At 26.9% G+C, this 109,007-nt stretch overlaps 11 protein-coding genes, 2 non-coding genes and 1 pseudogene across 17 annotated transcripts; 9 read left to right on the forward strand and 5 right to left on the reverse strand.

Moving 5' to 3' along the window:
- Positions 1-841: 841 nt before the first annotated feature.
- On the forward strand, positions 842-7,950 carry LOC122847846 (protein abnormal spindle-like). The gene is given in 7 exon segments (XM_044145706.1): positions 842-1,029; positions 1,113-1,292; positions 1,369-3,742; positions 3,745-3,970; positions 3,972-6,916; positions 6,979-7,290; positions 7,293-7,950. Coding segments are annotated over 7 exon segments (6,555 nt in total). The 5' UTR covers positions 842-1,017; the 3' UTR covers positions 7,799-7,950.
- Positions 7,951-8,715: 765 nt separating this feature from the next.
- Positions 8,716-10,621, reverse strand: LOC122847835 (protein Mo25). The gene is made up of 7 exons (XM_044145695.1): positions 10,495-10,621; positions 10,266-10,433; positions 10,073-10,191; positions 9,807-9,975; positions 9,573-9,737; positions 9,352-9,456; positions 8,716-9,263 (listed from the first exon to the last, which is right to left on the reverse strand). The coding sequence occupies exons 1-7, from the start codon at positions 10,594-10,596 to the stop codon at positions 9,081-9,083; spliced, it is 1,011 nt and encodes a 336-aa protein (XP_044001630.1). The 5' UTR covers positions 10,597-10,621; the 3' UTR covers positions 8,716-9,080.
- An 8,384-nt stretch (positions 10,622-19,005) lies between these two features.
- LOC122849109 (serine protease inhibitor-like) lies at positions 19,006-22,483 on the forward strand. Its single transcript, XM_044147732.1, has 4 exons — positions 19,006-19,063; positions 21,536-21,750; positions 22,133-22,271; positions 22,350-22,483. Exons 1-4 carry the CDS (start codon positions 19,006-19,008, stop codon positions 22,481-22,483), a joined length of 546 nt encoding a protein of 181 aa, XP_044003667.1.
- Positions 22,484-39,849: 17,366 nt separating this feature from the next.
- On the forward strand, positions 39,850-48,312 carry LOC122847857 (tyrosine-protein phosphatase non-receptor type 9-like). 3 transcript variants are annotated; one of them, XM_044145717.1, is made up of 9 exons: positions 39,850-40,491; positions 41,568-41,789; positions 43,240-43,344; positions 43,921-44,061; positions 45,231-45,494; positions 45,571-46,184; positions 46,262-46,412; positions 46,491-46,698; positions 46,781-48,312. In XM_044145717.1, the coding sequence occupies exons 1-9, from the start codon at positions 40,459-40,461 to the stop codon at positions 47,008-47,010; spliced, it is 1,968 nt and encodes a 655-aa protein (XP_044001652.1). In that variant the 5' UTR covers positions 39,850-40,458; the 3' UTR covers positions 47,011-48,312. The 3 variants fall into 3 exon arrangements, with proteins under 3 accessions (XP_044001652.1, XP_044001659.1, XP_044001667.1); XM_044145724.1 differs by having other exon boundaries at positions 43,240-43,329; XM_044145732.1 differs by lacking the exons at positions 39,850-40,491; positions 41,568-41,789; positions 43,240-43,344; positions 43,921-44,061 and adding an exon at positions 44,295-44,795.
- A 1,209-nt stretch (positions 48,313-49,521) lies between these two features.
- LOC122847881 (aminomethyltransferase, mitochondrial-like) lies at positions 49,522-51,296 on the reverse strand. Its single transcript, XM_044145743.1, has 4 exons — positions 51,088-51,296; positions 50,677-51,017; positions 50,178-50,580; positions 49,522-50,112 (listed from the first exon to the last, which is right to left on the reverse strand). The coding sequence occupies exons 1-4, from the start codon at positions 51,224-51,226 to the stop codon at positions 49,769-49,771; spliced, it is 1,227 nt and encodes a 408-aa protein (XP_044001678.1). The 5' UTR covers positions 51,227-51,296; the 3' UTR covers positions 49,522-49,768.
- A 460-nt stretch (positions 51,297-51,756) lies between these two features.
- On the reverse strand, positions 51,757-62,520 carry LOC122847893 (liprin-alpha-1-like). Its single transcript, XM_044145754.1, is given in 18 exon segments — positions 51,757-53,078; positions 53,154-53,270; positions 53,361-53,994; positions 54,130-54,272; positions 54,365-54,623; positions 55,865-55,909; positions 56,003-56,160; positions 56,729-56,821; positions 57,168-57,346; positions 57,349-57,948; positions 58,020-58,179; positions 59,070-59,213; positions 59,289-59,576; positions 59,662-59,754; positions 59,837-59,911; positions 60,001-60,165; positions 60,626-60,727; positions 61,288-62,520. Coding segments are annotated over 18 exon segments (3,594 nt in total). The 5' UTR covers positions 61,537-62,520; the 3' UTR covers positions 51,757-52,988.
- Positions 62,521-62,838: 318 nt separating this feature from the next.
- Positions 62,839-63,519, forward strand: LOC122847904. Its single transcript, XM_044145765.1, has 2 exons — positions 62,839-63,014; positions 63,092-63,519. Exons 1-2 carry the CDS (start codon positions 62,975-62,977, stop codon positions 63,385-63,387), a joined length of 336 nt encoding a protein of 111 aa, XP_044001700.1. The 5' UTR covers positions 62,839-62,974; the 3' UTR covers positions 63,388-63,519.
- A 301-nt stretch (positions 63,520-63,820) lies between these two features.
- On the reverse strand, positions 63,821-65,646 carry LOC122847915 (protein FMC1 homolog). The gene is made up of 2 exons (XM_044145775.1): positions 65,525-65,646; positions 63,821-65,388 (listed from the first exon to the last, which is right to left on the reverse strand). The coding sequence occupies exon 2, from the start codon at positions 65,378-65,380 to the stop codon at positions 65,072-65,074; it is 309 nt and encodes a 102-aa protein (XP_044001710.1). The 5' UTR covers positions 65,381-65,388; positions 65,525-65,646; the 3' UTR covers positions 63,821-65,071.
- Positions 65,647-65,911: 265 nt separating this feature from the next.
- LOC122847948 (F-box only protein 28-like) lies at positions 65,912-70,744 on the forward strand. Of its 3 annotated transcripts, none has more exons than XM_044145805.1 (6): positions 65,912-66,439; positions 67,711-67,974; positions 68,379-68,627; positions 68,690-68,885; positions 68,957-69,333; positions 69,551-70,744. In XM_044145805.1, the coding sequence occupies exons 2-6, from the start codon at positions 67,741-67,743 to the stop codon at positions 70,019-70,021; spliced, it is 1,527 nt and encodes a 508-aa protein (XP_044001740.1). In that variant the 5' UTR covers positions 65,912-66,439; positions 67,711-67,740; the 3' UTR covers positions 70,022-70,744. The 3 variants fall into 3 exon arrangements, with proteins under 3 accessions (XP_044001740.1, XP_044001741.1, XP_044001742.1); XM_044145806.1 differs by having other exon boundaries at positions 68,957-69,321; XM_044145807.1 differs by lacking the exon at positions 65,912-66,439 and having other exon boundaries at positions 67,844-68,035.
- A 2,398-nt stretch (positions 70,745-73,142) lies between these two features.
- LOC122847984 (all trans-polyprenyl-diphosphate synthase PDSS1-like) lies at positions 73,143-82,220 on the forward strand. Its single transcript, XM_044145808.1, has 8 exons — positions 73,143-73,342; positions 79,682-79,840; positions 80,047-80,180; positions 80,264-80,405; positions 80,579-80,668; positions 80,798-80,929; positions 81,636-81,830; positions 81,949-82,220. Exons 1-8 carry the CDS (start codon positions 73,187-73,189, stop codon positions 82,168-82,170), a joined length of 1,230 nt encoding a protein of 409 aa, XP_044001743.1. The 5' UTR covers positions 73,143-73,186; the 3' UTR covers positions 82,171-82,220.
- On the forward strand, positions 78,215-78,333 carry LOC122847969. Its single transcript, XR_006373423.1, has one exon. It is a non-coding gene; the product is annotated as a 5S ribosomal RNA (ribosomal RNA).
- A 3,391-nt stretch (positions 82,221-85,611) lies between the features above and the next one.
- Positions 85,612-85,724, reverse strand: LOC122847963 (annotated as a pseudogene).
- Positions 85,725-85,927: 203 nt separating this feature from the next.
- Positions 85,928-86,046, forward strand: LOC122847958. The gene has a single exon (XR_006373415.1). It is a non-coding gene; the product is annotated as a 5S ribosomal RNA (ribosomal RNA).
- A 339-nt stretch (positions 86,047-86,385) lies between these two features.
- Positions 86,386-90,753, forward strand: LOC122848016. The gene is made up of 3 exons (XM_044145810.1): positions 86,386-87,840; positions 88,818-89,055; positions 89,541-90,753. The coding sequence occupies exons 1-3, from the start codon at positions 87,730-87,732 to the stop codon at positions 89,867-89,869; spliced, it is 678 nt and encodes a 225-aa protein (XP_044001745.1). The 5' UTR covers positions 86,386-87,729; the 3' UTR covers positions 89,870-90,753.
- Positions 90,754-109,007: the final 18,254 nt, after the last annotated feature.

Raw genomic sequence — 109,007 nt, forward strand, 5'->3', positions numbered from 1 at the left:
GAAAATAATATCCAGCAAAATTAGATGGCAGTCGAATTATACCACAATAATTGGAATTTTGAGTTTTAAAAATTGATGGACGATTTTTACATCTCTGCTTTTATCAACAGCAAAAAGGGCATTTATTTACTAATTGCTATAATACATATTTTTTTTTATTAATTCCGTTAATTTTGTTTCTTTATTTATTCAGGTTCTGCTAAACCACAACATATCGATTGGTCCGTTTGGGAATAAATCATTAGCTATTCAAGACTTGAATTTATAGCGATTTTTTTACCTTATAATTAATTATTAATTAATAATTAAAAATAAATAAATAAGTATATATCTTTGTGAAATATAATTTTATTAAAATTTGAAAAACAATTTTGTTCTTACCATTTAAAATTTTTTTTGAAATATTATTATTTCATGTTTTATTTTTCTTATTTTAAAATATCTAAATCACCTGATAAAAAAAAAAGACTAATAAATAAAACGATTTAATATTATCTACTTTTTTATTTTTAAAATTTTCAATACTTATTTAATTTTTTATGTTGTGGCTAGAATTATTAATTTAAACATTTTTTTTTTAAATCATCAACAAAATAATTCAAAAAAATAATTTAAAGTATAAAAACTATATTTTTGTATTTTTTTCCCTTTGTTTAAAAACTAAAATTATTTGCTACTTGCAATAAAACCCTTAATTTGTCTGATTTAAAAAAGGTGGTTTACGAACACGTAAAGGAATTATCACCGCCATATTGATCGCCATCTTGGTGAGTTTAGGAACACACGTAAACAGTTGAGAATTCAAATTTTATCACGCACACACACACTCAACCGTTTGTCATCAAAAACGACAAAAAAACCGGATTCATCCCAAGCGTTCTGTACTTTATAAAAGTTTATTTATTTATTGTTTTATTAAAAGTGTCTTAAAAGTGTCTTAAAATGTTAACAACAATTTAGTGTTTAGTGATAGAATAATATTTAATTAACCTTGTTATTAACAAAGAAAAAAAAACAATGTTTTTCCAGGTTTGTCATTAACCCAATTGTTTATTTCATAGTTGCTGTGACTTTGTGTTGTTTATTAATGTATTTTTTTGATAAATTAATAGATAAATGTTACTCCAGAGGCAAGGAAGCCTCAAAAATTGTCAACAGATCATTCAGAGCCCCAGTCAGTTCTGGTTTTGGCGCCATTTCAGCCTCAAACTCATATAAATCTTGAGACAACTGTCAATTCATCAGCATCAACAACATTGTTGATTAAAAATCCAGGCAATCGACAGCTAGATGTATGTTTTAATCTTAATTGAACATTAAACAATCTCCTCATGCAATGCCAAATTTACTTATCCCTTTTTTTTGCAGGTTAAAGTCTCAAAGCTGCCTCCAGATGAGAGAAAAATATTGTTAAATCCATGGACAGTAAGCATTCCATCTGAGAGTCAAGCAGAGCTAACAATATCATGGACTCCAAAAGAAGCTGGATCATGGCGTGATACACTACAATTGATTGATTCACGTAGAATAAAACATGACATTGCCATTATAACAACAGCTACTCAAGCAAAAAAAATACAAACAAAAACAAAAACACGAATTCTTGCACCAACAAATGATAATCAACAAACATTTAACAATAATCAACAATCATTATCATCATTAAAATGTCAAGAAAATAAAGAAAATAATTGTCAAAAAAGATCTGAAAGAAAACACTTTGATGTATCATCAAAACCAACTGAAATATCTGGTATATTTGATATAAGTAGCTATCAATTAACACCAATTAAAAATGATAAAAATCGTGTTACATCGACAATAACATCAGACATAAAATTTTCTCCTGGTAATGGTATAACATCACCAAATAATAATCATGAATATCAACTACGTCGTGAGACATTTGTACATCCAAATATTCATCATGAATTACCATCACCATTTGATGATAGTGATGTTGATCCACGTCGTGAAACATATGTTAATCAAAATCCAAAATTTTATAAATATAAATGTACAATTAAGGAAGTTGAAAAAGAAATTTACGATGATGATTATCGTTCATATTCACCAGAACCAACAACATTTAAAGCAACACATTCTGATTTTTCAATGATGATTGATAATTTAGCAAATTTTGTAACACCAATTAAAACAAATAGATTATCAATAAATGCATGTTCAACTGGACAAAAAAGCGATACAGATAAATCAATTGGAAATACAACATTTGAAATAAATTCATCTGATGTTGTTGTAAATAATAATGAAACATTTGAGTATGATAAATCACCAATAAGACCAACCAGTATCAATTTACAACCAAATAAACTTGTTGATAATTTTGGCAAAATATCACCAGTTAAAGGTATGGATTCATTGATTATACCAGCAACTCCAATATCATCATCACCTGTATCTCGATATCAGTATGGTGAAAATGTATCAGTTAGAGATGTTCTTGAAGCTGATCTTTGGGTTAAAAATCAAGATACAGCTTATCATCATCATCATCAACAACAACAACAACAACAACAACAACAACAACAACAGCAAGCATCATCATCTGTATTTCGTAGTAAATGTAATGGTCTTGATAAAATTATTGAAGAACAAGTTACATTTACAACACAAACATTTACAAGAACATTAAATTATTCATCATCAAATCAATCAGCATTTTGTTTTGAAATATCACCAACAAAAAGAGTTAATATTAAAAAATCAATGTCTATAAAACGATCATCTACAACATCAACATCAACGTCTATCAAACGAATATCACCAAAAAAAACATTAAAAATAAATAAAGAAAAATCAATATTACAACATTCAGTTATTAAAAAAAAATCAATTGTTAATAATTCAATTAGAAAAAGTCCTGGAGGTGGATGTACAATACCACCAGTTAGAATAAAAAAATTATCATTAGCTGGTTTAAATAAAACAGTTGTAAAACCACAAAAGAAAGAAACAATTGTTAAAATGTATGATCCAAATGATTTTATATTTCATAATCCAGATCCATTTGCTGCAACAATGACTGAGGATCCATTTCTAGCAAGTACACTTTATTATGATGAAAAATGGATATTTCAACAAGAAATGGAATTTAAAAAATGGCTTAATGAATTATTAACACCACCTGAACATTTAAATACTGATATTGATACAGTTAAAATTGATATTGCTAAAGTATGGCAATCATCAAGATTAAAAGATAATATAACACTTGCTGAAACAAAAGAAGTATCAGCAAGATATCATACAAATACAAGATTAAATACATTAAGAAAAGCAGCACTTGCTATTTTTACACGTGCTGAAGTTAGAAAAGTATTATCATCAACAGCTGGACTTGTTGAACGTGGTATATTTGTTGTTAGACAAGATCGTGATCTTAATCGTGATATTGGATTACAAAAAATAATACTTGAACTTTTATTAAGTTATAATCCGTTATGGCTAAGAATTGGTCTTGAAGTTATTTATGGTGAAACAATACCACTTAATTCAAATAATGATTTAATTGGATTAACAAAATTTTTATTAACAAGATTTTTTAATGATCCATTCATACAACAAAAACATTCACATCCATTAACGACACTTAAATTATCATCATTTTTACCAAATTTAAACAAATTTATTGTTAAAAAATTTTTATTATTTGTTTATTTTGTTGATTATGCAAAAAATAATAAATTAATTGGTCATGATCCATGTCTTTTTCATAAAAAGCAACATACAAAGAAAGTCGAGAAATATTATTGACATTTTCACGTGAAACATTGAGTGGTGTTGGTGATATAACAAAAATATTAAGAACACATGGTTATATTGTTACACAAAAACAAACATATATTGATGAATATGATTATGCTGTAAAAGATTTATCAGTTGATTTACGTGATGGTGTTAGATTATGTCGTGTTATGGAATTAATAACTGGACTTAAAACATTAACATGGTTGTCGTGTACCAGCAATATCACGTTTACAAAAAATTCATAATGCTGAACTAGCATTAACAGCATTACGTGATTCTGGTTATATTATTGCTGGACATATTGATGCTAAAGCAGTTGCTGATGGTCATCGTGAAAAAACATTATCACTTCTTTGGCAAATAATTTATAAATTTCAAGCACCAAGATTTTCAAAATCAGCAATGATTATACAAAAATGGTGGCGATCAAAATTATGGTATATTAAAATACGTAATGTTTTAAAAAATAGAAAATTAAATGCTGCTATTGTTATTCAGTGTTCTTGGAGAAGTTTCAAGGCACGTCAATTAATGAAAACACTAAAAAATCAACGACAAACTGAAATTATCAAGAAAAATAATGCAGCAAAAATTATTCAAACTTGTTGGAGACAAAGAAAAATTATGTTAAAACTTAGACATGAATTTTTGGATACTCAAAAAGCTGTTGTTGTTATTCAAAAATGGTTTAGAAGACTTCGAATAACTCGTCCGTATTGTCAGCAGCTTGAAGCAAAGAAAAATGCAATTATTACTATTCAAAAACATTGGCGAGCAACTCGTATGATGCTAATTGAACAAAAAAAATACAATAACATTCTAAAGTCTGTTAATTCAATTCAGCTATGGTGGAGAAATGCCTCAGCATCAAAAAGACAATTTAACAATTACCAAAAACTCAAAACAGCTGTATTATTTGTTCAATCAAGATGGAGAGCCAATAAGTCAATGAAAATTACAAAATCATTGTACATGAAAAAACAAAAAGCCACAAAAATTATTCAAAGCTGGTGATGAAGTGTTGCTCAAATGAAAAAAGTTAGACATAATTTTGTTATTCAAAAAAGTGCTGCTAGAATTATTGCTTCATGGTGGATTCGTGTAAAACTACTAGAATCACAACGTAATGAATTTTTAACTGTTAAAAAAAATGTAATAGTCATTCAGCGAGCTTGGAGACGTCATCATGAGACAAAAAATCATGTCTTGTATTTCAAGAAAGTTTACAACTCATCAATTGTCATTCAGACCTGGTGGTGATGTGTTAAAATTCAAAATGATTATAAACAAAAAAAAAATAGTGCCATTGTCATTCAGAGCTGGTTCAGAGCAATCATTAACAAACAGGTAGCACAGAAAAATTATAATTCATTGAAAAAAGCTGTAGTAATTATACAGAAAAATTGGAGAATGAAATTGAGCAAGAAAAAATATTCCTCAATGAAAGAGAGTGCTTTGAAGATTCAAAGATGGTATAGAAATATCAAAAAATCAAAATCAATTCGTTTGGAGTATCTTGCAATGAAAAAATCAGCAGTTTGTATCCAAAGCTGGTGGAGATGTTTGAAGAAAACTTGGTATTATCGTTCAAAGTATCTTGAAATTAAAAATGCAACAATGGTGATACAAAACCATTGGCGTGCTGAGCTTTTATCAAGAAAAGAATCACAAGAATATCAAAGAATAAAAATGTTTATTATTAAATTTCAAAGTCAACTACGAATGGTACAAGTTCAAAGAAGCTATTTAGAAAAATTAAAACGTCATAAAGCTGCAATAATAATCCAAAGAAAATGGCGAGCTTATAAAATTGGTACTGAGATTAAAAATTATTATAATAAACAACGTTCAGCTGTTATAATTATTCAAAGAAAATATAGAGCAACAATTGCAGCTCGTGAAGCTAAAAAAACATATCAACATATTCTTGAAATAATAATTAAAACACAAAGAAAATGGAGAGCTAAAAAAATTGGAAAACAAATACAAGAAAATTATATTAAAATTCATAATGCAACTTTGATTATACAAAGAAAATATCGAGCTACTGTTAAAGCAAGAGAAGTTAGAAATGAATATTTAAAACTTCATGAAATTGTTGTTAATTTACAAAATCGTTGGAGAGCAAATAAACTTTGTAAACAAGAAAAAATGAATTATCAAAATATTCGTAAATCTTGTATTTGTCTTCAAGCAAATTGGAAAATGTTATTAGCAAAAAGACAATTTGTTAAACAAAAAAATGCAGCGATAATTATTCAACGAAAATACAGAGCAACAAAATTAGCTTGTCAAGTTCAAAAAGATTACAAACTTCTTCAACAATTGACAATTAAATTGCAAAGAATTTGGAGAGCTAAAAAAGTTGGTAAATTAGTTTTGAATAATTATATTCAACAGCGAAAAGCATGCATTGTTATTCAAAAAAATTGGCGAATGATTGTTACAAGAAGAACATATGAAAAACAAAAACTTGCTGTTGTATTTATTCAAAGAAAATATCGAGCAACAATTGAAGCCAGAGAGTCAAGGCAATCGTTCCTGAATCTTCGTGATGCTGTTGTCAAGATTCAACGAAAATGGAGAGCCAAAATTCTAGCAAAAAAATGTCATCAAGAGTATCAACAACTTTATCAAGCTTCTATTTGTCTACAGTCACAATGGCGAATGATAAAAGCTCAAAGAAATTATAACAAAATAAAAAAATCTGTTATAATTATACAAAATTATTGGAGAACATTTTTAATTTCTCGACAAACAAGAGCTCATTATTTGGCACTTAAAAAATCAACAATAAATATACAACAACGTTATCGTGCCAAATTAACTGGTCAAAAAATTCGTAAAAATTACATCAAATTTTATGCAAGTATCATCTCAATTCAGCAACAAATACGTGTTAAATTACACAAAGAAAAATGTGAAAAAGCAGCATCTGTGATACAAAATTGGTGGCGATTAAAAAAATTAACTGAAAAATGTCAAAATGATTTTAAATTAAAACAAAAATCAATAATAATTATTCAACAAAGATATAGAGCCTACAAAATTGCCAAAAAAATACACAATGATTATAATAATTTAAAAAAATCAGTAATAAAAATTCAAATATTATGGCGTTATATTTATAAGAAAAAATGTCAAAATGAATTATTAAAAAAACATAAATATGCTGTATTAAAATTGAAAATTGGTGGTTAAATAAACGACAGCTGGACAATATTGAAAAACAAAAATTAAAAAAAATAATAAAAAGTGTTATATTGATACAATCAATATGGCGTGGTTATAAAATACGTAAAATTGAATCACCAATAATTGCAAAACTTCGTGAACGTTCTAAAAAAGCAACTGAATTAGCAAAACCATCATCAAGTGTTGAAAATAAACTACGTGATGCAATGATTGTATTACAAAATTATAATTCAGTTGGTCATTTATCAATGGGATTAGCTTGTATTGATACATTAACACGTTTATCACCATCTGGATGTTTGTCATTTTGTGAAAATAGTTTGGTTGAAAAATATATACAATATTAGAAGAATCAAATCGTTCATTACCATGGATGGATGTTTGTTTACGTTGTACAAATATATTAATAACATTAACAAAATTACCAACAACATCACATTATACAAGAGAAATATATTACATGGAAACAATTGCTAGATTATTAAATGCAACAATAAAACGTGAACATGAATTATTTCTTCATCTTGCAACATTATTATGGTTAATTGCTGGTGATGATAATTTTGCCCAAGAAATTATTAATAATCAACGTACAATTTGGCTTATTAAAAATATTTGTGGTACAGCTGTTAAATATAACAATGGAAAAGCAAATGGACAATTAACAATTTCTGGTGGTAAAAGAACAATGTCAGTTGAAAAAACAATTTTATTACCAAACACAAGACCTGACTGGGGATTTGTAACAAAACGTCCACGTATTTTTACAACAATTCATCATGCCATAAGTGCCCTAATGGCCAAATTTAAAATAACACAAGGATTTCAATGATTTTTTTTATTTTTAAATATTTATAAATATTATAATATTTTAGTTTATCTAATAATTAATTGGAATGTTTTTTTCTTTTTTTTTTAATATTTATTATTATATTGATCGAAAAACTTTGTTAATTACCAGTGGAATGTTTGGTTTTTTTTTATTTCTTGCAGTTGTGAATGTAAAAAAAAAAAATATATATTATAAATTTTTTACGTAATCCCTTTTTTAATAATACTTTTATTGCAATAAATATAATAATAAAACAATAATCATTATTTTGGCGTTACATTTTCATTAACAGTCAATTCTATACATATATTATATATTGGATTACAATATTTTTTATTTTTTCATCTTTTCTTTATTGTTTTTAAGCATAAAGCATTGTTGCTTGTTTATTCAATTTATTTATATTTGATATAATTAATACATATGCAGCGTGTTGTTTTTTGTCAAATAAATTTTTAATTTAATTAATTAATTAAAAATTGAAATTAAAATCAAAGTATAGCAGCTACATTTTATTATCATTATTATATGCATGCATATTATATTTTAGTTTATGTTTTTTTTTTCAATATTTGATTGGTATTTATTTTTCTTTTTAACAATAACAAAAATTCAACTATAAATTTTCTTTTAATTAACATTTGATTTTGTTATAAATAAATTTATTACGTTCTATTTTTTTTTCTTTCTAGTATTAATAATATAATTTATTGTTTTTAATTAAAAATGCTTGCCAGGGCTATTATTTATTCATTTATTATTATTAATCAAGGTGATTAGAAAAAAAAAAAAAATATATCCTTATTCTTTGTTATCACAAAACGCAACATATGCGATATCACTAAACCGCTATCATCGTTGCAACTAATTATTTTATACGAGGCAATTATTCATTAGTTATTATCAATATAAATTTGTTTTTTTTTTTTATTTTTAATTTTATTGTAGCTGCCATACTAGGCTAGTATTATTCGATTTAATTTACGTTTATTTTTTTAGATTAATCATTCGTAATAAATTTTTTCTTTTTTTTTTTTTACTAATAAATTTCATTATGTTTCTCGTGGTTTTTTTGCATAAAATTATTTTTTTACGTTGGAGTATGTCATACGTTGTTTTGAGTCTGTATTATACAGTAGTAAATTAATTAATTAAATCTGGATGTAAATTTTATTTACAACTACAGTGAAAAAAAACAAAAAAAAAAAAAATAATCCTCAAAATTGTAAATTGTTAAAACTTAAAAAAGAAAAAAAGAAGAAAAAAAAAAAACAATTGATTTTTAATTTTCATGGACAGACTTTAATTCTTTGATCTGTTTAATAAGATATGCTTTTTCATCATTAAATTGTTCATCTTCTGATCTGTCTGTATGGAAGCGAGTTAAAAACTCAATCAATTTTTCTTGATTGCGTAATAATATATCCAATATTGGTTTTGGTTTATTTGGATTTGCAACAAATACCTTAAAATCAAAAAGAAAAAAATTTAATAAAAATTGCTAGACATTTTTTGATAATAGAAATATGTTTTTTAACTAATTAATAAATTACCTTGAATACGTGGAAGGCTTCAAATTGTATATTGCGTGATTTTTCCTTAAGCATGTTCATCATTAATTTTAAATTATCTGGATTCGATATATATCGGGTCATGACCTTGAAAAAGCATAATAAAAAAATAAATAAATCATTATAAAAATTGATTATTTTTAATCAAATTAAACAAGGAAATAATTGTAATATGATAATAAATAATGAATGAATTAATTTACAGCAAAATTGTGTCGATCAAGTAATAATTCCCCCAGTAGTTTTAAACTCTGTCGACGAGTTACGTAGTTTTCCGAGTTCAACAACCTTTGATAATGTGAAAATACTTTATCATAATTGACTTCTAAAAATTCAGCACTCAGTATTTTATGCCTTGTCAATAATTCCTACAATAAATAATAAAATTAAATAATTTAAATAACAATTTTATATAAATAATGTATATTATAAATTACCTTGAAAGTAGAAAATGCATCAGATGCAATGTCAAATGTTGATACCTCAACGTATCTAAAGAAATTATAAAAATCCTCAGAATAAATCATAATTTTAGCAAGTGCTTCATATCGTGCACATTCTCTCAACATTGTACCACAATTTAATGCAATATCCTGATGTTCATAACTATAAAAATAAAATGATTAAATTAATTTTTCAATTATTATTATAAAAAACAATAGTTTAAATATTTAATCATCAATTGAATTGGCAAGTATCTTACCCAGACATAAGTGTAAATAATATTTCTGGTTTTGTGCAGATATATTCAACAGTTGGTGATCTTGTGCCAATTTGTCGTCGCAATATATTATTAAATACTTGAGCGACATCCTTCTTACCCTAATTGAGATAATACACAAAAAAAAATTAGAAATAAATATATAAAATAATTTGTAATATTTATAATAATATACCTCAAAATCAATACGACTTAAATTTTGTACAAGCATTAGTAATAAATTACTGTTGTACAATTCTTGGGCAAGTTGAGCAACAACAATATCAGCTTGTGGCTCTGTTTCAGCAGTTCCATAAAGCATATTTTTTATGTGAACAAGATTTTTACTAACATCTTCTTGAGCCTAAAAAAAAAAAAAATAATTTTAATAAGTAATACAAGAGAAAATAATTAATAATTAATACCTTTTCAACTTTTTTTTCTCCACGCTCCAGTGCATTGACCGCTTCTTTCAGGGCCTTAACAACCTCAGCCGGACTTTTTTGTGATTTTCCGAACAGAGGCATGATTTATATTTTAAAGATCAAAAATCTAAAAAAAAAAATTAACAATATTAATAGCTTTATTTAAATGTTATTGTCATTATTTACCTAACCTAGCAATTAGAACAAGAGAGAGAGAAAATATTAAAAATAAATTAAAAAAAACTAACATACGTTTGAATGATCAACCAACTAAACACACTCAACTGACACACTTTTTAAAATTAATAAAAAAAAGGTAAAACTTTTTTTTTATTTATAAATATTTATATGAATCATAACAAGAGATTTAAATTCTAGAATTTATTCATTAACAAGAAAAAAAAAATTCCACAATATGACGTGGATAAGTCATCTTGAAGTGAAATAAAAAAAAAAAAAAGAAACTTTTACAAACCAAAGGGGTTATGAATCATTCATCCTTAAAAAATATGTGTGTGTAAAAAAGAGAAAAAAAAAAAAAGAGTCAATAATCCTTTACTTTTGAGTGTGTATGTTTGTGTTGTAAAATAAATAAAAAAAAATTTATAATAACATTAATGATACTTGATTACGACTGATGAATAAAATAAATTTTCAATAAAAAATGTCATTTAAATGTGTAATAAAATAATTGTAGAATTATAATTATTATGATTTTTTGACGTTGAATAATCAATTAGTATAACCTATCGTTTATTAAACCCCACTGTTACGCAATTCAATAAAAAAATATTATTTTGTAAATTTAACTTACCATTCAATTATTAATATCCTTTAAAAAAATTAATAAATTATGTTGTATAAATTATTGACTTATTCGGGGTTTATTTGTTTTTATTATTAATATTTGAACACTGTTGTTATTTAACTTGTTATTCAATTTTTTTAAGTTAATTATTTGTCAAGGCAATGCGTATATCAAGATCAAACAAATTGAATCTCGTGACGACAAATTATTTATCCAGTGACGTTAGTAGTTATTGTAAAATTAAAATAAATAAAATGTGTAAAATATAAAAAATCAACAATGAATATATTGCTTCAGAGTGGATTATTTATTTATTTATTTTATTTTTATTTATTTACCCAGGTTGACAGTTGTTGCTGTCAATTATATTTAATGATAACCTGGGGTTTTGTAAAAACAGAAATCAATTCATTTAATATATATAGGTATGTTTGTAAAATTATTATTATTATTTTTTTTTAACTAGGTATACACATTGCGATCTTGCCAAACAACACACACTAAACAACTTTTTGCAATTTTTTTTTATTTTTTTTTTTCCAAATCAAAATGAAGTGGTGCTTCTGGTTTCCCGTCAGTCGTGAAACTGACTGAAATCGACGTGATCTGATCAAGCAGAGAGAGAGTTGCCAACTTGCCAGCTGTTGTCAGATTATCTAGTGCCATGACAACCGTGTGAGGCGCTGAAGAAGTCAAAAGAGAACCATATTTCAAACTAAACAAAATTAAAAAATCTGATTAATTATCACAGGGCTTTTAATCCTTATTTTGTAGAGTTTGATTTGCTGAAATTGATCTACATTGTCTTGTTATTTTCCTAATGTTAATGAATTAATTAAAATAATAAGCTGAATTGATAACCAAGTAAGGGCTAGTACGCATGCGCATATCTCTAATTTTTTTTAATCTCGCACAAAAAATTCTTTTTTGACTATCACTTATCAGTCCACTATTAAAGACCAAGGTCCATTGTCAGTAGTAAAGTTTTCGATTTAAGTCCGAGTTCCAAAAACAAGTTTTATAAGTTGTTTCTGGTAATAAATTTCGAAAACTTTGGTCGAAAACTTTGCGAGTGGAGATCGGGCTTAAGACTAGGTTTTTTTTTTATATATAGGTTTTTCCGGGCGGGAAAAAATTTTGAAAAAAGACGGAGAATGCCGGAGAATGATCGGAGAAATATTTCCACCGGAGTGTGCCTGCACGATTAGTAATTAGAGTTTAACAATAAAAAAATTTAATTATCAATGAAACCGAGTTTTATATGCATATCCATTATTCATGTCTATTCACATTTTTGATAAATGTAATATAACAACTTTTTTATTATTGTTTTATATCATCACATTATTACCAATGGATTCACCTTAGAAATACTTTCAGTTTCAAATTATAAAAGATACTTACATGCAATTCGTGATATACTAGAACAATATTTATAGTTTTTCATACGTGTTATGACTTATGACAGATATTTTTGTTGAGTTTACAAAACAAGTATAAAGATTTCTTCTGTATAGTTGTTTTTTTTAGCACAGTGAAGCTATTATTAATTATCATTTACATTGTTGCAGCGGTTAGCCTTCATTTGCCTTTTTTTTTTTCCTGAAATATGTTTCTTAGCTATGGAATATATTTCAGAAAAATAAAGAAGGCAAAATAAAGTCTAGCTTCCGAACTCTTGACTCATGAAAATTATGATATGCAATTGATCTGTTCGGTTCGTTAACCATTTTCGATGTTCACAGCACTTATATTCAACCATATCCAACCATATCCAATCAAAAAAAAAAAAAAAAATAGAGAAAGGGCAGACTGTTTTTGTAAAATTCACAATTGTATATGGTAGAACTTTCTAACATTATAGTGGACTATATTAAACATTCCGTCACATATTTTGTGGCAGGATCTTGGTGGGGAATTTACGGAACATTTGGCGGGATAATTCTTCCACCAGCGACCCACTGGATCAATCAATCAATCAATAAGATTATTAGTATTGCAATATCAATTGATTTGATTGAGTTAACGAGCGTTCGTTTATTAAAAATGATTGATAAATATAATGATAAATATATAAATAAATATATAAATAAATAATAATAAATATATATATTTATAATTATATAAATAAATATATAATGCGCATGATAAATATATTATAATAATGATTGATAAATATAATATATATCCACTTTCAATAAAATTATATTAAACTGAATTAAAAGCATGCCGAATGACGTTGATTCTTGGTGTACAATACTGGTGACATTATTTATTGATTGTCCAATTTATTTATTATAATAATAAATACGCCGTATAATCATGAAAAATGTATAAATATTTGTGTCTATTTTTGTTAATGACATTTGCTAGAAAAAATCAAGTGTTGACATGAAAAATATTAATGGGTGATAAAATTTAAGCTGATAAAATGTTAAATTTAACTAAGTATTTTTTTTATTTATTCTATTTAATAAATTATAAATATCATTCAAATTTCAAACCTATCTAACTATATAATATTAATAATGATAATGCAGGGAATTTATTGTGGCGGGTTATATATTTATTATATAAAAAAAAATATATAATTGTATTTAATTAACTTTTCACCATAGCCCCTAATTCTGCTGAAACATTATTTTTTTATCTTGAATTTGTAAGGAAGAAAAAAAAGTTAACTATGGGAAAAAACATAACGATGTGTTTATAAGAATATAAAAATAATTAAAAGAAAGAACAAAAAATATCACAATTAAAAATATTGTTAATAAATAAAATAATTTGTTATTTATTTATTTTATTTTTAATAAAAATTATTATATTATTTTATTCATGATCATTACAGAAACAAAATAAAATTATTATTGTCATTTTTATTGAGTATAATTATACAAGTTTTAAATGATTTAACAGTTATTTATAACAATTTTTTTTTTTTTAGCGTCCATTTGAAAGAAGAGTTATTGTATATGTAAAAATATATTACTTGAGTAATTAATTAAATTTAAAAAGAAATTTATTGCCACTGTAATATAAGAACAATTTTTTTTTTTTATTTAATGTCATTGTTAACCAACGAGTCAATAGACTCATTTTATCAACAATTTTTACTATACATATTACTGTGATTTATTTATGAAAATTTATTCTGTTATATAATATTTCATTTAAAATGGCTTTAAATTGTGAAAATAGTTAATACACGGAGAGAAATCCGCAGCAAATATTACTGTAGTGGTATCGTAAAAATCATAGCTGACGTCATTAAAGCGACTAATTCCCACTTATTATAATGATTATTATTATATTTCATCTAAATTTTCACTGTAGTCTACCGGAATTTTTGGAAGTATTTAGACAAAGACAAAAATTTATTATCCTCTATTAATTAAAATTGAATATTAAAACCTATATACTAAATTTGGGTGATGATTTTTCGTCTTTTTTTCTAGTTGGTGTATCGTTATTTCAATTATACTCTATAAAATTCGTGAAATCGTCATTATTTTTAATTTTTCCTGGTTGTACCTTAATGGTATACTTTACGCCAAGTTAAAAATACTTATCTCCGAGTAGTCTGTATTTAAAATACCGGTAACTGTTTTCCCGGGGGCTTTTGTTCCAGTGCTCTCGGTCAAATTAGTTTTTGGAATTGGAAGATCGTCACGAGCACTACCGTTGGAAGTGACCTCTGCCATACTGTTAGATACTAAGTATGGAAGTCTGTTGCAAAAAATATACAGTTATGATTATTTGCTTTCATAAATTATAATTATGTTATACTCAAGGAACAACGTATTCAAGACAAAGCGCTATCATTTAAAAAAAAAAATACAAATTTTTATATGCCTTAATCTTTTTTTTTATTTATATATTTACATATAAAATCAATGGAGGGATAAATAGTATATATACTCACAATATGCAAATCATTGTCACAAATTGAATTTGTAATGTCATAGAAAATTGACGGTCATGTGACAATTTGTGACGTCATTTTTTTTTTGTCACAAAATATTGTCATGTTTTTTGTCATAAAAATATTTACGCATTTTTTGTCATGTAATATTGTCACATTTTTGTCACAAAATATCGTGTGTTTTTTTGTCAAAATTGTCATTTGACGATCATAGGATGAAAATGACCGTCACATTTTTTTGTTATAAAATATTGTCATATTTTTTGTCACAAAGATTGTCATTTGATGAACATATAGGTGAAAATGACTGTCACATTTTTTTTGTCACAAATAATATTGTCACAAAATATTGTCACATTTTTTTTTGTCATATTTTACTAAAAACCTTCAGCAGTCATAGGTCTACAATAATAGTAAAAGGCCTTAAAAACATTTAAATATTTTACTATATCTGACGATATTTATTTTTAAGTTCTTAAATATTTATTTATTTTTTAAAACGATTCTAAATATAAATATTTATTTTTTTTCTTATTGATAAAAAAAAAATGATATTCACATTGCGCAGAACTCTATAGAGCTTAGGGTAAAACCAGCTTAATAATCTGGCGATATTTTGTGGAAATGGAATTTTATTAATATATTAAGATGAGAGGGAGCGACAATGCCGAGACACTTAATTAAAAATTAATTTCAAATTTTTTTTGTCATTTTTTATTTTATGATGAAATTGTCACATGACATCGCGTTGTGTCATGTGACCGTCATGACATGTCATATGACAATGTCACATGACATGTCACAAAAATTTTCTCATCCCTAATATATACTCACAATATGCAAAGATACAAATAAAAACCAATCATTGTAACAAACAAAAAATTGAATTTGTAATGAAATTTGTAATAAGTTAAACGGATTACAGGTGTATCAAATCTAACTTCGAATGACCACGGTCCGCGAATGACTATACATTGGCTATATATATGGACGAAGATGCTGAAGCAAGCAATGTGCCGTGTGGCACATTGATCATATAATCGTGTGATTCTTGTTAATGACAAAATCACGTGATGCTTGTTGATTGAATAATCATCGAACCACCAATTTGATAAACAAGAAACAACTATATGTATAATAATCGATGCCAACATATAAACAAGATAAAAACTTTCAAAGATTGAACGTTGAAGAGGTGAAAAAAAAGGGTAAATTTTGCTTTATAGCGTCATCCATTTGTTTACGACGTGTTATATTAATTTTTGTTTCAAGATATGTATCTTTTTCTCATTAATGATGCTGATTTTTCTTTTAGATTACCAAGTAATTCATTGAATATATTATTTCTTCTTTTTCACGATTTTCTGTATGTCGAGTTGAATATATATATGAGAATTTTTGAATAAAAATTTTAAACATAACATTTTCAATTGTATTCTTTTTTTTAGATTAAATGTAACAAATATACTTATATATTTCAATTGCTAGCGCAGAAAAGTACAACGAGAAAATATCGAAAATATATATTGTGTAGCACAATTCTAAATATTTTAAGACATGAAGAATATTTGCCAAAAGTTTATTGAGAACTTGAAATGCTTATAGAAAATCATCACGTCACTGAATATATTTTTAACAAAGTAACCCTGATTTTAGGGGCTGGCCAGATATTTTTGTGGAATAACCACAAAGTCAGGGTACTCAAAATTGTCAAAATGTTAGCCTTTTGCTCGATTCAGCGATGGCGATTAGGTTTGAACTTAACTTATTAAAAAAATTAATTTAATACTTTCTACTTTGTTTCGATTTTTTTTGTGATACGATTCCAGGTAAAATAATAATCTATTTTTGACATACTTTATAAGTAATTAACATGTAAAGTCAAAAAGTGACCTCAAATTGACTTTAATCTCGAAGGAAATTGAATCCGGCTTGGCCGATCCTGATCCGAATCGGATCCAGTATGGCTAAGGCAGATCCGGGTTTCTGACCCTTTTGGATCCGTTATGGCTAAGGCTAACCGGATCCGGTTTTTCTTACTCTATCCTGATAAGAATCGATCCAGATTGCCGGACTTTAATCGGACTTATTTTTTCGTGCTATTCCGGGTTCAGTCAGGTTTGGCTAAGGCTAACCGGATCCGGCTTTCCTTACTCTTCTGATCCGAATCGGATCCAGATTGCCGGAATTAATCGGACTTTATTTTTTCAAAGTTATCTCCGGGTTTAGTCAGGTTTGCCCAGGCTAACTGGATCCGTTTTCCACTCTATCCTGATCCGAATCGATCCAGATTGCCGGACTTTAATCGGACCTTATTTTCTTTTCAAAGTTATCTCCGGGTTCAGTCAGGTTTGCTAAGGCTAACGGGATCCGGCTTTCCTTACTCTTTTCCTGATCCGAATCGGATCCAGATTGCCGGACTTTAATCGGACATTATTTTTCTTCAAAGTTATCTCCTGGTTCGGTCCGGTTTGGCCAAGGCTAACTGGATCTGGTTTTTCATTTAATCCTGATCCGAATCGGATCCGAATGCCGGACTTTTAATCGACCTTATTTTTTTTCAAAGTTATCTCCGGTTCAGTCAGGTTTGGCTAAGGCTAACCGGGTCCAGCTTTCCTTACTCTTTCCTAATCCGAATCGGATCCAGATTGCCGGACTTTAATCGGACTTTATTTTTTTTTTCAAAGTTATCTCCGGGTTTAGTCAGGTTTGGCTAAGGCTAACCGGATCCGGTTTTCTTTACTCTATTCTGATCCGAATCGGATCCGGAATGCCGGACACACTGAAGTTTGTTTTTGTCAAAGTTAACTTCCGGATTCGGTCAGATTTACTAGTAAGCCGGATCCGGTTTCCTGATTTGAAACGATCCAACTTAGAAGTATTTTAAAAAAAAAAAAATTAATTTCAGAATGTCATTTTATTTTTGATAATAATAAATACATTGTTGCATATATATAGTATTAATCATATCAAGTTTTCTATTGTAATTTTGAAATAACTTTCTACACTTGTAAAGGACTTTTGATTTTATGGATTCCACGTACGCCGTGGTCATTAGGATAGAGTTGCCGACTTTGAACAGAATAGCCCCGAGATCGATCCCCGCAAAATCCGGAATTTTAGTTTAGTTTAGGTTGAATTTTCTAAGATAAAAATATTGATAATATGATTGTTAAAAAATAATTGAAAAGCAAATATATTTTTTCTAAATCAAAAATTTTTAAAACAAAATTCGGATCCGGTTTAAATATAAAAATCGGATCCGATTTGATTGTAAAAATCGATCCGATTTGAATGTAAAATTGATCCGATTTAGATGTAATATCGGATCCGGTTTGGATGTAAAATCGGATCCGATTTAAATGTAATTTCGGATACATAATTTGGTATCCGATTTAGCCACGGTGTCCTTATTGTAACCGGATCCGGTTCACCGGATCCGATTCGGAGCCTAGCCGGCGTTACATTTTCAGTCCGAATCGGATCAGGCTGGCCGGATCCGATTCGGATATGTAATCAGGTAAACCGGATCCGTCCTGGATCCGAATCGGACTGAAATTTCCACTCGGGTTCCTAACTAGGCGACTGTCCAGATTCCAGATTGACGCGCTCTCAACATTTATTGGTTTTGGTCCTTCCTAGTTTTCATGGTCCTGAAAATTCATCATTTAAAATGATATTACCACCACACCACCTGGAGCATTATACATTTAGGACATGGTTATACAGTTACTACAATCCAAGATGTATTAATAAGATGGAATAGAATGGATGGTGCTGAATGGTAACATGGATACCAGGATTTATTGATCATGGTGGTATTGCAACACAAGATTGTTGTTAAAAAATATTCATAAGTCGTTGTATAAGTATATTTTTAAAAATAGGTGTACAGTATATTAACTGAACATAATTATTCCTTTCTGAAGGTGGTGACGGCTCTTCTACCGCAGGCTTTGTTGCAATGAGCAAAAGACAAAAAATTGTTAACAAATAAATATAAAATTTAATTCATTAAAGGAACGTAAAGTCGACAAACTATATATATAATATATTATAGTAATAGTACTGCTCAATTTTCAAATTCAGCAGTTATTTCTGTGAGATTTTATTCCTTCACTATAGTTATTTGTCGTTTGTTAATACAATATGTTTGACATTCGCGCAATATTTGTTTTTTTTTTTTATTTAATTAATTCAGCATGCGCATTGTTTGATTAATTTTATTAATTTTTTCATATTTTGTCTTTCCTTTCAGGATATCTTTATCTTTATCTCATGTTTCATTTTTTTTTTTTTTATATCATCAAGTTCATTTTCTAATTTATTAGTTTTAAATAATATTGGATTTTATTTTTTGTTTAAACAATATTTTAGTTTTAATAGATGATTGAAATATTATTTTTGGAAGACGATTAATTTTATTTTTAAAGTTATTTTTAATATTATACTGATATAACGAAAAAATAAAATAAAAAATAATCAGGTGTTAAGTTCAAAGTCGAAATATAGAAAGCCGGAGGCTAATGATAACTAGAAATCCATTAGAGCATAGAACACGTCAGCGTATCAAATATAGAATAAAAAAAAAAAAAAAAAAAAACGCACAAATATGATAGACGAATAATACTTATAAAATAATACTAATAAAATAAAATAATACTACTAAAATTATTATGTGGTTATGTTTAAATCAACAAAAACAGCAAAATGAATTTTTTTTTCATCTTGATTATTTATAAAGAAATCCTCGATTTTGGTTTTAATCATTTGGTTTATATAATAAGTAAATTAAGGTATTACTTTTTCGTTGTTTGTTGGAAAAATATTATTTATAAATTTATTAATAAACAACATTGTAAAATTAAAAATATATAAGCTATTATAATGATGACATACTTTTGATTATTATTAATTTTATTATTAATAAAAAATCAAAATGCTTATAATTTTAAATAAATTCTATGAATGTGTGTGTATAAGAACATGAGCCAATCATTATGCTTGAAAAAAAATATATAAGCTATTATAATGATGACATACTTTTGATTATTATTAATTTTATTATTAATAAAAAATCAAAATGCTTATAATTTTAAATAAATTCTATGAATGTGTGTGTATAAGAACATGAGCCAATCATTATGCTTGAACCTATCAGCGCAGAAACTAAAATTTCCCGCATTGAGCAGTTTGCTATAGTAGAAAGGGTAAAAAAAAGAGGGGCAAATTGTGGAAGTGGAAACTCGCTGCAGACAACCCGCGATGAGCAATACGTAACTGAACGAAGCATGTAAAAAGGCGACACATAAAGTTAGTCAACGAACGACTGTATAATAGATTTGAATAGATTTTACTTTACTTTTGATTGTCTACTCTGATCTAAAAATGAAAATATGTGAGTATAAATATACGCATATGTATTAAATAAATAAATTTTATATGCCAATTAAATACTAATGGTTCTTTTTGCGATTTTATTATTTGTTATAACATTATTTTTGGTTTTTCAATGGCTTTATCAACGCTGCGAAATTGGAGAAGCTTGAAAAAGCAGCAAATGCAATGTCTCTTGATCTTTTCAAAGTAAACATTTTTATTATAATTATTAAAAATAAATTGCATATTAATTAAATCCAATTTTTATAACCGCACCAAGATATTAAATACTCATTGTGGAATTTTTTAGATTTTAATGGAAACCCAAACTGGTAATTTTATTTCTTCACCATTCGGTGTTTCGCAGTTGTTAATGATTCTTTCCACTGGATCACTTAATGAAACAAAACATCAATTTGAAAAAGCTTTACATATTGAATCAGCAGATACCTTTGAACATGGCAGCCTTGATATCACATCGGTAAGAATTATTATTTAAAAATAAAAGAAAAAAATACAATAGATAACAAATTTTTTTTTATATTCATTATTTTATGTATTCATAAATAGAAGTGGGATAAAAACATTTTAAATATGGCAAATAAAATATACATAAACGATCGCTATACAATACGTAAACAATTTATTGATAATACTGTTGATATTTCAAATAAAACAAATGCAGAAGAAATATTTGAATCCATGAGTTTTGGAAATCCTACTGATTCAGTGAAAAATATGAATCAATGGGTTGAAAAACAAACAAATAATAAAATCAAAAATTTTCTTGAAGCTGGTGAGTTAACAATTTTTGTATTATTTTTTCTTCTAAAAATGATTTGTGGTGAACAAATTTCTTTGGAATTTCCACAAATTTTTCTGTATAGATAGAAATTATAATTATCATGTGATATGTTGTTTATTTTTTGCAGATAAAATTGATATGAATACCTATCTTCTTCTCATCAATGCATTATATTTCAAAGGAATGTGGAAACATAGTTTCGATAAAAATAAAACATTCGACAAAAGTTTCTATGTTGATAACAATACTCCGAAAAACGTTCCAACTATGCAAGTAACTTCTGAAATATTTTATAAAAGCCATGAAGGACTTGGTGCTGAAATTGTTCGGCTTCCTTATCAGGTAAAATTGAAATTATATCATCAAAAATAATAATTCAATACTAAAATTTTATCCTTATTGTCAAATATATATAGGCAAAAGATGGATGTGATCCAATGAGCATGATTATCATTTTACCCAATTGGGAACAATCATTGTCCGATATTCAAAAAAAATTGAATACTGTTACACTTGAGTCTTTATATCCAACTGATAAATCAAAAATGCATTTATATTTACCAAAATTTATCATTGAAACAAAATTATCACTCAATGAGCACTTGAAAAAAGTATGTATATATCCATTATTTTCTTCTCTCCACTCAGTTTTTTAACTTGAATTTTTTTTTTCATTTTAAATTTACTTTATTCTTTTGTTATAAATAAATTATTTTTTGTAAAGATGGGAATTAAAGATGCATTTACATCCAAAGCCAATTTCCATGGAATCACTGAACAAAATGACATTTCTATCAGTAAAGTTATACAACAAGCATTCATCGAAGTAAATGAGGATGGCACTAAAGCTGCTGCTGCAACACGTAATTTTACATAAGCAATATTATTTTTTTTTTTTTTTTGTTACGAATAATTTAATAAATTTGATAAATTTTTTACAGATATGGGTATTATGCCCTTGTCAGCGTATGGAGGTCCTCTTGACATACATGTAAATCGTCCGTTTCTTTTTCTTTTGGCAACCGAACGTGTTATTCTTTTTACAGGATATGTCAACGACCCAACTACAAAATAAAAAATTCCTCTTAATCATTATTTTTTTTCTTTTTTTTTTCAATTATCAAGGTTGTTTTTAATAATAAATTATAAATGTCAAAAAATGTAATATTAATTAAGAGTAAATAAATTTGTATAGAAAAAATACAAATATTTTCAATGTAGCTATATGTATTTTGCTTTTTTTTTTTTTATAAAAAGAATGAAAATAAAAAAATATCTAGTTATTTATATTTTACAGATATCTAATATATATAGACTAATTATTTAATTTTATTAGTATCATTGAAGTAATAATTATCAACCTCTACGTATATGAAAAATACAAAAATACAAATATGCTATATAGTAATATCAATATGTTTTCACTGTGTATGATAATAATGTAATATAATAATATGTTAATATTAATAATATAATGTGTTAAATTACTACCCTGGTGCAGTAATGGGTTATGATCAAATACATAAATAAATAAATAAATAAAAAAAAAAACACGATCGATATATAAACAAATATTTTTTTTTATTATAAAATTTTTAATACTTCAACTCACCATAATTTAAATCATAAAAAAGAAATAACAAATAAAAAGTTAATAAAAAATTACCCATCACTATACACTGCACTAGTGTCATGTCTGTGAATTGTGTAATGCCAGGTAATTTTTTGATATATTTTTATTATAAAATTCAATATTTTTCCATCGTATTATATAAACAATTGTTGTCCAATGCTGGTTAACATATATATTCTATCTTTAATTGTCTTATACATTATTATATTTTCTCAAATATGGTGTTTGAATATTTAAAGCGATAAAATACGACATGACCGTTTATTTTCGCATTTTTCAAACTACAAGACTGAACGTACTGCTTGCGCGATCTTGTTTATTATATGATATTTAATTTAATTATTTAAGAATGATATAGTTTCTGAAATAATTATGTAACATAATTTATGTTGAATATATAAGTAAATAAAAATATATGTGGTGTTATTAAAAAGAAAAACCATATAGATGAAAATAAATCAATTTAAATATCGATAATTCAAAAAGCATCAATTTTAAATAATATTCAGAGTAGAAGAGTTATTATTTATGTAAAAAATATATTACTTGAGTAATTAATTAAATTTAAAAAGGAATTTATTGCCACTGTATATAGAACAATGTTTTTTAATTAAAATGTCATTGTATAGACCAATGAGTCAATAAACTTATTTTATCAATAATTTTTACTATATTACTGTGATTTTCTTATTAAAATTTACTCTGTTAAATATTATTTCATTTAAAATGGCTTTAAATTGAGAAAATAATTATATTATCTAGCTTTTTTAAAAATAGTCTGAGCGATTGGTAGTTGATTGCAGTTGATTGGAAGTTGTGTACAGTACTGAACATAATTTTAGTATATTCGTTACCAAGTGCCCACGCAGAAAGTGCTCACACAAAACGAATTTGAAGGGGCAAATACGAGCCTTGGCGAGTGTTTCATTTCCCTTCCAAATGAGTTGTAAGACTTGTAAGCGGACTCTCTGATTGGGCAAAAAACGCACTTCCTCTACTACACTCTGGAAATTCAAACATTATTTCGACTGGCCGACTGCAGTTCTGTAAAAAAGTACTTTTCGAAGCTAGTCACAGCTTCTTTACCGCAGGCTTCCGTTACAGTGCACTAAAGACAAAAAATCTAATTGTTAATAAATAAATATAAAAATTGAATTTATTTAATGAACGTATAGTAAACAAATGATATATATAATTACAACAATTGATAGTTTCTTAGATTTAGCAGCAGTTATTTCTTTGGCCAAATCAGTTTTTGGAAGTGGAAGATCGTTACGAAGTATACTACGATCGTCACGAGACAATAAGGAAAAATAACCGTCATGTATATCTAATAACTGTAATAATATTTAATAATTGCATCATTGATTCATTTATCAATATTAATTAATAAATACATATATGGTATAATTTTTTGTCTTACTGTATAATATTTTTCCTCGACTTCGACGATATCCATGGTTGAACGGCAGATATCTTCATACTTCTGGGATGATAAAACATCAATTCCAGTAACACGAACCTCAGTTCTAGTAAGTGGTGAAATTTTCACAATTTTACATGGATGTGATTTTATCATGACAAAAAAATTTTCACGCAATGCTGAGCATTCTACTGGAAAGGTGTTTGTTGCATTGCAGCCACTAGTACTCAAGTTGTCCTCTGCCATACTGCAGTTTGATATTAAGTATGAAAGTCTGTTGATAAAAAATACAAATTTATAATTATTTACTTTTATCAATTATAATTATGTTGCTTAATGAACAATTTATTCAAGACAAATGACTATCATTTAAAAAAAAAATAAAAATTTTTATATGCTTTAATCTTTTTTCTTATTTATATTCAGATGAAAAATAAATGCAGGGATGAATAGTATACTCACAATATGCAAAAATACAAATAAAAACCAATCATTGTAACAAACAAAAAATTGATGAAATTTCTAATAAGTTAAACGGATTACAGGTGTATCAAATTTAATCTTGAATGACTATACGGTCCGCGAATGACTATACATTGGCTATATATATGGACGAAGATGTTGGAACAAGCAATCTGCCGTGTGGCACATTGATCATATAATCGTATGATTTTTGTTAATGACAAAATCACGTGATGCTTGTTGATTGAATAATCATTGAACCACCAATTTGATAAACAGGAAACAACTATATAATCGATGCCAACAGATGCCAACATATAAACAAGATAAAAACTTTCAAAGATTGAACGTTGGAGAGGTGAAAAAAAGGGTTTATAGCATCATCATTTGTTTACGACGTGTTATATTAATTTTTGTTTCAAGATTCGTACTTTTTTCTCATTAATGATGCTGATTTTTCTTTTAGACTACGAAGTCGTTCATTGAATATTATTTTTTTTTTCACGGTTTGCTGTATGTCGAGTCAAATTCTTCACTTGTCTGTGCATTTTTATCAAGAAGTTGTGATAATTCTTTTAATTTTTCATTTTTTGTATTGACATTTGAAATATTTGTTTTTCTTTTTTCATTAAATTAATTCAGCATGCATTGTTTGATCAATTACATCAATTACTTTCCATTTTTTGCTGATGCTTCGTCTCTTTTAACTTGCGTAATTCTATTCATTTTCTTTGTCTTTCATTTTACGATGAATAATATATTTTTTTCTTTATCCGATGTTTCTTTTTTTAAATCATCAAGTTTATGTTCTAGCTCTTGAATATTCTCTTTTTCTAATCTTTTTTAACAACGAGAAAGCTGAAAAATATCTCTTGGGAATAAAATTATTGCCTTTTCAATATTTATCTATTTTTTATTTTTTATATTTTTATTATTGTCGCATTACTGTAAAAGAAAAAAAAATACAACTATTATTTTTTCGAAATTCGCCTTTTGTCAATTGTAAAAAGGGTAGACTTTTTTTTTTTTTAATGTTTTACATAAATTCAAAGTGCTTGGGGATGATTTTTTTTTTTTTTTCAAACAAAATACATGACAGAAGGGTTCGTGTCTTGGATATTAAAATAAAAAATACCTATGTCCTCAAAGATAAGCCTTTTTAATATTGTCGTTTTATTTTTCACGAGAAAAAATCCTCATCTCCATGGATTTTTATTAATTAATAACTTTTTATCAATATTTCTTAAAAATAAAAATTTAATCCATGAAAGTTAAGCTTGGCTGTAATTAAGAAATGACAAATCTTTAAAATTAAAAAGCTCGAAATCCTTTTTTTTTTTTTTTGCGTTAATTTTTGAGATAAGCTCAGCTCTTATTACCCAGGTAGGAGTAAACGATTGTGCCTGCCTGCACGTGCTTGTGCACATCACACTTGTTCAGCTTTGTGCTACAAGCTTGTGCCAAGGTTGTTAAGTGATTGGAAATGTGCCTATGTTACAAGCTTGATGACAAGCCTTGTGCCAAGGCTCGTGTCCCAGCTTCGTGTCAAGACTCGTATTCCAGCCTTGTACCAAGGCTTGTGCCTCGGGCTTGACTCAAGCTTCCAAAAACAATTTAAAAAAAAATATAAATAAATTATTATGGTTAATCTATTATTATTGTTAATTTAATAATTTCAACATTGTTATTTTTTAATTCAGACAATTCTATTAAACGATAATAATTAAACGAAAAACTAGGGACGCGACGCGGGATCGATCCGGGGCCTCTCACGTGGAAGTCCAATGCACTATCATGTCGACCATCGGGGTATTGATAAAAGTGGTCGTCAAAATTTTTTATATAAATAAATTCTATTGAGACTAAACACACAGTCCTCGCGAATGCCTCACACAATAGTCAAAGCCTGATAATTTTTATTTGAAATTTATATTAAATTTATATATCTAATTACTAGAATTTTTTTTTTTGAGTTAAATATATGCATAAGTCAAGTCTCGTGTCGGGCTTGGTGAAACAATGGGCACCAGCTTGAAACAAGGCTATATTACGAGGCTCGTGTGAGGGCGGGAAAAATCAAGGGGACAGTCTTGTGTCGAGTCCTGGATTAAAATGTCTAGTGACTGGAAACAAGCTTGACATAACCTTTGAAATTTTAATCTTGTGTGAGACTTGAATTAACGATTGACAGGCTTGGTACAAGCCTGAACTAACAAGTTCGCAATGACTGTAAATACAGGCTTTGACATGAGCTTGAATTTTTAACCTTGTGTGAGACTTGAATTACGATTGATACAGGAAATTGCCAAGCCTGGACTAACAAGTCTTGTGCAATGACTGTAAATACAGGCTTGACACAATCTTGGAATTTTTAACCTTGTGTAAGGCTTGGAATTACCGATTGACACAGGCTTGGTACAAGCCAGGATAGCTATTCTCGACATAATTATCTCCTGTACCGGAGATAACATGAAAACGCTCAAAAGCGATATAGTCGTTTGATGGAAACCATTGAAAAAGATACAAATAAAGCCATAAATTAAGGTGAATTTCCACAAAATAGTTATCCCTGTCGCCGGGGATAACTGAGGGGATAATTATGTCGAGAATAGCTATCCTGGACTAGCAAGTCTTGTGCAATGACTGTAAATACAGGCTTGATACGAGCTTGGAATTTTTAACCTTGTGTAAAGCTTGGAATTAACGATTGTCACAGGCTTGGTACAAGCCTGGAATAACAAGTCTTGTGCAATGACTGTAAATACAAGCTTGACACGAGCTTGGAATTTTTAACCTTGTGTGAGGCTTGGAAATAACAATCGGCACAGGCTTGGTACAAGCCTAGATTAAAATTTAGTAACGGCTGCATTCTCTTTGAAAATTGAAAATTTTCAAAACTCCGGCGGGAGGACGCGTTAACTCCGAAATTATAATTTTTATTTATTATTTAATAATGAATTGTAATATAATAATTTTTTATATATTACAATTATTCATTATATTAAATTTATTTATAAAACTTTAACCTCAAACTTTCAAAAAACAGGATAAATACAAAATAAATAAACTAAATTAATTCCTAGAATTGTTGAGTGCTACCATCTGCCATCTTAAAAAAAAAAAACTCTAATGGTAAAAATGAGTGGGTATTATGCTCTACAGTCACAAGTGCGCATGCGTATGGCAAAAAAATGATGAAAAAAAAAAATAATGATTGTTTAAATCTTCATTAATTGTTTAAATAATCAACTAAAAAATCTCATATTATAGTCAAAAAATTTGTTAGAAAATTTTCTACAAGCTGTTGAGCCAATTAAGCTCATTCAATGATTTCTTTGTGGTTCATTTTATTTTATAAACTACTCACTCTGATATTTTTTATAAACAATCGCTAATTATAAAAAAACTAATTGTTGAAAAAATTTCAAGTATGGCCCTGGTTGTAGATTTTTCGACGAGGAATCCATTAAAAATAAAATAAAACCCCTTAGTTAATTTTTTAAAAAGTTATGTATGTTCCAAAAAAATGTCGTTTCAGTTTTTCTTGAATAAACAAACGAATTCGATTTTAAAAAATATAAACTTTTTTTAATTATCTTTATTTCATTATTTACTGTTATCTGTGAAATTTTCGCATCCATGATTTTTTCTTAGTTTTCTTAATATCTCGCTTCGAAGATTTCGTTACATTTTTCTCTTGTCATTTGTACACTCAATAATTACCCAAAAAATTTTAATTTTATCAGAGGCTCTAGAGCTTGTCGAGATCTTCAATTTGAGCCTAATACGAATAATCTAGCTTAATTATTATAGAAGCTATGAGCGGTATTCATAAAACATATAGTGAAAACAATACTATAGGTGGGACGCTTCGCGTCTATCCCACCTCCGTAACAAGTCTTGTGCAATGACTGGAGAAATTCTCTGTGCCAAGCTAGGCACATTCTAGTCCACCAAGGCTAGGAAACACAAGCTTGTAACAAGCCTGGCACGGCCGTTCACCCTTGTGGGATCCTACCTGGGATTTATCATATGACTTGGAAAAAATTTGATTTAAATATATTATATATTATTTATACATTATTTTTGAGTATATAATATTTTTTATATTTACAAGAGTAAATGCAGTGACATAATGAGGAATTTAAATTTAAGTTGAATTTTTTTTCAAATCAATAATGAACTATAATTATTTTTTTTATATTAACTAGCGCCCTCGCCGGCCGCAAGCGGCCGCCTCAGTTGTTTCTATGCTATATGCTATATGCTAAATTCCAATGACACGTCATCATGTGGTGTTATTAACAAAAAAAAAATAAAAACAATGAAATTTTTAATTAGAGAAAAAATTAATTTATAAATAATATTTGACGATGACTAATAGAATGCTTGAGCCCAGCCCGCGGATACGAAATTAAAAGCCTTTTGATTTGTACTAATTTTTAATAATGTCAACAATTATTTTATTTACACGTTATTGAAAGGTGGAGGACAGGTTAATTTTTTTCAAATTGACTCGGAACATGCAAAAATTGCTAAATGATCAGAATTATTTTGTATTAATTTGTGCTATTAACATCGGAATTATTCACCTGAAGAATAACGACAAAAAAAAAAAAAGTTACTCCAAAAAATGTTTATACAATAGACAGACGCATGGTGTTTTAAATGATGAATCCTTTTTCCATTTATTTCCTATCTATTTCAAAGAAAAGAGCAATTCTGGTGGAAATATTTCTCCGGCATTACTCCGTTTTTGGTCCATTTCCTGACATGAGATCAATGCTGGATTTTTGTCTCCTTCATTGATCTGATGCCGAAATAATTTTGCCGGTACTAATTTCATGCCGACGAAATTACTCCGGTCATGTCGGAGTAATGCAGGACTGCAGGAGTAATGCCGGAGTAATATTTCCACCAGGGAAAAGCTACAACTTGTATCAATAAAATAAAAAGTTACACCTCAATAACAATAACATAGATTGTAAATTAAAATTTTTTAGCTCACGTCTTTCTCATCAAAAATTTATTGAAGGCAATATGCAACTGTTAATAAATAATTGTCGTTCAACAATTTTTTTTCATCTATGGTCTGTCATCATCTGCTATTTATTGTAAGAAGAAATAGCTTACTCTAAATTTTAATTCACAATAATTTGTTATTATTATTGATGTATGAATTCCGATTTTATGAGTGCAAAATAGCTATTCTGCTCTTTTCTTTAAATTAGATAAGAATTCAATTAAAAAGACCCCATGCGTTTGTATATGAACATTTTAGAGCAAATATTTTATTTTTGTCGTTGTTTTTGAGGTAAAAATCCAATGTTTGTACAAATTAGTACAAAATATTCTGATTATTTAACAAAGTATTGTAAATTTGAATTCTCGAGTAAACTATTTTTTTTTAAATACTATTAAAGTACGAATCCTGCTTTCATTGATTCAGATAAGCTCATGACTTTTTTTTCAAGAATAAAGAAAAAAATTATCTATCATTATTTATTATCCGAGGTGCCATGCAATTGTTAATAATCAATTTTCGTCAAATAATTTTTTTCTATTCTTTTCAATTGCGTAGGACAAATTCTGTTATTATTAATATAAATTAACCCATGACTTTTTCTTTCGAACAATTGTTAACATTTATTTATAAATATTGTTGAATTATTTTTTTTTTTTCTTGAAGAGAATGTCGTGAGTTTATTTAAACCAATGAATGCAGGTTTCGTACTTCAATAATGATTGAATAAAAAAATCTGATTACTTCAAAATTTTAATTAACAATACTTTGTTATTATTGTTAATTATGTACAAATCTTGATTTCATTCTTACAGGTTCGCGTGCGCCCTATTTGAAAATGAATCTATCTTTTTTTTTTTGTGTTTGAATGTAGTTTTTTTTTTTAATTTTTCGTTGTTTTTTTATTTATAACACATTAACTATTCTTTTATTTATAACAATCCAATCAAATATTGGTAAATCGTTTGAAGGTTATGGGCATTAATATTTTTTGACAGATATCATGGTAGAAATATACAGGTATGTCCATTTCTCGGACGAAAATAAATTCTACTGCGCAAAACTCTAAGTAGCCATCTTGTCTACATGTGTGTATATCTGTGTGCCCGTCATATTATTATTATTAGCCATCTTGTTTGTATGTGTGTAAATTTGTGTGCCCGTCATACTATTATTATTATACTTTTATTAATTAATGCAGAACATGTTTAAAATTTACATTAACCATAATTAAAAACTTTAAAAATATTGTTTAATAATTATACATATTTATAAATGTGTCATAACAAGTAGAAGTTAAATTTTTACTTTTTCACAAAAAACAATTAGGAAAAATAAAAGGAATTTTTACATATTTAGTTAACAAACTAAATATAGATGAAAAAAACAATATAAATATTGCACTGAATGCAATACAATGTTTGGTACATACTTGTACGTACATTTGACTTAGAGTTTTGAACGAGAAAATTATAGAAGATAAAAAAAAAGAAATAAGAAAAAAAAGTTAAAAAAAATATGTAACAAAGTTAGATATGAATTTTATTTTTTTTATAGAATTAATCACTTGTTTATGTGTCTTTATTATTTCAATTTTTTATTGAGACCATCTTTGATATGTACTTCAAATTATGATTCAAATAAAATCGCGCCAATTTAGCCAATATGGCGACGTAGGGGCCGCACTTCTTATTGGCTTAAAAAAACGTATGCGCATGGACCTACCTGTATATTTCTACCATAACAGATCATGGTAGAAATATACAGGTATGTCCATTTCTCGGACGAAAATAAATTCTACTGCGCAAAACTCTAAGTAGCCATCTTGTCTACATGTGTGTATATCTGTGTGCCCGTCATATTATTATTATTAGCCATCTTGTTTGTATGTGTGTAAATTTGTGTGCCCGTCATACTATTATTATTATACTTTTATTAATTAATGCAGAACATGTTTAAAATTTACATTAACCATAATTAAAAACTTTAAAAATATTGTTTAATAATTATACATATTTATAAATGTGTCATAACAAGTAGAAGTTAAATTTTTACTTTTTCACAAAAAACAATTAGGAAAAATAAAAGGAATTTTTACATATTTAGTTAACAAACTAAATATAGATGAAAAAAACAATATAAATATTGCACTGAATGCAATACAATGTTTGGTACATACTTGTACGTACATTTGACTTAGAGTTTTGAATGAGAAAATTATAGAAGATAAAAAAAAAGAAATAAGAAAAAAAAGTTAAAAAAAATATGTAACAAAGTTAGATATGAATTTTATTTTTTATTTTTATAGAATTAATCACTTGTTTATGTGTCTTTATTATTTCAATTTTTTATTGAGACCATCTTTGATATGTACTTTAAATTATGATTCAAATAATATCGCGCCAATTTAGCCAATATGGCGACGTAGGGGCCGCACTTCTTATTGGCTTAAAAAAACGTATGCGCATGGACCTACCTGTATATTTCTACCATAACAGATATAAAATGTTGTTATAATCACATATGTCAACACACACATACATATGTATATGCAATTAGCGCCACCTATATCAATTTATACGACATGCACGTGACCTTCTAATACCCCAATCAGATTCCAGTAAATTCAAAAATGAGGCGCTAAGTTTGAAAAATGAAGCGCCAAGTTCAAATTTGGATGCGCACGCAAAATGCGACGCCATGACACCAATGCTTTTTTTATTTAAGGAACCACATGATGGTTAAGTTGGCAAGAGTCTTGCCTTCAGTGCTTGTGGTTCGAGTTCGAATAACCTGGTGTGATGTTTACTTTATGCAGAAATTAAGATGGGTTTGCCAAAGTTCCATCGGAAAGAATCGTTTTTATGATTGTTGTTACGATTGAATTATAATCGTTTCTTGTAATCTCGTGTTTAGGGCAAATATAATCTAGCATAGAGCATGTGAACTACGCACTTGGTCTATGCCAGGAAATATTTGCCTCGAACACACTATTTTTTTTTTTTTTTTCCTATTGACTTGGAGAATTCTTTCAGCAAAACGGTATTTTATAAAATTATGAAATATTGAACTGAATATTATATACATATATTTTTATTGATCAATAGCACAGCATGGAGAATTTTTATATCATGATTAAAGATCAAGAGACCTTTAAACTACATTTACCTAGACCATTTACACTGTATATATTTTGCAACCTTTATATCTTAATTTAAAAAAAAAATATAAAAAATAGAAAAAATTTTTTTTTTCAAATTTATATTTCCCCACATAAAAATCACATAATTCGCACAAAATTTTAAGCCCAATTGCATCAAGATCTAATAATTATTAAAAAAGTTGTGCTAGCTTAATACGCCAATTTTAAAAAAAAATGTAAAAAATAAAAAAAAATTTTCTTTCAAATTTATTTCTTCACACATAAAAAACACATAATTCGCACAAAATTTTAAGCCCAATTGCATCGAGATCCGATGATTATTGAGAAAGTTGTGCTAGCTCAATAAGTCAATTTTAAAAAAAAATGTAAAAAATATTTTAAAAAATTTTCTTTCAAATTTATTTCTTCACACATGAAAAACACATAATTTAATTTTTAAAAAAAATATAAAAAATATCAAAAAAAATTTTGTTTACTCGCTCTTTTTTTTTTTGTTTTTTCGTTGCTAACGAAATAAATAAAAAAATAATAGAAAAAGGCAAACAGAAAGAACTTCGTATGAGAGTAATTAAAAAAAAAGACAATGACCAATCAAATGTCCGGAAGACCGATGATGTTTGTCCTTTTTATATTAGGATATTTAAACGATTTAGTTTTTTACATACTTTTTTTTGATGAATAATCAACTTTTTCCATTAATTTCAATTGGTAATTTGTATCTTGTTGTACAAATTATGTCTTCAAGAAATTTAAACGTTCTGGTATCATAACCATTTTGACTTCAGCGCATAACACTTGAAATTTGTGTTTACAATTTAATTAATAATACAAGTCTAGCACCACTGTTTTTATCTTGAAGTTTGTTTAGAGGTAATGGTTTATAAATATCTTTGTCTATTCGAACACCACCTTCTTCATCAGAGTCAATCTGATCCAATCTGATCATTGTAATCTTTATCCAGAGTATCTGTTATTTCGAGGCTCGAGTACAGTACTTGATTTTTCCGTTGTTCCATGTATCCTAAAAGATGATTATTTAAAAATGATAGTTATTGAAATGAAAAATGTTGAATAGGTAAAAAAAAAATATGGGGTTATTGGAAAGAAAAAAAACCATATAGATGTGAAAATAAATCAATTTAAATATCAATAATTTGAAAAAGCATCAGTTTCGAATAATATTCAATTTTCATATAGATGATTAAAATATTGCTTTTGAAAGATGATTAATTTTACTTTTAATATTATAGAGATAACAAAAATATTTTTTTTTAAAAAAACCGATCAGGTGTTTAGTCGAAATAGAAAGCCGGGGGCTACTGATAAGTCAAAATACGAGAACAGGTCAACGCATCAAATAGAAAAATAAAAAAATCCACAAATATGATAAACAAATAATACTTATGACTATTTCAAAATTATTTCTCGTGTCGATATTGATGATGGATGAATCATTTTTTTTCAAAATATTTCATCATTATTCCCAATAATTATAATATTTTTTTCAGCAAATATGATAATATTCAAACCAACAAAAACATCGAAATGAATTTTTTTTTTTCTTTAACTAATGAATTCTTTTCTCTTCTTGATTACGTATAAATAAATAATAATCCTCAGTTTAGACTTTAATTAGATTGTTTATAAGTAAATTAACGTATTACTTATTTGTTGTTGGTTGAAAAAATCTTATTTATAAATAAACAACATTGTAAAATTAACAATAAAAAACTATCAATAATAATGACAAATTTTTTATTATTTGAAATTAATAAAAAATCAAAATGTTTATATAATTCATGTAAACACACAAACAAAAGAATAATATATGATTGCGTTGGTTCATTATCATCAAAACACATACAAACACATGGCTTCGATTATTACCCTTTGATACATGCCATTCTTTATTTATTTACATAAAATGTGGACGAATTTGTGTATTTGTTATTCCATATTTTTCTTACTTGTATAATCATTATTATAATAATATATTTTTAAGAGCATTTATTTATTTGTTTATTATTTTTTGCACCTGTATTCAACCATTGCTAAATATTATTTACTAAATCACGCTCGTGCATAATGCACACTATCTATTTTAGCGAATATAATGTTTTAAAAATGAAAAAAAAAAAACTAAATAAAAACTATCCCTACCAAATCAGCTGGTTTCTTCTCAATTTTTATGGAACTGTAGAAAACTATCAAACTGACGAAAAGGACAAGAAAAAAACCTGAATCTCCATTCTCCTCTTCAGTGCTCTTCAGTGTTAATCTTTTTCTACTCGAGTGTGGTCACATTTTTCTCAGACTGAATTATTTTATTTTTTTTTACTGAATATTAAATAAATAAATAAATTTGTAACATGGCATTTAACAAAACAATTTTATGGCTTGTTATTATTACTTCCAGTATTATTTTTGAAAGTATTGTAGATTTTATAAATATTATTTAATTATTCATCATCTTAATATTGTATCTAAATTAGCAAATTTAAAATATTAATTTTATAAAAAAATTTTTATTTTAGTAACCTGTGCAGTTAGAGCAGCTAGTACACAATTATCCAGAAGAGAGTTTTTAGAAACATTTCAAGCAGATATAAGGAAATATGCTAAATTTGAAAAACAAGCAGAAATAGTCTGGGATAGTTTAAAGCCCTACTCTATTGATATTGAGCGTACTCGCCTACATAGTCTGGGATATTGGATCATTGACCATGAGTTAAAGGATTTAAATCCTGAAATTATTGACTTAATAATCAATCGTATTGCGGATTTGGAAGTGGCCGATTTGAAAAATGAATTTTATATAGACTTGCTAAAAAAGATGAAAAGAAAGAATAAGATTGGAACAAGATTTGAATTCGAAATTGATGACATCATCAATCAGTTAGAAAAAAAGTACGCCGACAGCATTCAGGAATCATGGTGGATCACAGCTTTGCATTGGCTTCACATTTTATAATTATAACAATTGATATTTTTGATTTATGTTCAAACATTGAATAAAATTTCACTGCACCGTTTAAACCACATGTAATTTTTTATTTTTTAAACACACAATAAAAAAATTTAATTTAATTTAGTTGAAAAATTTGGCTGGTAAATTAAGCTAGATATTGATTGTTCACCTGTCATTAAGGCTAAGTAAAAAATCTAGTGGCTAAGTAAAAAATTAAAGTCCTTTTTTTACTTTTATATGACTTGACAAAACTAGAGACCTTGGAACTGAATCTACCTGCGTCCACGAAATTATTATTAGTAAAAAGGCATAACAAACCGTGACCCTCACTGCAGGGTGCCATAGATCTGAACCTAAATTTACCTAGGTCCAAATTTACCGATTTCCAACTTGTATAATGACTGACAAGGACATTGGATATTTTATTGAAAAAAATGTCTATTATAGAACTTTCAAAAAACTACATCTGACAAGGACAAAAACTGAAAAACTGAGGGAAAGAAAACTCTGAATCTTCTCAGTAGAAAATTTTCATTATTCGAGTAGAGTCACACATTTTTCTAACTTCATTATTTAATTTTTTTTTTAAATACTTTTTTAAACGAATAATTTGTATTGTTAATCATTTACAATTAAATATATATAAATTAATCATTTGTTATTTTAGCTAATTTTATAATATGGCTTTTAGAAAAATAATTGTGATGCTTGCCATTAGTGCCTCAAGTGATATTTTCAAAGGTATTGTGGATTTAATAAATTAGTAAATTAACGACTATAAAAGTCTATCTAAATTTAATTGGGCAACTTTCTGTTTATGAAATTGAGAAAATCATTGATTGTCTGAGATATAAATTTTTTTTTAACTTTAAAATATTTTGACATTATTACAACGAATTAAAAAAAATATTTGTTACGTATTGGTATTTTTAATGGATTAATAAATAATATTTGGTAAATTCAAGGAACATATTTTAATATTGAGTAGTACATAAATGTTTTCTTTCATTTTTCATAATTATTATTTCAGTTTTTGCACCATTGACATTTTATTTAAATATTTGTTTTTTTACCTGTTTTAATATTAGTTTTTATTTAAATTTTATCTTCTTAAGCCGTAGTGACAACTTTACCTAAGCAACTCGATATTAAACATCCGTTGAATTTAGCAAATATTGTTAGGAATTGTCTCAGTAAATTATAGTTGCTGACTATCATGGGAATCCTTAATTACTATTAGTCAGGAGATGTTCCCACCTGGTATCATCCCTTCTTAATTTAATAAGTTTATGGGAATTTTTATTTTATAATTTTAAGGAGCTTTATTCTTGCGACGACTTTTGTTATATTCAAATCGTAAAATAATTAAATTCATTTTAAAATAGAATATAAAATTTATTAAATAAAATACAAAATCTATTTAATTTTCAAACAAATAAAAATGACATCAATTTAATATTTCAATAATAAATATAAATAAAATAAATTTCAGTCAAGTTAAAATATAAATTAATCCTGGTGATATTAAATTATTTTCTTTATTATTTTAACCTTCCTAATCCTATAAATATTATTGACTGTGAAATTTCTCCGTGGTGTAGTTTTTCTGTACTTCGAATTTTTATTATTGGATATTCTTCAACTACCATCATCAACTAGGCGACCATCCAGATTCCAGATTGACAGGCTCTCAACATTTATTGGTTTTGGTCCCTCCTAATCCTTTACCCTCCCTGGTGGAAATATTACTCCGGCATTACTCCGTTTTTGGCCCATTTCCGGAGAAATTACTCCACCTTGAGATTGATGGCGGAGAAATTATTCCGGCATAGGATCAGTGAAGGAAAAATTATTCTGGCATGGGTTCGATAAAGGAGAAATTGTTCCGGCATGAGATAAGTGAAAGAGAAAAAACTCCGGCAGCTATATTCATTTATTTTTTAAATTATGCAACTTGATAAAATTTTCAACCATCTTCACTTTTGTTTGTTGAATATAGAACAATTGAAGATTTATGTGAGGAGAATGTCACTGCAGAAGTGTTACTACAGAGAATTTTTTTAACAAAATCAACGATGAGGAGAAATTTTTCCGTCGTTTTTCCGAATGAACTTGGGCGAAGAAACGTTTGGAAATATTTCTCCGAAAAAAAAAACACGTGGAAATACGTGTGAAAAAAACTAATTATACAACGGAGAAATTCTTCCAAAATCAACGGCGAGGAGAAAATTTTTCCCCTCATTTCTCCGCATGGGTCAATTTAGGATATTAAAAAAAATCCCAGATCAGATACCTGCCACAATTTCCGAAAATTTGACTAGACCTGTCAGATTACTTATGACCAATTAAAAGATAAATATGAAGGATATATATAAATTTTTTTTTAGTAATAATCATAAAATAGTTTATAATCCATTTTCGATTGTGAATTGTTTAGAAAATTGTCAATGGTTTTTGTCAATACGATTTTATCGCATCCAAATGAATTTAAAAGAATTTTTAATGAAATAAAAAAACTACCACAGTCGCTTTGGACACACGAGAAGATAATCAACGTGATTTGTTAGTGTCAAACTGTCAATGTATCAAGCCGGATATTTAACTATTTGAGAAATGATGTCAATATGTTCAATAAGCTGGTTAGCTGGTAAATTTGGGGCAAAAATATCCGCTGAAAATTTGCCAGCTACAATATTCAACACATGTCAAAATATAAAGCATTTTGATGTGACTCTGTGGCCAAAAGATGATTCAGCCGATCGCATATTTGCAATGACAATAACTGTCAAAACATAAAAAACTTGGAACATTTGACAATTTGTTGGACGATTACATTACAAATGGCATAATAAAAATAGTTGAATACTGTAAAAATTTAAAAAGCAATATCTCTGGTTCTTTCACTGATCCCATGCCAGAATAATTTTTCCTTCACTGATCCAATGCCAGAAAAAATTCTCCTTTACTGATCCCATGCCGGAGTAATTTCTCCGGAAGTGGGCCAAAAACGGAGTAATGTCGGAGTAATATTTCCACCATGGATTTATACCGGTGTTTTATTTTTTTAGCATTTTTAAGCGGATTTTTTACCGGTAATAAATCATTTTTAACCAAAAAAGGCGGAGCTTACCAGAGCCAATCACCGTTTGCGCGGGTGATTTTAAATATTTTATTTTATCTTCAATGAGGATATATACTAATTAATAGAAGGTTATTGTTTATATATTACATTACTTAATAAGTATATTAGAGAAAATTGTTATTACGAAAGAATTTCATTGTTAAATAATTATTTTAAACAAATAATAAGCTATTGACAAATGAATGGATGTAGCTTACTTATTGATTTATTTAAATTAAATGATAAATTAAAAAAGCTATGAAAAAATTAGCTAAGGAAAGGATGTTGTTGCCTACATGTAACAATATAATTTATATTCAATATGGTCTTTGAACGGACCCATGCATGATATCGATATGCGCATGTGTATAATCATGCGCATCAAAGTGAAAAAAAATATAAACCACCGTAACATGAATTTAAATTAAATTTAAATTAATTAATAATAATTAGTTAATTAAATAATAATAATTAAATTTAAATTAAATAATTTAATCAAATTTAATGAATCTGTAGGAACATTTGTTAGTCACAAGTTTTATTAAGCCCCCTAGTGTTTGCATATCTAGAATCCACTAGAAAAAATCTAGTGACTGCAGCCTTTATGTATGTATACATATAAAATATAAATTATAGATGTGTGTGTTCACTGTTCATAAATCTGTAAATAATAAATATCATATTTTATTTGTGGTGATTTGTGGCAACTCGGCAAGTTGTTAGATACTGTCAAATTGTGTCAAATATATATTTGGAATTTAGAGATAATATGGATATAATTAGTAAACTCTTAACTGCTGAGTTTCCTTTATAAAAATAACTTTTTTTTTTTTTGTTAATTTCTTCGTTTTGTTAGTTAATAATTTTTGTAATTTTATATTAACTTTATAATTACCTCTATATAATATAAAATTAAACAAAAACAAATTTTGTCGTTGTGAGCAAGATCCTTTTTCGCTGTCAAGTGTCAACCTTGTTTGTAAAGAAAAGCGGTTTTGTCATTATTTATTTTCAATCGTGTATATTAAAACTTTAATTATACACAGATATTTTTATTATTTAAAACTAGACTTGATAAGTATTGTGTGTGTTTGATATTTAATTGTATACAATAACTTTTAGTGAAACATCAAATAAAAACAATAAATAAATATTGACATTATTTTGTATATATTTTTGACGTCTAAATTTACATTGATATATTTATGCATGGACATCCGTTGCTGATTTTTTTTTACTGTTAATCTTGAAAAAAAAATGGCCGCTGCATTGACTGTCGAGCAAGAGCAAGTAAGTTTTTGTCATTTACTATATATATTTTGACGTTTGTCGATTTTAATCTTCCAGGAGATTTTTGGAGTAAAGAGAAATATTCGCTTCCTTGTATATCCTTAGATAAATATTCTTTGTATACTTATTTATGTTTTTTTTTGTCCTTCATTGATTAATCATTGATTGCTTTTATATCAATTGTATTATTAATATAAACATTAACAAAGTAAAATCAACTGTTACATGATGTGTCAGTCTAGAAGATACTCAACAAATATCTTTGAAAATAAATTTATAGTTCCAATGATCAGGCTCTTGCTTTCTGCTGAATTGTGAACAATAATTCCAACAAATTATTATTATATTTTTCTATTTGAAAAGCATTTTATTAGGTCTGATAATGAAGCAACTTTTATTGTCCTAACTTTGATACTGTTGTATCCAACAAGACACTATAAAATCCAAATGAAATTGACGTATTTTTTGCATTCAAACTCTTGATGATACCCTCAAGCAAGGAGAGTTTATAGTTTAAAGTAACATACTCACCAAATTACCTTGAAAAATAAATAAAATTCTCCTTTTAATTTTTTTTTAAACCTCATTTTAATTTTCTAGTTTTTAAAAGTAATTTAATTCTGTTTTGGAGTAAATTGGATAGTGTTGTCAAATTGTGATGACTGCTAGTTCAAACTCAATAATTAATTCACTAAATTAAACATATAAACTTCTACTTTTGTTTCTTTTGAAGATAAATATAAACGTCTTAATTGTAAGGAGTTCTATATTCATTCTGAACACGAAGAACACGAATTAGTATTGCAACATTTTCATTCAAGATCATATCTGCAGCTGATAGAATTAAATAATTACTTTTAACACAAATTTTAGTTGGCAAATCAAGACTAGGATATTAGAATCATCAACAAATTCAACAAGCCAGATTTAAAATATTTTTATTTTGTATTTTATTTTAACAAAACATCTTATACACTTGTTGGATTTAAAATAGATTATTGATAAGAGCTTTTTTAAATTAAATAATTAAATATTTTTATTATGATTGTATGATTAATTATTTATTTCTGTATTAGGTAACTAAAAAATTCATAGAAGCAGTTAATAAAAATCAGTCTAGTCCAGTTTCATGGAGTACAGCGGTTAAATTTTTATTGGCAAGAAAATTTGATATATCAAGAGCAATATCATTGTATGAGCAACATGAAGCTACCAGACGTCTCGAAAATCTTTCATCTCTTGTTCCAACACAAGAGCCACTTCGCAGTGAATTGAGAACTGGAAAATTCACAGTATTGGTAATATAATACAATATATAATAAAAAACAATAAAAAATTTCTATTATTTCATTGTAATATATTCTATTCAGATGAACCTGAGATCTAAATATTTTACAAGAAATAAAATAATTTTTTATCTCCAATCAATAGATACGTTATTTTTAATATCAAGATTCCAGTTTTACTAGCTCAATCTTGGTAAGTAACTATCTCAACTGGCCAGTTCATGAATTTTTTTTTTGGCTCATATTTAATAAATGAGAAAATATCATTTTAACTATTAAAATTTTCAGTAAAGTGATGAAAAAATAATTACATTAGTTACAATTGTTTGAAGTTAATTTTTTTTTTTGTTTTTAAATGATTAAATTTTTAAAATTTCTTTAGTATTAATATCTTGATATTATGATTCAATGACTTTTTTTTATGACGAGCTGGCTTCCGACTTCCTGTAACTTAAAATTTACATGACTAATATATCCTGTGATTTGTCATGTGAGTCACGAAAATCATGTCAAATAATTAAATAAAAATAATTATTATTTATCATTTAAAAATTATATTTTTAAAGATTTATAATTTAAAAATTTAATGACAATTATTGATGATAATTTTACAGTTTTTTAAAAACATAAAATTTTTTTTTTTTTTATGTGACAAACAATTACAATAATTTTCTCTATTTTTTCCTTGACTTTCGCAAACTTTCAGCGGCTCTTTAGTAATTCAATTATGCCTTTCAATGACTCCTTATGACTTTCACTAATTTCCCATAGTTTTAGATTTGACTGATTAGTTTTACAAGTAATTTTGAATTACATGTGTCAGTTACATGTTGCAGTATGTTTTTTAAATATTTTGTAAAGAGAAAAAAAGATCTTGTAAATCCTTCACAACATGAAACGGTCATGCAGGAAATGTAGGAATGATTTAGACTGAAAATATAAAAATTATGTAAGAATATAATATCATTTTAATATTGTTCATGCTTGAATGTAATATTTACAAATATTTAACTCATTTTTTTTCTAGTGGATCTATTAAATTTTTACTATGCTAAAAAAAGGTAGATCAAATCGACAGAAATATGATTGAAACAACTGTAATTTTTCTAACAATGTACATTTTTAAATGCTCATCTTTTTAATCTAGTCAAAATAAGATAAAACAATTCTCAGATGGACGTTTAAAAAATATTTTTTCATCACTATTTGTTATTGACATTTTACCAGTTTAATTTGAACTTTGATCTTCGAAACTTTGATGGTAAAAAAGTACTTTGGGTTGAGCTAGACAGCTGAAATTATTGTTGCTTTTGTAAAATGTAAATTTAATTTTCATCTGCAAATCATTATGTACACAAAATCACAAATTTATATAATAATAAATTAGGTTTGAACAAAAAAAAAAAAAACGCAATACAATTTTGTATTTTTTAATTAAACGAGTTTCGATTACGTGTTTCAGCCTTCGAGAGATTCTTCAGGTGCGGCTATTGCTATTTTCACAGCTCATTTGCATATACCACAAGATACATCACACCAGACGACCTTGCAGGTCAGTATTCAACCTGTAAGCATTCATCCTTCCAAGATACTAATATTTCTTAATACTTGAAATCATTTTACTAAAAAACAAACACTAATACAAGCAGGGCTATTTATTGTTGCAATTGACACTTTTTTAAAATCTTGAATAGTCAAATAAATATTCAGTCAGATAAATATCTTGGCTGAAAATTTAGCAAATATATTGATTGTATTACACTATTCCATAATCAATTCACTTGAACAATTGGTGGTAATTTTTTTTTGCAGTTGATGTAGTTAGTAGTAGTTTTGTGTGTTGTTGATGTTGCTACAGTATCTTTGTTGACATAATCACTACAATTATCATATTCATTGTGTCAAAACAAATGACAATGAATAGCTCTTTACTTTTATAAGATAAAATTTATAATTTTTTATTAGTCTGTGAATAAATTTTAAATCACAGCTTAAAAATTGCACCAAGCTTTACATATTCATTAGTATGTCGAATTTTAATGTCTCAATCTGCAAATGTATTTATAATACTAGTTTTTTCTTTACCTCTTTTTTTCATTTTTCTAGTTGAATTTATTTACGTTTTTTTTTTTTCGTTTTTCAGGGTATAGTTTATCAGCTTGATGCTGCATTGGAAAGTGTTGAAACACAACGTCATGGTTTAGTTTTTATTTATGATATGTCAGACAGCAAATATCAGAATTTCGATTACGATTTATCTCAAAAAATTCTCACACTTTTAAAGGTAAATTACTTTAAAAATAATTCATAATTTATTGTTATTTATATATGAAATTTAGTGTTATTTATATTTACTTTAAAACATTGATTTTTAAAATATATTAGTAATGCATGACTGGATTGCTTGAGTGCCGTAAAAGTCGGGCAAAATAGAAGTCGTTTTATATTTGGTAAAACTGTGTGACGCTAAAAATGTAATACGGGAAGAAACATTAACAAAATGCGCAGACTCGTACTTGTCGACACCATACAGTATTCATTTTGTCAGTATAGTGGGATTATCTACATTTTAACAAAGTGCAAAAAATGTTCGAATAAATTTTTAAATATTTTACAAGTACTAGAGCTAAATAAGCTCTTAACTTAATTAAATATGCTGAATTTTTTTAAATCAATCGTTACATATTTTTGATAAATTCATTGTGAATTTAAAAATTAGCCTAGTTTTTTTTTCTGTTATGTTACTCGGTCATTTTCACAGGTGACAAAAAATAAGAATCAAGTGTTATCGATTAAAGAAACCGTCGTCAAGAGTACTATAATATATAAACCTGGATTATTATTTTTTATTTTGTTTATTTGAAAAAAAAATATATTTCAATTACATAGATGATCGCAGGGTCATTGCAAAGATCATTGGTGTTGGTAGAGGTGGAAAATAAATTATTAACACGACAGATACGAGAGATTGATGAGAAAAAAAAAAATTTGTTTCATTACGTACAACTTGAATCAAATGTATACCTGTGACATTGTTGATTACTAGAAAGAAAATAATTTTCATTATTACATAATTATACGTATTTTGATGGTAGATGTATAACTAGTATAATTTTTTTTTTTTCAAAAACAAACTTTTACATTTGTTTTTGACTAATTAAATTGGTCAATGATTCAAAAATTCATCCAAAAATTATCTTAATAAACAAATGAATATTGTAAGCATTTAAATTGTCTTTTTTTTTTTTTTAGTATTTTAACATTAAAAATACGGATTGTACGCGCGTATAAATAACTTTAAATGATACTTCACGAAAAAATTAAATTCGAAATAAATTAGTATAATTTTCATATAAATTTTTAGTCTATTTTTAATGTAAATTTAAATCATTTATAATCTGAAAAGTATGTAAACATAAAATAATGATTTTTGTTATTTTTTATTTAAAACAGGGAGGTTACCCAGCAAAATTAAAAAAAGTGCTTATTGTCACAGCACCTTTGTGGTTTAAAGCACCTTTTAAAATACTTCGACTTTTTGTTAGAGAAAAATTACGTGATCGTGTATTTACTGTTTCATCACCACAATTAACACTTCATATACCACGTGAATCTTTACCAAAACCTCTAGGTGGAACATTGGAAATTCAGCATGAAGACTGGTTGTTGCATTGCTTCAAATCCATGACGAATCGAAGCGGTAGTGAATTTTGTGAGGTACATTAAAATATAAATTTTAAATCTTAAAATTATCAATAAGAATTATTTATAAAATTTATATATTTTTATTTAGGTTAACCCTCATGTGGGTAATCCTTTATCATCAACATTAAAGTCACCAAATAATCAAGAATCTCAAAATAAAAATATAAGCATTCCAACAACACCAACAAGTGAAAAATTTAATATTCAAAATAATAGTGATGTTGAGATAGCAAATAGAGATTGTTGGATAGCAAGTGATGAAGCACCATCACCAATTCAACCTCCATCATCAGCAAGTTCTGGCTTTAGTGATGATGATAGTTTACATGGAGATTTGGGTTTACAAGCAATAACAATTGAACAATTTATTGAAACAATACATACACGTGGTAGAGCTGGTCTTCTTGCTGAGTATGCTGAAATTCGTCAACGTCCACCAGATGGTTCATTTGAAATTGCAAAATTACGTCCAAATCAACCAAAAAATCGTTACAGAGATGTACTCTGTTATGATCATAGTCGTGTATGTTTATCACAAATTAATGATATAAATCAATCTGATTATATAAATGCAAATTTTGTTGATGGTTATAAACAAAAAAATGCATTTATCAGTACACAAGGACCATTACCAAAAACATGTGGTGATTTTTGGAGAATGGTTTGGGAACAACAAACACTTGTTATTGTTATGACAACAAGGTAAAATTTAATTTTTTTATTATATAATTTAAATTGTATAAAAATAAAATTTATAATTGTTTTAAATATTTTTTCAGAGTTATTGAACGTGATTTTACAAAATGCGCGCAATATTGGGGACCTGGACTTGGTGATGAATTTTCAGCTGGTGATTTTACAGTTACAACATTGGAAGTAAATACAAATCCTGATTATACAATATCTATGCTTCTTTTAACTAATGACAAGGTGAGTAAATATTATTTAAATATTGTTTTTTTTTTCATACAATAGTATTATATTTATATTTTTTAAAAATTATTATAGACTGAAGAAACACGAGAAGTTTCTCATATGCTGTATACTGCCTGGCCTGACTATGGAGTGCCACAATCAGCCAAAGCACTTCTTCAATTTTTATCACTTGTCAGACAACAACAAAATAAATTATTAGCAAATAGAGGAGATACTTGGGCTGGTCATCCTCGAGGACCACCAATTGTCGTGCATTGCAGTGCTGGTGTTGGCCGAACAGGTATTTTTTTTTCTTTTAAATTTATACTTTTTTTCATAAAAAATAAACGGTTAATCTTACAAGATAATTATTAATTTTTTAGGAACATTTTGTACATTAGACATTTGCATATCTCGACTTGAAGATACTGGTACTGTTGATATACGTGGTACAGTTGAAAAAATAAGAGCACAACGTGCTTACAGTATTCAAATGCCTGATCAGTATGTATTTTGTCATCGTGCATTAGCAGAGTATGCTTTGTCAAGAGGTTTATTAAGTCAAAAATATCTTGCTATGTTACCACCAACAATTGAAGAAGATGCTGATTAAAATTTACCAAATTTGTATTTAAAAAAAGGAAACGTATTATAAACCAATTGCACTAAGCTCAATTGGACAAATTTATCCTTCAAAATTTTAATGGCCATTGAAGATAGTACATGTTTCAAATAATTCATAACATCTTTGCTACTGTCAATCTATATAATTACTAAAAATTCAAATTGGTAATTATAATAATCATTGCCAATATTTTATTGAAAAGATGCTATAAAATTTTGTATCATGAATCAGTTTGTTTAATTTATTATTTCTTTTATTATTTTACAAATGAGTCATAAATTATTTTTAAAAAAAATTTTATATCTATTCAAATTATTAAAATAAATACAGATGTTTTTTAGATGATTAATTTTTCATGTACTATTTACTATACATAGTCACAAAACTCAGTGTTCATTTTATGAGTGTTCTTCTTCCTTTTTTTTTTTTGAAAAAAAATCAATATAAAATTATTTTATATCTTATTCTCTAGTTTTTAAAATATATCATAATTAAATTTAATTTCTTCGAATAAATGTAATGTGTGATGGTTTTCATGTTTGTCGAAAAAAATAAAATATAAAACAGCCAATTAAAAAAACCAAAAATATATAAAAAAAAAAAAAACATTCGATGCTGTTTTGGCCTTCAACAAATGTTCTAGTCTTACAAAATCAGTAATAATTCAAGAACGTGAAGCGTTTTATTCTCTACTTTTAAATGTACGTTTATTTATATATTTTTTTTTTTTTTATTTTTTATATTAATTTCTAAAATGCAACATTTAATTTTTGGTAAAAAATTGTATACATGTTTTTCATTTTTTAAAAAAATGTTTCACATAAAATTATTGAATCTTGTGTGACCAAAGAGTGTAATAATTTATCAAGATTTTACCAGGCTGATGTATTTTTTAAATAAAATAAAAATTTGTTAAAAATTGTAATTCATTAAATTTATAAATAAGCCGACTGAAAAAAAAAAAATTTCTCAATTAAAATGAGATAAATATTTGTTCAAAAATGTACATGAGTATAAATTAAAATTATTTCCAAATTTTATTAACGCTCTTTCATCAATCATAAACTGTTTTACAGTTTAAAAGATAAAAAAAATTAATTTGTATGTTTCTAGATTTATATTTGAAGAATATATTATATATACTTGAAAATACAAATAAAAAAAAAAAAATGTATATATTCATCAAGAAAAACATCTGAAAAAAATCATTAAAATTAGTGTCGAAAAAAAAAAACTTTATATTATATTCTATAATCTATGAAAAATAAAAAAATTTAACAAAAAAAAAAATATGATTTTCTATTTCCTGGTCAATTAAATTGTTTTTATTTCGAAAAATAATGTTAAAAAATTCAATATTATATAGTTGTTTCGTTGATAATGATTTTTTTATTAGTTTATTTGTTTATTTTAGCATAAAATATGTCGAAACATGATTTGTTCATTGCCATTCAATGATAGTTAATGGCAAATTAACTTATTCTAAAGGTCAGTTTAAAGACATATCGTTGACATCTGAGTGTAACAAAAAAAAAAAAAACAAATAATATCTCAATGGAAAATCGAAAAGAAATTGATATAAAAATTCTTGATGACGATTGCCTTGCTGAAATATTCACCCATTTACCACTTAAAAAAAGAATAGAAATCGAAGAAGGTATGTATGATCTAATTATTATTTTCAATTTGTGTTTGAGTGTAAATAAAAAAAAATGAATAATTGTTACTGTGTTGACCAGTAAGAATGATTCAGAGCCGTATGTAAATTAAGGTGCCTCGAAACGAATGAGCAAGTTTTTTTCTATTTCGAATTGTTTGTGATTGTTTTAACTTGAAATTTCACGAGACAATATTTTTTAGCACATAGGTAATATATTTATTAAAAAGCTTTCAATAGAAATTTTTGTTTTGTTTTACAGTTTGTCAATGGTGGCAAGCTGTAGGTCGAAATTCTTGGCATGATATTAAAAAATTGAAATTTTCGAAATATCAGAACAGTGACATGACACAGGAAGACATTGAACAAATATTATTCAGATGTGGATATTTTTTAAAAAGTTTAGAAATTTGGGACAGATGTTACTCAAGTATATTATTGTCTGTTCAAGCTTATTGTCCAAATCTTGAAAAATTAGTGGTTCAATTTGATGCCTGGAATGGCGAACAACTTGCTAGTATTTTTTCAAATATGAAAAATTTACAACATATAAAATTTGATCTTGGTGGACGTTTTAATTATTTAAGTACACCGTATTATTTCGCTGATGAATTAATCAAAGGAATAAGCGTTATTAATTCTTTAACTCATGTTGAAATTGATCATCGTACAAATATAAAAAATAGCTTATTTTCACTTTTAAATTTAGTTAATTTAAAGTATTTAGATGTTCAACAATTAGATCATGTTAATGATAAATTTTTATTTGGGTAACAATTAGTAATTCAATTAAATAACAATTAGTATATATTAACAAATGGTTTTACGAATAATCAATTACTTACTAATAATATTGTTCTTATTTTAATTGTCAACAAATCATTGTATCATTTATTTAAAAAAATGTGTAAAAAACCATCAAAATTTATAAATATTTCATATGAATTACATATAGAAGATTTTTTTTTCTAAAAATGATGTTAAATTTTTTCTAAACAATTTGTGATATAAATTTTCTAATTAAACATCAATAATTGTTGATGTAAATTGAAAATTTTGAAAAAATAATACATAAAAAATATGAATTACTTATGTTTTTTTATCAGTGTAATAATTTGTTTGAACAAATGGCATTTTTGTAATAATTGCTTCGTAAATTTTTCCTCTAACATCAACTAATACCTTAGATCCAATTTTTCCTTGTTCTGGTGGAACATATCCCATGGCTATGGGTTTTTTTAAAGTTGGACTTCTACCACCAGAAGTTACAGCACCAATAAATTCACCATTTAGTGATAAAATTGGAGTATTTTCTCTTGCTGCTGGACCATTTTCTAATGTCAATCCAATTCTCTTTTTCTCAACACCTTCTTTGATTTGTGATAAGATTTTTTTAGCACCTGGAAAATCACTATTTTGTTTTCGTCGTCGTGCTGAAATAAAAATACATATATTAAATAAACAATTTGTTTTTTTTTTGTGAGTATAAATATATTACCAACAAGCCAACCAAGTCCTGCTTCAATTGGTGTTGTATTTTCATCAATGTCATGTCCATACAAACATAAACCAGCTTCTAATCTCAATGAATCTCTAGCACCAAGACCAGCAAGTTTAACATCAGTTGAATATAAAAATTTTTCAGCTAATATTTTAATATTATTTCCTTGTGAAGATATTTCAAATCCATCTTCTCCAGTATAACCACATCGGCTTATTCTACATTCCATTTTTAATATTTTAGTTTTAACTGAATTCATAAATTTTAATTTTGTCAAATCAATATCAACAAATGATTGAAGTATGCCAGCTGCACTTGGTCCTTGTAAAGCAACAAGTCCATATTCAGATGGATCGAAATGAATCAATGAAATTTGTTTCTCTTGAATTTTATATTCATTCTACAATTAAAAGAGTATAAAATTATGATAATAAAATTAAACTAATTAATGATTTGTCAATTTATTATTTTATTTTAAATCAGTTGTAATTTTTACCTTACGTTTTTCGAAAATTTCCATGTCTTCATTTCTTCTACCAGCATTTGATACAACAAAAAATTTATTCTCACTGTCTTTTGTTATTATAAGATCATCAAGAATTCCACCATTGTCATTAGTAAATACTGTCAAAACAGATGCACCTTGATTGAGATTTTTTAAATCAGCAGTTGTAAGACTTTCTAAATATTCAGCAGCATTATTTCCAGATATTTCTGTTTGAAGCATATGTCCAACGTCAAACAGTGATGCATTTGTTCTAGTATGTTGATGAGAAATTTCAATTGAATCTTCATACTTTAATGGAAGTAAAAAATTCGAAAAATTTACCATTTTTCCTAAACACGTTAAATTTTTTTTTTAATTATAAAAAAAGTAAGTATATAAAAATTTTTAAATTAATATTACCATTATTTTTTACATGAAAATCATACATGCATGTTTTCTTAACTTCAGGTGAATTTGAAGAAATTTTTTTCACTTCAATTCGATTAAATTTGTATGCTCTATTTAATAAGTACCATTGATGACATTTTGTTTTAAACATTTTTCACTGAAATTAAATTTTCTTATGTTAAAAAATATGATGAATTTACAATGAATGTTTTTCACAAACTGATTTATCAAAAAACTTAACACATGTATATTGATTACAAGTTTGATTTATCATTTTATATTTAAAAAAAAATTATAATATAAATTGATATGTGCATGACAGAGGTCATCTACGTATTATCTCACATTTGACGATTATTTTTCAAGTAAACGACCAGCAATAATACGAAAATAAACTGATATTAAATTATTATTTTACTATGTTTTTAAAGTGTAAAATATTTTCGAAATATTTTCATAGAAATTAACGTTTTTAATGATGCAGTTTCTTTTTTTTTTACAATTACTTTTTAATGTTTTTATCAGCAAAGAATTTCGAAGTGAACTTATTAATTTTATTTATAATCAATTTAATTTTTCTCGGAAAATTTAACAAAAAAAAAAATCAACAAAAACAACTTACCACAAAACGATGGGCCTATTTGAAATTTTGTCGGTAAAAAAAATTATTTTACACAATAATATTAATTGAATTTTAATCTTTTTATTGATTGATAATAATAATCACACCAGAATATCGGTTATTTTTCACAGAAATTACCCGAGCATTTGCATTTATACATTTTCGTTTGTCACAAGTATAAAATTTTCACTTATTATTCTTTAAATAAATTCGACTTAGTTTTTTTTTTTTTGTTCTTGTCAAAGATTTTATCTCAATTATTAAATAATGATATTATGATCATGCAATACTCTGAACCGTAGAATGGGAATGAAATTTTAACATTCCGAAAAAATTTAAAGCATAGTGATAGTGAAATTCGAGTAAATAATTAGTATTTCATGGTTAACATATTATTTATCATCATTTATGTAATTTTTTTTACTTTTTAACATCGTAGACTTTGGTTATCACCAACCTCATTTTTTTCCTATCAACCGATTTTTCGTTTTTTTTTCCATCATTAACATTATCTACGATTTTTTATTCTCACATTTTCTTTTTAACGCTTTTAATTTCAGTTTAATAGATAGCTAACATACCAAATTTCATTTCATCTACTTTTTTTTTTTCTCTTATCGTTATTGTATATGTTTTTTTTCTCATAATAATACAGCGAATGGTTTTTAAATTTATATTTCATCTGCACATGGTTAAAAAAAAAAAAAAAACATGGAATTGTGCTGCACATAAATTGGCATTTTCTCTTTTGTGAATTGATTGATCAGATATACTCAGTGCGAATGATAATTAAAATTCAAATCAGACAGAATTATTGTCATTAGAAGTTTGTTACAATTATTGTTTAATATTATATATAAATTCTTCTCTGACATAGAGTTTAATGCATTATTTTTTTTTTCATTTCTGTCACACTTTTATTATTTTGTGCATCGCAGCATTTATCGATCATTTTAACTAAACAAAACAGATATCAATAATAATAATAATAATTATACTATTTACTGAATTGTAAATATTAATAAACAATGATGTTTTAAAACAAATTAATGTACAGTGGAATTAAATAATGTGAAAGCCAAATATATATTTTATCTTTGATAAAGTGCTATACAGCTTTTACCTTCACAATTATATATTAATATTTTTTTGAATTACATTCACTTTATTTATGTGAAAATTAAAAAATAATATATGGATTATTTTTCAATAATCATTTTAATTAACTGGGATGTCTCGACTAGAAATAATAAGATTGTGTAATAATTTATAGCTATTTATTTAAAGTATATTAAGACTTCATGCTGTTTGATTCGTCAGATCGTCTTTCAGTACCAACAGTAAGTAAATTTGAAAATTCCATTTCCAGATGTTGTCGAGCCTAATAAATCATCAAATTATATTAATTAATTATTTATTTTTTAATAATAATAAATTATTTTAATGCAATATTTACTTGAGTATTTTGAGTTGGAATTTGAAGAGTCAAAGCAAATGAATTTGCATCAAAACTCTCGTCCAATGCAATCAATGCTCCATGTACACCTGATTCAGAAAGATGATTTCCATACTCCTGAAAAAAAAATAATACAATTATTTATTAATCTTTTTATATATTAAATAATAGTAGTTTAATTTATTCTCATGATTTTTTTATTGTTACCTTTAAGCCAATCGATTGAACCCATCTAATTACACGTTCATTGCTCCACACTAAAACATCAGCATTTGCACTCTCTGCCATTCTTCTTCTATCCTCAAGTTGTTGTCTATCAAAGTTCAGTCTTTTTAAACATGATATACCATACTGAAGACTAGTTCTGTGAAAACTATCAACCATTCTTAATTGTCCACGAAGATCTTTTTTAGTAAGATGATCAAGCATACGAGCATCAACAAGGCACTCCATGAAAGTTGATCGATATTGAGGTAATCCCAAACTTGGTAACCAAACATTACCAATCCATTCATGATTCATGTCACCAAATGCTAAAGTTGTACGTGAAGTTTTTGGAGCAGATGGACTTGTTAATGATACCATTTCTTGTATTGCTAAACGAAGTTTTAGCCGATGAAGTGGATTACTAATACCAATTTCACGTTGAATTTCAGTATCACTTAATGCACTCATAATAGCTCCACTTTTAACATTAGCACGACAAGCAGCAACATACCAAGCTGGCATTCCTACCCATAATTCTAACCACGCTACTATTGTTGGTCCATTCCAAAGTGCAAATGGTGTTCCTGCTTTCATTGCTTCACCCAAAAGCTCATGTCTTGATAAATCCAGCATACTATTTAATATAAAAATACATAAAATTATACTCATGACACTTATGACACTTGTTATTTTTTAATTTATAAAAAGACACGTTCATTTTTCATTATTTATAGGTATTAATTTTAGTGCTAATATATTTATACAATACCTTTTCTTTTTCCTTCGATCAAAATCACTTTTGCCACTAAGTGTACCAGGTAAAGAAATATTATCACCGTAATCAGAATCCATTGTATTAGGGCCACCCATTCCTGGTACATCACCAGGCATTGCTGTATCTTTACCTTTTATCTTAAATTAAAAAAAAATATATATATATACAATGTATTGATATAATTTATCAAGTTTGTTAAGAAAATAATAATAATTTATTTTTAATTTACCTTTTCTTTTTTACTGAAAAATCTTCCAAGGCTACTTTTAATTCCTTTTTTCTTTTGTGCTGCTGCAACTGCTGCTGCTGTTGCTGGACTCATTGTAACTTGCATATGTTGTAAATGTAAACTTGACAATTGACCGATTGGAAGTCCCATACTGGCCAAATGATTTTGATGCAAACTGTCTTGGCTACTGTGGCGTGAAGACAACGGTGAAGGAGGAGTAGTTCCAGAATTCATTGTGTCGTTGTTGTGATGCCCATGCCTGTTTGCATGGAGGCACTAATCTAATCTCTATTTTTCTACTATAATTACTATCTATCTATCTAATTTAATCTTGACTTTGATCAGCAAGAATTATCATTGCTTTGGACATGCATGACCAAGGAAAATAAAAAGTTGACCGGATTGAAAATTTGTCTTTCAAGTTCAATCAAAGCTCTTGTTAAATATCATTTATGTCAATCAAAAGTTATTATGATTTTTTTTGGATATACAGCTTAAAAATTTTCTTTACAAAAAAAATTGTACAAGCTTTTTTATTAGTTGATACTATTGAAGCAAAATTACATGAGTTTACTTGGCTTGTTCTACACTTTACTTCAAGAAGAAATATAAAAAAAAGTAGGGATGCAATTAATTATTTAATTGACAAGATAAGTTATTAATTGAACGATTAAATTGGTCAAAATAATACAAGCTTCCCAGGATTATAACAGTCCATTTTTTTATAAGCAATGAGTATCTTTCTTCACAAGGAAAATCGAATTGGCGGATTCTTTATTCAAGGTGTCTATTGATTCATCAAGAATAATATACTTTTTTACCAATTACATTAACTTCAACATGAGTAAATTTTCTTTCCCATGTTGGGTTATTAAGCTACATTATTTACATATAGCGGAACAAGTTTTTTATGATTCAATTGTGAGTAATAAGTAAGCATTTAAAATTTTATTGTTCACTAGACACCCTGATTTATTGAATAAATCTCAAATTGAAAAACTCATAGTGAAGAATGAAATGAAAAAAATTTAAACACTTGTACTGAATTACCCGGGAGTATATTAAAATTCAGACTATTATTAAATCAAAGACAAATTTTACATGAAAAACTAATTGTTAATTCATTTGTTTTTTTTTTACATCCATCTGTCAGTTTGAGATTTATTCAACAATGGGACTGGTTTAAATCTAACAATAGAGAAAGAGAGAGACAGGATCTTTGGCTGGAGGGTGTCAAAATATGCTGTGATTGATTTATTTCGTTATAAAAAACGACATCCTGTGATTGTGACACTTGATATAATAAATTATAATGACAATGATTATTCAACATATATTGACAAACTCCAGGAACCATACTCATCAACAAGAAAACCCTTTTGTTAATTTTTGAGTTTAAATTAGTCTTATCACTAATGGTGTGGTGTACTTTCAACATATCAACTAGCAATTTAGAATGTTATTGTTGCTTAAAAATATATTTAATAAATGATAGTTAACCTGTGTGCTGAGAAACCACTTGGAAATCCACTTTGACCAGTACGCCTTGATTTAGATAAAAAGAAACAAAAAACAAAACAAATTTAGTAATTAGCAGTAGAAAAATTTTAATGTGTAAAATTGAGGAACAAAATTTACCTTCTTAGTTCTTCTTGACTATGTGCTAAGGCTTGAACAACACGTTCAAGTCTCAATGATCTTGCTGTTAATGGTGACACTGCTTCACTTCCTCCACTTCCACCGCCACCACTGTCTCTTTCACTAACTGAATGTAATTCCTCACCCGACAACTGCAACTGCCACAGGCAGAATTTTTACTTTTGTCATTTTTTATTTAAGAATTATTTACATATTATGTAGCAAAGAATAAAACGAGTTAAACTTTCTCGTGTTAAATTTTGTTAAAAATAATAATAATATGTAAACAATGCTTATTAATCAATAGAACATTTTTATTATTCGATAATTTATCAACTATCAATTCAGTAAAAAACTTGAGAAAAAAAATAAATAATTATTTCTAAGAAATTTCTGGATCGACGATTTATATTAGTAACGTAGTTCCTGAATGAATATGCAGAGTTTTAACACTTCGATATGACTTGTAAAACGAATTTCAAATATTTATATAAAAAACTTTTGTTTCTTGCTGCTTTGGGTTGGAATAAACGACTTTAAAACGATTTAAAACGATAAAAACAAATAACGAAATAATAACTGACAACTATCAAAGAGATTAAACCGAAATATGAACCGATAAATTGAAATAATATCAACAATATTCATTTAATAATTCACTCATTGAACTTGTCAATGAGTAAAGAAAAAAAAGAAAAATTAATAAAAACAATTAAACAAACGAACCTGGCTTGCAGGTAAGGATTCAGACAGTTGTCCTGGGCTAACCAATGACGCTGCATACTGATGGAGATGAGCAGGTGACATTGAGGCCGGTGCCTAAAAAAACGGAATTTGATATTCCAATTTTCTATACACTTTTTGTTTTTTTATTTGAAATAAGTTTGTGTGTTTATGTTGAAGCGTTAGTGTTTCACTAAATCATTCCATTCTATTCGCGTTATTATTAAATAATTCAAGATGTTTAAAGAATTATTGGAAAATCGAAATAACGAAAATAGTTTAGCATAAAAATATATGAACGTTATGCAAATAAAATGAGCACGTATATATAAATAAACCGTTCAAGATCATGCCCGAATTATTAATTTGTATGTAAGTTTGTCTATAAATTGTTTCTTGGTATGTTAAATTATGTTTGATTATTGAAAAATAAATTTCTTACCGTGTGATATTTATGAAGATAATCTCTGTTTGGACTATGATGAGATTTTGGTGTAGATCTTCCACTAAGTGGTGGTGAAGTACGTTCTAAACTTCGACCTCTTGTTAATAAATTCATATGTTCTAAACTTCCAACTCTTGATTCAAGTTCTTCAGCTCTTGCTTCAGTGCTTTGTTTTTTTCTTGTATCAATCTAATTTCTATATTAATTGCATCTAATTGTTCTTGTAGCATCATTGCAAGTGTTTGTGCATCAGTATGACCAGATGGACTAATAACATCAGCAGCTGAACTGAAAATACTTTCATTATCACCATCACCCTCAGCATCACTTGATACATCAAATGCTTGTTGTACATTTGCTAATACATGAGCTTGTTGAAGTTTTTCCCATTCTTGTTCAGCAAGTGTTCTTGCAACATAACCTTTTGCTGAATCATCATCAATTAATCTTTTTGTTGATCTTCTTGGTAATGAATGTGTATCAAAACTACTGTGACTAGCACTTCTTGATGATGTTGGATCAATTGCATTTGGTGATAAACTTCTTGTTAATGCATCCGTTTGTTGTATATTAAATGCAATTTCTTGTTGTAACATTTGACGTTTTACATTGTCAATTTCTAAACGTGTTTTTCCTAATTCTTTTAATATTTCTGATTTTTCATTTTGTAAATCTTCAGCAATTTTCCTTGTTTTATCTAGCTCTTGTGTTAGTGCATTTTTTTCTTCTAATGCATGCATTCTTTCTTTCAAATGTACTTGTAGTCTTTCATTTGATTCTGCAAAGTTATAAAATATTTTTAAAATTACAATAATTCAATGTTGTTTTATTTAAAATTATTTATTTTACCTGAAAGAAGTTTGTCAACTGTTGAACTTAAACGTGTATTGTGATCTTCATTCATTTTTAAACGTTGATTTAAACGCATTAATTCAGCATTTTTTTCTTCAAGTTGACCTTCCAGTCTTTGAATTCTGTCTTCTGCACTACCATGTCGTTCTTGTACCTGCTTATTGAAAATTAACTTTTATTCATATATTTAAAAAAAAAATATTCAACGTTCATTTCAATTTGACATTTATCAAATCCCTAATTTATTTTATTATATTGCTTATAATGTTAGACATGTACTCTCATAATCATACGTGTCATCCGGGAATTTTTAAATTTATTTCCAAATGGCACGTGTGCCGAATTTATTCTGTCAACTTTTAGCGTTACGTCAATCACTATTAAGATCACTTTTTCGTCCGTCTGTAACTTTTATTTTGTTGGATAATTTTTAGATCTTTATTATTGATCTTTTAGTCGATGGTATATTTTTTTTTCTAGTCATAAAAAAAAAACCAGGGAAATCGAAAATTAATTTTTTTATAAAAAGGCAACAGTTTGTCAAAGTAAGTCTTTTTTTTTTGTGTTTCGTCTGTTAGGGTCTAGTTGCAACAACCACCAGTTAAGAAAATTGATTCCAAGTCTGAATTAAATTTACCAATAATTTAAAATTGAAAAATTTGCTTTAAATTTTAGTTATTTACACATGAAAATGACAGAAAATATGTCGTATTTTTTGTGCATGCGTAAAAAAAAAACATCAATGTAACACTTAGTAATTTGCACTTGAATTGAAATAACATTTAATAAAAATTTGTTATGTTTGCTTGTTTAAAAAAATAGTTTACAAAGTAAATCTATTGGCATTAAGCTGGAAAAAGAAAAAATAGCTTTAAATCAAAGAAAAATTCCAATAGAAATAAATGAGTAAAAAATTTGAAAATATTAAAATGTTTTGATAACAAAATATTGGAAAAAAGAGGTTGATGATAAATTTAATAGCAAAATGCAACTGTTATGTTGTGGTTGAATGTCATGTTCAGTTTTTGTTTGTGATTCCCTGCGTACCTGATTGGGCCTCCTCACCTGGGTCAGTGTCTCCATTCTTGCTTTTAATTGTTCTTCAATTTCTGGCATTTTTGAAAATTGTGCCAACTTCTGCTCGGCAAGTTCCAATTTTTCTTGAATCGCTGATATTTTTTCTTCTTGGAGCTTTAATATTTCAACAAAATTAAAAAATTAATATTTGTACAAATTAGTTTTGAAAAAATAAATAATAATTTTTACTTTGAGTTGAGCTTCTTTATGCTGTAATTCTTGCTCTAATTTTTCATTTAAATCATGTAAACTTGTTGATTCACGTTGAGCATTTAAATATCTTTTTTCCAAAGTTGCTATTCTTTCTTCTTGATCTTCTTTTTGAGCAACATTTTCACGAAGATCTCTTTGTAATTTAACATTTGTATCTTGGGTTTTTACTAGCTCTTTTTGTGCCTTTGAAAGTGTTTCTTCCAGCTCAGAAACTCGTCCACCAAGATCACTGGCTCTCCGCTGCCATGCAGTAAGTTCAGAATTCTAAAAAAATTATATTTTTTTTTATTTAATTAATTGTGTGATAAATTTATAGAAATATATGTTTAACAAAATTTGTGAGCTTTACCTTAGTCGTGTGAATATCATCAGATTGACCATTTTCTTTTGGCCTTTCATCTAGATTCTTTGGTGGATGCCCGCTTATTTTATATTGTTGAAGCTAAAATAAATGAATTAATAATCAATTATTGAACTTGACCATTATTGATGATTGAAAATTTTATATTAAAAAAAAATTTAACCTCTTCCTTGGTACGTGAAAGCTCTTCCTCTAAGGTAGTGTTACGTTCCAATGCCATTTTCAATCGCTCTCTCACCTTGAAAATAATAAAAATAATAAATTTTTTTTTAAAACAAAATATTCTCTTAATTATCATTAAATTATTGAAAATATTTAAAATCAGACTTTTTCATCCAGTGCCTTATGATGCTCAAAAAGACTCTTTAGAGCTTTGAGAACTTCAACTTCAGATGATACTCCAGATTGTGCAGCAGCTTGTCTCTTGACAACTGTCATTCTCAATGATCGTTCGTGACGTGAAACAAGACATTCAAGATGTTCAAGTAATAACTAAAAATACGAATAAATAAACATTGAATTATTTTATTATAATATTTATCCTGATGAAAATAATTTCATGTAAATATTTTTTAAATTTACATTATTGTCAGGCTAAAAGTAAAGAAGAAATTTATTTTTTTTCTTCAACAAAAGTAAATAAATATTAAGCAATTGTTTGGAAAAAATTATGCATCTTTTTATTTTTTATTGTAGAATGATTAAATGTAAAAAATCATGAGTTTAGAAACGCCTGTCTTCTCATTATCTACAAGTACTCACGCCCTTTTCACCTCATTTTTTAGTTTGTACATTCAACAGCATGAAAAAATGAGATAAATTGGATACATTTATTCATCTTCAACACAAGATTATGTTTACTTTTAGTCTGACAATATATTTTCATTGTCAAAATTAAATAAATTGAATGAAAAATTTGTCTTTTTCAATAATAATTTGTTAATAAACATACCCGAGTATTATTACGTTCTGCTTTTAATTCTGAGATTTCTTCTTCACGTTCAAGAATGCTTTCACGAGCAGAAGATAATTCTTTCGTGAGTGAAGAAAATTCCTGTAACAAATTTGTAAAATATACATTACATCTTTTTTTTTTTTTGGGAAACATAAAACATACATATTATTTTTGTAAATGACAAACTAGGTACACGCCTAGATATTCATTCAATGAATAAATAAATTATGCAGTTATTTTAACAATGTGCTAATTCAATGTGGTACCACCCACATAGAAACTTTGACTATCCAATAATTCTCTTGTTATCTATCATGTTTGTACATATTACCTTTGATTTTAAACAATAGTAAGTGCTTTTACCACATACGCTAGCGCTTGTTGCGACATTTTTGTTTTTTTTTTATTGTTCATGAAAGACAGTGTCTAACACACTTGGAAAATGTAATTTTAAATTACCATTTCCCCCTGAATATTGAACATTAATTTTGTTTTTATACATGCCATTTAAACAACAATTAAAATAATAAAATACAATCAAAAATATATATGATGAAAGTAACACTTGACACATGTAACAATAATAAACATAAAAACTTGTTTACCTCTGACATTTGTATATCCAAGTTTATTATGCAAATAACAATAAATAAAATTACCTGAGGAATATTAGCATTAAGTTGTCGATTAAGAGCATCACGTTCTTTTTCAACATCTTGAAGTCTTCCTTCAGCATCTTGAAGTCTTTCTTGACTTTCACGCAATGAATCCATGAGCTTATCTCGCTCATCGAGCATTGACACCATGAGTTGCTCAAAATTTGCATCTTCACCAGAAAATTGTGAACTTCTTTGGCTAATACTGTCTTCAGCAATTGTTGGCATTACATCACACATCATATTCCACATGATATTATAACTTACTTATCACTCAATCACAATAAACACACACATTCACTACTTGATATTTTTTTTTAATTATTAAAACACTTTGATTGACATTTTCTTTTTTTTGGTTATTTATTTATTATTTTATTTATCAATCATTTACTTGAAAAAAAATTCAAAATATTTTTTTTATTGTTGTTATTTTGATAAATATTCATCGCTATTCGTTCCATGGATGCTTTTAAATTTATTTATTATTGATAATTTATATGTGTATATATAAGTATACCGGTGAAAAAACTTGTGCAGCTCCTATTGATATCTACGTTATCATCATTTCACTGTAACACATAACATCCATGATTACAACATAACATCCATAATGTTTATTCTATAGACACACTTAAGGCAATATAAATTAATTATCAAAATAATAATAATAAACTTACATAAACAAAAAAAAAAAACAATTAATAACAAACTTTTTTTTTTGGAAAAATAAATTTTCTTCAGTCGTCAAATGTTGATGTGTTATCAATTAAAAAAAAAAAAAAAAAATGTTTTTTTGTTATTGTTACATATTACACTATTATGAAACTTATAGAAAAATATATTTATTATGAGATTAAGGGACAAAATTTATTTGTATGAAAAATGGTTGTAATGGTTTTAGAAATTTTTTTTTTTTTTTTTCTGTTTTATAATTTATTAGATAAATATTTATTTTAATATATTATTAACCAATAATTTAATTTGTATTAAGTATGATATTTTTTTATTATTATTTTTAATTTTCACGATATTAAAAAAATTCTAAATAAGTGAAAAAAAAAACACCAAACTGACACACCTACGACTATTACTACTGCCCAGTTTTTCTACTGTATGCTACTGTACTATACTCCAGTTCCAATAACGACGCCATTTTGTAATGTGACGTCAGGATTATAACTTGCTTTCCGAGTTGTCACGAAAATACACGAATTTAATCGAAAGGATACTTATCTTACACATGTTGTTTACAGCGGAAATTTAAAACGTTTATTTTTATTTTTAATCAGCTTTATGATCATGTCATTATCAGTTTTTACGTTTAATATTTTATCATGAAATTTGTTTTTATTTTAGGCTTATTTTATCAATTACAGTTGATATTTACATGAAAATATATACTCAAATTTGAAAAACTAATTTATTTGTATTTATTATTAATTAATTTTATATTGTTAATTATATGATTGATGAAATTAATTGTTAATTAAATATATATTAATTATAAAATATTAGTAGCTAAATTTTTTATAGTATTAAATTTTTACTGTTGGAAAAATGAAGGTTAAAACTGAGACTGCGCATGATACTTTGATGATCAATACTTGGACCTATATCAATTTCAAGAGAGACTGCAATTCATTGTGTTATTTGGTCCAGTTTAATTTGAGAAACATTGATATACAGAATGGTGTCACCAGATCATGTTTGTTATAGAAAACATAAAAGTATATATAAAATAAATTTATCTTATTGTAAAATTGTGTTTGTTATAAATTAAATTTTTATTATTTTTTCGAAATAGTTCTCAATGAAGAATTGGATTCTGAAGAAACAATTGAGGATATATCGGAGTCTGTGGATGATCTTAGAGAGCGTCTAGCAAATGTTAAAAGAATGATGAAAGAACAAAGTGGATATACACTTGGAGATATTTCAGCTAAAAAAGAAAAAATAAGAACTGATGTTATTGATGGAAATTTTTTGTCTCTTATTTTTGGTGGAGTATTTGTGGTTGTTATAAGTGCAAGTGCTTGGGCATTTTATAATCTTTATCATGCTGTTTTAAAAAAATTTCCATCGCAACATACAGAATTATAATTTTATTTTTATATTAATGTTTTTTGTAATTTTATGCATTTATAACGTTTTTTTAGAATCTTGTAATTATGTATCGAATTAATATTTATATTCTTAACTACTTATATATTTTCTCTGTATGTGAATTATCAAAAAAAAAAAAATATATTAAAAATGTTTTATTATTTAATTATCTTTGGGAAATTATTATATAGTGATTTTTTAATATTTTTGTTGTAATTTTTTTTCGTTTGAACCCATAATAAAACATAGATGGCAAATTGTACTTAAGGCTTTTTTTTTTTTACATACAATGGATGGTTTTATTTCTTCTATTTGTTATTTTATGATAAAAAAAATTTTAAACTATTCAAAAATATAATTACATGCAAAGAATTATAATAAAAAAAAATTGGTAAAAATTATAAAAGCATTATATATTAAATAAATTTTCGTTAGAAGAAAATTTCTATAAGCGATATATGAGTGCTATTATATAATGTTTCATCAAATTATATGTATGGGGTTTCTCCTACAGAAGCCAGATGAAAACATGTAATATATATGTCAGTATATGTTTTCGATAGTGTTTTTTGTTGTACACTTTAAGATTAGATTGGATTTGTTATTCTATAAAGTTCCACTAGCTAATTTTTCGATCAAAGTTCTTTGCCAAAATCCGTTTCTCACCAGAAAAAAATCACGATTTTTCTCAGTCATCAACTTATCACTTGAAAATTTAGTTGTTCCTTGTAAAAATTAAAGGGATCGCGGTTTAAAAAACGCTGCATTGAGCATTCACGTAATTTCTGTATAACACTCCTCGGACCTACGATCTGCAGAATTTTGACGGAAATTTTTTCTCAGATTTTCTCCGATATTTTTTCTATTTTTCTTCGATGTTAATTTATAACCAAGTGAATATATATCAATATCATATTTACTTGATCATGAAGGTATAAAGTACGGTTCCTTATTATTAGCTCTTAAAAAAATTCGTTGAGGTGATTCATTAAATGCGAAATTTCCATTCATCTAACTCAAAAAGAACTTATAATCATGGTTTCCTCAAGAAACTCTAGCAGATTTAATTGAAAAAATATATAATTATTTACGGTGTAACCCTGGTGGAAATAATTCTCGGTGATTTCTCCGACATGCAAACAGTATCGGAGAAATTTTTCCATCATGAAATCTGTGTCAAAAATATTTTTCTACCAGATAAATTTTGAAACAGTTAATTGAGTCCTGGCAAAGTGATTTCGACGAAAGCAATTATTATTTATATTTGGTATCTTTGAAATTATATAGCTGAATTGATTCATGAAATAATATTTGCTATATTCTCTTAGACAAAAAATAATTTTTTATTTTTACTTCAACTAAGCAATCTGCAAGTTTTTACTTTGTTCATTATTATCTCTACTAATTTACACGTTAATTGAAATATAAAATAGACCTCTATTCTCCATGTCTTGAATAATTAAAATAAGAATCGAATTTTTTATTTTTTTTAAATTACATTGCTCTGTTAGCTCTAGTTAAAAAAAATTAAATATGCATTAAATTCAAGTTGTTCAAGGTAAGTTATAGATTTTGCTTTTAAATAAAGAAAAATATGTAGAAAAATTTCAAGTTAAAGAATATTTAATTACCTAATATTAACATGTTATTACTATAATAATAATTATTAAAAAAATAATTTTTATTGAGGATCATGTGGAAGCTTAAAACCAACAAGATCAGCAGTTTCACGTACACTTCGCTCTCCTTTTCCACCATAATTTATAATAATGTCATTATAAAGTTTTTGTGAACCAAGATAAAAGTTGTATGTATCTGCCAAATGTGTAAGTTCTTCACGAGCTTTGCAAAGAGTTTCTGATGTTTCTTTATGAGCTCTTGCTTGTTCCATAATATATCGTACCATAATATTATCTTTGGCATGTGATTCTTTTGTTGTTGAACGAATACCATGCATTAATGAACGAATTAATCTTAACTCTGCTTTCATTTTGTCGTCTAAAATGTTTATAAATATTAATATAACAATTCCTCGTATTTTACAGTAATTATTACATTATCATTGACAGATGAAATGTTTAATAAAAATTGACTAATTATAAGCAAAAAGATAAACAATTAAATTAGCAGTTACCTGTACAGTTACTAGTGTCACAAATTTTTCTTCTTCTCTATCAAAAGCACCGTTAAAAATTATAATTTAAGGTGATATTTATTTTTGTATATTATTGTATTATTATTGCAATTTATTGTAATGATAACAATTAAAAAACTAGGTTATGTTTATTCAATTTATCTATTTTTATTTGTTTATCTTATCTTATTGTTTATGAGATGGCGACTTTCTATCTTATCTTACTTATATCATTTATAAAATATTTATATTAGTTAGATTTATTTAGGATGAAAACATAAAAGATAGTGTAATATATGACATAGTATATATATATATACTACATATGTACAAAGTATGTATATATAATATGTATATATGTAAAGTAAATACATAAAAGTTTAGATATACTTTGTTACATATATACCCTGCAGTTATTTTCATCTTTCATGATACTTTGTGTACCGTAGATGATGTTTTTTTAATACAGTTATTGAAATTATGTTTAATACTTTCATTCGAAGTTGCATTCTGACAACGTAGCAGCCGGCATTATATTTATTATATATATTTTCGGTGCTAGAAAATATATCTAGAAAAAAAATAAAAAAAGTGTTGACTAACGTTCATAGTAGTGACTGGGCTGGCTGCCAATAAAGTGTGCAATTACAATTAAACAAAAAAAAATACAATATAATATTGTAAAAAATTAAAAAATATATACAATAATTAATTATTTATTAAAGTAAAGAAATACATAAATATTTTTAACAAGCAATAATAAATTCTAATAAAAAAAAAATTAAATGTCAAAAGTTTCCATGTCGAACTTCTAGAAACTACAGTGCCAGTTCAACTTTCAATACGTCATTGTAGACTGTTGTAGACAATTCGATAAGTACTCATCATTTAGTGAGCTATCATTAAATCCTTCTGGTAAGAAAATTGAATTAATTATTAAATAATTTTCATATTATTTTAAAAATCATTTTAACATGATCCGAAAAAATTTACGCATAAGCATATTTTTTCTTTTGTTCTGCTCTTGTTTAGTAAAATATAATAACAATGAAATCCAACTTTTTTTTTTACTCACATTGTTTGATAAATAAATAATCATGTCCATGTCAAATGCAGCTATCAAGATGTTATTGACATTTGATATCTATTGAGAAACAAAAGTGGTTAATTTATTTAAAAAAAAAAATAAATTTAACAAAGACCGAAATCATCAAATAATTTAATCTATAAATCCTGATTTTAAATTAATTTATATTTTGAAAGTGAGGAATTAAAAATAGACTAATTATTGTCAACATAGTTATCAATACTCAGATTAAAAATTAATTTAACAAAAGAATTTGTTAAATTTAAAAAATAGTCAAAGAAATTTAATTGCTGAATGCTACAATATTTTTTCTATCTAGTTTTTATAATTGAACTGAAAAAATAATTATGTAAATGCAAATTAGACCTAGTTGTGTTGTATCACTTGATGATTGTTGATACAAAAGAACATCAGGGATTCAGTATTTTTTTATGACCTTGATACCATTGGAATATGTGATATGAAAAGTCACGTATTCTTGAATTGTAATGCCTCAAAATAGTTTGATCATAGCAATAAAAAAAAAAAAAAGTAAATTATTTTGTTCAGTTGGAAAATATGTACTATCTGTTAAATCGAAAATTTCATCTGGTACCAGTGTCAGCCAATCACAACTATTTGGAAAGTTCAGCTAAACAACATCACTCATAATATTGATGAATAAATTTTTGACATAAAGGCATAATTTTCATGTTATTTGATAGAACTTTTCGATAAAAATAGAAACGATTAGTAAATTCTGTTACATTTCTCAGTATGTGGTATAAACACAACTTGTTTTCCACCAAAGTGTCACTGCAGTTCATTGACTTGATTAGTTAAACGTCAGATAATTAAAAAAAAATTATTTACATATTTAAAAGATGTTCAAGTAATGTTAATTAACATTATCCATGTCTGAAAAAATTATAATTAACCTGAAGACAACAACAATTTATCAGCCTATCTGTCATTTCATATATAGTTTGTAAAAATATGTCACAGGTTGGATTTGAACCTAGTACTCCCCTAAGTTACTCAGAAAAATAATTACAAAAACATTTTTTTATGTATTCATAAAATTCAGTCAATTAATTGACTTATTTGTTATTTTTTTTAGGATTGAGACAAAGAAAATTACAAAAACAAAATGGTGTCGACTCGACAAACTAGTAATATAGGCAGTGGGAGCAGCTCGGGAAGAACAGGTGAATCTGTTGAGACTGGATTAAGTCGAAAAAATCAAACTAATCATGGAAATACTTCACAATTATCATTGGAATCAATACCAGTTCAACGATGCACTCTTCTTGATTTACCACTTGAGCTGCTTGAAAAAATAACAACTCATCTGGACTTCAATACTGTTGCCAACTTACGCCTGGTTTGTTAATAAAAACACCAATAATAAGTTACAATATTATTCCAATCAAATAATGTGTTTGGTAAGCACTTGTAAGCATTGATAAAAAAAATATTAATTGATGATAGAAAAAAAAACAAGGACTGGGCTAAATTTTATAACCACTAACGATCATCGAACGTTAATTTACCATTATTTTATATGCTGATAACAATTTTTTTAAATGCCTAGATGTTACACGTGTTCTTTTTATTTAAAAAATTTATACTTTTACTAACTAGTCTTGATTAATTTGTTTGAAAAAAAAAAAAGAATTATCCGGTTATTCTTATCAGCGAAACAGGTTTACAAACACACGATAATTTTTCATCCACTATTAATATACATAATTTGTTATAATTATATTTTTTTATTTTTCAATATAGGTATGTCATCAGATAAACACAGTATGTGCCTCTCGATTGAGTTCCACTTTTCAACGTTTGCAATCACAAATGTTGAGTCGTTTTCAATCAATTAAATCTCAAATGCCAAGAAGAGAATCAGCAAGACGTAATCATCCTTTAGCATGTGAATGTGATATCATTGAAACACTTCATATGCGTTTAACACTTTTGCAAATGAGCTTTGGAAAACATATTGAACGAAAACATTGTTGCTTTTTTCCTGGAGAAGTAAATAAAATATTTTATCATATAATTATTTCTATAAATATAATACTTGAATTTGTTTTTAGATTTTGGATGAAGTGTACCGTATATTGCACTACATAAAAGTTACACCCAAGTTAATAAAACCATACAAAGTAACAGATGAGCTATTTGATTTGACAACAATGGCAATGGAATATTTTAAAGAAAGAATTGAACCAACTTTACCAGAAATTTCATACTTTGGACCAGATTTTTTGGATCTTGCTGGAACATTTTCATGTAAATATCTTTAAATTATTTAATTGTTTTATAATAATTTGAATTAGTTTTATAATAAATTATTTTTATAGCTTCGAATAATTCAAACAAACCATTTACATCACTTGACTCAGCACCAATGACGAGTGACAATAACAAAGCCAGTGGTAGTAGAAGAGAATGTACTCCAAGAAATTTAGTTGATGATTCTTGTCTTATGGATTCTCATGTATTATCATCATCGCAATCAAATATAATTTTACGTAAACGTATACGTAAAATAAAACAAGGAATGAAAAGATATAATTGTCAACTTTTACTTGTACGTCGTGATCTTAGAAGTTGTAAGACTAAAATTGCTGAACAACAAAAACAAATTGTCGAATATGTTAATCGTTTAGATGACAATGTTAAAAAAAATGAAGAAACATCACGTAAATTCAGCACGTTACTACAGGTATTTACCAAGGTACAATAAATGATCCGAAGGGTTTTCTTTTTGTCCTGACAAAAAATAAAATAAACGCTTATTTTGTTTGTTTCTTAATTTTTTTTTCTGGAAAACCCTTCATTTAAATTAAAAATAATATAGCTTCAAATTAAGAATATTAATTGAAATTTGTTTTTGAGAATGAAGAAGCTTCTTATGTGACATGGAAAAAAATTAAAATCAATTTGTTTTTTAGGAATTAAACAAGTGTAAAACAGAACTCCAATATTGGCGATCAAAATCACCTGCAATATCAATGTGTAATGGTTGTGGTCAAGCTGTTCCACTGCCAGCTGATGATCTGACAGCTTTTACAAATCAAGCAACTTCATCAGACGCATTTGAGCCAATAAATTTCATACCAATTGGAGAAAATGATACTTCAATTGATTGTCCAACTGAATCAACGTCAACTTCAACTTCAACTTTGTCTCTGCCAATACAAAATGCTCCATCACAATCATCATCATCCTCATCCTCATCATCATCGTCATCGTCATCTTCATCATCATCATCATCACAACAATCAGATATTGTACTGCCCAAAACTTCCTGTCTCAATTCCGCATCTAAACGAAAACTTTCCGAAAATTTACTTAGTAATAATTCTACTAAAAAATTGAGACGTAATCCAAAATCTCGTCATGTCAAGTGTGTAAAAAATTAAAATATAATAATACAAAAATGGAATAACAAACGTAAAAAACAAAATATGTTTAAATTTTACGTTTTGCCAAGTTTTTGAAATTCATTATTGCATTATTATTATTATTTTTTATTATTAGTAAATATAAAAATTAAAACATCAACAAATGGCACATTCTAAATAAATTAAGTCTAAAATGACAAAAATCAATAAGAGATAAGTACAAATACCTTTCAAAATTATATCTTTAAACATTCAAAATGCATAATAAAACGCACTATAATGTTAAAACAGTCCTATCGATATATTTTCGATATCACAATTTAAATTTTTTATAGAAACTCATAAAGAAAAATATTTAAATAAGTTATTATATAATTCAAATTAAAAAACAATTTAAAACCGGCTAAAATGTACAACATGCTTTGAACAACTTACCAAAGATGTTCCATGAAAAACTTAATTTTTTTACAAATATAATTTTTGTAAATTAAAATGTAAAGATAAAAGCTTTTTCTTTGAATATTATTCGTTTGTTGTATCTAAAAATCATTTGATGACTTATTTTTATTTTACTAATAAAATTAAGTCTAAAAATAATTTGTCAATTTTTAATCCGACCAAAGGTTTTGTTTAAATTAAATGATTGAAAATTTATCTAATTTCAAAATTTTCAATCAAGAAAACATTTCTGATTGGGTGCTTGTTAAATATCATAAACATTTGAACATTGTTGGCCGATTATATTTGAAAAAAAAAAAAAAATACTTGATTGGAAAATTTAGAGGCAGAGAATTTATGTATCCTTGAGCAGAATTTTAAATATTATTTAGACTAAAGTTAACTATAAATGTAAAAGATAATTCGAAATATATGAAAATAATTTGCTTAGTTTAATAATAAATATATTAAATATTTACTCACCAGCTTTATCAATTAAAAAAATAAAATTTAAATTGAAAAAAAAAAAACAAAACAAGTAGACTTATATTATTTTGATGTTATTTATGTTATTATGTTTTCAAGTGATTATGAAATTTAAAATGGTGATAAGATTCATTATTATGTTCATACTGATTAATAAAGATTCAACAGATACACACCGAGTCATAACAGGAACATTAAACAATAAAAAAATACAATGCATCGTTTAAATGTTGATATTCGTTAATTTTTATAGTTATATTGTGAAAATATGAATCCAGTCGAGTTTATTCCAGTAGTATTTACCATTTCAAGTAAACAAATTGCTATTTAAATATCGAAAATCAATCGTGTCACTGATCTACCTGAAAAGATCTTTGTGAATAAAAGTCTTTTGTGATTTTTAGCAATGATTTGAAAGATACAATCAAATGAAATATCTGCAGCACAGATCTTCATGCTGCAAGATTTTTATCTTCAAGATATATATAAAATTAAATTCGTCGTGACAATATATAATATTTATTTTTTTTGATATTGCTTACAGATGAAATTGATAGTTGAAAATAATAGAGTATCTAAAATAATTATTCTAATTTTTTTGATAGATAAGAGACGAGATGAGTAGTAATTATTAAAGTAGTTTTTTATTTTTAAACAACAGATGTTTGTCTTAATCAGTCAATTTTTAAACAATAAAATTAATTACTCAATGATTTTCCAATTTTTCGTTTACTTTATCGTTTATGAATTATTTAATCGTATACTCTCCTTGATTTCTCTGGATACTGTCAGCTTACATCAGTTCATGAAGTCATATCAAAACTCCACAGAAAAAATATATATTATCAAAATAAACATTGAAAAATATGATCAATATTGATTTATGAAAAAAACATGGAAGCAGTATGTATGAATATAAAAATTTATTTGTACACGATCAAGGAGACTGAAGGCCTGGTCTTCTTGGTCACGATTCGTACCTTTTAAATATGTATATAGCATTAAATATGTATATCTTTTTTATAACTAGGATAAATTTAAAATGTATTGATGGTAAAAATAATAAAATATATTAAATTTTAAAGAGTAAATTTCATGTTCTATATCTTTAATTATTGATTGTTTATATAGAATATTTAAATGTTGGATAAAAAGTAGAGAACGAAAATATTTATCAATAAAAGAAGTACGTTTATTTTATTAACGATTTTATTTATTTATATTTATTCTAAAGATGAGTAGAAAGGAATAGTATCTTACAGACTCGTGGCACATAAATACTAAACTGATAATAAGACATTTTAAGCTGATTTTTTTTTTTATTATTAGGTCAGTGAGAATGCAAACTTGCTTGTAGGATAAATTTTGATAATTGACCTTGAAAAACAACGATAAATCAGCAATCAAAAATTCAAAATGAAATTGTATGTAAAAAAAAATTAATGTAAAAAGCTTCTCGACAATATCAATAATTACTTGTTGTTTTTTTAAAATTATTTTTCAAGGTCAATTATCAAAATTTATTCCACAAATATTTAATAAGGTTCAATGTTAACCAAGCCATTGAAAATAAAAGTCAGTCGAAAATGTCTATCTGCAAACGTGGATTGTGTTATTTCGAAATTCGAAATTCATTCCAACGTTTCCAAATAAAAATTTTCATGTGATTTCTTTTGCAACAATTAACTAAGTCAATTGAAGTCAACTTTTTGCTTCTTGTTGGTTATAATTCAGGTTTATTTTTTGGATAAATTTTGAAAATTGATCTTCTAAATTAATAACAAAACGTTGAAAAATTACAAGATAATGTTCATAGTCTAAAAATAACTTTATAATTAGTGAAATTAATGGATTAGTCTTGATAATTATATCATTTGACCGTGTAAAACTTCATTGCTGTTTATAAAAAATTTGAAGTAAATACTGTAAGTATACTGAAGATAATAATATTGTTAGTCAGAACATGAAATGCGAGAGTAAATATAGTGGATTTGAGCGGGATATATTAAGGAGTACCGTTTGAAAGTATACGCTTTCATAACCGTACACTCCTTTTATTTCTCATCGTCTGAAGTGGCACAGATAACGTAAACACCTGTACTATTGTGGTATAAGCTGATTGAAAATAGTAATAGTGGGGGGAGTGAAAGAATTTCGATAAACTCATGATTGAGTTTAAGAGTTAACTTTGGTTTTCTCTTTAAGAAGCCACAAGTGTGAGTGCTCTTTGGCTGTCTTTGACATACTCTGTTTATCATTATGGCATACTTAGGGTCAAGAAAACTTTGTATTCAAGTCGAAAAATTGTGTTTAGAATTAAAAAATATTGTTAAAGTTCAATCTGTTAGTGTTAAAAGTGTTGGAATTAATCATGGTTTTTGCCGCCCAATTTCTACTCTCGTCCCCAGACACAATGTAAGTTTACACATAAAATTTATTTTTTATTTTCTAATAATCAAATTTTTTTTCTCTGGAATTCGAATTATTAAATCTGAGCTTGATTAAAATCGTAAACGACTCTTGGACTGTCAACAAACTTTCCAAAATAAAATTTCTACAATCTTGAGATTTTAAAATATAATTTTCGAAATTCAATCAGAGAAATTTTCATAATTTATTCTTCTGTTGTCATGAATTTTAGGAAATAATAAATTGAATTGCAAAAAAAAAAAATTTTTAAATGAATCTAAAATTTTATACATATATATGTATAGTTATTTGACACAATTAAATTTTCATTAAAAAAAAATATATGTCAGTTAACATGTCAGAATTAACATTTTTGATATAACATTAACTGTGTATTAAATCGTCATTGATATTTATCGGATAGAAAAATAGAAAAATACTCAAACTGATAAATATTAAAATACGTTTTTAAAACACGTTGCAATCACAGTTTGAATGTCATTTTAAAAAACCGAAAAACTTGACCTAGAAACTTGTTGGAAATGTCGTTGTGACAATTATCAACAAGCACGTAATGTTATCCGGTTTTGTATTTTAATCGTGTGAAATATTGTAAGTTACTAATTGCACTGATTGAATACATATATACAAATTACGAGAAGCTATTTAGTGACGAGCTGACTTCCGACCTATCATGAAAGTAAAAGTGAATGAACGTTATCGATAATGATAATACAAAATGCATCACATAGGCCATATACTTGTCATTTAAATGCCTAATTTATTTTCGATAAAATTATTATTACAATGAAAGCCACAGTTTAAAGTATACTTTTTTTATATATAATTAAAAACAGATCAAACATTGTACTTATAGCTTAAGCTAATTAGGACGCTTAGGATATGCATATTTAAATTTCATTGCTCTATACAGCCTGTACCGTAAGTGCCGCACGTGGTATATACCACGAGATATAGATCATAAAATTTTAGGAAGAAAACGTTATTGAATTTTTGTTCTATGACGCTTTGTACCTGAGTTATTAACGTTTTAAGTTGACCAATCAGGATCAATCGTCGCAAATTATTATCATTATGGCGTCTGAAGTGGTCTGAAGTTACGGGCTCGATCATTTTTTTTGATCACATTTTTTTTGGTTAAATTTTTATTTTATTAGTAAATGTAAATATTTTTGTGATTTTATTTGTGATTATCTGTGTAATCACTTTTTAAATTACTTTTCAAGCACATTTTTGAATTAAAAAGTGAATAATGAGCCAAGACAGTGATTTAAAATGTGATTACACAGATAATATATATCAATTCGAAGAATAACATTATAAATTTAACTTTGAAAAAAAACTTGTCTATAACTAACCAATAGTGGAAGTCTGGAAGAATATACAGATCAATATTTATGAAGTGATAATAAAAACATTGAGAATAAAGAAAAAATTGCATTAGGATTTTAGGAAGTAGGATACAAGTGAATACATTGCCACAGTTTTGATATTGTATGTTTTTTTTTTTGATATTTTTTAAATCTTTATACTTTGTTAATTAAAATTATATGATAAAATTTATCATTGATAATGAATTAACAATTGAATTCAAACAAAAAATATAAATTGTACTTATTTAGGATTTCTCCGTTTTTGACCCACTAGATTGATAGTGAAATAATTTCTCCGATAATGGTTTCATGCTGAAGAGATTTCTTTAGCAATGGGCCAAAAACGGAGAAATTCCATAGAAAGCTGGAGAAAAAGCGGAGAAATATTTTCAGCCTAGAGGAAACGTGTTTTAAAAATAATTATTTTTTTTTAAAAGAAACCCTACCTTAGGATACTTGACATTTATATCGAAGACCCACTCGAGAACTAGATAATCATTTTTTCGCATTATTTTATTGAGTATACTAACATTTTCAAATATTTCAAATCGAAAGTAGGGAATGCTTTTTAAATTGCATTCTTGATCATCATTTGGTTCATATAAATTCGAATTTTCTATGCGTTAGTAAAGTAAGTAAATTAATTTAAGTAAATTACTTTTTTAGTTTTTTGAACCTTGTCCCGAGTAGAAACTTGTTCAGGATAGCCTGAACACTGATCCAGGCCTGATCAGGATATCGTAAGGCTATCCCTATTCAAGTAACTCTATCACATCCTGATCAAGCCTGGATCAGGCACCTACATCTTTTCCTTAATAGGGATAGCCTGATCCAGTCCGCATCAGGACTTGATCAAGATAAAAGTATTAAATGTATTCAATTTTTAAATAATTTCATCTTGATCAAGTCCTGATCCGGACTGGATCAGACTACCCCTATTAAAGATAGAGTAGGAATGGCCTGATCAGGATAGCATCAGGCTATCTGTATTTTATCCTTAATAGAGTAGCCTGATCCATTCTTGATCAAATCTTGATCAAGAAAAAATTATTGAATTTATTTTTTTTTCAAATAATTTTTTCTTGATCAAGATTTGATCCAGAATGGATCAGGCTACTCTATTAAGGATAGAGTAAGGCTAGCTGGATCCAAAATGGATATAGAAAAGTCATCAAATTTTGCGTCTTTGAATTTTACAAATTGCCTGATCAGGATAGCATCAGGCTATCTGTATTTTATCCTTAATAGAGTAGCTTGATCCATTCTGGATCAAATCTTGATCAAGAAAAAATTATTGAATTTATTTTTTTTTCAAATAATTTTTTCTTGATCCAGTCTTGATCCAGAATGGATCAGGCTTACAGGCTACTCTATTAAGGATAGAGTAAGGCTAGCTGGATCCAAAATGGATGAAGAAACAAGTATCAAATTTGCGTCTTTGGTTTTACAAATTGCTTAGATCAGGATAGCATCAGGCTATCTGTATTTTATCATAATAGATAGTTGATCATTGGATCATCTTGATCAAGAAAAATTATTGAATTTATTTTTCAAATATTTTTCTTGATCAAGATTTGATCCAGAATATCAATTTCTTCGAGTTCGATCCTGATCAGGTTCGGATCCAGTATCTGGATCCAGATTGGATTTGAAATCAGGCAAGCCTGATCAGGGCTTGATCCGAACCTGACCTGAATTTCTACTCGGGGTGCACATCAATTGTGAATGTCATGTTTGACATCGACTGTAAGAGTCTATTAATTATAAAAAAATTGATAATATCAGATACTAATGACAGTAGTCAAACATAGCTGAAAAAATGCATTAATTGATTAATATATTAATAATAATGTCAAATACATAGCTGATCAATTAATTAGTGCACTTTTTCAGCGATGTTTGAGATTATCATTTATCTGGTATGGTAACTTATAAAGAACTTGTGAGCCCAAAAATAATAAATATAGCGTCCCGAGATAAAAAATTGAGTATGGAATCAGTAAGAAAAATCCATACTAAAAATTTTACAGTAAGAAAAAGCCTTTCAAAAAGGTATGCGGCCCAGTGACAAAGTTCATACTTTTTTTATACTCGTAAATTTCTAACTAGGTATTTTTCCAAGCTGGGTATGGGATATCCATACTCACATACTATGGTATAAAAAAATATTTTAATTTACACAATTTTATAATTTTTTGACTGCCGTATTTTTTTTTATGAAATTTATATCATAACCAGGTTTGAACCTGCAATTTCCAAATTCTAAAACTATAGCTAAAACTTTATTATATATATCAAGAGACTCGGTAGAGTCTCGCCTCAATTACTCTAGCGCGGGACCTTACCGTATAAGTATTTTAAGTCAGTGGTCTGTGACGTCACGATTTTTGATTTTTGTTTTATCTCCTTAATTAATGTTAGAAAAAAAAACAAAAAATAGTTTCATTATATATATCAATGCCTCTCTTTCCAATAATCCTACTCTCGATTTTTTCTATCAAATATTTTAAAAGATATACAACCCAATAAAGCCAGGTAACAAATCTTACTAAAAATAAATTCTTCAAGTTGAAATGTCCACATTTCTTCTTGGATACGTCGCCATACCACGCGCCTATCCCTTCCCCTGAATTTTTCTCTCCATGCATATACATGTGTTTATGCAGAGGCATGTGTTGGTGATTTTACCATTGATGGTATAGCAGAATTTGTTTTTTATTTTTATTTTTTCATAGCTATACATACATATAATATATATATATATATATGTGCTTTAATTTTCAATTCATTCATATACAAGAAGATTCGTTATTTCTTTTATATAATTAACAGTTATATTATTTCATCATGGTATTCACGGAGAAATTAAAATAGAAGATTTGTACAAATATAATTTTCATAAACTATTATTAGTTAAACAAATGAAATAAAACAAAACATAAATTGTGTTAATTGATGTTCCCGGAGTTCACTTTTGAAGCTGTTTGATTTTTATCGTAATTTTAATAATCGTTATCGAAAATTTTGTATGTTGAAGACTTGTCCGATAAAAATTAGTGTTTTTATTATAATATTATTATCATGCGTTATTGTAAAAAAGCGTCTAATTTTTTTTTTTTTTTTTTTTTATCCAGCAAATTATTCAACTTTATACTTCAAAATTTTTCCATTTTTTTTTTATTTCACTTCTTTTGATTATTAAAGTTACGATAAAAAAATAAACAGCTCATGTAAAATTGAGGCTTCCGGGGACATCAATTGTAGATTTATGTTTTGTTTTTATTGTTGTATACAATTAAAAATTATGAATATACATCAAGTCTCTTGGATTATTGTCACCAAAATTCCAAGATAAACCAATCTAAATACAAAATAAAATTCGATATTAAATGATTTTGAAAAGTATTATTAAAAAATATTTTTGAATGAAGTTTGATGTTTTGTTGAATTAGGTTTATTAGCCATGTCTTGTTACATTGCTATCGCCAACGACCATATCGGCCTGAATGCACCGGTTCTCGTCCGATCACCGAAGTTAAGCAGGGCTGAGCGTGGTTAGTACTTGGATGGGTGACCGCTTGGGAACACCACGTGCCGTTGGCATTTTTTTTTGCAATTTTAAATATTAATAATATTTATAACACCAATAAGGTTTCATCACAACTGTATATATTTATTAAAAAAAATTAAAGTATAATTTTTGAAACAAAATATTATGAGAGCACTACACGGGAGAAAATTTGTAGTTTTTATTATTATACGTATACGTATAATATATATATAGTGAATTCAGACAGCGACAAAAGTGTAGTTAAATTTACAAGACATCTAGAAATATTTAATAAAATTTAAATTTATTTATTATAAAAAATAACAAATAACGAATAATATTCGTTATAGAAAAATTAAGTCTTTTTTGAGATCTCTATACTAAATTTCGTTTGTGAGATGGATAGAGATTTTTCACAGACAAATTAAAGAAGAATTGAAGAAAAATTAGAGAGGATAAAAAATTTCCCAGTGGCAGAACAGACAAAAAAAACGTAGAGTCGGACTTAAAGTCGGAGTTAGAGCTGGTGCAAGTAGATATTGTTGAATTTCAAAATTTGAGTGTTTACTTATTTAGTTGTGTTATTATTGAATTCAAAGGATTTATTTCAACATATTTAGGTCAATCTTAGAATTGATATTTCAAAAAAAACGTAAAGTCGTATTTAAGGTCAGAGTCGGGCTTAAGGTCAAAGTTAGAGCTGGTGCAAGTAGATATTGTTGAATTCCGAAATTTGAGTGTTTACTTATTTAAGTGTATTATTATTAATTTAAAGAGTTCATTTACACATATTTAGATCAAACTTGAATTCATATTTCAAAAACGTAGAGTCGGAGTTAGGGTCGGAGTCAGTGCAAGCAGATATTTATTGAAAAAAGTTCAAGAAGTTATTCATTGTCAACTTGTTCAATTCATCTCTAATTGCATCTAATTTTTTCAATTCTTTTTCAATTTGTCTTTGAAAAATCTTTATCCGTCTGCCAAACGGATTCAGAAGAGATTCACTATACTGTATGGTAAAAAGTACTAGAAGTACAGCTAGATTTACTATACTGGTATAAATTTTTTTTTTTTTGTTTGACTATACCGGTATTTTAGAATATTGTCTGAACGATTAGAATATTTAGAATCGATTTTTCAAATTTATTTACTGCTTGTGATGAAAATAGTACGGTATTATTTTTCGACTCATTTAATTTATTAGGCCTTGAATAAACCGTCTTACAAGTTATAAACATCTAAAAAATCAGTTAAGAATTATAAGCAAGGAGCTGCTTAAGAAACCGCTGACTCGTACAGCCGCAATTGTTAAAAAAGTTATGATTATTATTGAAAAATATATAACATTTTATACATTATGATATAATGATGACATGTACGATACATTTTTTTTATTTCCAGCAAATCGGTGATATTCAAAATGGAAACTGTGCAATAAAAAATTCACGATTATTGAGTTCAATGCTGCCAAATCAGCCTGGTTCATTACTCAAAGAGAACATCGATCCATACAAGCTGCTTGAAGCTGATTTAAAAGATATTTATAGTGATATTCGACAAGTAAGAACAACATTATTTTGTTTGAAAATAATAACTATGTATATGTACATTTTCTCAAATGACTCAAGTCGATTTTAAAAAGATCCAATGTGTCTCAGAATCTTTTTTACCTCAGTACAAATAGTTACACTTTGTGTCTCTACTCAGTCTTACTTTAATTCACTTCAGATTAACAATAATTTTTTTTTAATAATCTTTCTTTATAGAAGCTCATAAAAAGCACCAATATTGAAGAGCTTCAGACAATTGCAACATATTACTTTGATGGACAAGGAAAGGCACTGCGTCCTATGATTGCTGTCCTTATGGCACGAGCAAGCAATTATCACGAACACAAAGAGTAAGCTTTTTTTTCATTTTGAATCCTTAAAAATTATTATCATTATAAAAGTTTTTAAGAATTTGTTTTTTTTTCTATATCAGTCAACTTTTAGCTTCTCAACGACAAGTAGCTATGATTTCCGAGATGATTCATAGTGCTTCATTGATCCATGATGACGTTATAGATCAATCCAACTTTCGTCGTGGAAAACCTTCTGTAAATGTTCTTTGGAGTCAGAAAAAAGTAAAGATATATCTTTTGAAAAAATAAAATGTATTTACTTGATTATCACATTCACCTGTTGTAGTCTGTGAAACTCATATGTCTGGCCTGCAGTTGGCCATGGATGAAACAAACTACCACTGCAGGGAATAATTAATAAAATTTTAAAAATTTATTTTTATTCTATTTTACAGGTAACAATGGCAGGAGATTTTATTCTCGCAGTAGCGTCAATGATGATTGCACAATTAAAAAATGACAACGTTACGATAACGCTGAGTAAGGTAAAATGCTTTGTAAAAAAACCATATTTCTTATGCGGGGTCTTATTTTCAAGTAGCAGTACTTGTAACTAAGCAGCAAGCTGTACTTTTCAATCAACGAATTAATAATTTATGCTTGATTTGTTCCAGGTCATTACCGATCTAGTGCAAGGAGAGTTCATGCAGCTTGGATCAAGAGAAACTGAAAATGAAAGATTTGCTCATTATCTCACGAAAACATACAGAAAAACAGCGAGTCTTATTGCCAATACAGCAAAAGCTGTAAGAATCAATGTTACTGTTTCCAAATGGAGAAAGAAATAATTGTGTTGCTCGATAGAGCGAGTTCTAGGGAAAACATTTTTAAAATAATTGAATAGATTGTATTTTGTTTTTCTGAGTTAACATGGCATTGTGACGGCTGATCATTGTGTGTGTGATGAGTTTTTAAAAAGATATATTTTTTTTTTATTAAAATATTAAATAATTTTGATTTGGAATTTATGCTCTGAGCATTACTTAAATTAATTCTAAAAAGTGCTAGAATAATTGCTTAAATTAATTCAAAAAAGTGCTAGTAATTGAATTAATTCTAAAAAGTGCTAGAATAATTGCTTAAATTAATACTAAAATTGTATTTTAGTATTATTTCAGTAATTTCAGAATTAATTTAAGCAATTATTTTAGCACTTTTTAGAATTAATTTAAGTAATGCTAGAGCATAAATTCAAATCAAAATTATTTAATATTTTAATAAAAAAATATATCTTTTAAAACTCATCACACACACAATGATCAGTCACACAATGCTATGTTAAGAAAAACAAAATACAATCTATTCAATTTATTCTTAAAATGTTTCCTAGGTTACCATCGTTATTAAGCTCTCAAAAAGCAAACTTCCTGGTTTTGATAATGACAAAAAAATTATAATTTTATATAGAGATAAAGAATTGTAAAATAATTGTTATTATATTTGATACAACAGGTTGCGATGCTTAGTGGTGCTGATGACAGAGTAGCAGAAGTAGCATTCCAGTATGGCCGAAATATCGGTTTGGCTTTTCAATTAGTCGATGACCTTCTTGATTTTGTTTCTTCTTCAGAAACAATGGGAAAACCAGCTGCAGCAGATTTAAAACTTGGCTTGGCTACAGCACCTGTTCTTTTTGCTTGTGAAAAAGTAAGTCTTGAGATAAATTAAACAACTTTTCAACGTAATCTACGTATTTAAAAAAAATCAGGTAGAAGTTGTAAACACAAAATTGTAAATGTTTTCTTTTTTCATGCATATTTTTTAGTATCCTGAACTGGATCCAATGATACTTCGTCGTTTTCAAGAACCAGGTGATGTCGAGAGAGCTTTTAAATTGGTGCATGATTCAGAGGGATTAAATCAAACAAAGTTTCTTGCAAAAAAGCACTGCAATGAAGCAATTAGTCTAGCTCAATCACTTGCTGCTAGTCCATATCAAGAAGGACTTATTGTTGTTGGTGATTTAGTTCTTAATCGGATAAAATAACTGATACATATATTATGTTTTTATTAAATTATATATTTTTTATTATAGAATAGTTGTTTTATGTAATTATACAAACTAATAAATAATATATTAAACACTTATATGATTTTTTGGACTTTTATCCTACAAATAATGAAACACTATTAATTTTGGTATATTTTTAAAAATAAATTTATTATTATTTATTATAATTTGACCTTAAATAAAAATTCTTCATCTCATCAAATGACATCACATTTTCCATTATGAACATTTTATCGTTTTCCGTCAGAATAAATTCATTATTTTCAACATTAGACTCAAACCTGACCAGTTTGTTTGATTGTAAACACAATAATTCAAGTTTTTTTATTTCTATTAAAAATATCAGGTGGAAGATGTGTCAAGCTATAGCTATATTATACATATATTATTACTAATATCTAAATGATTGAGATGAGACGAGTTATTAAAAATATTTAGCTCAAAATTCGTCAGTATAATGCTTTAGAGATAATTTATCATTGATATTCAAATAGTCGAGTTCCATTAAGTTTTTAAAAGTATTGAAATAAAACGAAGCGAAAAATGCTTTTTCAATGCTGCTAAAATTAGAAATACATTTAACTCCGTAATGATAATCGTAATTTCATTGTCTTATAATGATAAAATATAAAATGAATCAATTAATAAAGCAATAAGTTAACTAATTGAATTCTATAATTGAAAAATATTATTATACATAAATTAAATATTGTATTTAATGGGTAAACGTCATCATAAAAAGAAAAGACTTCCAGACCTTATTGTCAATATAAATATCAATCGACAAGTAAAATATGTATAAGAAAATTGAGCTGAAAGATTAAATAGATAAACAAATACAGATTTGAACGAAATTACGTAAAAACTCTATGGTTTTATTTAAAGTACAAGTTTTTCGAGGAATTAACCTTTTTAATATATAACATTGATAAATTGTGTATTAAATCGTCATTGATATTTATCGGATAGAAAAATAGAAAAATACTCAAACTGATAAATATTATAAAATATGTTTTCAAAACTCGTAAATTTCTTACTGGGTATGGGATATCCATACTCACATACTATATGGTATTAAAAAATATTTTAATTTAGACAATTTTATAATTTTTTTTATGAAATCTGTATCATAACCACTGAATTTTATAGAATGTTGATTTTTTTGAGCCCAATACGTATTGCTTCGAGTTTTCTAAGCCTCATACGTACTACTTAACGTAAAAAAAAAAAAAAATTAAACTTCACCCCACCTGATGTAACATATATGTATTAGTCATTTTTTTTTTGGAAAAATTGAAAATTAAAAAAGTTGGAAAAAAATTGAACAAACGTTGGAGAAAATTGGAGAAAGGGTGGAGAGATTTGTTCGCCATTTCTCCAACCGTGTAAAAAAATATTTTTACTGCTGAGAAATTTTTTCAAAATTCAACGATGAGGAGAAATTTTTCCGTCGTTTCTCCGAATCAACTTGGATAAGGGAACGTTCGGAAATATTTCTCCGCGAAAAAAAACACACGCGGAGAAATATGTGAAAAAAATAATGTTACCGCGGAGAAATTCTTCCGAAATCAACGATGACAAAATTCGGAGAAACATTTTCACCAGGGATTCATTCAATTCAGTTTTAAAACCATTGAATTCAAGTATATAATAATATTGTAATAATAAACATGCCCTGGTGGAAATATTACTCCGGCATTACTCCGTTTTTGGCCTAGTAGCGCCCTTCATGCTGACGAAATTATTCCAGCATCAATCTCATGCCATAGTAATTTCGTCAGCATGAAATTAGTACCGGCAAAATTATTTCGGCATGAGATCAATGAAGGACAAAAATTCAGCATTGATCTCATGCCGGAGTAATTTTTTCGTCATTGATGTCATGTTGGAGTAATTTCTCCGTAAATGGGCCAAAAACGTAATGCCGGAGAAATATTTCTACCAGAGACGTAATACCTATACTTGAATATTGTACACCAGTACTTCTATTTAATAAAGAAATACACATACAAAAATATGAGAAAGTTCAAAAACAATATATAAAATTGGGAATCGGTATAGAGAAACTGGGATAAACCCACCTAGAGAGGCTAACTGTATCGGCGTATATGTATAAATAATAATGTCATCACTCAAACACTAATAAATTGATTTTTCAACGATATGTAGATTTTTTAAAAATTTCTTAACTAATGTATTTAGTTGTTAAACAACATAGCAATTTTATTAGAAAGTCCTTCCGGAGTTTTACCTTTGGTTCAGTGGCATCAAATGCCAATAGTCCTAATTGACTTGTCAGCTGATCAAATTTGGTCTTTCCAGAAATTGATCGTATTTGAAGGAGTTCATCCACGTAGTGTCTAATACTGTGATTGGTAACACAATGCACCTTCGTTGAATAATGCTTGGATACGTTTTTACTGTGCGCCTCTATCAGTACAGATTCGAATGATATGTAGATAAATATATTTCTTCAAATACGGCCATAAATCCCTCTTGCTCTTTGAGGCAAACCTGAAAAAGCGACCCGTTTTCTGTTCTCTCTTTGGTATTCCGGCCTCTATTGTACTTACGTCTTGTTATACAAACGTTTCTTCAACTTTAACCGTTATACCAGGACCCCCAATTTAAAGATCACTGTTTGATATGATTACTTCAGCTATTTCGCTCCTATAGCTGTAGTACCCTGGTGGAAATAATTTCTCCGTAAAACTCCGGAAAAATTCCGTAAAATTCCGGAAAACTCCGTATCGCTCCGGAATTGGCCCATTAAAATTTTTTAGTCATTTATTTTCCTTCATTTTACACGGGAATCCGAGTATTTTGGAATTGCTACGGATTTCTCGTATTTTTTCTAAGTGAGCCAATTCCGGAATTATCCGGAGCTTCGGAATAATCCGGAGATATTCCGGAGAATTATTTCCACCAGGGTAATCAACAACTGTACCAGCTACATCGTTCGTTGAAATAAGATCAGGAAAAGACGAAAAGGAATTAAACTGTTTCAGTTTATCGTGAATCATTGGATGCATAGAAATTTCGTGCAATATTATTATTATTACTTCTATTTGTTTTTTTATAAATTCGTTTGTTTTTGTATCATTTGAATATAATAAAAAATGATCAAGACCACCAAGAGTCTTGGGTATACCCCAGTGTATACTATATAGTCTTGGTCCTAAAAAAGTAGAGCTTAGTTTTCGTCCGGTCTTGATTTCAAATATGTCAGTGTTCTCTTAAAAACTAAGACAATATACCAAGTTTTTGTTTTGCGTAAGCTCTTTTCAAATCTTGCTGAAATTTGTGTATAGGCAATTAATACTTCAAACTAATTTACGGAGAAATCTAAGACAAATCCAGAAGAATGCGGAGAAACATGTCTATCAGAGTTATAACTTCAAAAATTGTAAAGGTAAATGCAAACGCACGTGGTGTTCAGCGGTCACCCATCAGAGTATACCACGCTCAGCCCTGCTTAACTTCGGTGATCGGACGAGAACCGGTGCATTCAGGCCGATATGGTCGTTGACGATAGTTGACGGCGAAGATATGGCTAAGAAACCTAATTTTTATTGAACAAAACATCGAATTTCATTCAAAAATGTACAGTATCTTATAAATAGTTGACAAGATTTTTGCCATTTTTCTGATGACATCTAAAACATTCTAAATGAATTTGATGACTTATTGACCACAGACAAGTCTCTTAGCCATATCTTCTCCGTTAACTATCGTCAACGACCATATCGGCCTGAATGCACCGGTTCTCGTCCGATCACCGAAGTTAAGCAGGGCTGAGCGTGGTTAGTACTTGGATGGGTGACCGCTTGGGAACACCACGTGCCGTTGGCATTCTTTTTTGCAATTAATTTTGGTGATTTTAAAATACAAAATAAAGAACAACTTTTTTTTATTAATGCTTTTCGTAGTAATTAATAAATAGTTCTTTAATAAAAGCGATTAAAAAAATAAAAACAATAGAAAACAAAATCGACAACCAAAAAAGCTGGGGTAATCGTTTGTGATGATGCATGTCTTTACGACTATATGTCTTTATGACTATATGTATTATATATATTTAAAAGTATATTTGTAAATGTGCATATTCACTATAAGAAAAATTACTATCTGCAATTGTTATTTTTTAAGAATTGCAATCGTCACTTAATATCATTCAGGCTAACATACATTTTTCTACTCTTTCGAAACAAGCTCCTAACATTTGTATAGAAATTTTTGGACGTCGTGTTCTTGGCATATGCGGGTGATCAGATGAAATAAAATATTTTGTGATTGTGTCGTCTAATTTGTCTGGCATCTTAATGTGTTTTTATATTTAATGCGTGACATTACATAGAGTGCTTCTTGATTGAGGAAGTTAAGTTTATCACATACACAAAGGGACATGAATCATGGACTCGAAAATAACGATACAATTATCTATTTCAATTTTTGAAATACAAAAAATACACAAGTGTAACGTTATCAAACGTACAGTTTCAAACTTTTAAATCTTTATATTTTCGATCATCACTTCAAAATTATATTTATCGAGAAAAATAAAAATGATTCTCATTTAAAAAAATCAATATCAATATAGAGATCAATCAATTTTACACATTATAATTGTCACCAAAATTCCTTTTATTGTCATCATTATTATTGTATAATTCATAAATATAAATAATTAAAAAATTTTAAATTAATTTTGAGAGGAAATAAATTAACTGCACTAAAAGAAAAAAAATATTAACAATGACCTTGTTTACCCTAATTAAAGTCTCAAGTTTAGCCATTGCTATATAATATTTTTTTAAACCTCCATGTATAATTTAAGAATGGACGGTACACAATTAATTAAATAACATGCCGACTCAGATACGCATTAAATAAGTGAGTCAACTTGTCTCATGTATAAAACGTAGTCTACAATCGGATGTACATTGGTTGTAAACATTTTTAAGTTCATAATTCTTCATTAAACATTAAAAAAAAATTTATTCTTTTTACATATATAAATATATATAGGTCATTTGACTATCTATGTGTATGTGACAAAGTTGGTTTGTACTATTAATTGATTGAATCGAATGAAATAGAAAAAAAGATGACCTACGTACAAAGAGACAACATGATGACGACAAACAATTGCGTGAAATAATAAAAGAGTCAGAGTAGTAGGAGGTCCAGCATTTATACAACAAAATAAATTTCAGAGTGCTTAACAACTTTGGTGTGTTAACATCCGTTATCATTTCGGAAATTAGATTCAATAAATATTGTAACAAATTCTAAACGTTTTATAAATGTCTCTTTAAATTTTGATCATAGCAATAAAATAACGATATTTATTTTTTATTTTGAATGACGATAAATATATATCATTTAACAATTTAAAATAATAATAGTTATTTTTTTTTATCAAATGATAGCAGTGTATTATATCATATGAATTTAATTAAAAGAATTTCATAATCAGTGTGTACAATTATTGTTCAATAAAATCAAAAACATTTTAATTTTAACAATAGAAAAATGAAGTGTTTTGTATTGTTATTAGTGTTTCTCAGTTCAACGTTGGCCCAGAGTAGTCAAGAATTATTATGTCGTGAACTTAAAGCACAGGAATCGTTGGATATTACTAAGGTATACTAGTGGAAAATTTATCTGAAACATATATGTAATATAGAGTTAATAAAGTCAAGTTGAATATTTGGCCTCGTTGATCACGTTTCAAGATCAATTTATAAATTACTTTTTTTTGCAATTTAGTGATCAACAATGCTGAAAATTTAATTTATTATTTTAATTATAGACTACGTAGAAATAAAAACTTTTAATAACTGTAATGAAAATGAAAAATTAATAGTGAATTGTCTAATGGTACCATTGGCTTCGTATATAAAAAAAAGAAAAATATGTAAACAATATAATCATCAATTAATTCTTATTAAATAAAGTTCTTAAATTTCTTCACTGTAATTAAACAATAATAGAAGACATAAATATAGTAATTGTTATTGTTATATTCTAAATTTCGAACAGCCTTGAATCTAAGAGTTTCGAGTTCAAGCCCCAGCAGATGCAATTGTTTTTTTGAATGCAGTATCAAGTTAGATTGAATAGTAGAGCCAGAGTATTGAATATCTCCAAATAGTTTAAAAGTTTTTTTGAAGAAATAAAACACATCTTGGTACCTAGAAATAATGTCAAACGATTGTTATTACACCGGTTAATTTCTATGGTCGCTTTTCCTCCAGGGTAGATTTATAAATGTATGGACAAAGTGCATTAGACAGAATAAAAAAATTTTATAATTCTTTAATATTAAATTAAAATTAATTAACATAAGAATTATTATTTCACATTAATATTAGTTTGATCCATTAATTATTTGTTTTCAATTCATTCATATACAGAAGAGTATACATTTATAGTCATGTTCATACTCAAAAAAATATCTTCCATCTGCCTTTGAAGTCCTCCACAAAAAATCGATCTAAAAAAGTTAATAAAAAATGTTATATATTCATATCAACTGTACTTTTTAATATTTTAATTTATTAATTATTTAGTAGTGCTTGAACTTATATATTAAACAATGAATAAGAAATATTTTTCAGCTGATGGGAAAATGGTACATCATCGAAGTGTTACAGCAAAAATTTAAAACACCAGATTTACAAAATGAATTAGTAATACGATTATTGGATTCATGTCCAACGGTTAATTTACGATTCACTGATAATGGTGGAATAAAATTACTATGGACTGAAAGTAAAGGTGATCTTGATTATACATTTCAAATTGAAGACATCATTAGAAGTCCTGGTATTTGGCGATCAGTTGGTCTTCAAAATGGTAATATAAATGAATCAATTACACGTCAGCATCATTACTAAAATTGCATATCATTAGAATAACTATAATTAAATTACATTTACACTTAAATTTAAAATAAAAAAATTCATCTCATATTTTATTATTAATGTAATCATTCATTCAATAATCAAAAGAATTAAAATATATAAACTACATTATGACTCGTTAATTATATAAATTAACTAATTAAAATAATTTAATTATATATATTTTTGAAGTATAAATTAATAATTAATTAATTTATCATTGATTCATTGTGATTAATTTATATTTTTAAATTAATCATATCATCAGTGAAGATTAAAAATTCATTTAAAATCATTTGCAATTATTAAGTGACCACTAAAATGACTGACTCACCTAATGTTAAAACTACAATAAACTTATTAATAATTAAGTTATTATATTAAAGTTCAAGTTGATTTATACTATGATATTAATATCCCTTTTGTAAAATTTAACAGGCACATTAACAGAACAACCTTACACTCAATTTGTTGGAACAGTTCATGTGATGAAAGTTGTTGTTCATCATCTTGTCTTAACTTTTTGCTCACAATCACCTGGTGTAAATCTTTACTCAGTAATATTGAGCCGAGAGCATATTCTTCCAAAAAATCAAATAACTGGAATTCATGGCTTATTGGAAAGACGACAATTGCAAACTACCAGTATACTGACAGCATGTGCAAAAGGAACTGCATCAACGTTGAGTGGAACATCTATAATAACAATGCATTTTACAATTAGTTTAATTGTATTGTTTAGTTTTATTTTCACTCTTTATTTGTGAAAATTTAATAACTTACCCTAGGCAAAAAAATTTCTTATATACCTTTGTTTATATTTATAAATTTATATATTGATAAGTTTGATCCGGAAAATTCCTTTTTTTCACTATGTAATTACCTTTTTTATGTTGAATGAAGTTTGTCAGAAAAATTTATTTTTTATGTTCAATACAAAAAATTATACATTTGTATATACACTTTTTTTTTATTATCAAATATATTTTTATTTTCACATGTTAATTCTCTGATTATAAGTTATAACTTAAAATTTATTTTTTATGTTTTTTTTTAATGTGAAAGAGTTAAATATTATCACTACTCGCAGCTCCAGTGGGGAGAGGAATAATAAATAAAATATTTTATTGCTAAATTCATTCTTTTCAATATTATAATATTGTATTTATATTTTTCTATATTGTAAAATATCAATATAAGCTCAACTAGCTGGAGTTGGTTTTTTCATTTGAAGTTGTCATTGATTTCTTGGTAGAAATATTTTTCTCAATTAACCTGTGGTGGAGAATATCTTCGAGTTTTCTCCCCCACTTAAATGGTTAAAATCTTATTCAAAAACCGTAGAAAATCTTCGGTAATTGTTCACCTTTCATTAGAAAAAAAAATAGAAAGAAAAAGCAGATTTTTTTATTCAATGAATCAAAGAGAATAACGAAAAATTTTTTACCAAGATGTCTGAAACAAAAAAATTATTATTAACTAATTAATATTATATTATTATTATTACTCACCAGTTTCAGCAACATCATGATCATTTTGATCACTTCATATTTTTTTTTCAAATCTATTGTCATCTGTAAAATATTAAAAATTATTATTAACAAATTAATTGTGCTTAAATAAATAAAAACTTTTACCTGATGTTAATGGTATTGATGTTGAACTAATATTACTTTTACTATTAATAAAGTAATTACTTATTATAAAATAAGTAATTACTTTAATTTTAACCTTTTATAAAAGCATGAACCAATTATCAATTTGCAAATTTTTTTTCGACAATCTTCATGTTGTTTAAAGTTATCAACAAATAAGTAAGTATAAAAAATAATAAAATTTATAAATTTATATACTTCAACGTAATACAATTCTTATCAAAAATAATGACTCCAAAAATATCAGAATATGATTTTCAAGTAAAGATAGTAAATCTTAGAAAAGCAAGTATGCAAAAAAGTTAAAACCTCTTATACAGAAAATTTTATAGAATTGAATGACTAATGCTGAAAATTAATACATATATTTTGACCGATAAAAAAGGATGTTTTATTTTTCTATTTTCTAGCATCTTGATAAAACCATCTGATTGCATTCGTTATCAAAAAAGCCAATGAGAGCTGGAGACAATATGTTTGATGAATAGAATTTTTTACATATTAGCATTATTATGGGTGAAAAAAAAAATTCTATATAAATATACCATCTGCACGTTAGTCCCATTTCAAATTAATTTTATGTTAATTTATTCAACAATATCCCTAACTTACGTTCTCACGGGAACACATATACAACCCCATCGTGAATATTAATATGTACCTATATATATATATTTAAATAAAAAAGTTTGAAACATAAATTTTTTTTATTTTATTTTTTTCTCCAGGTAGAGGAAAGTATTCATATTTAAGCATAAGTAAACCATGTTATTTAGTAATTCACTGCTGTAGTTTTTATAGCTACCGATTGATATCGCTATACCTTTTTTTTTTTTTTTTTTTATATTATTTTTTTTAATGCAAGACAAAAAAAGGGCCAGTATTCGACTATGTAAAGTACTTTTAGTGAAGCGGAAGATACAGAGAATATCTATGAATAATCCGTACTTTTGGCCAGGTAAAAAAAATACCCGTCGAGCTTGATGTATATATGAAAAATCAGGGACCAAGTTAACGTTTTTTTACTCGACATTTTTAGTTATGTGTTCATCATGATGACGGTATCATACTGAGTAGTACTTATTTTTAATATTGCTAGTCTTTGTATTGTTAAAAAATATTCATTTAATTATCACATTTTTAAGCTAATAAATTAATTTTTAGTTTATAAAATTGTTTTTAAATGACTGGTCTTAAAAATATGATTTATATGATTCTCAACTGTCATGGAATGAAGTGTTTTTATCAATCAGTTGGATAATTAAAAATTGATTTTATAATTAGTGAAATTAATCATTTTAATAGTGTAGAAAAAGTATGACATTTTTGATGATAGTTTCTTAGAAATAAGCTGGTTTTAAGTAAAAATAAAATAATATTTATTTGTAATCTTTATTGGCCAAGATAATATTTTAAACTATTCTTTATCTGTCTTGCGAATAGTCGTAAAATTCAAGAAATAAATTAAAACCCTGCACAGTTAGTTACCTGGATTCAACGACTCAAAAGATAAACGGTCAACAAATTCCAAGACAAAATTATTTGTGTACTGTGAATTGAAATAACAAAAAATAGTATACCTGGTTGATGAATTGAATCAAGACAACAATTAAAAATGATTAAAAAATAGAAAACATTTATTATCAATGAACAAATAATAAAACCAGAATGACAGTGTTCCATCGAAACATTTAAAAAAATTATACGTTTATATCTTGGAGCTTCCAATGTGAATTGAAAAAATAAAATGAAAAAATTTTACCGTAAATTATTATAAAAAGTTTTGAATTCTTCAGTGAATTTAAACAAAAATCATTTACGTTTTTTATAAATTTTTTTTTACATTAAAAATTTTTTGACTTATCCAACTGTGGAAATTAATGAGAACAATTTTTTCAATATAAATACATTTTGAGACGAAATTTTGTGTGTGTATAAAACGACGGAAATTGCTCAAAGCATTTGTTCGTTTAATTTAAAAAAAAAAAAGGATAAAAAAAAACCAACGATTCGACACGAAAGGTTTTTTTTTTCCTAGTTGTCAACAATCATAGTGAACCCTGATTTGCATGTACTTTCTACTCCAGGTGTTTGTCGTTATTTGCATAAGAAAACATTCAAGTCCCACCATTCACCCAGTAGTCCCCCTTTGGGCTCTATGGTAATGCTTTACAAGATCGCCGTTTATGAGTTACTGGCGCAGCATGTTGTGTAGTTGGGTGTTGGTTCAAATTTTGTCAACGAATTAACCATAGTATATAATGTGGAGTTAACCATGATATAATATAATTTTCATAAAATTTTCTTGAATTTTAAATATTAAAATAATACATTATCAGTAATTTTTCTTGTATATTTAAAAGTGTCAGTTTTTTGGAAAACTAAAAAATTTAAATCACAAAATTATATTATAGCAAATGAATAACACAAAGTGTGCGCATCTTTTTAGTTAAACAAGTAAACAACGTACTGGATAAAATAAATTTAAAAAATATCATATCAAATTTGTTTTTAACAATAAAAAAAATTTATTCCAATTAATTATTAAAAAATGTGGGGAAAAAGTGAAATATAATTTTCGATGATAAAAATTAATATTAAGTTTAGTGAAAAAATAGTTACTGTGATTTCGAGCTTTGAAAGTTTCATCGTTTTCTTTACATAAATTTATATTTTTTTTCTTCGTGAACTGATTAATTAATTTATTAAATGAAACATTTTAAAACAACTCAAAAATTTTTTAATTAAAAAATTAAATTTTAATTAAAATAAATCATAAAATAATCACAAGACCTATGAGTGTCTTTAATAAAAAATTGAAAGTTAAAAAGCTCTGACAGCTTTGACGAAAAATTTTATAGTAATAAACAATATAATTTATCATATTTCTCAATGTTAAATATATATATTCAAGTAGAATGCAGTGCTGAATTTAAACATGCTATTTAGAAAATTTAATATGAAATTTTAAACTTTCTCTCACTTTCGACTGAAACGTCGTTGTGAATAATAACAAAATGTTTGTGCGTAAAAACCTTCATTCGTCGCTTCCAATTCTTTTTCGACTTGGCTCTTAGTTTGACTTCAATTCATAATAAATATCATTAACTTTCTTGTGAATACATTCCTCGTTCCGGCATACTTTATGAAAAAATTTTTACGGTTTTAATTTGGTCAAATAAAAATGATATTTTTACAAGTGAGATCAAAAAAACTTGTAAATTCACTGAGAGAAAATTTATTTAATTTGGCAAAGAAAAAAAAACTAGGGCAAGTATTTTTTTTCGCCGAAAATTAAGAATAAAATTGAATGGTCGATTTTTAAACTGATTAATATATCGGTTACGATTAAAAAAAATTTTCTAAAAATTATCTAGACCGTGTCGTACCCTTGTACAAAGTCAGTATACCTTGCGGAATCGGCTTAGCTTATCTCCGAAGATCGGATAGATTGTTTCCCGGATTTATATTGTGATACTTTATATAACATTGATATAAAACGTTGAGAATGATTTTTTTTCTTTCAGTAGTTTTGCCAATTTAAGCTGCAATAAAATAGCAACAGTATAAAATTTACACACTAAAAAATTTAGAGTAAAAAATAAAAAATAAAAAATTTTTTTTACACTTTGTTTGGCTAAATTTAACATACAACTATACATATATTACACAATTTTATTGTTAACATACAATTTTTGACTATTAGAAATGTTAAATATATATTTTTTCAATTTCTATTTCGTAAAATTAATGTCTTAAATATATTTGAACACTTTTTAATGCCAATTCGACACATAATTTAACATTTTTTTTTTTTTTTTGTTGTTAACGAAACTCATGAGTCTACAGTATAGTCTATATAATATTTAAAATAACACTATGATTAATAAAGTTAGAGTGTATATACGGTATTTAAACATCGAGTTTTTTTTCCGACAAAGTATAAATTGATGAAATTATATTCTTGACGTAGACTTATTGATTGCACCTTTTATTTTAACATTGGTAAATCAAAAACTTATGGTAAAGATCTAGCAGCGAGGTATGGAGCTCCTACGTTGCTATAAATAAGTAGGAACTTCATACCGTGCTCTTGGACTTATCCGATAATCATCATTGTTACGTTAGACTATATAGTTTTAGGTGAGTAATTATGTCGAATAATAAATCAAATAAAAAAATTTAAAAAGATACAACAAATTTTGAAAAGATTCCAAACTTCCCTACAAGTTTTGAAAGTGACTAAATTGAGGGATCATTCTGCATTTTTATTGAAAAATATTTTCCATCGACAACATACTGTGATGTAAAATTTTAAGGTATATATTTAGTATTTTTTTTTCTATTTTAAATTGATTGGGATCAATTGAAATAACAAATTTAATCAACTCGATAAGTTGAAGAAGATAAATTTGTGAAAATTTCTAAAAATTATCATTAACTCATAGAGTCAAATGAATTTATTTTTCATATAGGAAATAAATAAAAAATAATAAAACAAGTCTCATTTTGAGTAGATTTAATTTGTGTATATTATTATTTTTTCGGTATGTTTATATGAACTTTTAATTCATTCAATAAATAATGCCTGTAAAACTGAAAAATATGAACCCATTCCTTTAACAATTTTTGTGAAACTATCTATATCAATATTATAAACACTTCCAGCCGTTAAATTAAATGCTTTAGATGCTCTCAGCATAATAAATAGAATGTTTTTAACATTATGATTTGGCATATTATACCAAGGACTTTTAAACAAAGCAGTTCTTAAGCTTTCACTATGATTAAACTTAAAACGAAAAAAAACTTTTGAAGTTTAAAAATTCATAAGTGTATACGTGTAAGCTTTTTGTTTTCAGAAAATTATACGTTTTATGAACAGAATAAAAAAAACTTTATTAAGTTTGTTTAAGTTGCTTAAATCTTTTTTCGATTTTTTTGTTTTTTTCTTTTCATTATTTCATATGGGAAAGAAACAAATGGCAAAAATGCCACATGAAAAAAAATAAATAAAAAATACAGTAAAGTTTGAAAACTTATACTTGGAAGTGATGTAAATAAATGAAATTTTTTGTTTATTCATAAGTTTTGTTACAATATGATCGATTGAGACATGAGCTTTTTTAACCTATGGAAGGGTTGAATTTTAAATTTATATTTCAGATAGAAATTTGAGGCAAGCTTACAATATTATTAAGAATAAAAACGAGTTCGAGCAATTTTCAAATTGATCAAGTTTTAAAACATGTGTTTTTCATAATTATAATTATTATCAATTATTTTATTTTTTATATTCGTTCGACGTGAATAAATAGTTTGAAATAATTAAAAGTTGTTACCTTTAAAAACCTTGAGTGATTAGTATTCATATGTGTGTTAATATGAAAAGAAAATACCACAAACAAGCACAAAAAATAAAGTTGATGAAATTTTAGTTTATAATAATTATCAGATATAAATTATAAATCGTGTAAAAATAGTGGAGTGCAGAACACATATATGGAATATAATTTTTGTGCAACTCAATCTTCCAGATATGTTTTAATTTTTTCAATAAATATGTATTTTTTTGTATAATGTTTTTTCGAAAACTAATAACTATTAAATCAGTCGACTAAATTGATATTTTTTTTTTTTTCGTTCTCCATTTTTATGTGAAAGAACATACACTTCATCCCCTTTTACTATTTTTTGTTGTGAATTCATCTATGAATGATGGGCGTGTTCGATCACGTGACCTGAAGCAACATGGATGCTGCTAAATAGCCAATTCAACACAAGTTTTACACATAATTAGCTTTACTCAGTGGTAATTTCAATTTACAAAACCTGGGAAATTTTTTACAAGTGAAATGCTTTTTTCGTTTACGATAAATATCAATTTAAAAACATAAATATATTTAACTTTTGAAAAGTGATGTTTCTGTTATTCGAAAAATTAATATTATAATTACATATATTTAAAATAAAACCAAAAATTGACTTTGAATTTGAAATAATTGTTTTAATTAATTAATATAATAATAATAAATTATTATTATTATTTTTATTTTCATCTGAGGTATATACTTTTTAAAAATCTGATATAATAATTTATGCTTCATTTCGAAATAGTAACTGAGGAAAAATTGCTAAAAGTTTTTGTGAATAACATCTTCTACATATATATCTATAAATTCAATAAAAACATTCAATTTATATTTAAACAGTAATTTTATTGACACAATCATTTTATGAATACATATTATTTGATAGTGATAAAGCATATATTATCAATATAAATGAAGACATGAATTTCCGTTTACAGCACAAAAATTAGAATTTGGCATCAAAAACTTAAATTGAATTCATAAGTACTTTAATTTATCAAGTCAAATAATAGTAATGTTTTTATTTCTTATATAGAAAATAAATAAAAAATAATAAAAACAAGTCTTATTTTGAATAGATTTACTTTGTGCACATATTGAGTGAATTATTTATTATTATATATACATACATGTATATTATTATTTTTTCATTATGTTTATGTACTTGTAATTCACTCAATAAATAATGCCTGTAACACTGAAAAATACACTGAGAGAATTTTTTTGTTATTTTTAAGTTAAAATTTTTTTATAATTACGGGGTAGCCACTCAAAACTGGGCCAAGACGACAACACCGTAATTTGTACGAGATAGTTTGTTTATTTTCGTGCGTTAGAAAGAAAAGTTAACGCACGAATATTGGAATTCGAGTTTTATAAATACGTACAAGATACAATAATTTTTACGGGGTACACCGCGAAAATAAAAGTGTTTAGCAGTTATTTCAAAAACAATTTACCTACTTTTTACGGGGTGGTCTGTAAAAATAAAATCATGTATAACGTAATAATAAATTCAGCATTAATCAATCTCTACAAGATACAATAACTTTTACGGGGTACATCGCGAAAATAAAAGTGTTTAGCAGTTATTTCAAAAACAATTTACTTACTTTTTACGGGGTGGTCTGTAAAAATAAAATCATGTATAACGTAATAATAAATTCAGCATTAATCAATCTCTACAAGATACAATAATTTTTACGGGGTACGGGGCGAAAATAAAAGTGTTTAGCAGTTATTTCAAAATCAATTTACTTACTTTTTACGGGGTGGTCTGTAAAAATAAAATCATGTATAACGTAATAATAAATTCAGCATTAATCAATCTCTACAAGATACAATAACTTTTACGGGGTACACCGCGAAAATAAAAGTGTTTAGCAGTTATTTCAAAAACAATTTACTTACTTTTTACGGGGTGGTCTGTAAAAATAAAATCATGTATAACGTAATAATAAATTCAGCATTAATCAATCTCTACAAGATACAATAATTTTTACAGGGTACACCGCGAAAATAAAAGTGTTTAGCAGTTATTTCAAAAACAATTTATCTACTTTTTACGGGGTGGTCTGTAAAAATAAAATCATGTATAACGTAATAATAAATTCAGCATTAATCAATCTCTACAAGATACAATAACTTTTACGGGGTACACCGCGAAAATAAAAGTGTTTAGCAGTTATTTCAAAAACAATTTACTTACTTTTTACGGGGTGGTCTGTAAAAATAAAATCATGTATAACGTAATAATAAATTCAGCATTAATCAATCTCTACAAGATACAATAATTTTTACGGGGTACGCCGTTTAAACACAAGGATGGAATATAAAACAAACAGAAATTTTTATTATAATTGCTTTTATTTTTTAACAACACAAAAATATTATTTATATGAATAATACACATACAATGGTATTTTCTATTCACTTAAAATTACTACTATTCATATTCATATTATCATTTTTTATTACACAAAAATCATAATTATCAATCTTAACATACTTGGAATATTTAATAAAACTGACAATACGTCGTATCTTTTAAAACTGGCATACTTTATAAATTACGACCAATATTTTACAATGTATGGTACACCCTCAAAAGTTCGTGTCATATAAGTTACAATGCACCCAGCTAAATCAGAGTCATAAAAACCAGACCATTCAAACAATTGTGAAAAAACTTGATATGCCTGAATATGTTCATCGAAATATATATCTGTGAATAATTTTCCAACTATATAATTTTTATTTTCATCAATTACAAATATTTCTTTTACGCTTAAAAATTGGGGACCATTATCAGATGGTATCATGAGAAGGCAATCTACAGAGATTTCTTGCCCTTCATAATTCATTTTTTTTAAACTAAAATGACTATTTGAATTTTTTAACTGTGATGGTAATAAATGATGGAAATTTTGGTAATATTGCAATGATTCCAGCAAAATTTGTGTTTTTTCCGATTTACTATGTTCGATCGATGCTAGAGATGTGAGAAAACGATTGTTTAAAATTAGTTGATGTTTTATCGCAACTGTTCGAGCTATATTGACGCGACATGTGGTAGTTTTGGACGTTTTTTTCCCTTCTTGATTTTTACTTTCATATCGCATTGCACAATACTTCCAAAATGGCCCCGAAACACTTAAAACTGTTGGATAATGAATCAATAAATGGTGCTTCGGTTTTAAAGAACCTGGAAATAATTTTTGCAATAACTGTAAATAACTTGCTATTTGTTCAGAAAGGCTAATTTCGTCAGAAACATGAAAATGAGGATTTACTAATTTTTCGACAAGACGATGGAGGAGAATTAATAATCGCCAATGAACATTTTCTCGAGGTATTAATGGACCAAGTATTAACGGAAAATGACGGATAAAACACAACATTTCAGAAGAAGACATTTTAATTTTTTTACTAGCAATAAGATCCTCTGAAATTTCTGTTGGCTTATTTCTTGATTTACCATAGTCAAAACCTCGAACGTAGTTGTTTAGGTCAGTTACGGAAAGAAACTTTTTTACTTTGGTAAAATAGTGCAGTAACAGTCCCAAATCGTATTGACAAATACCTTCAAATAAATCATGTATGACATCAACTACAACATTCTTCAATACATGAAAATCAATCTTGTCATGAAATACGCATCTTTCACTTATTCCCGTTTCTTTCAAGTTATTTTTCAATACATCTTCCTCGTAACTTACTTCAGTTCTCATTTGGCATTCTGATTCATAAAAAACATTTTTAATAGCTTTTCGCGGTGTGTAACAAAATCGACAAAAAAATGTTGCATTGAAATTTTCTGCAAAACCGAACAGCTGATGTATGGCTAAATTGTCTCCTATAATTAATACCAGTTTAAAAAAGATTGTCTGTTTGCCACCAGGTAAATCAATTTCAACACCATGCTCCTCAAGAAAGTTTAATTCATCGATAGCCTTCGAAAAAATAACAGTATTTTGATAAACTTTTCTATCAAGAGTATTAAATAAAATGAATAAAAAAATATTTTCTAATTTGGATGCTAAATTTGGTGGAAGACAAGCAACTGATATATAAACAGCACCGCATTTCGAAATTTCATTATGACTACCAAGTGGATTATTATTTTCATAATCATCATATAATATAAATATAAAGGGAACACAATTTTTTCTCCAAATGTTTTACTCATATCTTTCCATAAACGACATTGCACAATGTTAGATATAAAATTTTCATTATCTCGTAAATGATTTAGGTAAGTTAAAGTACTTTTCAAATATCCGGGAATTTCAAAAAATTTAAGAACCTGTCGTAGTGGAATGAATTGAGCAGAAACCGGTACCATTGTCAATACTCGATTGACCCCTTCATGAACGTATTCTTCGCGGTGTCCTAAATTGTAATGCTCGGGCTGTATGAAAGTATTAAGATTTTTAAATTTTTTAAGGCAGAGCCATTCAGATTTTAGGTCTGAAAATTGTAAACGATTGTCTTTGAAAACCTTATCAACACGTTGAGATATTTTGTTTTTGTCATCCGATGAATCTAATATCTGACTGACATCTTTCGAAATTCTATCAATAATTTCTGCAAACAATGAGTCAACATCATTAATGATTTCTGATGCACGATTACGGGGCATGTCCGGGATACTGTATAACTTCGAGGCAAAAAGAACACGAGGATCAATATCCTCTGAAGTATTTACTGGATCAGAATTCGTTAATGATATTTCTTCTATTACTTCTTGAAATAATATTGAATCGTTTTTGAGATTTCCGGAACTTGATTGCTCACTACAGTTTCTTCAACATTTTCTACTGGAATTGTATCGACTATTAGACGAGAATTATTACCGGTGCTATTTGATGATTCATCATTTGATAAATTTGCAAGTATTTCAGAATCTTCAGCTGTTTGTGATAAAAGTACTTCGGATACATGTTGTTTATTTACATGCCTTCGAAAAGAATCAAAAGAAAAAAAACTTTTTGCACACGTAACACTAGTCTCGAGTTTTTTAAAACCACATGTTAGTGAACATAAATGGTTGTGACTTAAGCGACTATGCGTAATATAATCCTTGAATTATCACATGTATAATCGCATTCATAACAAGAAAACATTTTCAGCGAATAAATATAAGAACTACACAATTTATTTTTGAACACAGTGCAAATTGTCAATAATGAATATAAATATTAAATAATACAAAAGTTATTGTCATAAATAAAAAAATTACTCTGTAGTGATTGGTTCAGCAACAACAGTAGTAGTGTGTGGCAGCAGTAGTAGTAGTGGTGGCAGCAGTAGTAGTAGTAGTTGTTGTTGTAGCGGCAACAGTAGTGTAGTAGTAGTAGTAATAGTAGCGGCGGCAGCTTAGCAGCAGCAGCAGCAAGAGAGAATTTATTGTCAATGTCAGAAACCAATGAATGAATGATCTGATTACACGGCTCTTGAGTATCAATTTTATATCCAGCTTTTTCGAAAAATTTCCAAATTGACAATGCACGCGTTGGATATTTACAGTCTAAAGCCCAAAATGCTTGAAAACACGAATTCACAGCATGAAGTGGTGTTTGAACTTTGTATTTTGTTTTATTTATGAGCACATATGATGCTTCGATGCGTTCTAACGGTCCAACGAATATTGGAATTGGTTGAAGTTTCAAATGTGCGGCATGTAATTTATCGGTAAGACGAGCTATCGCTGGGTCAATCAATGTAGCATTCTAAATTAAAAAATAAAAATGTCTATAAGTTTAAAAATTACTTAAATTCAAGTCAGCACAACTCAGTCAATGATCAAACCTAGATTAGAATTTGGTGCTTCTTATGCGTTTTAGTTCTATTCGATTAATTTTTTTTTTTCTCGATAACTTTGCTACTTAAGGTAAGGGTAGGGGTAACTGACCGCGAAGTAATTACTGACCGTTTCGGGCTGAAAAGGTGTATATTTAATTTTTGCCACTTTGACAGATGTAAAAACTATTTTATAACGAGAAATTAATTCATGCTGCACCTTATTAAGGTTGATTCCGAGTCACATTACCGAACCAATATTTATGCCACGAAGGGCCCGTATATTAACAATGCTATTTTTTATTCCCGTGTCCTGAAATTTTTGTGGCGCCACTGATGAAAAAACCAAGTTCTTTAGTAATACGTGTGTGCGCGGCAACACACTAGCAAACAAAGTTTGCGTCGTACACCAAAACCATGCTCGTGTTCATGTCTGTGTACCGCGCATCTAGCAAAGTTTTAATATTTTAAAGTTGTTTATTTTTTAAAATCCACGTCAGAAAAAATTTAAATTTTTTAAGTAGATTCGTTTTTTTAAACACTTCAATTTGATCGTAATTTGAAAGATTTCTATCAGACAGCGAACTAGCTAAAAATAAAAATGTAATGTATGGCCTATTCTCGTGTGTAAAAGTTGTCAACTTTGACACCCATTATCGCAAAAAAACCACGTCAGAAAAAATTGAAAAAAATTTACAAGATAGATAATTATTTCATTTAAAAAAAAAACCAAAAAAAAAAAAAAAATCAGAAATTCAATTATTCAGAATCAACCTTATCATGATTGGAAAATATTTTATTATTTATAAGTATTTTAATAGTATCACAATATATTTTTCCTCACGTGGGCATTTTTTTCTACTTTTTTAAACGCGTTTGTTGTGGTATAGTGAATTATTATCTCACTTATCGCTGTACACGTCTTTTTCACTTTAACCGAAACTTCCGGTAAAATGAAAGTTACGCACGGTAAAGTGAAAGAGACGTGTGGAGCGGAGAGTAAGATAATAGTTCACTTTACCACCGCAAACGCGTTTAAAAAAGTAGAAAAAAATGCCCACGTGAGGAAAAATTAATTCCGCTTCGCTTCGCCTCGATTGTCACTGTCTTATGTTTCCACTCCGTCTCGGGCCTCACTCACAGCGTTCGATAAAACCCTATTTTACCCCCTAGTATCACAATATACTATTTCAAAAGTGAGTGATACTGCAGGGGTATAGCACTACGTGTATTTTTATGTGGGCTTATTTGCCACAAGGGACCCTAGACTGAGTCTAGTGAGTATAAGTATAGCCCGCCATATTGTATTGAGATGGTAAATCGGTTTATTTCTACGTTATCTGTCGCGATTCATTCTTACCCGCTAAATTGAATTTTCTTTTGATGATTGTAATAACTATATTTAGGTAATTGATTAATTTAAATAAATAATAAGCTATAGAGAAAAGGTCTAAGAAAAGAATGTAGCCACATATTGTGTTATAAAAAATTGATTCAGCTAAAAAAAATAAAATGTAAAACATCTTTTCCTTAGCTATACATCTTTTCCTTGGACATTTGTATTTTTTAAATAAATTTACATGTATTTTATTTATAAAATAAATAAAAATGTCCAAGGAAAAGCAATAACTAAGAAAAGATGTAGCAAAGTTGTGGCTAAGGTTGAGGTTGCGGAGAATTGGGTTTCACGAAAATAATTCTTTGGTCACATTAATTCCTAGCTACTTCTTTTCCTGCTTACACTTTCTTGGACATTTGTATTTTTAAAAATAAATTTACATGTATTTTATTTTAAAAATACAAATGTCCAAGAAGCTTTAATAAGGAAAAAGATGTAACTAAAATTAATGTGACTAAAAATTATTTTACAAATGAGCCTCATTTCCTTTATAACACAATTCCCTTAGCTATCTTCTTTACCGGACATTTGTATTTTTTTAAATAAATTTACATGTATTTTATTTATAAAATAAATAAAAATGTCCAAGGAAAACATTAGCAACTAAGGAAAGATGTAACTAAGGAAAAGATGTAGCTAAGGAATTAATGTGGCTAAGGAATTGAGGTTGCGAAAATTTAGGTTTCACGAAATAATTCTTTAGTCACATTAATTCCTTAGCTACTCTTTCATAGCTACTACTTTTCATGGACATTTATATTTTTAAAATAAAATACATGAAAATTTATTTTTTAAAAATACAAATATCCAAGGAAAAGCAGTAGCTAAGGAAAAGATGAAGCTAAGGAATTAATGTTGCCAAAAAATTATGTCTCAAGGAAATAATTCCTTAGTCACATTAATTCCTTAGCTACATCTTTTCCTTAGCTACTGCTTTTCCTTGGACATTTGTATTTTTAAAAAATAAATTTACATGTATTTTATTTATAAAATAAATAAAAAATGTCCAAGGAAAAGCAGTAGCTAAGGAAAAGATGTAGCTAAGGAAAAGATGTAGCTAAGGAATTAATGTGACTAAGGAATTGATGTTGCCAAAAAATTATGTTTCAAGGAAATAATTCCTTAGTCACATTAATTCCTTAGCTACATCTTTCATAGCTACTTTTATGGACATTTGTATTTTTTTAAAATAAAATACATGTAAATATATTTTATAAAAATAGAAATGTCCAAGGAAAAGCAGTAGCTAAGAAAGATATAAATAAGGAATTAATGTTGCCAAAATTAAGTCTCAAGGAAATAATTCCTTAGTCACATTAATTCCTTAGCTACATCTTTTCCTTAGCTACTGCTTTTCCTTGGACATTTTTATTTTTAAGAAATAAATTTACATGTATTTTGATTATAAAATAAATAAAAATGTCCAAGGTAAAGCAACTAGAAAAGATGTAGCTAAGGAAAGATGTAGCTAAGGAAAAGATGTAGCTAATGAATTAATGTGGCTAAGGAATTGAGGTTGCGAAAGAATTAGGTTTCACGAAAATAATTCTTTAGTCACATTAATTTTCAAGGACATTTGTATTTTTTTAAAATAAAATACATGTAAATTTATTTTTTAAAAATACAAATGTCCAAGGAAAAGCAGTAGCTACACGGAGAGAATTTTTTATTTTTTTTTACGAAAAAAACATAGCAAATTTTACAATGGCCCATAGCTGAGCTGCGCCATCTTTCGGTTTCATGATATTTTCATATGGGCCATAGCAAATATCATGTGGGCGTAACTATTTTTGTGTACCATAGTAATTTTTGTTATGGTCAAACGCAAAATTTATTCCATTTATTGAAAATATTATAAAAATTTTTTTTTTTATTGTCAATATCTATATAATTTATTTTTTTTTTTTTTTTTTATTTCTTTTTATTTTATTTTATTTTTTTAATTTATTAACCTAAACCAGGATTTGAACCCCAAACCTTCCGAACAGAATTCCTACGCGTTATCCGCTGCGCCACAACAACATTTGCAAAAGCTAACATTTGTTTGTTTTTCATTAAACATAAGCAAAGACACGCCTGCGCGGTCGGCTAAAAAGTGGGGGTGGTTGACATTTCTGAGTCTGTCATTGCTTTTGCTATGGCCCATTGTAATTTTAACCATGTTGCTTTGTATTTATCAGTGACACCTATAGGATTTCTAAGAGAATTAAATTTTTACTATGGCACATTGTAAATTTTCAGAGGATCATTTTAATTTTGTCCACAGCAACAACGTAAAATTTTATGAATAACAAAGCAAAAAAAAATATATATATATTTTGCTATGGTACAATGTAATTTTTAGGCTGGATTATTTTAACTTTTAAATTTGGCCTTCGTAAAAATTTCTTTATGCATTGTAATTTTTAATCTGAACATAGCAAAAAAAAAACATTATATAAATTGCTATGGTACATTTTAATTTTTCAAGACAAAAATTGTTTTTTTTTGTTAACATAATAGTAAATATTTGAATAGTCAGAAGATAGACCCTCAATGATATGGCGCCATAGCAAAATTTGCTGAAAATTTTTCTCCGTGTAAGGAAAAGATGAAGCTAAGGAATTAATGTTGCCAAAAAATTATGTCTCAAGGAAATAATTCCTTAGTCACATTAATTCTTTAGCTACATCTTTTCCTACTGCTTTTCCTTGGACATTTGTATTTTTAAAAAATAAATTCACATGTATTTTATTTATAAAATAAATAAAAAATGTCCAAGGAAAAGCAGTAGCTAAGGAAAAGATGTAGCTAAGGAATTAATGTGGCTAAGGGATTAATGTTGCCAAAAAATTATGTTTCAAGGAAAGAATTCCTTAGTCACATTAATTCCTTAGCTACATCTTTTCCCTAGTTACTGCTTTCCCATGGACATTTTTATTTATTAAATAGATAAAATACATGTATTTTTATTAAAAAAAATAAAAATGTCCAAGGAAAATATATATATTTATTTTTTTGGCAAAATTAATTTTCTATTAATTAACATGTGGCTACATCTTTTCCATAGACATTTTTCCCATAGCTTACTATTTATCATACGATATTAAATAAATAAATAAAAATAAAAAACATTAGTCACATTTCAAATTATAATATAAATCAGTCGGTATCATAGTTCGGGTCGATATTGAAGATATTATTGTCTTATTATCCACATTCTCCCCTCCTTTCACCCAAACGCAAAAATCGGTCTGTGCGCATGGGAAAAATCTTCAGTTAGGGAAAAAATCAAGCCCAGAAAAAAATACACGTAGTGCTACTCCTCTGTGATACTGATTGAACCGCATCAGCCATTTTCTTAATGGTGAAGCTAGGTGACGATCTCATTTTGTTAAGACAATATTAATTTTGTGGGTGTAAAAAATAACTTCAAAATTATCTCAATATTAATTAAACATATTAGGTTTTATTTAAAAAGAAAAAAAAAAGAAATCTTTTTATTTAATGTGTGAAATGGGTGGGTCATGAAACTCCTTCACGTTATTTTGTTCGTGCTACACTTTATGACCTATTTTTCCTGACATCTAACCTCACTTTTTAACTTATGTTTACTTGATTTGTATTGATAAATACTTGATTATAGTTATTATTTTGAATTAGCTTATACCCAGTCTATTTAATTTTGATTTTAATCAATTTTTGTCATATAAGAGTTCTAAACAACAGAAAGTGAAAAGTAAATATATTTTAAAATGTTCAGTTTTTGATATTTTGATTCAAAAAAATTTTAAATTTTATTTATGATTAACGACTTGAGTACTTAATTAATTAATAAATCTAATGTAATTTGAAAATGACACCCTTGTGTTTTTTCCTATATACTTGTACAGTTGGTCGGCAACTACATCACGAACGGTCACTAACTTTAACACTCAATTTTCTGACGGTCAGTAACTACTTCATTTATGGATAAATATAAATAATTTTTTTTTAATATTAAATAAATAAAAGAAGCTATTAATTGAATTTTATCTTGTTCATCATGACCTAAACTACTCATTTCAATCACTGTTTTAATTTTTCGGTAATGGGAATTAATTACGCATGTTTCAGTCAGATTTTTCCTTAGATGGGTCAGTTACCCCTACTGTTACTTTATGGTTTTATTTTTTTTTCGGATCATTTTTTTTCACCTTAATATTAAGTCAGCATAACTTGATCAATTATCCACCAAATTTGACGAAACCTAAACCAAAATTATGTGTTTTCATCGTAGCTTTTTTTTACCTCAGTAATAATTTTTTAGATTTGATCAAGTTCAGTTGACAATTGATGTTATGTTGACTTAATATTAAGGTGAGAAAAAAATTATCATCAAGGTACATAAAAATTATAACAAGCAAAGTTATAATTAAAAAAAAAATAACCAGCTATAATTAAAACAAATAGACAGCGCATAATTTTGGTCTAGGTTTAGTCAGAATGAATTAAAACATAAGATATAATGAGGGCATAAATTTAAGGTAGCACAACATGAAAAATATATAAAAGCACAAAAATCGTGGATTGCACACAAAAAAACACAAAATTTCAGTATGATCAATAATTGTTTGGGCTTATATTGATGTGCTAACTTTGTAAATATGAAAAACAGAGGTGTTTTGGATTAAGTTTGGGTATAGATAAATACTAAATACAAACACAGATAGTAATTGTAATCAAGATAGTAGATATAGATAGTAATTTAAAGTAAAACAGATAGTATTGAAAGATATAGTGCGTGTACAAGATTAATAAACAACTTTTGATCTTACCTGAACATGAATAAATAATGATTCTTGTCGGTCAGCTGTACTCAAACGAGTATTTTTAATAGCTTCTGATGCAATGCTGGCTGAAGAAGTTTCAGGCTCTCTATTTGCAATTGTTCTTTTACGAGATCTTTCAGCTGGAATTATATGGACCAAAATTGATAGAAGAGCAACAACTTTGTCGTCATGGGCTGGACTACGTAAATGACCAGTGACTAAGTTGTTATTAATCTTTGCATTTATATTAGATCTGGTCACATATTCTGAAAAAAATTCAACAATCATGGGCCAACGAACAAAAAGTAATTGTGATTTGTCCGGAAATAATTTGTTGAAATCAATATCCAACTGAAATAAAATAAAAAAATAATAATAATTAAGCATATGAATAAAATTTAACATATATATGTCAATAAATCATACATTTCTGTGATGAAAATACAAATAGGTTAATAAAATATAAAAAATATAAAAGAAATTTTACCAATTGAGCACCAAGAATTGAATCCAATGCTAAAAATTTATTGAAATAATCATCGATTCCAATTTTACCAGATTTCAATAAATGTTGTCGAGCATGAAATGATGCAATCCACTTATCAATAACCTCTTGATCGGGACCTCTATGTTCACTCAACCAAGTGATGACTTGAGTTTCGGTTTCTGAAAAAAAAAAATTCATTAGGCATACTTAGCAAGTTAATTTATTTTTCGGTTTTTTTTGGGTCGATTAAATAATTGAATACTACTTCAGCAGATTTTTAAAATTTCGCTGACCAGCAATCACTAAATTGACAATAATAAAGAGATATTTATAAATTTTAAAATTTTTCATCATCTAAATACTAAGCATAATTGAAAATTGTTTGTAGGATTTTTTTTAA

The sequence above is a fragment of the Aphidius gifuensis genome, linkage group LG1, assembly GCF_014905175.1.
Source record: "Aphidius gifuensis isolate YNYX2018 linkage group LG1, ASM1490517v1, whole genome shotgun sequence".
Taxonomy (NCBI): Eukaryota; Metazoa; Arthropoda; class Insecta; order Hymenoptera; family Braconidae; genus Aphidius; species Aphidius gifuensis.

Excerpts from the sequence above, each read along its gene's own strand:
- LOC122847948 (XM_044145805.1), top strand. The coding sequence starts at position 67,741 with ATGGTGTCGACTCGACAAACTAGTAATATAGGCAGTGGGAGCAGCTCG. Across the intron at positions 68,886-68,956 it reads TCTTGCTGGAACATTTTCAT|CTTCGAATAATTCAAACAAA; the intron begins GTAAATATCTTT and ends TTATTTTTATAG. Across the intron at positions 69,334-69,550 it reads TACTACAGGTATTTACCAAG|GAATTAAACAAGTGTAAAAC; the intron begins GTACAATAAATG and ends TTTGTTTTTTAG.
- LOC122849109 (XM_044147732.1), top strand. The coding sequence starts at position 19,006 with ATGGTAACATGGATACCAGGATTTATTGATCATGGTGGTATTGCAACA. Across the intron at positions 19,064-21,535 it reads TATTGCAACACAAGATTGTT|ATAAAATTGATATGAATACC; the intron begins GTTAAAAAATAT and ends TATTTTTTGCAG. Across the intron at positions 21,751-22,132 it reads TTGTTCGGCTTCCTTATCAG|ATGGGAATTAAAGATGCATT; the intron begins GTAAAATTGAAA and ends TTTTTTGTAAAG.
- LOC122847881 (XM_044145743.1), bottom strand. The coding sequence starts at position 51,226 with ATGTTTAAAACAAAATGTCATCAATGGTACTTATTAAATAGAGCATAC. Across the intron at positions 51,018-51,087 it reads TTTTCATGTAAAAAATAATG|GAAAAATGGTAAATTTTTCG; the intron begins GTAATATTAATT and ends TAACGTGTTTAG. Across the intron at positions 50,113-50,177 it reads AGGACTTGGTTGGCTTGTTG|CACGACGACGAAAACAAAAT; the intron begins GTAATATATTTA and ends TTTTTATTTCAG.
- LOC122847984 (XM_044145808.1), top strand. The coding sequence starts at position 73,187 with ATGGCATACTTAGGGTCAAGAAAACTTTGTATTCAAGTCGAAAAATTG. Across the intron at positions 79,841-80,046 it reads TTTATAGTGATATTCGACAA|AAGCTCATAAAAAGCACCAA; the intron begins GTAAGAACAACA and ends CTTTCTTTATAG. Across the intron at positions 81,831-81,948 it reads TTCTTTTTGCTTGTGAAAAA|TATCCTGAACTGGATCCAAT; the intron begins GTAAGTCTTGAG and ends CATATTTTTTAG.
- LOC122847835 (XM_044145695.1), bottom strand. The coding sequence starts at position 10,596 with ATGCCTCTGTTCGGAAAATCACAAAAAAGTCCGGCTGAGGTTGTTAAG. Across the intron at positions 10,434-10,494 it reads GAGAAAAAAAAGTTGAAAAG|GCTCAAGAAGATGTTAGTAA; the intron begins GTATTAATTATT and ends TTTTTTTTTTAG. Across the intron at positions 9,738-9,806 it reads ATGCATTTTCTACTTTCAAG|GAATTATTGACAAGGCATAA; the intron begins GTAATTTATAAT and ends TATTTATTGTAG.
- LOC122848016 (XM_044145810.1), top strand. The coding sequence starts at position 87,730 with ATGAAGTGTTTTGTATTGTTATTAGTGTTTCTCAGTTCAACGTTGGCC. Across the intron at positions 87,841-88,817 it reads AATCGTTGGATATTACTAAG|CTGATGGGAAAATGGTACAT; the intron begins GTATACTAGTGG and ends AATATTTTTCAG. Across the intron at positions 89,056-89,540 it reads ATCAGTTGGTCTTCAAAATG|GCACATTAACAGAACAACCT; the intron begins GTAATATAAATG and ends AAAATTTAACAG.
- LOC122847857 (XM_044145717.1), top strand. The coding sequence starts at position 40,459 with ATGGCCGCTGCATTGACTGTCGAGCAAGAGCAA. Across the intron at positions 40,492-41,567 it reads TGACTGTCGAGCAAGAGCAA|GTAACTAAAAAATTCATAGA; the intron begins GTAAGTTTTTGT and ends TTTCTGTATTAG. Across the intron at positions 46,413-46,490 it reads TTCTTTTAACTAATGACAAG|ACTGAAGAAACACGAGAAGT; the intron begins GTGAGTAAATAT and ends AAATTATTATAG.
- LOC122847915 (XM_044145775.1), bottom strand. The coding sequence starts at position 65,380 with ATGAAAGCAGAGTTAAGATTAATTCGTTCATTAATGCATGGTATTCGT.
- LOC122847904 (XM_044145765.1), top strand. The coding sequence starts at position 62,975 with ATGGTGTCACCAGATCATGTTTGTTATAGAAAACATAAAA. Across the intron at positions 63,015-63,091 it reads TTGTTATAGAAAACATAAAA|TTCTCAATGAAGAATTGGAT; the intron begins GTATATATAAAA and ends TTTTCGAAATAG.